Source organism: Podarcis erhardii (genome assembly GCF_964252035.2).
Source record: "Podarcis erhardii genome assembly, chromosome: 17".
In the NCBI taxonomy this organism is placed as follows: Eukaryota; Metazoa; Chordata; class Lepidosauria; order Squamata; family Lacertidae; genus Podarcis; species Podarcis erhardii.
The window spans coordinates 4,570,248-4,699,811 of NC_138515.1; the positions used below are offsets into that span (position 1 = coordinate 4,570,248).

The following is a 129,564-nucleotide window of genomic DNA, read 5'->3' on the forward strand; positions in this document are numbered from 1 at the left end:
AGGTTTGATCTTCTTGCAGTCCATGGGACTCTCAAGAGTCTTCTCCAGCACCATAGTTCAAAAGCATCAATTCTTCGGTGATCAGCCTTCTTTATGGTCCAGCTCTCACTTGCATACATCACTACTGGGGAAACCATAGCTTTAACTATACGGACCTTTGTTGGCAAGGTGATGTCTCTTCTTTTTAAGATGCTGTCTAGGCTTTGGGATATTGAAGGGAAAATACAGGCTGCAAGCACTTTGTTTGCCAAACATGCAAACTATGAAACAATGGCCATCAAAGAAGGATCCTTGGGTCTGTGCAGAACAGGGGTACCAAGGTTGGCAGGTGGGGAGAGAGGCATGTTGTCACACAGGAAAAATGTGCCCGTTTAAAATTAGACTTGGAATCGCAAACAGAAAGGGAAGAGTTGCTTTTTTCCCAGCGGGTTTCTGGGAAGAACAAAGGAAGTAGGCAGACCTCAATGGGGGGCCAAAGGGCAGAACTATCTTGGCAGGTTGTGACAGAGGCAGGGAGATGGCTGCAATGCTGGGGGAACAAGCCCCTCTTGAGATGCAAACATTTTAAACTGTGCACTCCCTCCGTTGAAAGCTTCTGGTGTAAATGTGTGTAGAATAAATAGTATTTCTTAATGGCACAGCAGTCTCCACCGCACCTTGAATCCCAGTGGAAATGCACCCCAAGGGTAAGCGCCTGGGACTCCCGGGAATCTTTTACCGCTTGGCAGAGATTAGTTGTGCGCAACCTTCGCAACGATATGTTATAAAGAACAACTGTACAATGTTCTAGTTCACAGAAGTTACACACCTGTGCCTGGGCTTCAGACTGCTAGGGCTCAAGTGCTGGGAGGCTCCTTCACACAAAGAATTTAAGCCATTAAAAGGTAAAGGGACCCCTGACTGTTAAGTCCAGTTGTGGGTGACTCTGGGGTTGCGGCACTCATCTCGCTTTCAGGCCAAGGGAGCCGGCATTTGTCCACAGCTTCCGGGTCATGTGGCCAGCATGACTAAGCCGCTTTTGGCAAAACCAGAGCAGTGCACAGAAGTGCCGTTTACCTTCCCGCCAGAGTGGTACCTATTTATCTACTTGCACTGTGACATGCTTTCGAACTGCTAGGCTGGCAGGAGCTGTGACCGAGTAACAGGAGCTAACCCTGTCACGGGGATTCGAACCGCGACCTTTCAATCGGCAAGCCCTAGGCTCTGTGGTTTAACCCACAGCGCCACCCACGTCCCATTTAAGCCATTACGGATGAGCATTTAGCCATGTCAGAGGCCAGTTGTGGTGATGCAGTTCAGACACAAGGTGGGCATCACAGCAAAAGCTAGACCTAAATGCCTGAGCTCTGAGTTCTCCGTGAAGACCTTGTCGCTGCCGTGGATTCAAGTACAGTGGTACCTCGGGTTACATACGCTTCAGGTTACAGACTCCGCTAACCCAGAAATAGTACCTCAGGTTAAGAACTTTGCTTCAGGATGAGAACAGAAATCGTGCTCTGGCGGTGCGGCGGCAGCGGGAGGCCTTCTGGGAGATGATATATAATGAACTAAAAAAGGTACTTAGGTACACTTTTCCTAAAAAACCAGAGGCTTTTCTTCTGGGCATAGTCGGCCAACTGGTGTTAAAGAAGGATAGAACTTTTTTATGTATGCAACAGCAGCAGCGAGAATCCTTATTGCAAAGCATTGGAAGACACAGGATGTACCCACTCTGGAAGATTGGCAGATGCAAGTGATGGAGTACATGGAGATGGTGGAAATGACTGGCAGAATCCGAGACCAGGGAGAAGAGACGGTGGAAGAAGATTGGAAGAAATTTAAAACGTATTTACAGAAATACTGCAAAATTGTTGAATGCGAATGATGTTGAAATGAAACGAAGTGGTTCTAGCAATATGATTAGAAGTTAAAATTTGAGAGGATAAATAATTAAGGGTAAAATAAGAGGATATGAATTTGCCGATTAAATTTCTAAATGGAATACAAAAAAGGGAGATGTGAGGAAGTCATGAAAATAAGTTAATGAATGGTATGATATTTGAAAAAATGATTTTTCATATTTCTTTTTATATTTTTGCTTGTTTTTTGTGTGTGTTTGTGTGTTTTTCTGTTTTTGTAAACTTTTTTTTGTAAAACTCAATAAATATTATTATAAAAAAACCCCAAAAAAACCCCAGAAAGTTCTTCCTGAGGTTTGGGTCCTAGCCTCTGGGATTTACAACACCACTTGCTCTGACTTATCAGCAGACACACCAACTTGTGGCATTATGCAAACACAAATATGTCTGAAGTTTTTTATAAAACACGCACACACATTGACTTGCTGAGCCCAAATGACTTAGGCTGCAGACCTAAGAGCCACAAAAGTTTTCTCTTTATAACATTGCTGCTAAAATCACTTAACTTCATTCCGACATCATTCTAACATTCATTAATTTTACAGTATTTATGTAAGTAGTCTTTAAATTGGAGGAGTATGTAAAAATGGATTGTTATTAGGTGAGAATGCAAAGTTATAATACATCAAGGTAAAGGACTAAGATAAAAATAAGGAGGGAAAGGATTTGCTGAATTAACTAATTGAACTGGAATACAAAAAAAAGGGAGGGGTGAGGAGGTCAAGGAAACAAGCAAATGAAAGACAAGACATGAAAAGATTGATTTGTTTTTAACTGTTTTTATTTTTCTGTATTCTGTATTTTTTCTTTTTTTTCTTTTTTCTTCTTCTGTAATCTTATTTTTTGAAACTTCAATAAATATCTTTTTTTAAAAAAAAGAGCCACAAAAGTTTTGATCACAAGCAGTTTGCTATTAAAGAGGCGAAAAATCCTATTGTTTTTGCCAAGGCCATCAGAGGGAGAAGATGCAGCCTTGGCTCAGACCAAGCTCCAAGATCTGCTGAATTCCTATGTGCGGCACAAATGTGCAAGACTGCAGAGTAAGGAGTTAAGGCCATCAAACTATACCTGAAAAGTGGGTACGGTCAGAATAAAAAATCTTTCCATCGCTGGAGCAAGGGTTTCACAGAGCGTGGCATCCGATCACCCAAGGCAGAAAGGTATATATAGGTGTGGAACAACTCTGGGGGATCAACACAACATTATGGATAACAGGAAGGTAGGTGAAAAGAAGATCCTTAAGGGACTGGCTGGAAAAACTGCAAGTGGATTTTGTGACAAACTATGTGCAAAACTATGGGACGTGGGTGGCGCTGTGGGTTAAACCAAGCCTAGGACTTGCCGATCAGAAGGTTGGCAGTTCAAATCTCTGCGACGGGGTGAGCTCCGGTTGCTTGGTCCCTGCTCCTGCAAACCTAGCAGTTCAAAAGCACATCAAAGTGCAAGTAGATAAATAGATACCGCTCCAGTGGGAAGGTAAATGGCGTTTCCATGCCCTGCTCTGGTTCGCCAAAGCGGCTTAGTCATGCTGGCCACATGACCTGGAAGCTGTATGCCAGCTCCCTCGGCCAATAAAGTGAGATGAGCGCCGCAACCCCAGAGTCGGTCACGACTGGACCTAATGGTCAGGGGTCCCTTTACCTTTTTATGTGTGAAACCAAGTATCTTTTGTAAACTGCCGTGGCTTACTCAAAGACTGCATCCAAAGAACTGGCATTTGCTGGACAGGGATAAAGAGGTGGAGGAAACTTGCCTGAATCTCTGGAACAGACTGGGATAATTACAAATTTAGAAGCAGAATGACAAACCCACACATCTGGCAAACACCCCCCCCCCAGCCTCAGCCCCAGCTGCATCCTGCACACAGTTCTGATGGATGGCCAAGGGGGGATGTGTCAGAAATGGAAGAGAATGAGTTTCTATTACACACAGAGGCTCTGGCAGGTCATCAGGTGTGCAAAGCCTCCCCAAGGGTATACGTGTCACGAGGAAGCAGAGAGGGCACTAGCAGCCAGTGGGCAGAGCAGAGGCATGGCCCCAGTGGCAGCCCACGAGGAGGGCATAGTCATGGGATCACAATTTAAATGGCTTAACATTGGACCAAGCGATCTGTCCCCGCTCCCCAGATCTAAACACAGCCACTCCATTCACAGAAACACTTTATTTGAATAATTAGAAAGATTATAAAATCGAGCAGAGAAACAATGGCAAAGGAAGTAATCATATGCAAGGATTTTTTTTAGGCTATAATGTAACTAACTTCCCACTTCTAAAGGTTCAGTGAAACGCCCCCACCCCTCCTTTATATCATGGTATGAGTTCAGCCCCTTTAGCAAGGAATAGGGAGGAACTGTAACCCTCCAGGTGTTGAACTCCCCAGTCCCAACCAGCATGGCCCATGTGGTCAGGGATGATGGGAGCTGAAGCCCAATAACATCTGGAGGATGACAGGTTCCCCATCCCTGCCCTATAGCCACCCACCTGCCCCCCAGCTTACCAGGGCCGGCCCTGATAAAACTGACACACCCCCACCACCCTCCCCATAAGCCCTTTTCAACCCATCTTTTCTCAAACCTCTTTTTTTATGGACAGAGTTATGTGTCGCCTTGACCCTGACCCCATTCAGGTTTTTTATTAGTTCAAGGTGATGGGCAATCTGTGGTTGCCCGGAATCCAGTAAGGAAGGTGCTCCTCTGAACCACTTTGAACCAGACAGGGTTGCCAAAGCCTTTTCCATTTGCCCACCCCTGCCACTCATTGCCCAGGATACAGCTCTCAGTTGCCCTTTGGAAGGACTGGCCATGCTCCTTGCTTAAGACAGCCCAGCAAACATTTCCCACAAACACAGTAACCAAGGCCCAATTCTCACATTCTCCTTTTGCAGCAGAACTGCAGGGTGCCCAAATACTGCAGGAAACAGTGTGCGAATAATGTAGCTCTGGCATGCTGAAAGCAGAGTTTTAAATGGCCCCATTTCACACCCACCTTCACAGATGAGCTGCAACACACACACACACGCACACAATTTTGAGTCCACATACAGTGATGGGGCAGGAATGGGAAGAATGTGAGAATCTGGCCTTAGAAGAATGATAAGATAGCCTTCATGGCATCAGACAAGAGCCTTTCAGATCCCATGCTCCTGTCTCTATAATCTAGAGAGAAAGGCCCCTTAGGCCATCCTCTCAAGCATCTTGCATGTTCTCTGCTACATGCAGCACCAAATACTGTAGAACCTTGGAACAAGCAAACCAAAGACTCTCATCAAATATATATATGTATATAATTGCGGGATGTCACCCAGTTTAGAGGAACTTGGACCTCCAGCCGTTTATATTTCAAGCCTTCTGGAGATGAACCTCTCCTAGCCACAGGATTCCGCTTGCCCAAAACATGGTTTTGTCTCAACTAGTTGCAGAAACGTTCTTGATTAATGGGGGCGGGCAGAGGGGAGAGGAGATAAGAGGAATACATCCCTCTAGAGTGGCTGAGGAAACCTAGCCAGATGGGAGGGATATAAATAATAAATTATTGTCATCATCATCATTATTATCATCATCCCTCCTTTCTCAGTTCAGCATGGTTTCCCTCCAACCTAGCATAAAGCAACTTTAGTATGGAGGAGAGAGGGTGATTTGGAAAAAAATATGTGGCAATTTGAGACAGGATGGAATGGGTGTGTTGTGCAATCAGACTCTGGAAATGTGAGCAGAGATAAATGCCTGCCCCCCGCCTTTCCTAGAAAAACATGCGCTTCTTCAGCAACAGGGAAAGCAGGTCACCCTCACCTCTGACCAGAAGTGAAGAAATTCCCAAGGTTGATTTGAAATGGACCCAATCATGGAATACACCAGAAAGGAACATTCTTTGTCCTTGTGGAAGCAGTGAGGTCGCTGGTCTTTGATTCGTGGCTGCTGGTGGTATTGCATTGATGATTGCTGACTATTATTTGGCACATCAAGAGCCCTTGAAGCATCAGGTTCAGTTCAGTGAGGTCAAACGATGGTAGATTGTGCTGCATTTTGTATTAGCTGCTCCTTACAAAGGGAGTTGCTTTAGGAAGGTACTGCCATGTCCACGCCAAACTTCAGCCGGTGAGCCTGGCTCTTGGCTTCAAAGAGAATCTGGGAGAGGGGAGAAGCCCAAAGGAACAATACTAATAATAATATTGATAATAAACGCACAAAATATGTCAAATCAGACTACAATTCAAGAAAACCTCAGGCACAAAGAGCATTGCTGGTGGTGAGGGTTCCTCTGCACTGGATTCTACCACTGCACCTGGGTGGGCAGTCACCTCCCACTAGTGGAAGGAAGCGCAAATCCCCAAAATAGGGGAATGTGGAGCCAGGGCCCTGGAAGATTTCTGTTGTGTGAGCACTAAGTTGTTCTGCTCGCATAATGTCTCGGTTGAAGTCAACCCAGAAAATAGTCCCATTAGGAGCAATAGGACTCACTCCCTATTCTAGGGGTAGCCATAGAGAGTGCCTTCCAAATGATGGGAGTTGCGATCCAAAATGTCAGGAAGGTAACACAGGGGCTGCACCTGCCGTAGTCAAGGAAAGAGGAGCCTGTGCTCTTCCAGATGTTGCTGGAATCCAGCTCTCATCATACCTGCCCTGGTATTCGAGAGGGACGCTGCTGCTGAACACGAGGGCTCCGTTTAACTATTCTGGCCAATCAGTGACATTCCTAGCAGCACAGCTGGAGAGAGGGCAGGTGCAGTGGGAGGGGCCTGGCACTTGGAGCACCTCCCACTTTTTGGACGCATCAACTGCCATTATTCCGAAGCAGAAGCCTAGGATTATTCCTAGGATTATTCAGGAGATGGGGCTGGAAAAGAGAAGTCGTGTGCTTTCAAAATACTACTTTCCACCACGCTGTTTTCCTGAAGAAGCATGGCTGCTGTTTTGTTTCATTTCTCATGAAGGGAAAATAATTCCTTTGAAGGAGTGCAGCTTCTTACTGGGTGGGACTTTGCACTCTCCCTCCTACAGGGATGTTGGAAATTTCCAGTGGGCACAAGAACAGAAACGGCCAGTGTTTGCTTATTCATCCCATGTCCGGAAAGAAAATCAATTGAGTGAATATGATTGGCATTCACTGTAGCTGTTTTCAGTCTGCAAATGATGACATTTTTACCCCATTTGCACTGGTTTCCTTTGCACTGAAATGAATGGCCTCTGTGTTGAAATCAGTGGTGTGGGTTAATGTCATGATAAAGTGATTAACTACATCATTAATTACGTACATAAAATTCCACCATAGCAGACAGCGAGGCAAAAAACCTTCAGTGCTGCCAGCAGAAACACATTCCATGCAGTTCACAGAATCCTCTCTGCAAAGAGCAAATTTGCTCTGCTCTCAGCATAATGGAACGGAATAGCCACAGGTGGGAGAGAAATCCCTCTGGATTCTCTGTTAATGGAAGAAGTTGGCCCCATCAGAGAACAATCTCTTGTCAATAATAATGGAACATTCCACCCACACTCTTCTTTAATGCCACTGTCAATCAAACTTTTTTCTTAAAAAGAGCTAGGGTGAAACAAAGCCTTTATTTGCTGTTCCCAGTTCTTTTTCTCTAGGGGTACGCAGGAGTACACATACCCCTAAACATTTTATGAATCTTTGTACAGTGGTGCCTTGCAAGACGAAAAGAATTCATTCCGTGAGTCTCTTCGTCTTGCGGTTTTTTCGTCTTGCGAAGCAAGCCCATTAGCGGCTTAGCGGATTAGCGCTATTAGCGGCTTAGCGGATCAGCTGATAAGCGGCTTAGCGGATCAGCTGATAAGCGGCTCAGCGGCTTAGCTGATAAGCGGCTTAGCGGATCAGCTGATAAGCGGCTTAGCGGATCAGCTGATAAGCCGCTTAGCGGATCAGCTGTTAAGTGGCTTAGCGGATCAGCTGATTAGCGGCTTAGAAAAAGGGGGGGAGGAAAAAAACCCCGCAGGAACTCGCAAGACATTTTCGTCTTGCAAAGCAAGCCCATAGGAAATTCGTTTTGCGAAGCACCTCTAAAACGCAAAACCCTTTCGTCTAGCGGGTTTTCCGTCTTGCGAGGCATTCGTCTTGCGGGGCACCACTGTACTTTTGTCCATTTACTGTATTTATTTTTTCCGATTTGAACTATAAAATGGTGATTTTCTTGAGTCAAAATGAGAGTACCCCTAAACATTTTTTTAGAAAAAAAAGCACTGGCTGTTCCTGTTCAAAAGCTGCCAAAAGCTTACTTTTGTATCTCAGTGGGGGAAAGCATAATGCACATAGTGAATTCAGTACCCAAGTAAACTAGTTCAGCGGCAAACCAGATTATGTCACTCCAAGTGCACTGGGGCTGGAACCCCTTAAAAGCAACAGCCATCAGATTATCTTGGGGCTCCCCGAGAGGGGTGGAAGCTCTTCACACCACCTCCCAAGCCTCAAGTAATGATTTGCAACCCCAACTGATGTTCCACCAAGCACTGCAGCTCAGATGGCTATGTATCATTTGTGTTGAATGACAGGACTGATGGGGGTGGGGGTGTCCGTTCCCCAAGCAAATGTGCATCTCATCACACTGGTTTGGTATTTCCAAGCTGAAGGGCAAACCCCTGGGAAAGGAAAGGGTGGGAAAAGGACCAAAGCATGACACAACTCACCGGGTGGTGGACATAGGCTTGGCATCCATAGCACCAGACAGAGAGGTCCGCAAAGCTAAGAACCAGCGGATGCCCAGACTCTGAGTTGTGAGCTACCATATGTTGCTTAATGTAGCGGCCACAGCAAACCTGAATGGGGTGGAAGAAGGCAGGCTTAGATGATGGTGGAAACGGCTCCAAAAGACAAGACTAACCTTGGGAATGGACCAAATAGACTCATTTGAAAATGAATAAACCAAGGACAGCTATCTGAAGCTCAACTCTTCTGCTCTTAGAGAGGACGGACCACACATCAGCACCCCATCTGGCAAGTATCAGAAGCAGAGGAAGAAGACAGAAAGCAGATACAGTGGTACCTCGGGTTACATACGCTTCAGGGTACAGACTCTGCTAACCCAGAAATAGTACAGTGGTGCCCCGCAAGATGAATGCCTCGCAAGACGGAAAACCTGCTAGACGAAAGGGTTTTCCGTTTTGGAGGCGCTTCGCAAAACGAATTTCCCTATGGGCTTGCTTCGCAAGACGAAAATGTCTTGCGAGTTCCTGCGGGGTTTTTTCTCTTTCCCCCCCTTTTTCTAAGCCCTAAGCTGCTTATCAGCTGATCCGCTAAAAGCCGCTAAACCGCTAATAGCGCTAATCCGCTAAGCTGTCAATGGGCTTGCTTCGCAAGACGAAAAAACCGCTATACGAAGAGCCTCACGGAACGGATTAATTTCGTCTTGCGAGGCACCACTGTACCTCAGGTTAAGAAATTTGCTTCAGGATGAGAACAGAAATCGTGCTCCAGCGGCGCGGCAGCAGCAGGAGGCCCCATTAGCTAAAGTGGTGCTTCAGGTTAAGAACAGTTTCAGGTTAAGAATGGACCTCCAGAACGAATTAAGTACGTAACCAGAGGTACCACTTTACTGTGGAGTGGATCACCTCAGAGAACTCAAGGGGGAAGTCAGCAGGCCGCAGAAGGCAGTCTGCACAGCGCCTCAACGTGTTTAAGGACAATACAACATGGAGGGAAATCTCCTTGCATACGACAAATACAGTGAACCCCACAGCAAGGAGGGAAAGGGGGGAAAAACAATCTTTCGCAACGAAAATGTAACTGGGGTACAAAAAAGACAACATAGTGTGGCAATTAAGAGCACTGGCCTAGGACTGGGGAGATATAGGTTCAAAACCCCACTGAGTCATTAATAAAACTCACCCTAATCCCCCCTCCAGACTGCCATCATTTGAGGTTCCCCCATTACCGAAGCTCCAGTAGTGATAGATTATCTGTTAGCTGTTAAACCAACTAAAACACAACCCTTAAAAAAACAAAAACTTAAAATCCAGGTACTGTTAATTCACTTTTTGGATGGTGGGGGTCACTCCCAGTTTACTTAAGCCCCCCCCCCCCGCTTGCCCACCTTACCTTGTAGCAAATCAGACAGACCCAATTCTCTGCCACGCTGCCACATTCTGCACAGGGCTCCAGTACATTCAAGCCAAGGGAAGGCACAGGGAGCACCGAGTCGAGGTGGGGGCACCATGGCAAGGGAGTCACAGCATAAAACAGCCCCTAGAAAGAGAGAGAGAGTATCATCTCTGCATCCTGGCACCCAACCTCAACCCTGGCCAAGCCCAGAATATCCAATCCCAGGTACCCTCCCATCTCTCCCCAAACTCACTTCATCTGCCAGGTCTTCTTCAAGTGGGTCACAGGAGGAAGAGCAGCCACCTGCAGCTTCGTCAAGCAGAATAACCTCCGCTAGCATTGGGGGGACAGCCGGTGGGCTTACCTGGTTGAAGGAGGGGAGATGGAGGAAAGAGAAGAGAGATTTAGGGTCAAGTCTTGCTTCAGATATCAGAGAGACCTGAAACCCTGCGATTTTCCATTCCAAGCACACCACGGGCAACGTCACAGTTCTAGAATAAAGGAGCCTCCAGTACGTAGAAACACAGTGAAGTGGGAGGGGAGCGCAACCAGCCCCCTGCCCTCCTTTTGGAGGAAAAGGCTTGTGTGGGAGCAGCTTAGCCCCCCTCTCTGTTGTGTTTTCTTTCTTTTTTTTTTAAATTCTTTTTATTAAGTTTCATTCTTCACATACTCACAAAAAAGTAAAACACAGAACATAAAATAAAAGGTAAAAGGGCACCATCACAAAAAGAAAAAAGGGGACCGGTCAAAAAAATAAAAAATAAACATTAGACCAATACATATCACACACTATCTGACTTCCTTCCCTACTGATTTCGGATTTCTAATTTTTAAAATATCACTTTTACCGCTGATATTGGTTATTAGTTTGTACATCGGAAGTTTTATATTAGACCTGCTATAGTTGGTAGGTTTTTAAAATTAGCTTCTATATATGCCATGAATTTGGTCTAGTCGTTATTCAACTTTGTGTTCTTTTGGTTTCTGATTCTCTGCGTCATTTTTGCCAATTCGACAAAGTCATATAGTTTTGTTTGCCACTCCCTCACGGTTGGTATATGCGTACTTTTCCAGTTTTGAGCGATTAACATTCTGGCCGCTGCTGTTGAATATTGGAATAAAGTTTTATCTTCTTTCCTAATTTCCTCCCCAATCATACCTAATAAGAAGGCCTCTGGCTTTTTAGGGAACGTATATCTAAATATTTTTTTTAACTCATTATATATCATGTCCCAAATTTTTTTTATTTCCCCACATGTCCACCACATGTGTATAAAGTTGCCTTCTTTTATTTTGCATTTCCAGAAATTTGCATTTCTGGAAATGTTGTGTTTTCTTATTTAGAAAAGAAATGCTGTTTCAGGGGGAGGAGAAAGAAGACAAGGATTTGGGAAAAAGTTGAGTGGGCATCATGCCACAGGCTGCGGTCCAGGGCCAAAAAAACCAGAAGGATTTAGAGCAGGGGTCAGCAAACTTTGTTTGCCTACCCATGATTTAGAGTAGTGATTCCACACCACCTCGCCCCAAAACAGGACTCTTTATAGCAGGCATCCCCAACCTGTGGCCCTCCAGATGTTTTGGCCTTCAACTCCCATGAGCCCTAGCTAACAGGACCAGTGATCAGGGATGATGGGAATTGTAGTCCAAAACATCTGGAGAGCCGAAGGTTGGGGATGCTTGCTTTATAGCCTTAATGGAATATGACATAGGGCAAGTTCCCAGAATAAGCTTTCCCAGCACTATCAATCTTCTCCCTCCAACTTGAAGCCACGGAGGGTGGTTGGGTGATTTCTGGGTGCATTCTGCGTACAAGCAGGGCTGGTACCCCAGAATCCTTTTCACTATGCAGGAGCCAAGTGACAAACAAGCCAATGGGGAAATTATTCCCTAAAGAAAAAAAGTGGGTAGTCCGGAAAAGCTACTGATCTAGAGAAGTGTGTGTGGCAGGTACAGCAAGATTCAACTGAGCACAGGCCACTGTCGCAGCATACATTTAGATCTCAGGGACAGCACTACAAAAAGTCATGGCTTCCCCCAAAGAATTCTGGGAGATATAGTTGTTAATGGGTGCTGAGAGTTGCTAGGAGATCCCTACTCCCCCTCACAGAGCTACAATTCCCAGAGTGGTTCAATAGTCTGTCCCCCTTTCCAGGAAACTCTGAGAAATGTAGCTCTGAGGGGAATAAGGGTGGCGCTGTGGGTTAAACCGCAGAGCCTTGGGCTTGCCAATCAGAAGGTCGGTGGTTCGAATCCCCAAGACGGGCTGAGCTCCCGTTGCTCGGTCCCTGCTCCTGCCTACCTAGCAGTTCGAAAACACATCAAAGTCCAAGTAGATAAATAGGTACCGCTCTGGCGGAAAGGTAAACGGCATTTCTGTGCGCTGCTCTGGTTCGCCAGAAGCGGCTTAATCATGCTGGCCACATGACCTGGAAGCTGTACGCCGGCTCCCTCGGCCAGTAAAGCAAGATGAGCACCGCAACCCCAGAGTCGTCCACAAGTGGACCTAACCGTCAGGGGTCCCTTTACCTTTACTAACAACTCTTAGCACTGTTCATGAATTACAGATCTCAGAATTCAAGGATGCCGAATTTTGTTAGGGGTTGCTAAGAGATTCCTGTTTCCCCTCGCAGAGCTACAATTCCCAGAGTTCCCTCCTGGCTGTTACAGGCATGCCCAGGATTCACTCCTCCTTTGTCCCTGACAAACCTTCAAATGTCTGTTCCAGTTTTAAAAGCTCCAGTCAGATTTACAACACAAATCAGGGCTCATTCACACTTCTGCTTCTCCCGTGCCCAGAAAGCACAGGCCCAAGCAGTTTTCCCTTTGTCTCTTGCTTTCTAGGCATGGGTTTGCCTTTCCCCCAGAAAACCTGCTCTCTTTGCACTAAAAGATTGGCGCTAACGCCAATCCAGAGAAAACCCAATTGCTTTGCTCTGATTCAGAGGTAAACAGCGTGTTTCCCCAGGGGAAAGCAGCAAGGCAAGCACAAGTCTGGGTGAGCCCTCACACTATGGCTTGCACTGGCACAGCTGCCTGGCACCTACCTCTGCCTCTTTGCCAGGAGACTCCGCTCCACCCGTGGAGCTCCCTGTCGACATGCCTTCCTTCTGGGTATCCACCGCTGGCTCAGCTTCTCCAGGGGAGGCCCCAACCTTGTGCCCAGCCTCTTCACCCAGCGGACTGGAATCGGGAGAGAGGGAACTGGAAGCTGTCTCTGCCTCCTCCGCAAGGCGGTCTTCCAGCTGGAGGGAGCTCAGAGCCAAAACGGCATCATTCAAGGTGTTCACAGGTTGAGCGCCGGGGCTCTGAAGCAGCTTCTGGGGGGCCTCTGGGGGGACTTCATCTGGAATGGGAGTTCCTTTCCCAGCTCGAGTCCTGGGCTTCTCCCACAGAGGAGCAGGCACTGGGGAGACAAGAGATAGGTTGCTCCTCCTTTTCCCACAACCACTGAGCTGCCGTCCAATTGTTCCAAACGGAGCCAGAGAGATAGGAGAGTGCCAACTCCAGCTTCCCTTCCTGGCCTGTTTTGCCTCGCCTTTCTTTCTCCTGGCACCTGCTTCTCACCCCTGTCCTCAGGCCCCTGCCTCCTCCCCCAACACTCTCCGGTCCTCTTCTGAAGCTCACCCACCTGGCAGTGTCATGTAGAGAAGGGGATGTTGTGACATCAGCAGTCATTCTACCAATCCTCAGTGCCATCTCAGGAGGAGACTTCTTTGCCCTCCTCCTGAGCTGTGCTGGTTGCTAGGTGCGCAGGATCATAGAACTGCAGAGTTCAACCCCCTGCAATGCAGGAATCTTTTGCCCAACGTGGGGCTCGAACCCACAACCTTGAGATTAAGAGCTGCTGACATCACAATCGCCCTGAAAGATCCACCCCCAACAAGCTGTCCTACTTCCTTCCCTATGTAGCTTTTGCAGAGGAGGCAGATATCACCGGAGATTACCCCCAGATGAAAGGTTGAAGCTTGCCTAACATGCACCTCGAAGTTTCAGGAGGAAATAAAGAGAGGCTGCGGCTGAGCAGGCCGTGAGCACCAGCTGCAGTGATCTTCCACAAGTGGCTTAGCAAAGGAAACGTGGGGCTTCCACCACATGATGCAAGAAGGCAAGACATGTGCTCTGTGGAGAAAGTGACTTTGACCCACACTTTCTGCATTCCAGGGCATTTTCTTTTGAATAGCCACAGCACTGTTCCACCACAAAGCCTTCTTCCCCTCCATATCTTTGGGGTCTCAGGTCTGATCACTGCCTTACCTGTGCACTTTTAACTTCAGGCCTCTCCTCTATGCTTCCCTGTAGACCTATTCAGCTGCAGCCTCTCTGCCTGGCCCTCTTCTGCAATGAGTATTGAAACATGGCCCCCACAGAGACTGGGCTGCACCGATGTGGGAGAGTCACAACCCAATCTCCACCCCCTGTATTGGGACTTTCCTGGCAGTTGCCCCCAGGCCCTTTAAAGCTGCTCAGCAGGTTGAGATGTGCCCTGTTGCTGCCTTTCATCTGCAGCAGAAACCCAACTTGGCAGGTTGGAACTGGTAACATTTGATATGCAAAGTTGACAGAATCCAGAGTCCACCACCCCTGCAGTAATGTTTACATCAACCCAGTAGTGTTACTCCCCGACCCACAGGAGAGGTGAGGGGGGCAGGGTGGTGAGGCTGACAAACAGAGCTTTGCGTAAAGGCCACTCTGTGATTTCATAGCACAGACCTATCAGCCCCCAGCTCACACCCTTACCCTCTACATTGCAATAGTTCTGATGCAGAGCATTCGCCACCAAGGAACAGAGGAGGACAGGAGAGAGACAATTCACCTTCCAGTCGCAGGCTTGCCCAGTACTTGCGGTGCACAGCGGCTACATTGGCCAAAGATTGCAGGGCACTGGGGTGGGGGGCCTTGAGGCGTCCCAGAAGGGGAAGAGGATCCCCCAGGAGGCTGCGTGTGCACATGGTCATGGATTCCGAGATCGATTCTAGGTTGTAGCCGCCCTGGAAAAGGGGGAAGGGAAATTTCAGAGAAATTGCGCCCCAGATGCAACCACGTACGAGTCTGCTGGGCAAGTCCTGCATGTTCATGATGGAGATGTGGAATTTGCTATCCCAAAGAACCTCTGTTGGCATTCAAAATACAAAAAAGAAGCTTCTAGTCCTCATGACCCACTGTCACTGGGTCCACTGGGGAGGTGGTGCTGTGAATGATGATGGCTGCTGTGTGCCATGATGGAGGGGGAAATGTGAGGAAGCAACAATGAAAAGAAGGCCAACGTTACTTTTCTGTCTATAAGATGCCCCCTATTTTGGGGGACTAAAATTAAAGAAAATGGGGTAGATAGCCCAGAGGATTGACCAGAGTTGTTAAGCTATTTTTTGAGGGAGGGGATGCAGAAAATCACTCACCCAACTGACAAACACTAACAATTGCAAGCAACGCACACCAAATTGCCAAGGCCCTTGATGCAGACACCATTCACCCACCCAATCCCTAAATCCTGCTCGCAGCTGCAACCAATCACCCGTCCCCCCTCTGCACTTTCCATGTGTCAGATGACCCCCCCCCCCATTTTAAACTTTATTTAAAGTAAAAAAAAACCTTGTCTAATACATGGAAAAGTACGATGCACAATGCTTGAGGGTACAACAGACTTTGCACCTATGTTGTCTTGTGGTGATTGTCACAACAAACCTTTTAAAGCAGGCCAGAAATCATTATAGTCAGGTTGCAGATGGGGTAAGGCTCAGAGGGTACAGCTTGCCCAAGAGCACCTAACAAGTTCATGGCAGGGGGAAGATTCCAAACCAGAGGCTTCCTGAGTTGCAGTTCACCTGCTTAGCCACTAGGCTACAGCAGCGGCCTTTAAGTAGAGACTACGGAGAGGGCAAGTGTAGAAATGTTGGTTTTGATTACTTAGGGCTCGTTCACATTTGACCCACTGCTTTCCCCAAGGAAACCCTACTCATTAGCAATTTGGGTTTTCACTGGATTGATGTTTGCTCCATTTAAAGCTAAGGAGAGGGTTTACCCTGGGAAAGGAGCGGGTCAAGGGAGAAATTGATTGGATCTGAGCTTTTTAGATGTGGGGACGAGCCCCTACTTGCTATAAAAGGCAGAGGGCAAATGAGGACTGTTTATACTACAAGTAAAATGCCCACTGCTAATGCCTTGGCAGGACCTCTGAAGGTGACATTCAGGTTTGCATCACAGCTGTCATCTCTTCTTCCCTGTCAAAGCAGCCAAGGCTGAACCCAGGGCAGAGTCCTGCCCCACAGCACAGGTGCCTCCAAGTGCAGAAGTCTGCTTTTCCCACAGCAATGAGTGGCAGCCATCCACTGAGAGTCAAACTCGAGTCACTGTGCTGCACTGCCAACCCTGGCAGCCCTTTCACCTTCACAAAATGTCCAGGCCTTGAAATGGAGAAGATGTACTTACCGTATTTTTCGCTCTATAACACGTAGCTGACCATAACACGCACATAGTTTTTAGAGGAGGAAAACAAGAAAAAAATATTCTAAACGAAACAGTGGATGTATGATTTTTGTTGTTCATGCTGTGGTCACAGACATGTGATCTGACTGTGAGTTCGGGGTAGCCCAATGCAAAAATCCTGAGGATCCATGTGGATCCATGCTTTGTAACCATGTTTTAAATGGGGAGGGAAGGAAAAGCACTCAAGGGACAAGGAGCACGTGTGGGGTGTGTGGAGAAGGATGCTGCTAATAATGCAGGAGAGGGGTATAAGGGGAGAAGGCTCCTTTCCTATCCCGCTTTGCTCCTTTAAAACAAGCAGGCTCTGCTTCTCTCCCTCCTCCCCGGCTTGGCTCGCTGAAAAGCTTTGCTGCTATTTAGTGAGCTGAGTGGGGAGGAGAGAGGGACAGTGAGCACAGGGTTGTTTTAAAGCAGCCAACCGGACAGGAGCCGCTTACACCCGCTTTGCTCTTTCAAAGCGAGCCACGGACTGCTCACGACTGCAGCAGATCCCCCCGCCATGCTACATAACACGCACAGACATTTCCCCTTACTTTCTAGGAGGAAAAAACTGCGTGTTATGGAGCGAAAATTACGGTAACTATTTCCCTGTTTCCACCTGAAACATTCTCCCCAGCTTTTACCACCCCGCAGGGGTCCAGCTCCGAAAATAAATATTATTTATTTTCACCACTCTGTCGGAATTGTTTGCTATGGATGCCAGCCCCGCATTTACTTTCCTGCAGTACTCCACCCCTTTCTGAATAACCAGGTGTTTTCTGACCCTGGAGATGGCTCACAAGCCGTGCACCCCAAGAAGTAAAAGGAGGCACTCTGTCCTACCTCCAAGACAACTGCCACCTTGCCTCCGGCCAGACCCAGGAGTAGATGGGTCATGTGTGCGTAGCATTCTGGAGTCACGAGGCATCCGCCCAGCGGGTCCCCTCGAGCAGCGTCAAAGCCAGCAGAAACCAGGACCAGCTCTGGATTGAACTGCAAATGGAAGAGGCCCTTAATTCCCCTTAATAATAAAAATAAAATATTTGTACCCTGCCCATTTGACTGGGTTGCCCCAGCCACTCTGGGCAGCTCCCAGCATATATAAAAACATTAAACCTTAAACAGCTTCACTATACAGGGCTGCCTTCAGATGTTTCCTAAATGTTTTAACATCTTAACAGCCGATGGGAGGGCATTCCATGTGGGGAGTGGCCACTACCGAGAAGGCCCTCTCTGCCTTGTTCCCTGTAGCTCCACTTCTCACTCTTCCTCCCTGGCCAGAGATGCAATACAGAAGAATGCTGCTCCCTCAGCCCTTTTCTAACTCCTCAGATCTATTAGGCATATCCATCTACCTGGTCAAAACAAAAAAAATTCCTTCCAGTAGCACCTTAAAGACCAACTAAGTCAGTTCTTGGTATGAGCTTTCGTGTGCATGCACACTTCTTCAGATACACAGATACACACGGCTACCTATCTGTAACCATCTACCTGGGACAGGGATTGCCCTCCAAAGACTCCAGCTCCCGTCAGCCCCAGCCAGCACTGTCAATGGTGAGGACTACGTCCAGCCCAGCACAAATACTGCTTGCACTTAACCAATAAGCCATTTTCCATTGCTGCAGTCTAGCACTTATTTACAAGTCTGAAAGCACATCCACGCTACTAACTAGTTCACCAATCATTTTCTCTTTCTGGCGCTTATAAAGGAGCAGTGCTGGTTAGGAGCCTCTTAACAGCATTGTCACACCCTCCCCAAATTACCCATTCATTGGGAGAAGCCATGGCTGCTCCTTGAGGAAGGACCATAGCTCAGTGGTTAGAGCAATTGGCTTTGCAATCCCTGGCATCTCCGGATAGGGCTGGGAGAGACTCCTGCTGGAAACCCTGGAGAGCTGATGTCAGTCAAGGCTCATCTGCACTTCCTTCTTCCCCTGGGGAATGCCATTCTTTAGCGATCAATTGGAACAAACGGCAATCAGGTTTTATAGCTAAAGAGTGGGTTTTCCCTGGGAAAGGAGCGGGACAAGGGGAAAACTGCTCAGATCTGTGCTTTCTAGGCAAGGGACAAGCGGAAGTGTGGATGAGCCCTTCCTATGTTCCTGTGTTGAACCCTATTCTGTGCCACAAGCCCAAGAGTGTGCTTGGGCTTCCAGGAAGTGGAGACTGGCACCAATCCACCCTCATTCCCTGCCCCAAACATTGCCTACCTCATAGCTGACAGGCATGACTATCTGATGGAAGGCAGCCAGGTACTCAGGGTCCCCCATGCGGGGACAGTTCCAAGGCACGTTAAGGGTGAAGCCCTCCCCAGGCCCCAGGCCCACCCGATCATAGTCTGCATCCTCGGAGGTGGGGAAGAAAGTTCCATTGTCATAGCGATGGAGGGAGACGTACAGGACACTAATTTGGAAGAAGGGGAAGCAATCAGAGAAAGGGGACGCTGCAGCTTCACTTGCCCACCCCCCCCAAATACAAATCAGGATGCCTAGGAATTGCACAACCACAACTGGGTGATCAAGGGCAGAATAGGAGTGCAAGTCGTTCCTGATCCCACCACTGAGCTTAGCCTCGAAGGGGCTTACACACCTCCCATCCCTTTTCTTGTGGGCTCTACCACCTTGCACAGATGACTTGTGCCCTTTCCCTTGCTATTCTGGTCCATTGACCATAACAAAATAAATCTACATACACTTCTAACCAGAAGTTTTAAAGTTTGTTTAAAAGACAAAACTCTGTTCAGCAGGAAGAAAAAGCACAAAGGCTATTCTTGCCTGTTGCTGCTTGTTTAGAACTTTTATTTATTAGCAATTAAAGGTAAAGGGACCCCTGACCATTAGGTCCAGTTGTGGCCAACTCTGGGGTTGCGGCGCTCATCTTGCTTTATTGGCCGAGGGAGCCGGCATACAGCTTCCGGGTCATGTGGCCAGCATGACTAAGCCACTTCTGGCAAACCAGAGCAGCGCATGGAAACACCGTTTACCTTCCCGCTGGAGTGGTACCTATTTATCTACTTGCAATTTGACGTGCTTTCGAACTGCTAGGTTGGCAGGAGTTATTAGCAATTAGTTTTTAGCTAATAAATAAATGTTAAAAACTGGAAAAAAGAAACTGCCAACAAAAAAGGAATGGCAAGACAAACCGTTAGAGTAAATTGAACTGGCTAGATTAACAGAGGCAGTTAGAGATCACACTAGACAAGAGTTTCAAAAAGCATGGGGGAAATGAAGAATACTTCACAAAACAGTGCCCTAAAATACTGGACTTGTTTCGATTGACGTCTGCAGGAGACCTTGTGGATATTTAAGTTATAATTGGAAAAATCTTAATAATTATTTATAAAGGAAACAGCTTATAAGAAGTAAATAAGGAGGCCAGATACAGGATAAAGGAAGTCTTTTATTTGGTTGTTTGTATTGTTGTATGTTATGCTCACGGTATGTTATGTTCACGTTTAATGACGGTGGATTTCTGTATTTGGGGGGGTATGTAATGTTGTAAATAAAATTTCCAATAAAAAATCATAAATTAAAAAAAACCCTTTTATTTATTATGTCACTTGATGCCTCTGTTTTTAACACTGCCTTGCATGTTTTTTTTTTAAAATGGAAGGCAGGATTTAAAACATATTAATTAATAAGTAAATGTGATCCACATGGCTTATTCCAGCTATGTATAAGGTGGATGAGTTTCTTGATGCAGAGTATTAAGGCTTTTTGCCCCAATTCACAGCCTCCATTGAAAAGACCTGCATCTGCAACCTTGGAAGAGATTTAGTGCCAGAGTTTCTTTGAACAGGGGAGATGGGAAGCAAAATACGTTACCTGGGATCATCTTCAAACATGTGCTGTGTCCCATTGCCATGGTGAACATCCCAGTCTAGTATCATCACCCTGAGGAAAAGAATCAGAATTGGACAAGCAGCTACATCTATGCTAGAAACTGAGTTGCAAATAGGCTGCCAGGCCACCAGCACTACAATTCCCAGGACTCCTGGTGGGGGACAAATAACAACAGCTAAACCTGCTGAAGTTTGTAGAACAAGATGCGCTCTGTGGGGCTATGCAGATAGACTGATGGAGCGAATCTGGAACTGGCCTCAGGTGCTCCTCTACATCCCTGACCTCATCACCAGCAAGCCCTGCCCCCTCTCAGCACACAACAGCAATGCTGCTGTCAAGTGGCTAGTCCTCTCTGGGTGCTCTGTGCCTCTTGACTATGCTACCACTCAGTGGATTTGTAACTGGCTGACTGACCGAACCCAAAGGGTGCTCATCAATGGTTCCTCTTCATCCTGGAGAAGAGTGACTAGTGGGGTGCCACAGGGTTCTGTCTTGGGCCCGGTCTTATTCAACATCTTTATCAACGACTTGGATGATGGACTCAAGGGCACCCTGATCAAATTTGCAGATGACACCAAACTGGGAGGGGTGGCTAACACCCCAGAGGACAGGATCACACTTCAAAACGACCTTGACAGATTAGAGAACTGGGCCAAAACAAACAAGATGAATTTTAACAGGGAGAAATGTAAAGTATTGCACTTGGCCAAAAAAAAATGAGAGGCGCAAATACAAGATGGGTGACACCTGGCTTGAGAGCAGTACATGTGAAAAGGATCTAGGAGTCTTGGTTGACCACAAACTTGACATGAGCCAACAGTGTGACGCAGCAGCTAAAAAAGCCAATGCAATTCTGGGCTGCATCAATAGGAGTATAGCATCTAGATCAAGGGAAGTAATAGTGCCACTGTATTCTGCTCTGGTCAGACCTCACCTGGAGTACTGTGTCCAGTTCTGGGCACCACAGTTCAAGAAGGACACTGACAAACTGGAACGTGTCCAGAGGAGGGCAACCAAAATGGTCAAAGGCCTGGAAACGATGCCTTATGAGGAACGGCTAAGGGAGCTGGGCATGTTTAGCCTGTTTAGCCTGGAGAAGAGGAGGTTAAGGGGTGCTATGATAGCTATGTTCAAATATATAAAAGGATGTCACATAGAGGAGGGAGAAAGGTTGTTTTCTGCTGCTCCAGAGAAGCGGACACGGAGCAATGGATCCAAACTACAAGAAAGAAGATTCCACCTAAACATTAGGAAGAACTTCCTGACAGTAAGAGCTGTTCGACAGTGGAATTTGCTGCCAAGGAGTGTGGTAGAGTCTCCTTCTTTGGAGGTCTTTAAGCAGAGGCTTGACAACCATATGTCAGGAGTGCTTTGATGGTGTTTCCTGCTTGGCAGGGGGTTGGACTCGATGGCCCTTGTGGTCTCTTCCAACTCTATGATTCTATGATTCTTAGGAGTTAGCCAGGTGCCACTGTACCTCATAGGACGTCCAGCAAGGCGCTGTGCATATCGTGCTGCCAAGGCCACAGAGTTGAAGAAGCAGAAGCCACAGGCGGTGTCTGATTCAGCATGGTGCCCAGGGGGCCGGACAATGGCCACAGCGTTTTGGACCTGATGCCCCAAAGGAGGAAAAAGTGAACTTGGTCAGTACCATAGTATCAGGGCTGGAGTCAGGCACAGATCAGCAACGAAACAATATTTCAATGTATTGTTGGTATTTAACTCCTAGCAAATTAGCTAAGATGTACAAATCAAAGTCTAAAATGTGCTGGAAATGTAAAGAAAAAGAGGGTACTTTTTATCATATGTGGTGGCCATGTACGATGATATAAGACTTCTGGTAAATGATATATAATGAACTAAAGAAAATGTTTAAAATAACTTTTCCTAAGAAACCAGAAGCCTTTCTTTTAGGTATTATAGGACCAGAGATCCCGAAGGACCAGACAAAACTATTTATGTATGCAACCACAGCTGTGCAGAAATGCAAAGATGGTATCACTCAGACCAAAGAAGAATGGCAGACAAAACTGATGAAGTATGCCAAGAAGGCAAAACTTACAGGAAGAATTAGAAACCACGAGGAGGTCTTTAATAAAGAATGGGGAAAGTTTATAATTTATTTGAACACCTATTGTAAACAATTACAAACACTGGTAGAATTGACAGAAAACTTGTAGTAAAAATTTGAAATATGGACTGACAAAGGATTTATAAAAATAGAGTTATGATAGAGATGCGGAGGGGAAAATCATTACATTAAGATCTACAATGTGTGGGGGGGGAGGGAAATCAGAAGGGATTACAGTATATGCTTATGTAAAATTGAAAATACAAAAAAAATTTTTTTAAAAAAATACATTAATTAAAAAGTTAATTCTTTATTGAAGGAAACAAACCACAGCTCCAGCCTAGTGGTCTCAGCAACTCTTTCTAGGAGGTCTTGCCCTGATGAAGCAGTTGCAAGGACTGAAGGTCCTTGCCTTCCCAGTGCCCACTAGGACTCCTCCTCTCCAGGGTCTTTCCCTGAGTCCCCCACCACTCAGTCCTGCCTTCAGGCCTCCAGGGTGGTCTGCACCTGGAGCAAGATGACTGCCCCCCCCCCGCCTCACTAGGCTGCCAGCACTCACCTGCCCAGAGAGCACGGCCTCTACTGCACTGAACGCGGAACCAGCCGCCAGCCGGGCGCACTCATAGGAGCTGGCGCAGATGAAGATGGAATTGTACTGGTCGCCCTGGCGATGCAGGTCACGGGGCTTCATGGCCGCCGTCGACTTCACCGTCTCCACGTAGGCCAGGCTGCAGAGAGGAGACGCAAGACAGAGTCGGCACCCCCCCCCCCCGACGGGAAGAGGGCGAAGCCTCAGAAGTTACTAACCCGCCCTTTCTGGGACACCCACCCTAACCCACTCCCAGAAGCTGCCAAGGCTCTTGCAATCTGGGGGTGCATCTCCACCTGTGGCACATTCGCAGCTCCTCTTCAGAGGCGAGCCGGGCCGGGAGCCGGCAGCACCTTTCCGTCAGGCGAAGCTCCCCGTGGCGCTGGAAGATCCGGGAGACTCTCTGAGGCAGCTCTGGATGCTGGCTATAGAAGAGAGGGAGCGCTAAGGGAAGGCCGGGCGCCAAGGCTTGGGAGGAAAGTGGAGGACAAGGGGGTGTGGGAACCTGCCCCCCAACCTTCATGGGAGAGATGGCGAGGACTTCACTTGCCCACTTTTTAGGGACCAGCTATGTAATTCCCCTCTTCCCCCCTCCACAAATAGTCACCTTGCAGGGGGGGGATATAGATAGATAGAAGAAGAAGAAGAAAAAGAAGAGGAGGAGGAGGAAGAGTTTGGATTTGATATCCCGCTTTATCACTACCCTAAGGAGTCTCAAAGCAGCTAACATTCTCCTTTCCCTTCCTCCCCCACAACAAACACTCTGTGAGGTGAGTGGGGCTAAGAAGTGTGACCCAGCAGCTGCATGTGGAAGAGCGGAGACGTGAACCCGGTTCACCAGATTACGAATCTACCGCTCTTAACCACTACACCACACTGGCTCTTGAGACCCCATTCATCCCTCACTGTGGTCCTGATCTGGAAGAGCCACCTCCCCACATCCTTATTTGCATACATAGGAAAAAAGCTCTTGGGGGAGTGAATGGGAGTTTCCCCCCACGATAGAAGCTTTCTTTTCTGGGCAACTGCTAGTGCAGCTGCAACCTTGGCAGCAACCCTGTAAGTATTATCGGGTTCTCCCATATTGCATGGGTGTATGTGTGGGATGCTCCTGCTGAGAGGACAGTAGTTAACCCTTTCCAGAGCCAACCCCCTGCAACTGTACTGGGGCTTGCAGGGGGGACTTTCCACTGGCTCCCACAGGAGGCTTTGTTCAAGCCTAACTACAGCACAGGATGGTGGCAGAGGAACCACAAGCTACATCTGGCCTAGAGTTAAAAGCTATGCATGGAATTGATCCCTACCTGTCCCACATGTTGTAATGCTCTGTCATCTTCTCATCATAGACCAGCCCAGTGCAGGAAGGGGGCCGGGGTAGCATCAGTTCAGCCGCTGACTTGGACAGGATCTCGGCTGCTGGCAAGGGGTGGCCTGGTGGAAAAACAGTGCCCGCCTCTCTTCCATTCTCCCGAGGCACATCAGTACCTGAATCATTATAGGGGGGGAAGGCAGGGAAAAGTAGGTGATTTGGGTTCCTCTGCTTCCTGGAAGGAGCTGCAGCCTGTGGGGCTAAGAAGACAGGCTGGCCCAGGATATTTTGTTGATTGAGGCAGAGCCACCAAGAGCCACAAGCAGCATGTACTGCCACAAGGGCTATTGCCCCCCACTTCCTGGTAATAATAAAACAAATTAAAGAGTTAACCATTTGCTGCCTTTTCATGACACCCCAAATCAAGATGTCTGAGGCAGGACCAGCCCTGGCAGGAAGCGAGCAGAACCAAAGAGGACCAGGTTTGCTGCTTGCTGCTTGAGAAAGAGGGCAAAACAGAGGCAGAGGCTGCAGAACTCACTGGTTCTCCGGAGGTTCTTCCAGTACTTGCTGTGAACTGCAAGGGTCTGGGAAATGGAGCACAGGGCACTGTTGGGAGGGAAAAGTGAAGGCGGCTATCAGGAAACGCTCAGGCACAATGCTTGGGAAGGGGCCCAATGCACCCGCTCTCTTACCTGGCACATGGGGTAAGAGGAGACTCCAGCAGAGGACAGGGGTCTCCTAAAAGAGCCTTGAGGACTGCGCAGGTTCCCTCTGCCAGGGACTGGAGATTGTAGCCACCCTGAAAAGGAGGAGGAAAGGGAGAAGATAAGAGGGCCACAGTCCCTTCCCTGGGAGAGCAGCTAGATCTGTATGGGAGCCGCTCTCCTTCGCCCAGGAACAAGATGGAAAGTGTGCATTGCTCACCTCCAGAGACAGAACCAGCTTGCCTCCAGACAGCGGCATCAGCAGATGTGTCAGGTGAGCAAAACATGCTGGCGTGGCTGACATCTCCCCCTACGGATGCAAAAAAAAGTGGGGTATTTTGCTCTCATATCTTACTTTTGGAGAGTGGTTTCTACTAGAGATTTTAAAAATCCAGAAAAAATATGAGGGTCAGGTGAGTTAGTTGCCTCCACTGCAGCCCCGAGAAGCCCTTTAGAGCGCCTCCAGGAGCTCCATGTGATGGATACACAGGACTAATTAATATATTGTGTTTTAGGCCCCATAAAGAAGAAGAGAAGAAGAGGAATTTGGATTTGATATCCCGCTTTATCACTACCCTAAGGAGTCTCAAAGCAGCTCACAATCTCCTTTCCCTTCCTCACCCACAACAAACACTCTGTGAGGTTGAGTGAGGCTGAGAGACTTCAGAGAAGTGTGACTAGCCCAAGGTCACCCAGCAGCTGCATGTGGAGGAGCAGGGAATCGAACCCGATTCACCAGATTACGAGTCCACCACTCTTAACACCACACTGGCTCTCTAAAAAGCAATCTAACCAATGTGCCCTCCAGATGTTCTTGGAGTCCAATTCCAATCAGGTTTAGCCAGCATGCCTGATAGTCAGGGATAACAGGAGCTGGAGTCCAGCATCACCTGGGGGAGAGCCAAGCTGGGGACAACTGCTAGAAAGGATGGAGGGCGCCTATGCTTCCTAGTGAGATGGAAGTGCCTAGAGCTTGTCTACCTAGAGCTCAAGCATGCCTCAGATCTAAATAAGCAGCACGGAAGAAGCAGGGACCAGAGGATTTACAGAATGAGAGGTGGGGAGAAGATTCATTCCCTCCCTCTTCCTGCCCCTGCAATCCTTCACCCCAAATCACTTTCACCAACACGGAAGAACATGAGCAGGCCCAGCACGCATGCACGCACACCCACACCCACCCACCAATCACAGCTTGAATGAAAAGCTGGAGCTGGGAGAGCAATCTGCTCCTCCCCACCTGGTGCCAGTAGCTCTTCACTCAAGCTGTTCACTACTGAAGTTGGAACCAAGAGGGGGAGAATAGGGCTTGCAGCCTGGCCTCATCTTGTCCCTAGTATTCACAAAGTGCAAAGTGGCCAGAGAATCACTTCATTTCCTGTTCTCTCTTTTACGTCTTCAAGACAGGAGACAAGAAGCCTTGGCTATCAGCTGGTCTGGGGGATTTAGGACAGCAGGGTGGGAAGAACAGCACAGCTATGTTGAGCAGATGCGGTGGAGAAGTCAGTCTGTCCAGCATTGCAGATTGTTCCCTGCAACATGCAGCAACAAGGCTGGGCACATTCTAAGGCAAAAAGTTCCCTCTTACAGGACAAACATGCGGCCGAACAGACTCTGCATGGAAAATGTGAGCCCAGGACACACTCCTAAATCCTCTTTGGGGTAATAGGTGCTCTGCAAGAAATCTATGTAGAATGGTTCCCTTCAGACAGAAGCCTGAAAACTGCTGAGGAGGGAGGGCTGTTCTGTAGAGTTTGCGAAAGACATTTTCATACCTTGGGGTCACCGATTACAGAGTCAAAACCAGCAGCAACCAGGACCAACTGGGGCTGAAACTGCAAGAAACAAACAACCCAAAAGGAAATGGGTAAGCCAAAGATCTCACTTGATCTCCCATTAACCAAACAATTCTACTTCCCAATCCTCACCTCCAAGGCCACAGGTAGCAGGATATGCAAAAAGGCAGAGAGGTAGTCAGCATCCCGCATCCCTATCTGGAGGGACAGACAGAGCACATTAAAACTCTTGAAGGAGAGCCCTAATCCATAAGCAACTCATTGAAACACAGACACACAAAAAACCTTGTCTTAGAGCAGCCACTATTGAGTTGGGGCCAGTGGCAATGAAACACACAGGTAAATCACTCTACGGGTAAAGGGCACCCCACCCACTAGCATTTCCTACCTGATTCCAGGGCAGGTTGATGTTGTAGCCCTCTCCCCGACCTCTGCCCACAGCATGACTGTCAGAGTCTAAAAGGTGGGGCCAGAAGCTGCCCCCTTCATAGCGATGGATGGAGAAATAGAGGATGCTATGAACAGAAACCATGGCAGATACAGCAGTGAGGAGAAATATTGCCCATCGGCCAAGCTCCAGCACTCTTAGCCCAGTTGGGCTACAAGCCTTCCAGGCCACAGCCCATATTTAAGTAGACCACCCCTTCTTTTGCAAATTCCTGTTCACCCCCAAACAGGCTTGCCCAATACCCTCTGGTCCCTTTTATTCTGCACCTGGGATTGTCCTCAAAGAGGTACTGGGTGCCTTGTCCATGATGCACATCCCAGTCAACAATAAGCACCCTAGAAGGGAAAGAAACATGAAGGGTCACCAATAATAAAAGAGAACTACGCAGAGCTCAGCTTTCTGAAAAAAAGAAAAGTTACCATCAATGCTCACTGTCAATGACATCCCTCCAATGAGTCCTAGATATTGTAGACCTACAACATTTGGGATAAGATGCCACCAGTATGCTGATGAAACCCAGCTCCATTTCTCTGTTATTATTAGCATTTTTATTTCTAGCATTCAGACATCCCCTAATTACTGCAATGCTGCTTTTAACAGCCCTGTAGGCCAATATTATTACCCCCAACAGGATAGATGGATTTTCTGAAGCCAAGAGAATACTGGCTAGCCTTAGGACAGCTAATGGGTTTGTGGCAAAGATGACATTGGAACCAGGGGCTTCTTAGCTGCTATGCTATGTACAATTTGACATAAATGTACCAGCTGCACTTTACTTTAAAAGAAATGGCCAATTGTTACTGAAACTTCAGCTCAGGATAATTCTACACTCCCTTTCTGCACAAGTACAAGGCGGGTGGCTGCCGTATTTTCTACAAAGCAGCTACAACTTGCTATCAAGACCAGCCATGTTTCTTTGTAAAAAGGGAGGCAAAGATCCACTGCTGAAAAAGTCTGGAAAAGGGACATTAGAAGGCTCCTCTTTGGTAGATTAATTGCCTTGATCCTCACTCAACAGAGGACCAAAGTTCTGGATTGCTCTCCTATGAGAAAGGTTTGAGGATGTGTGCTCTAAAAATGAAGGATTTCATTTAGGAGGCCTGCCTCTATGCACCTCCGACGTGGGTCCATGATACTCACCGCTCCACTCCCAATTTTTGCCGCGCATATTGGGCTGCGATGCCTACATTGTTGAACATGCAGTAGCCATCCATCTTGTCACGCTGAGCATGGTGTCCAGGTGGCCTGAAACCAAAAAGGTAACATTGGCTAACCCCAGAACGAGAATGTTGCATCAGGAAGGGAGACTTGGTGATTCATTCCAGAAAGTGTCCAGCCATATACTTTGGTGGGCCTCTAGGGGATGTTCCCAAAAGTGTTGGAGACATCATCACATGCCTTCTCACAACTGTCTTGTGAGAAAGCACCATGAAAAGGAAGCAGTTGAAAAGCACAACCACACATCTGCTCCTGGATCAGACAAGGGGGACTCCTTCCATTAGCCCCCCAGCCCTCGTTCAGAGGAACTAAATGTTTTCCAGTTGTGGATATTTTTACTATAATATTATTATTTTGGTTTGCTCTTTGTTTTGTTCTTGAATTCCGTGGGAGGGGGGAGGGGACTGGTTCAATGTTTACCTCCTCTCCCCGAGGGAACCCCTGATTCTTTGTGGGAGGGGACCAGAAACCTCTGGGAGTCCTGTGACATCCTAAATGTGTTAGCATTTATTCCGGCATAAGCTTTCATGAGCATTCTCAGAACCACCGTGCCAAGTCATGAGAATTATTAAAGTGGCATAAATCAGATATGTTTTGCAAGGTTAGTATGCTCTCTGTTTCAATATATAAAAATTCAGCTGTAGATATTATGCAGCAAACACAGAAGTCACGGCCTCACTTTTCTTGTGTTGTGTGTGCAGTGCTGGATTTACGTATAAGCTAAACAAGCTACAGCTTAGGGCCCCACTCTCTTGGGGGCACCCAAAAAATTTAAAGGAAAAAAACCCTGGATGTATATTTCCAAAATATAAGATAAAAAACAAATTAAATTAAATTTACATAGAGCAACAGTGTTTTGTGTTGTGTAGGCTCCTATGATGTAAGTAATGGGCACTGCCTGCTAACCTGCTCCCTAAAATATCGCTGGTAATTATTTCACTATTAATACACTTCTTCTTAATTGTATTTCACTATTAATATACTTCTTCTTAATTGTATTTCAGTTCAACAATTACTTTGATAAATTACGTATTTTGTTATGTGCAAATGGCTTTAGATACCTATTAGGTCCATAAATTACTATTTGGCATATATTCAATACAAAAAACAGTGACAATTTGTTGTTGATAAAGGACAGCTGGACATATAAAGGGCCCCATTACACTCAGTAGCTTAGGGCCTCATCAAACCTAAATCTGGCCCTGTGTGTGCGTACACGTGCATGCACCAGCGATATTCATCTTCCTTCCTTATCATTTCTCCCCTACTTTTACCAGCACCAGGCTCCAAGTTTTTTGTTTTTGTTTTCAGTGAAAATGGCCTGGGGATTGAGGTAAGGGTTAAGCACCCACATACTCAGCAACATTCCTCCACTGCATATTACAGCAGATAGCAAACAAAACACTGGTTCTGGCTTTGTTTTTTAATCAGGGGCAGCCATCATGGTGCCCGCCAGAAGTTATTGGACTCCAACTCCCATCTGCCCCCAGCCAGCACGGCCAATAATCTCCTCCGCTGGGGAACCAGACCCATCGCCTGGTCTCATGCTTTCCCTACCAGAGGAATCGGCAGAAAATAAGGGACTAAACTAAGTGCCCTCTGTGACATCATGTAAGTGATTAACTTCACCACACTTTCAAATACTGCAGGCCTCTCGCCCGACTTGCACTGGGAGCTAGGCAGGAAGGAGCTGGAGTGGGTACAGATGTTTCATTTGCACATGACCTGCCTGGTGGAGCAAGTGTGAGGGATGACCCATTCAAGGACCCCCTCCTCCTTGCAGCAAAACTGACACCCAGCAACGTATAGTGGGCATGATGCTGCATACTCTGGTCTAGTTTCTACCTGAGCATGGGACAGGCACGTCCAACATTGCGGGGACCTGGCATGCATGCGTGATGTCACATGGTGGGAAGAGGCCCAATGGGGGCTGCCATGCCCTCCAAAAGGCCTGACAGGGCATATAGTCACAGCTGTGGAAGGGCCCAATGGGGCCCGACCAGCTGTGAAATATTGAGGGGGCCCAGACCCCTCAGTGAAATGGGGGGGCCTTTGGCCCTCACGGCCCTGCATAGATGGCACACCTGACATGGGAGGTTCTCTTAAATATCATCTTAAATCTGTTTTCCTGGTTTCTGGGGAGTTTTTTTGCGTATAGAGAAACCTTCCTCCTGGCTTGTGGTCTGAAGAGAGAGAGAGAGAGAGAGAGAGAGAGAGAGAAAGGAAGAAAGGAAGAAAGGACAGACAGACAAACCAAAGAGAAGCACATGTGGCCTTTGCGCATAACACACTGGGAGAATTTATGTCCCTTTCTAGATTTGCGAGGGAACCTGTAAAATTGAGGAGCCAAGTGTGCTCTTGATGGAGCTCCAGGACCACATTTAAGCATCACACACACACACACACACTCCGCCCAAATCAAACAACAAAAAGGATCCTTGTTTCTGCCATACCTGACCAGAGCCAGGCCGTTACGCAGCTTCCCAGCCAGCACCTTCTCCACAAGTTGCAGGACAGAACCAACAGCAAGGCAGGCGCAGCGGTAGGAATTCTGGGGTAGGGGAAAGAGAGCCAGGTTAACAGATGCTATACCCTGCATCCCATAAACAGGCTAGCCACTCAAGAGCTTAAGGGCCCTCTTGCCACCTATATATTTCCACCATACATCCTCAAGGGATTCTCTCAGGCTCCACAGAAACACCGTACATTTAAAGCAATACATTTAAATGCACCCAAAGAATCCTGGGAAATGTAGTTCATCCCTCACAGAGATGCAACTCACATCAGTCTTAAGAAACTACAGTTCCCAGGATACTTTTTTTGGGGGGGTGCTCTAAATGCACTTTAAATATATGGTATATATGCAGTCTGAGACTGCAGGCAAATACAGTACGAAGGAGGGGAGAGGTATGCTCTTGCAAAGGAGTGATTTAATTCAACAGAAGCTTCCAGAGCCACAGCAGAGGTGTCAACTGCTCTGGGTCAGGAAACAGCAACTGTATCAAAAAAAGCTAGAAACTTGCTCTTCTTTTTATTTTTTAAAAAAGCTCAGATGACTCGATTGTTGTTCAGATACCATGCCATGGAGAATGTAGAGAGCTTTGTGGATACTCACTGGGTGCAGATAGACAGAATCATACGTGTCTGACAGAGATCTCAGCTCAGCCTCACTCATGGTTTCAGTAGATTTCATCAGGGCCAAGTACTCGGGGCTGTTAAAAATGTGGGATAATCAGCCTCATATAACCATCATGCTTAAGTCAAATTATAATGGATAAATGGGTCAATGCCATAGAGAAAGCTATCCTGCCAGGCTTAGAAATGTCACTTCCCCTTATCTTGGGAGAAAATGGGTAATGAAGCCTATTGTTCAATCTCCAACCTACCTGAGAAGCTCAGTGAATAAAAAGGTTAGAACTGGGTGCTCCAGCTCAGACTGTATGGCTCCAACAAGTCTCTCTTGAGTTGCAATACCAATCGTTTAGGAACTTTCACCACTTTGGAACTAAGCCAAGCTTTACTGCCTGTGCAACTTTTTCTGAATGCTGAAACACATGAACCTGACCTTTGGGAAGTTTGTAAGTAAACCTTTCTTAAAAAATAGTTTTTTATTAAAGATTTTCTTATGTTATAAAACAAACAAATAAACAAGGAAAGGTACATATAGGCTCTTCCAGTGTCTAGTTATGATGTTTCTAGCTGCTGAGAGTGTGACATGAGTTCTTCGTCATGTGCATGTCTGTTGTTTTCCTGGAAGGTATTTAATAGAGCTAGTTCTGGAGTTGCTTCTGGCGCTGATATACCAAGGAAGTTCATCTAAATGCTGGAGACGCTGAACCTCCATAGGCACATACCTCCACATGTGGTGGGGGGGACCATTTTTAACCTACTAAACATGTGGTCTTTTTCTATGCTAGGAGAAAGAACATGAAAGGACATATTTTAAAGGTCTAACCGTCTATATTTCCATGTTTTACTTTGCAGCATATTTTACGATTTTAAGTCTCTGCTGGGGTTCCCCCAACAAAAAGTACTTGCCCCAAATGTGGATCTTGGCAGCCAGGAATTCTCCTTTCTATATACTCATTTTATCTTGAACCAACAAAAAAATGCAATGCATATCAGCAGGACCAGGCTTTCCAATGAAGCTTTCCAATGATGCACAATCTCCATATCTCCTCTACAAGTCCATGAACCAGCTCCCTGCCCACCCCTACCCTACCCTACCCTACAGCTCGAACATCTGATTTTACCTGTGAACCAAGAGGAGTTCTTCCTCAGAAATTTCTTGAGCCTGTAAAGAAAGAGATGAACGTTTAGTACCTGGGGAAAATATTCTGGATTTCTCATTCCCCAGGTATTATTTATTAGATTTTGCCCCATCCTTCCTCCAACGAGCTCAGGGAGGTTTATGTAGCTCTTTCTCCTCCTGCTTTCATCCTCACAACAATCCTGCAAGGTGGGTTAGGCCAAGAGTGAGTGACTGGCCCAAGGACACCCAGCTGAGCTTCACAGTAGATTGAGTGAGAATTAGAACTCAGGTCTCCCCAAGTCTTAGTCTGATATTCTCAGTCACTACACTACACTGACTCTCAACCCTTCTGCCCACCCCTGAGTTCCTCTTTGCCCCCACCTGCTCCCCTTCTTCTCACCTCGACTGGGATGCAACGTTCCAGCAGTCCACATTGCAGCAATTTATCTCGTATGGCCACCAGCCGTTCTGGACACTCTGGGAAACTGGGGAAAGAGGTAACAAAGAGGGGTGTAGGATAAATCAAAAACACATTAAGTTGGAGGAAGGTAGAAGGATTGGGATGCTTTGGGTCAACAAACAAACTAAGGAGTCAGAAAGGATTTGGGTGGAGGGGGTGTTGCAGGGAGATTCTCACCCTGAGAAGAAAGGGAGAAATAACAACAACATCCAACCTGAACAAAATACACACAGGCACAACTGATACCTCTTGACCCAAGGCAGACTCTGATGATGTCTGATTAGAGGCAAGTTGGTAATCTTTATCAAGATCCCAGCCCTTTAATCTGACAGATTAAAAATTACAGCAAAACAAGCAGGGTTGGGTAAGGAAAGCCTTATTATCAAGACTTTTTAAACCACCATCATCATAAAGGAAGGAGCACAATGAAAGAAGGAGAAGACAGGAAGGGATATAGGGGAGACTGGAATTAAAGTGGAAGGGAAAGAGATATTAGGGTTGCAGATTATGGATGGCAGTGGGGAGGAGAGTGAACAACAGACTACAATCAGAAGCTACTGTTGAGTAGTCTGAAGTGTGAGACTTTTGAAATTGGAATAGATGTGCAGAAGATGGCAATTTTCAGAGAATCTGGTAGCTTACGAAGACACATGGCTCTCTGAGCTTTTATGGTAATGGATTAAAATATGGGAAACTCAATCCTCAGTGCTTCTCAAACAATTCTCTATTCATTCATTTATTATATTTCAAATATATAGTTTACTGCTCTGTCCCTAACTAGGCTTGATGGCAATAGACTTATAAATAAAAGGCAACCAGCAACCTTTCAGATGTGGCCAGACTACAGCTCCAGTCACCCCTGACCACTAGGTCATGCTAGCTGGGGCTGATGGGAATAAAGGACTGTCCACCAGGGGTATTATCTTGCGCTCAGGACTATGGGTGCCCACCGCCGTAACGCGGACATGCAACATCACACACACACCTGCACATAGTGCTTGTGACATCACATGCATGATGCACAACGGGGGGCTCCTCCAAAAACGCAACGTGACGTTGCATGCCATGCATGTGATGTCACAAGCACTATATGCAGGCGTGTGTGTGTGATGTTGCATGTCTGCATTGCGACAGCCACCACCAGCTCTTCTTCCTCCTCTCCACAGCCAGCAAGGACCCTTTTCCACAGGGAGGGGCTCGGATACAGGAAGAGGATGCCCTGTTTGCTGGCTGCAGAGGGTGGAGCTGAACTGCTTCTATCTTGGATGCAGCGCTGCAGAGGCTGCCTGCCTTTCTCTGGCTTTGCTCATTGACTTTGTGGGTGCCTGGCCCCATAATGATATTATTGCGGGTGCCCAAGCACCCAAGACCACCTGGAGCTGGCTCCTATGCTGTCCATAGAGATGCCCTGCTTGAATGCTCCCATGTGGAAAAGAAGCACATACCCCAAGTTTATTATTATAAATTGGGGGGGGGGGAGAATTACTCCAGGGAGAGTGGCTGAACTCTTCCCCCTGGTACACTGGTACTTGTAGAGAGGGTTGTATTGTGGAAGGTGGGGAGGGGGTTGCACTTGGAGGACCATTCAATTATGCAAAACACACACACACACAAATTCCGCTACCTTCAGCCTGAACTGGTACAATCCGAGTGGGGCTGGGTAGGAAAGGGCTGCTTTGTTTCACTGATTCTAGAAAACGGTCTCTCCATTGTGGGAGTGGTGTGACAGCCTCTTTGGCATGGCCAAATCTCATGCTACTCCAGTAGTATCTATTGGAAGGAACCAGTCTCTTGCTTTATCAGAGCTACCTGTCCCACCTCTCATGGCTGTGGCTCCCAGAATGCTGTGACGATTTACGAAACAACCAGAATGGTACAGGAGAAAGAATCTGTGTAGGAATCTGGAGACAGGTGCTTGCGGGTAGTCACACAAGTAGCGTGGAGTGGCCGGCATGGTGCCATGCCAATGCTCTCCTGACAGGACTTACTGGCATGATGCAGGGTTAAGGTCAGGGCTGTGCAAGTGTTGAGCGGAAGGCGCCACCTGCGCACCCACAAAGCCTCACCCTCAGAAGGGCAACAGGGCAGTACCGTCCCACTGCATCAGTTGCACCTGCCAAGTACAAAACCAGATTCTAGATCCAGGGATGCAAAAATTGTGGCTTTCAAGGTGTCGCTGGGCTCCAACTTGCATCAGCCCCAGTCAACGTGGCCAACGGAACGACTGCCAATTAGCATTTGAAGGGCCACAGGTTCTCTCCCAATCTCTGTTGTGCTGGATTGCAGCCTAAATGATGAAATTGCAGCTGCTTCTCTCCAGTGTGAGAAACACAGACCCTACAGAGGAAGACTATCATGAGATTTGCGCTGGAGCGGAGGCCAAGAATGCAGGGGCAACACAATGGCCGGATATTAAGGGCAAGAGGGGTAAACCAAGAGGGAGAGGGAGAGGGAGAATAGTGGAGAGTGTGTGGTGGAACTGTGTACAGACTACACTGGAAGTGTGAGTCAAGTGGGATGAAATAATAATGATAATAATAAAAACAGCATAGATGTACAGGCAGCACAAAGGAGGATAAGTTCAGGATTATATATTTACCCACATCCAAACCAAGGGTACTTTTCCCCCCCTGCCGGGAAAAAAATAATCAATGGTTTTGGAATTAGGAAACATACATTAGATTCCCAAACTGCTTGCAGCAGAGTGCATAATGGGGGAAACATAGTCTAGCAGGGCCTAAGGGTAACATTATCCACATATATCTTAGTATGTGTTTTCAAACCAACCAACTTTCCCCCACAGCTTCCCCCCTCCCATTCTCTTTCAAGGCACTCAAACATCAGTAGAAACAATCATAAGGAGGTTGACACCAAGTTAACAAGGGCATATGGAGTACCTAAAAGCTGCAATGGGCGGGGGGGGGGGCATACGTGCGTGCTTTGGAAGTGCAATAATGCACACTGTTTTTGGTCTGGTATACATTGTCCTCCCAGGATTGAATTTGGGGAAGGAGGCTGAGGGAAGAGAGAGAAACCTGCTACACCAGTTTGCAGCAGAAACAAACAGTACAAGGGGCTCATTCGCTGGTATTTGGGGCATCATCAATCCGCTTTCCCGATATTCCTGGAGCTGATATTCTCTACTGACCCACCTCCAAATATGATGCCAAATAAGCTTTCAAAAGCACAGCATACAAGTATCATTTTAAATTTTAAAAAAGGCAGACAGTCTTCAGTTTTGAAATCTAAGCCACTTTAAGTTTTCTGGGTACACTGAAGCTATCAAAACAAAGACTTGAAAACCACGCTTTCACTCCTAAATACCTTTCATCCCATGTGCAGTGAAACTGTGTCATCCGTTCATCCCAAACCAGGCCAGTCCCCACTGGTGTAGCACATTCTGTGGTGAGATCCTAGTTGGAAGGCACAATATTGAACAGTGCTGTAAGTAAAGTGTGTGGGGAGTCTCCTTTAACCCCCCAACTGCACACATATAGCTCCACTCCCATCCATCACAATCATGCTTTTCACTTAAAAAGAAATCAGGTAACATCTTAGATACCAATAGCTATATTTTTCTAAGGTGGCCAATCCTTCAGCAGCTAAAATTGCAGCCCCCTGGGAAAAGAGCCGAGCAGTCTGGTTAACATCCTGAAGAGGAATGCTTTACCCAGCAATGTTTTGATGCACAACTCACTCGTTACACAATATAGGAAGGTACAGGGCACCTTCTCAATAGCACTGAGCCAAAGCATTCTGCCCCCAAGGGCTTATGAGAAAAAATGAGGGCATATTTCCAGAAAAAAGACCAAACACAGTCCGTCAGATCATTTTCCCCAGCAAGAGTGCCGTCTTCCAAGGTCCCTCTGGCCACACGGGTGCATGCATGTGTACACACTCCACCCAAACACTCCCCAACAGCCAATGCTGCTTCCCCAGCACCAAAGCTCACATTTCCAAGTGCTCAACCTACCAATCGCTGCATGCTTGAGAGCAGATCCTCTGCATCTTTGTTCAACCGCTTGGCCCGCCCTTTCCGTTTGGCATCTGGCAACCCTCCCTTCTTCTTGCTCTTCCTCTGGAGAAGCCAAGAGGTAACACAGGGTGTCAACATAGGCAGCAAGCCTCTCTCACAGAGCAGAAAGGGTATTTTCTTTTCTTACCCAATCCCGACTTACAAAACTGGACTCTAGGCATTGCCTCCCATCTCCCACCACCCCAATAAGGCGCTCCTTTACCGTGGGTGCGCGAGTCTCCAAAGGCGACACAGAAGGGGGTTCTATTATTTGGGCATCTCCAACATCAGAAGCCATCGTGGGGGCAACAGATGCCCCCTATTCCAGCCCTGTGGAAGGGAAAGGAAGAAAAACTCATGTTACAAAGAGAACCTGGAGCTCACATGAGCAACCCATCCATTGCAGCCAACACCTCAAATCCAAACACCAGATTCCCCTCAAACAGCCAGACATGTCATGCATTTGATGAAGCGGACTATAGTTTATAAAACACTTATGCCACAATAAAGGTGTTAAGTCTTTAAGATTGCCACAAGATTCTTTTCTGTTCTTACTGACAAAAGATATCCCATTGAATGGCCTCCCACCCCTTGAAATAACCCCACCCACTAATGTTAGGATTGTCATGGAACCAGAGGCTCATGGAAAGGGAAAACTATCTGCCAAGGAATTGGCCTGCCAGGTCCTATTATCTAGGGCCTGTTTAATAGAGCCTATTAAGATAAGTGTCAGAGTAGGGAATGCCTGTAAAGTAATAAAGAAAATAATGTAATAGGGCTCATTTGGACAGAACCATAAAGAAAATAAGAGGCTAGCTAATGGGGGAGACTCAAGAGGGGGAAATGAAACAATACTGGCAGGCAATTAGCAAGAGAGGAAGCACACCAACACCTATTTTACTAAGATCTGAGGGCAGGGTTGCTTAAATGGAGAATTCATTATCATTTTAAAATGTATATTCTGCTTAAAGTACAGGCCCTGGGGCTCTTGATGCAGCTTAGAACAAGAAACACTAATAAAAATCATTAAAAAACTCTTCTAACATACACCCCCCAAAGCCAACTGATCAAAAAAGCAACAGGAAATTAAAACTAACTTTATCACACCTCCAGCATTCTAGAAGCTTTCCTTAAGGTCTTCATAAGCCTTCTGAAAGTTTATCAAATTCCAGAGATGGTGAGCCACAGCAAATAAGACCCTGCATAATCAGCACGGCAGATGAATGCTAGGCTAGAACTCCTCACCTTGACATGCTAACTTTCCAATCTGGAGGGATTGTTATTGTATTGCACAGCAGAGAATTCAAGTTACATCATATAAGCCAGAAACAGTTTTAAGCTCCAATCCTATACACCAGAGCTTTCCAAATTGTGTGTCACAACACATTAGTGTGTTGGCTGCAGTGTGTAGGTGTGTTGAGCAAACATTCTTATAAGGGGTTAGTTTAACCTCCAGTTTGCTAGTAAAACTGTCATGAAATGATGCATGTCTAAAAAGTGTGTCACCAACATGAAGAGTTTGGAAACCTCTTCTATACACACTTACCGGGGACTAAGCTTCACTGGAAACAATGAAGGTTATTTATAAGTACAGTGGTATCTCGCAAGACGAATGCCTCGCTAGACGAAAAACGCGCAAGACGTAAGGGTTTTTCGTTTCTTGAGTTGCTTCGCAAGACGATTTTCCCTATGGGCTTGCTTCGCAAGACGAAAACGTCTTGTGGGTTTGCTTCCTTTTTCTTAAAGCCGTTAATACCCAGGGAATCCGCGCTCCGCAAGACGAAAAAATCGCAAGACGAAGCAACTCGCGGAACGAATTAATTTCGTCTTGCGAGGCACCACTGTAGGCCTCTCTAGGCTTGTACTTTTAGCTCTTCATCTGCAATTGTCAAGACTAGGCCTGGATGGACTTCTTGGTGACAAAGGCACACAATGCAGAACCCCACCTAAAGACCTTTAGACACGAGGAGAAGGCTGGCATTCAAGTGACAAACTACAATGGAACCTCGGAAGCCAAACGCCTGTAAACTTGAACATTTTGGCTCCTGAACGATCAAAAACTGGAAGCGATTGTTCCGGTTTTCAAATGATTTTCAGAAGCTGAATGTCTGGCGCGGATTCCGATTGGCTGCAGGACGCTCCTGCAGCCAATCGGAAGCCACACCTTGGAAGTCAAATGTTTTGGAAGTCGAACAGACTTCCAGAACGGATTCCGTTCAGCGTCCAAGGTACGACTGTCATAATTTCTCAGCAGCCGTTCCTAAAGGCTCCCTTCCCACAAAGGTTCACCAAAGCCTTCCTAGTGCTGGCAGGATAAGGCATAGAATTTAGCCACTAAAGTCAATCAATTACAAAACCCTTGGTGGACCACAACTCTTGTCATCCCTGACCATTGGCCCTGTTGGTTGGGGCTGATGGGAGATGAAGTCCAGCACTGTCTAGAGAGTCAGATGTCTCCTGTTCAGCCACCTCAGCTTTTTGTAGTTGGAATGAGCCAGGGTCCCGCCCTCCCAGGCTGGCCAGGTGGAAAAGGCCTGCAAGGCAGGGAGCAGGTGTTTCAGGACTCACAGCGAATGGTCTCCAGCTTAAAATGTACCATACCAAGCACCCATAGCTCTGTGGTAGAGCATCTACCTTGCACGCAGAAGGTCCTGGGTTCAGTTCCTGACATCTCCAGGTAGGGCTGGCGGAGACTCCTGCCTGAAACCCTGGAGACCCACTGCCTTGTCACTATGGAAAATACTGACCTAGATAGACCAAAGGTCTGACTCAGAATAAAGCAGCTGCCTATGGTCTTATGTACTGAAAGAAGCAGCAAGAAGAGGCAAAAAAGAAATTATCCGGATAGAGCGCCACCTATTCACAATTGCCACAAGGATTGCTCTAAGGTTGAAACTAAGATTGCAAAAAACATTAAAGCATGGCCATTCAACGGTTTTACAGTCTTTGGGTGAACAGATTTAAAACCCCATTCCTGTCTTTCACACATGCACATCAAAAGGATAGAGATTCACACATGCTTTACATGTGCAAAGTCTGTTATATCCTTAAAAAAAGAAAGAAAGTAAGCAACTGATGCCCTGGTGATGCTACAAAGTCTTTCTCCAATTGCCACACAGCTCCTACCCTTTCCCCAAAGACAAAAACATTTCTCTTGGTCTCTATCCTGCCTTTGTCTCTATTGTGTGCTCTCCGCTTGTACTGTACGTCTGTTTATGCCACCCTTTCCCTTTCCTCAGTCCAGGCTCTGAACCTGGGCATGCTTGGCTTGAGAGTCGTCCCCAGAGACATCAACGGGATTTACTCTCTCTCTCTTTTTAAAAATATGATTTTTATTAAATTTTCTGTTTTACAATTTCAGATAAAACATTTTACCTACTCAGGATATCAGCGACTTCCCTTCTTCTCTTCCCACGGTTCATTTAACATATCTTACATCCCTGCATATGTCACTATATGTACTAATCGCTTTTCCATTGTTACATCCATCCAAACTTATTTACACCGTTGAATTTATCTTAATACTGCAGGCGTTTTCAGCTGTACGCAATTATTTTCCATATAGGCAATAAATGTTCCTTAAAGGGATGTTCTTCTTGCTCTCTAATTCTAGATGTCAACGGGATTTACTCTCAAGTAGACACGCGCAGGGTCGGGCTGTCAAAGCTTGACCTTGGCCCCTTGACGGATTCCTCCCTCCGTCCCTTAACCCAAAGCACCCTTTTAGATTTCTAGCCCTGGCAAGAAACAAATACGGATTCAGCTACGACAAAGGACGCAGGAGGGGACCCCACCCCCCTCACCCCGCCAGGAGGTCGGACTAGATGACCCTCAGGGTCCCCTTCTGTGATTCTGCGCCCCTGACGTACCGCAACCTCCCTTCTCCTCAGAGACAAGGGCGGGGGGGGGGAGACACACCCCGACGCCATTCCCCCCCCCCGAGCCCCCCCAAACACCCACATCCGAGGGGGGCGGGTCCCGTTCACAGGGCCGAGGAAGGAAAGCGGGGCGTAGCCCGTTGACAGCCATGGGGTGGGCGGTGGCGGGCCGGCAGCGAGGAAGACAGCGGCCCCCGACTACCCTCCCGGGGGGGGGGGCGTCGTCCCTTCTCCTCACCTGGAGCTCCCGCTATCCCAGAGCTCGCGCACACCACCCCTCCGGCTTCCAGGCACTTGGTTCCTCCCCAGGGCGCCGCCGGATGCTGTCACCTGGCGCCGCCCGGGCCCTGAGAGGGGAAACCGTTCGCGGCGCGAGGGAAAAGAGCTGGGCGGGACCATTCCTCTCGCGCGGGGAGGGGAGCGCGCCGGGAAAGGGGGCGGCGCCGCCGCGGAGGAGACGGGCAGAAGGCGGTCAGTAGGGGAAGGAAAGCGAGGGGGGCGGCGACGGAAAGCGAACTTGCCGCTTTGGCTTTGTGTCTATGTAGTTCAGGACTAGATTGGTTTTATGGGGGGAGGGGGAGGGCGATATTGGATTTATCCCACGTTTTGACTAAATTGCTCTGGTTTTTGTTGTTTTCGAATTAACGGGCATGTAGAGCCGCCCATCTGAAGGCAGCCCTTGATAGGGAAGTTTTCTTAATGTTTAATCTCTTATGATTTTATATATTATATATTATATTATATTATATTATATTATATTATATTATATTATATTATATTATATTATATTATATTATATTATATTATTAATTATTATTTGTATATGTATGTATGTATGTATGTTGGAAGCTACCCAGAGTGCCTGAGGTAACCCATTCAGATGGTTGGGGTATAAACAATAATATTTATTTATTTATTCACTCATTCATTGGAGTAAAGGGTAAAGGGACCCCTGACCATTAGGTCCAGTCATGGCTGACTCTGGGGTTGCAGCACTCATCTTGCTTTATTGGCCAAGGGAGCCGGCATACAGCTTCCAGGTCATGTGACCAGCATGACTAAGCCGCTTCTGGCAAAGCAGAGCAGCGCACAGAAACGCCGTTTACTTTCCCGCCAGAGCGGTACCTCTTTATGTACTTGCACTTTGACGTGCTTTTGAACTGTTAGGTTGGCAGAAGAAGGGACCGAGCAACGGGAGCTCACCCCGTCATGGGGATTCGAACCGCCGACCTTCTGATTGGCAAGTCTTAGGCTCTGTGCTTTAACCCACAGCGCCACCCGCGTCCCTTCATTGGAGTAGGATGTCCCTATTTTCACCAGAGAAACGTAGGGTATGATTTTGCATATTTGTGTTTTTCCAAATCTTCTCTGCTTTTGGTGGTTTTTGAATGTTTGGGCGCAGCTTGTTGTGGGGAAAACACATTTATAGGTTGCTTCCGAATAAACTTGGGCTGGGTGAACACAGGCAAGCTGACACAGCACAAGAGACACATCCACCTTGTCATGTGCTACAGGAGGTGACAAAAATGGCTCTAGAGCTGTGATAGTTGAATGACAGGCAAGTCTCACATATTTTAAAAATAATGCAGGACTTGTGAATTGGAAGGGAGACAGAGTAAGTGGCAAAACCTAAGCTTCAACTGCAAAGGGACAGAGGCAGTCTGGAGTTATAATCTTCCATCTGATCAGAACCACAGTGATTTATCTTTTTTTGAAATGCACATTTATTTGGTCCCTAACCCCCAGGCTTCATTTTCTAGGCTTCTTCATTTTCTAAATAACTCTGTGTGAGATAATGGTACTATTCCCATTTTGCAGATGAGGAGAACTAAGCTTGTCAGTTTGTCATAGCTGAATGCTTCACCAAGCCTAAAATACTTTCCCTCTGAATCACAGCAGCCTCAATCCAATTTAAGTTAGCAGTGACTAATGGAATAAAGTAACGGAACAAGTCAGTTCCAACTGACTTGGGCTAGCCAACATACAGTGGTGCCCCGCAAGACGAACGCCTCGCAAGACGGAAAACCCGCTAGACGAAAGGGTTTTCCGTTTTGGAGGCGCTTCGCAAAACGAATTTCCCTATGGGCTTGCTTCGCAAGACGAAATGTCTTGCGAGTTCCTGTGGGTTTCCCCCCCTTCCCCCCCCTTTTCCTAAGCCGCTAAGCCGCTTATCAGCTGATCCGCTAAAAGCAGCTAAACCACTAATAGCGCTAATCCGCTAAGCTGTCAATGGGCTTGCTTCACAAGACAAAAAAAACGCTATACGAAGAGCTTCACGGAACGGATTAATTTCATCTTGCGAGGCACCACTGTAGTGCCCTCCAGTTATTTGGGACTCCAGCCCAATCCAGCATGGTCAATAGTCAAGGATGATGGGAGCATACCCTGCCCCAGTGGTCAGCCAGGTCAAGCACTGGCCTGAGCTGCTGACTGCATCTGTATGCACCTTTTTTCAGCCCAAAGGGCCACTTTCTATCACAAGCAAACTTTCAGGGGCCACGTGGCAGTGGGGCGGGGGGCAGAGGTATTGGAAACATGGTGAGTTCATAGTATATGGACATGTGAACACATAGGCATTATTGCCATTCAAGGACGCATTCTAGCCAGGCAAAAGAGATAGGATGCAGAACAGGTCTGGTGAGCATGGTCTGAGAGGGGGTGTGAACTGGGGGAGACTAGTGGGTAGGCAGATTCAAGGCCTAGACAGGGCTGTTTTCAGTCCATGGGCCTCGAGAGCCAGTGTGGTGTGGTGGTTAAGAGTGGTGGACTCGTAATCTGGGGAACCGGGTTCGCTTCCCCGTTCCTCCACCTGCAGCTGCTGGGTGACCTTGGGCCAGTCAAACTTCTCTGAAGTCTCTCAGTCCCACTCACCCCACAGAGTGTTTGTTGTGGGGGAGGAATGGAAAGGAGAATGTTAGCCGCTTTGAGACTCCTTCGGGTAGTGATAAAGCGGGATATCAAAGCCAAACTCAAGCTATAGCACAAGCTAAGAGTGGGCGGCAGGGGTTGCCGCGGGCCGGATAAACGAGTCCCTCGGGCCTTATCCAGCCCACGGGCCTTAGTTTGGGGACCCCTGTCTTAACCTGATGTGCATGAACCTTGTGATTTCCATGTCCCTCCAGACACCTGCCATCTGCGCTCATCTGCACATGCACAGTTGATGTTAAGGTATTTTCCCATTAACACTCCATATCCAGTTTTTATGGTCAGATCAAAGGTGGTGAATGCATCAAACCAGTATTTGCCAAGAAGCTACAAGCTCAATATGGATTGTGGTGTGAGTGTGGCTTCAGAAGCTAGCAGGTGGTGTGCACTGCATGCAGAGAATACCCTAAGTCTCCTCGTTGTGGTCCCAGGATCTTGGCCTCTTTGGTTTTGGAAAATCCCAAACCTGGATTTTCTCTAGACTCTCACTTACGCACTGCTCAACCTGTATATAAGTTGCCCATGTCCTTACAAGGCACCTGTGGCAGATAGCAGTGAAGTGAGTCCTGCATTTTCAGAACATAGGACCCAGGGAGATCATCTGCCTTTGATCGAGAAACCTTCTGACCCAATGAAAAAGGTATTTGAATATACCTTCCAGAAGAAACCAGAGGCCTTTCTCCTGGGTATGGTCGGCCAATTGGTGTCAAAGATGGATAGAACTTTTTTTATGTATGCCACAACAGCAGCAAGAATACTCATCGCAAAGTATTGGAAGACACAAGATCTACCCACCCGGGAAGAATGGCAGATGAAGGTGATGGAGTACATGGAACTGGCGGAAATGACTGGCAGAATCCGAGACCTGGGAGAAGAGTCGGTAGAAGATGATTGGAAGAAATTTAAAGACTATTTACAGAAACATTGTAAAATTAAGGAATGTTAGAAGGATGTTGGAATGAAGTTATGTGGTTTTAGCAGTAATGTTATAAAGGAGTATTTAAAGATGGGTTGTTAATAGGTGAGAATGTAAAGTTATATTAAGATAAATGATTAAGATAAAAGCAAAAATGGAAAGGATTTGCTCAAATAACTAATTGAACTAGAATACAAAAAAAGGAGGTGTGAGGAGGTCAGGGAAACAAGTAAATGAAAGACAAGACATGGAAAGGTTGATTTGATTTTTTAATTGTTTTTATTTTTCTGTATTTTGTATTTTCTTGCTTCTTTTTCTTCTTATTCTTGTAACTTTTTTTGAAACTTTAATAAAAAAAAATTTTTTTAAAAGAGAAACCTTCTGACCCACCCAGCAGCAGCAACTTGCTTTTCTTCCTTATTAGCCCCAGAAGGGTTTGTCTCAGTAGGTCAGCCTGGTGCTACCCACTGCTGGGATGGAATGAAACCCATGTTTGGGCCAGAGCCCAGGAGAGAGGGAGGCAGTGCAGCCAATCTTCCTCTTCCTGCCTTCTGCAACCTTGTTCCCAGCACCCGTGCCAGCCCCTTATCTGCAGAGAAGGGGACTGCGTGGGGAGCGATGATCTCATTCTGCAGACCTCCAGAGACTGTGACTTGATGGGCCAGATAAAGTCCCCACTGACTCCTTTGATGGCTCTACTGAAGGATGTGGGAAAAGGGGTGGGAGAGATGTTGGAAGATAGGCAGCCTCCACCACCAGCACTTCAAGGGCGAGCGAGAGCCAAGGCTGTCCTTGGACAGATTCTCCGGGAGTCCCCTAACAGCTCTGGCAAAGGAATCATGTTGTGTGTGGGATGAGATGAGAGAGTGCTAAGAATCAGGGTCCCTGGAGAGAGTTGCTGTGTCCCAACTGGGGAGATGGTGCTCTTTTTCTTCTTCAAGGAGCAGAGCAGCAAGTAGATGTCAAGAAGCACTCCCGTAGAGCAGGGGTGGCTAACCTGCTTTTCTCCACCTGATGTTGTTGGATTCCAACACCCATCGCTCCCTCCCAGGCAGCATGGCCAGTGGTGAGTGGTAATGGGAGTTGCAGTCCAACCACAGGCCAGCCACACGAATGGAGAGTATTGCCAGCACAACCTGCTACCTACAAGTCTTGTCTCATAAACACTTCTGCCCATTTCCCCTCCTTGCTGGTCTTTATCCCTCTCAAAATCCACCTGCTTCACGAATCTTTACCTTGAACTGAAAAATAGCTTAAGTACACATAACTGCATTTGTGCAGACCTGTATATCTCAGTAACCTCCCCTTACCTCTGCCCACTGCTAAAATGTAGGCACTAGACAGTAAGCTCCTTGGGGCAGGGACCTGCTGTCTTCTGTTTTCCATGTGCAATGATAGCGCCATAAGAGATTATTATTATTTATAATAATCTCCAAAATGCTTTGGAACTCTGAAGAATGCGAAGTTGGACTGAGGTGTCTGGCATCTGAAAAAGTAGGCTATAGCTTACAAATTGTTTTGTTGTGCTTTTAGGAAAAAACAGGGTTGGTCCAGACTGGTGTTTCATTGTGACGGCATTCTGCAAAACGTTATCAATACAATAATATTGCATTAGTATGGATTTATTCTGCTTCATTAGATGTTCTAGAATGCTTCCCCAGGGCTGCCACAGGATCAATGGCCAGACAGACTGTAGCACAACAAAAGCGGGACAACACCGCCCGCCCCCATGTTTGTAGTATGAGAAATTTCAGCAGGAGGCTACAAGATATGAACTGATTGGAAATGAAGTAGTCTAACCACTCCAAAACCTTTATAGGCACCAATAGTATTGAAAGAGGGGTCATATATGACTGCCCCAACAGCACCATGAGTACAAATAATCATGGATGCATAATAAAGGCCCTTAGTTTAAAGGTTTTATTGGACTCAGACTTTGAATGCCTACAACTCACATTTAACTTGTGTGGTTTTTTTCCTGGAAGGATATCAAATTTTTAGCTTTGATATTAGAATCAACAGCTTTCCTTGTTGGTGAAATTGTGGGAAAAGTAGGATCTGGGACGCTGGCATTTGTGAGTACAACTAGGCACAATCCGGGAAGCCTCCCACCGCTTCACTGATGTTAATCTTCCTCACCCAAAAGTGGCTTTCAGAGGAGAATGAGGTCTTGGGTTTGTTTGTTTTCTTATAAGTAGCTGCAGCACAAGTAATGTATATTTTGCCCCTAAATGGTATTATTTCCATGGTGTGGTTCTAGAGTCAGTTATTATTACTGCTGCTTCATATTGTAACCAGTTTGTTGGTTTTAAGGCTCCTTTATTGCAATTTTGGTGTTTTGTCTGTTATTGTAAGCTGTCCACGTTGAATGAAGGGCAGGTGTCAGGGGTTCAGGGAGAGAGGCGCAGAGGAGGGAGGAGACCGAGAGTGAGGGAGAAGGATTCCAGGCTGACGAGGAAGAGGACGACAATGACCCGAGATGGTCCATGAGTCCGTCCAGTGAATCGGAGGATTCCCAAAAGGGAGCCCCCCTGGTCAAGCCAAGGGGAGCCCAAGGGGGAAACAGTCAGGAGCAGGGGAACGTAGGGGGAACCGCCAGTGGGAGTTGGAGATCGGGACCGGCTTCTCCACCGGAACGGAGTGAAGAGGGTGGAGTTACCAGTGTGTCGGGAGGAACAGAACAAGGAGCAGAGGGGGGAAGGAGATCGGGGCAAGACGTCCTGCCGGAAGGGGCGGAAAGCAGTACCGGGAGCAGTGTGGCTGTTGAAAGGAAGGTCAGGAGCAACGTACGCGCGCCAAGTTCAAATGTGGAGGCGCGCGGAAGTGGGGAGAGCTCTGGGGAGGAGCCTGGTGCCAAAGCACGAAGGAGGGGGGAGCAGGCAGGAGAAGACTCAGCCTCTGGGGAGTCCCGGAAGGAGGGAACACAGGGGGGCAGGAAGACCCTGCGGAAAAGGAAAGAGAGGAAAAGGTGGAGCAGCACAAGCCTCTTAAATTGGTGCAGGGGAGGGACGGACTCAGAGGGGACTTCTAACATCTAAGGGTAACAGATGCGGAGCCACGGAGTTTGGATGTAATGACGACAATGATCTTCAATAAAACCTTTTGTATATAGCTTGGACTGGACTTTGGTCTCTTGTGAGCTGGGACCCAGGGTGGCTCTGACAGAAAGTCCCCTCCAAAGAACGCAAATTTTTTTTTTTTGCAAAGCTCACGAACGGTGACAGCCATGAGTGCGGAGGAGCAGTTGACAGCGCTGCGAACTACAGTTTCCGAACTCACTGCTGCAGTCCTTGCGTCTCAGAAGAAGCATGACGAAATGGAGAAGCGCTGCCAGGACCTGCAAACAAGGTGGGAACGTGCAAGCAGGGAAGGGTTCCCAGGGTCCAGATCAGAGGGGATTGGACTTGGACGGAGGGGGGGCAGCCTAGTCACCCACTTCGATGGGAACCTGAAGCACTACCCCAGTTTCAGAGCAGACGTTTTGTATGCATTGCACTTGCTTCGTCATGACTTTAAAGATGAGGAGGAGAAAGTGGGGTTTATTGTTTCTCACTTGCATGGGCCGGCCAGAGACTGGTTGCGCAATTTGTGGCGTGAAGATGGCCCTGCCCGCCGCGATGCAGATGAATTCATTAAAGCGATGGATGCCTGCTTCCAGTCAACTGTAGATGTGGATCTTGCACGCAGGGAAATTTTTGGATTGCGGCAAGGCAAAGCCACTGTGCGTCAGTACCATTCTAGATTTTTTGCTTTACTGACTGCGCTAAGCTGGGAGAAGGATTGTGCACCTGTGAGGGATTTGTTCTGGGAGGGGCTCAGCGGTCCCATTAAGGATGAACTTGCCAGGGGAGACAGACCCCAGACCCTGGAGGAGCTTGTGCAGAGGGCTTTGGCGATTGGGATACGGCACGAGGGACGTCCTTGGCACACTGAGGAGGAACGTCAGGTGCGTCCACCAGCGAGGACGTCTTCTTTCATCCCCAGGGAGTTCAGTCAGTCACATCCTTCGCCACTGGGAAGGCAGGGGGAGGAGCCCATGGAACTTGGTGGTGCTAAGGCTCAAGCAACAGCCAGAGCCCCAGCTTCCGGTGCAGTGAAGGCAAAGCCTCCTAGAGGGACCAGGAAGTGTTACATTTGCGACAGTGCACAGCACATGGCGAAAGAGTGTCCCCAGAGGCTGCAGAAACACACTGCAGCTTTAGCAACTGTTGCAGCAGAAATGATGCAAGCAGAGCAACCTCAGGGAAACGACAGTGCCTGGCTGGAAGCAGAGCTGCTGGGGCTCAGCCACGCGAATCTGTAGAGCAGTCCCCAGCGCTTTTGCAACGCACAGACCCTTTACCACCCAAGCCAGCGGTGCAGCTCACTGCAACACTTCAGTTGCCGAATGGAACCACCCTGGAAGTCCCCATCACGATTGATTCTGGGAGCAACGCAGATTTTGTGGGGACGCACTTTGTCAAGCAGCATCGCATAGCGCTTCTGCCAGCGACAACACCTCTGAACGTAGTCACGGTGGATGGCAGGAAATTGCTAGGAGGACAAGTTGTGCAACAGACGCCTCCCATGGTGATGAGGATTGGAAATCATCGAGAAGTCATCAGCTTCAATGTCACCCGCCTTTCAGACACGCCTATAGTATTAGGCATGAGTTGGCTGGAGAGACACAGTCCTGCTGTAGCGTGGTACCAACGGCAGATCACCTTTTGCTCATCGTACTGTGCTCAACATTGCATCCAGTCCAGCCAGGAGGAGGGAGCTGAGCAGCAGTTGCAACTTGGCATGGTGCAGGCAGTACCCCGCAAGTACGAGGGGTTCCTGGAGGTTTTCTGCGAGAAGGAAGCTGACCAGTTGCCGCCCCACAGGCCTTATGATTGTGCCATCGACCTGGTGCCAGGGGCGCAGTTGCCGACTGCAAAGCTGTATTCCATGTCTGAGGACGAGATGCAAGAACTCAGGGAGTTCATAGAGCACAATTTGAAGCGCGGATTCATCCGAGAATCGGAAGCGGTGGGGGGCAGTCCTGTTTTCTTTGTAAAGAAAAAGGACACACCCCAAAAAAGACTCATTGTGGACTATCGATTCATAAACAGTAAGACCAAACCCAAGGCCTTCCCCATGCCCAAGATAGATGATCTCCTGGCAACCGTAAGGAAGGGGAAGATCTTCACCAAATTGGATCTGCGTGGAGCGTATAACCTCATACGCATCCGGGAGGGCGATGAGTGGAAGACGGCCATGTTCACGCCTCTGGGCACGTACGAATACAGAGTTATGCCATTTGGTCTCCAAAATGGATCTCACGTCTTCCAAGCATTTATGCATCACGTGCTAGCGGGACTTCTCTACAAGAAATGCGTGTGTTTCCTCGACGACATCCTGATCTTTTCGGAAACGGAGGAGGCCCATGAGAAGGACGTAAAGGAAGTCCTGCAGAGACTACGGGAGAACAAGCTCTACGCCAAGTTAGAGAAGTGCCAGTTTGATGTGACGGATGTGGATTTCCTAGGCTACAAGCTGTCCGACAAGGGGCTGGCCATGGACAGCGCCAAGGTCCGCGCGGTTTTGGACTGGAAGAGCCCTCGCAATCGGAAGGAAGTCCAAAGATTCATCGGCTTCGCCAACTTCTACCGCAAATTCATCAGAGGTTTTGCAAAGGAGACGGCAGCGATCACGGACACTCTCAGTTCCAAGAAAAAGAGGTTCGTGTGGACGGAACAAGCGGAGCGCTCTTTTCAGAAGCTTAAAAGCCTTTTCGCCTCCGAGGAGCAGCTGCTGCACGTGAATCCAGGCAAGCCCATACGACTAGAGACCGACGCGTCAGACAGAGCGGTTGGAGCCGTACTCCTGCAAGAAGATCCACATGGAAACTGGAGACCCGGTGCCTTTTACTCCAGAAAGCTCAGCAAAGCGGAGCAAAACTACACCATATGGGACAGGGAGCTGTTAGCCATTCACGCAGCGTTCAAAGCGTGGCGACATTTCCTCATTGGAGCCAAGCACACAGTGCAGGTCCGCACGGATCACAAGAACTTAGAGTATTGGCGCACGGCGAAACTCCAGAGCCAAAGACACATGCGCTGGGCAGAGTTCTTCGCGGATTTCGACTTCAGGATAGAGTACGTCCCAGGGGACTCCAACGTTATAGCCGATGCGCTCTCCAGGAAACCGCAATATCTTGAGGAAGCGGCGCCAATAGCAGCCAGGCACATTTTTGCACCGCAGGCGTGGGCGTGCGCTGCCATCGCTGTCGACCTGGACGCGGTACGACGCGCGTTGCAGGTAGATCAGTTTGCACAATCCAAAATAGAGGAGCTGCGTAGGGGTTCGCTGAGAGACGATGAGTTCCAGTTACGCGACGGACTGTTAACTCACAAGGGTGCCCTCTACGTGCCGAGCGACGAGCTCCGAGCAAAGGTTCTGCAGCAGTTGCACGACGCTCCCAGTGCGGACCATTTCGGCAGGGAGAAGACAATGGAACTGGTGGCCAGGGACTTTTGGTGGCCCCAGATGCGAGGAGAAGTAGCGGAGTACGTCGCCAGATGTGACACTTGTCAGAGGTCCAAGCCAGTACACCAGAAGCCGGCGGGCTTACTGGAACCACTGGAAACACCACAGCAACCGTGGGAGAGGGTGGCGCTGGACTTCGTCACTGACCTGCCCAGTTCCAGAGGCAAGACGGCGGTACTGGTGGTGGTGGACTTGTTCACCAAGATGGCGCACTTCATTCCCTGCGCGAAGGTGGCGACGGCGGAACAGACCGCCAAGCTCTTCATCGACCACGTGTTCCGGGCGCATGGGCTGCCGCGGGCCATCCTGTCCGACAGGGGGCGCCAGTTTATTTCCAATTTTTGGCAGAAGCTCCTAGGTATCCTGCACGTCAAGATCAACCTAGCGTCGGCAAGACATCCACAAACCAACGGCCAAGCCGAGAGGGTCAACGCGATCATGCAGCAGTACCTGAGATGTTACGCAAATCAGCGACCCGCAGCTTGGGTGGACTACCTACCGATGGCGGAGTTTGCCTACAACAACACGAAGCATGCGTCGACAGGGGTGACGCCGTTCTTCGCGAACAATGGACGTCATCCCAGGACCTTCCCGGGGTTCGTAGCACCAAGAGAGGGGGAGCCGCAAGAGGCCGACCAGTTCGCTGCAGAACTACAAGAGGTGCACGAGGAGCTGCGGAGACATTTGGAGCTAGCCAAACAAGCATATAAGGTGCAGGCAGACAAAGGCAGAAGAGTGGGAGAGGACATCCAGGTGGGGGACTGGGTGTGGTTAGCGGCCCAGGCGATGCCAGCCAAGTCGTTGGCCAAGAAGAAGCTAGGGCACAGGCAGCTAGGACCATACCAGGTGGAGGCTAAGATCAACCCCGTGGCTTTTCGACTGGCCCTCCCCGAAGGTTCCAGAGTCCACCCGGTTTTTCATAGGTCGGTGCTCACTCCCTACAAGGCCCCGCACAGGTTTCAGGAGTCTGAAACAGTACCGCAGCCACGCACAGAGTCACCTAGGAGGGAGGGATCGCCTAGGGTCGAACCACTCAACGAGGTCACAGAGATCCTGGACTCGAGATGGGGGGAAGAGGGAATAGAATACTTTCTAGTCAGAGAGGGTGCACCAGTCAGTGCCAGTGGGTGGGTGCCGGACTACGCTTTAGACGAACCTCTTTTAAAGGACGAGTTCCATGCCCTTTTCCCACATAGACCCATGCCAGCCGAGTACTTCGATGACTGGCTCTTTACCCCCACATGTTCAGGCAGCACTTTCCACGGCTTTTCTTCAGCCGAGGAAAGAACGCCGGACTCAAACTCGCCCAGGGGATCGTGTTCGGGGGTGGACACAGAGCCCTCTTATTGGTGGGATGAGCAACCAGAGGAAGCCTGGCGCAAGAAATGGCTGAAGGGGCCTTGGCCGGCAGCACCAGACGAAGTAGCAATGGAAGAGGGAACTGCGAACATTTTGGGTGAAGAACCCGAATTCGAACACACGTACACCGAGCTGCCAGCAGAGGACATGGACGTAGCCGAACTGTATCCTGCATCTACCTCCGAGGAGCTGCAGTTCCCACAACCCGCACCCGATGGGGGGGAGGGGGGAAGGGGGGGCTTCGAGGGGGGGATGGATGTCAGGGGTTCAGGGAGAGAGGCGCAGAGGAGGGAGGAGACCGAGAGTGAGGGAGAAGGATTCCAGGCTGACGAGGAAGAGGACGACAATGACCCGAGATGGTCCATGAGTCCGTCCAGTGAATCGGAGGATTCCCAAAAGGGAGCCCCCCTGGTCAAGCCAAGGGGAGCCCAAGGGGGAAACAGTCAGGAGCAGGGGAACGTAGGGGGAACCACCAGTGGGAGTTGGAGATCAGGACCGGCTTCTCCACCGGAACGGAGTGAAGAGGGTGGAGTTACCAGTGTGTCGGGAGGAACAGAACAAGGAGCAGAGGGGGGAAGGAGATCGGGGCAAGACGTCCTGCCGGAAGGGGCGGAAAGCAGTACCGGGAGCAGTGTGGCTGTTGAAAGGAAGGTCAGGAGCAACGTACGCGCGCCAAGTTCAAATGTGGAGGCGCGCGGAAGTGGGGAGAGCTCTGGGGAGGAGCCTGGTGCCAAAGCACGAAGGAGGGGGGAGCAGGCAGGAGAAGACTCAGCCTCTGGGGAGTCCCGGAAGGAGGGAACACAGGGGGGCAGGAAGACCCTGCGGAAAAGGAAAGAGAGGAAAAGGTGGAGCAGCACAAGCCTCTTAAATTGGTGCAGGGGAGGGACGGACTCAGAGGGGACTTCTAACATCTAAGGGTAACAGATGCGGAGCCACGGAGTTTGGATGTAATGACGACAATGATCTTCAATAAAACCTTTTGTATATAGCTTGGACTGGACTTTGGTCTCTTGTGAGCTGGGACCCAGGGTGGCTCTGACAGCAGGTATGCAGCATAAACTATGGACTGTGTTTAGTCAGGAGAGCAGGTCTATTGTAGCTGAACATGTCTCTACCCTCCCCACTCCTTTTTACAGGAATCATGTGTCTTCATGATCCATTTAATTTCGCATAAAAATTACTGAAGGCACTTGAAGAAGCCGGCATTCCACTGTGGAAGCTACTCCCAGCAGCCCAAGCCATGCCATAGCTGGAACTTGCCGAAGACAAAACTCACTCACACACCTCTTGTTTGTTAACACAAATTAGTATATATATTTTCCCCTCTGAAACAAATTTAAACCCCCAAAAGAGCAGGGCATCAGTGGAAGCTCAGTGGCAAATTTACAAAGCCAGTGAAGAGTCGACAGGGTGCGTTATCTCTGCTCAAGGTCAGCATGTATCCCCTCCTCTTTTTTTGTCTCCTATTGTGATGCTTTAGAGATGGGAATGAATATACCCATGGAAAGGGAGGATTAGGAGCTGTACAGGGAAGCGGATTTGGGCCAGTGCATTTCAGAATGGATTTTAAGGTGCGGATAAATTAATTCCTTGCATGCATTAGAAGATGGGTGAATGGTGAGATACCAGGATGGAACAGGAGTCGGTGGAAGGTAGTCCAATTGTAGATCACTAGATGGCTTTGGGTGGCCTGCCTAGTGCAGGGATAGGGAACATGTCCTCCCCCCCCCCACCCCTGACTCCAGCTCCCATAATCCCTGACGATTGGCTATGCTGGGCAGTGCCAGTGGGAGTTGGGAGTCCAACAAAATCTGGAGGGCCACAGAATCCCTAGTCCACACCTAGCTATCCAACTATAAGCGTCTGCTTGTAGTTGGAATCCTTTCAAAATAATGATAAGCCAAGTGGACTCTGGTCTGACGCTCACTGAGAGTGGTAGGGCACAAGGCAGAGAGGCCAACAGGAGGTGAGGTCAGAGCCAATGGCAGGCAGAGGTGAATTAATTCCAGGTCCAACCCTTTGGGTTACAAGCAGAGTATATAATAAAGCAGATTAGTTGTGCCTTAACTGTTAAAGAGATCCTGAGTGTGCATGTTTGCTTTGTAAATTGAAAGACGTTGATGGATGTTCCCCCGTTTTTCAGTAGATTGTGCAGGACAAAAATCGGTTCACTCCGGTACCAAACATGTACGAATTGCCCTGCTCAGCAACTAATTTTTAACGGGTCAGTTTAGACAGTCAGCAGAAACGAATGGAAAGGTGTTTTTTTCCTGGATTGAACAACACTGCAGGTGGGAGTGGCGTGCCTGAGTGCAGCGTTCCCCAAGGCGAAGGAGTCCCAAAACAAAACTCCATGTCCCACAACAGGCAAGCAGTAGTGAGCAGCTGAGATGTACATGGAACAACTTTTTCCCAAATCTCTACTGATAGCCACACTTTGGCTTGCCAGGGGTGGGGGGGACAGCTGAGATACATAATGGGGGGGGGTGACTATTAGGATTGCCACTTGCATTGCAGGCAGATATACAGGAACCACAGGGAGGATTCAGGATGGGGTGACTGACTTAAGCTTGGTGACTGACTTAAAAAGACAGGGCCCCTTTACCATATACAGTACATGACAAATAGGGTGAGCAGAAGCACTATTTCTCACAAGATTAAACTGGATTTCTTTTTGCATTTGTACACATTCTTCCCTAAGACAAGAAGGGAGGCACTGTGCAAAGGTATGTGCTTTGGTTATGATGGGCCAATGCACCAGTCTGGAGGTGCAGAGGACAGGTGCTCATTATGAACTTCTTGTTGTCACGCAATCCAGGCTGCAGGGGACACATCCGACCACACGCAGAGCACTCATCCGAATTATTCCACAGGGGAAACATAGCTGTGAGGACAGAAAAGCAGGTGCAGATACTCCTGGAGTACTGTATGTAAGGTACGCAAATGAGCTGGGCATGCTTAGCCAAATAGACAAGGAAAAGAATGCGGTTGGAGATAGTTGGACAGCAGCTCTTTACAGATAGGGTGGAGAAAGCTGGGTGGAGGGATCAGTAGCTCGATTCCGTCTATGGCTTAGTAGGTGGAGGGACTGCACAAAAATCTTCTTTCATGCATAGGAAACAGTGGATGTCAGAGAGAAGGGTTGTCCTTCCGTTGGTTCTTCATAGCCCGAATGTAACATAAATACCTTGCATGCGGAAGGTCCTGGGTTCAACCCCCCAGCACCTCCAGAATGACCAGAAAAGACCTCTGGTTGGAATCCTTGCAAGCTGCTGCCGGTCAGTGTAGCAAATGCTAGATGGACCAGTGGTCTGACTCGGTGTGAGACAGCATCCTGTGTTCCCTTGCATGGACAGTACATGTTCCCACCACCTGCTCCCTGATGGGGAAGCATTCGGCCCCAGCATTTCTCACCTGCGGTATGAAGTGGCACAGTCAGCCTGGAAAAGAGCTCGCCTGCTTTATCACCACCCCATCTGCTGCTTGGGGGAATTACCCCAAAATATATGTCTTCTCTGATGACGAAATGCGGGATCAGAGCACCCTCCCGTTGTTATTCTTTTCTCCTGTTCTTCCAAGGCGCCCATTCTGCAAGCAGTTAATACACGTGCTCCAAAAAATTATCAAGAGAGATGTGCCCTCCTTGCTTATTGGTCCCAGAGTCACTGTACATGAATGCCGTGGGTTGTTGTGTGGTTGTAGGGCTCTTTACCCCAGTGCAGAGACAACCCCAGGGGAGCCATGTGGGGCAGGAGAAGCCTGTGGAGGAAAGCCTGGTGGAGAGCCTAGAAGGTGTGGATTGGGTCCAAAAGGGAGCAAATGTCCTGGCAACATCATGGGGCTGAGAGTATAGAGGGCAGCTGCTTCTTCCCCCATCAGAGGCGCTGGCATCAACTCCAGGGGGGTTGGGGTGGACATGGCAGCTTCCCCAGAATTCCCCTTGCGCTTTTTGGACTTGGCTGAAGAGACCTTGCGGTTCCGGGTCTGGATCCCATCCTTGCGCATTGCCAAGGGACGATTCACCTGGAAGGCAGAAGATGGAGCTGTGAGCGAGCGTGAGAGCAGTGCCGCAGAGTGGTCAAGCAGCGAGCAGAAGGAATCACAGGAAGATCATAGAGTAAAGAAGAGGCTAGAGCAATGGCTGTTTGCAGGTGCATGGTTCAGAGAGGGCAGAGAGGCGCGGGGCTGGCTATGGAGCCATACTAACTCAAGTAAACTCCACCATGTTTGACAGGATCACTTCTCAAGGCAGAGGGCCTTCTCAGTTGTGGTGCTCTCCCTATGGAACACCCTCCCTTCAGATGTCAAGGAGATAAAGAATCACACAACTTTTAGAAGACATCTGAAGGCAGCTCTGTATTGGGAGGTTTTTAACACTTGATGTTTTTAGATATACTGTCAGCCGCCCAGAGTGGCTGGGGAAACCTAGCCAGATGGGTGAGGTATAAATAATAAAATTATTATTAATAAAAATTATTATTTTGTTTGCTTGCTTGCTGTAGTGCAACATAACGATACAGTTACTGTTCTGGAAAGCAAATGAAAGCAATTCCTTCCTGACTTTAGTGTGCTAAAAATGCCACTTCACATACGCACACTGCCTGAAGCAGCCCGAGGAGTAAACAGAGATGGGGGGGGTGCATATTGCAGGAGCATGTATGCGTGTGGCAGCTGGCAGATCCACAGCCTGAGGCAACTGCCTCATCCCGCTTCCTGGCTGTGACAGCTCTGCAGGAGAAGCTACAGGGTAGGCACCCCCAGGGTCTGAGGACGATGGGAGAGGCACATCCTTGGTCTGGGAAAAGGGTACTGAAGGTGCTCCCTTTGGAGCAGTATAAAGTCACCCAAATTTGAGTCCTCAAGGCAACATGGGAATGGCAGAAACCTACCAATTTGTTCTCAAACATCTGGGGGTGGGGGATCAGATTTATTTCCCCCGAAACAGGCAAACTAGGAGGGAACACGTTCTTTTAAAATCCATGGATTGTATCCAACTAAGTCTTACTTAGAGTAGACCCACTGAAATTAAGGGGCATTAAGTTAGCCAAGTCATTTACATGGATCTGCTCTGGGTATAACTGGACACAACACTATGTACCTTTTATCAAATAGAACACTCGGGGCTTATCCACACGTAACTTTTGTCCTGCTCTTTCCAGGGACACGTCTGCACTTAAAAGCTTCGTGTCCAAGCACGTGTCATTTTCTCCCCTGCCCCAAGCTTTCCCCACAGAAACCCGCTTTTTAGCTCTCAATTAGAGCAAACAACAATTTGGGCTTTCCACAGATTGCCATTTGCTCTGATTGAGCTTTAAAGAGCAGGTTTTTGCAGAGAAAGTTCGGGGGCAAAGAAGGGGGGATTTGCTCGGACACGGTGCATAAGCCCTTAACCTTCTGCTTATTCTGAAACAACACAGAACAAGGGTGAAAACACTTCAGAAAGCCAGAAAGAATAGGGAGGACAAGAATGGGAAGGAAAGCATGTTGATGGAATAGGTGGACGAGGCAGCTTCACGAAGTGTCTGGGCCATATAAATTGCTGTTAGGAGCTACAGGTGGTCCAGGCAGCCGAAAACAGGTGGGCAAAGGGGGAAGCCTCTGCAGGTTCCCTTCTGAAAACATCTTCAGAAGAAGAAGCCATCATGTTTAAGTAATAAAGTGTAGTTTGTCAGGATGGCTCGTTCGAGGCAATGGCACGCATTTATGGCAGTGCCAGGTTTTGAACAGCAGACTTCCTGTTTCAGTGCTCATGCAGCCTTGTCCACAAGTGCCTTTTCTTGTTATCCTGTCCACCAGCTTGCAGACAGAATTTGACAGTTTTCACAGCATACATCTGCATTCTGAAAACGTTAGCATTTGGGGAGGTGTTTAATGACACAAATGGGGTTTCTCAGTTCTAGGAAAATGCAGATTTTGAAGTTAGTTGCACACACTTATTTGGTGTGGCAGGTCTACGAGACCAAAACGGTCCTTAAGTCACTTGACATAAAATCAGTGTAATGCTTTTTATCCATTAAATGGGTGTGTGAGAGAGAGAGAAAGAGAGAAAGAGAGAGGGAAGGAGGGAGAAGCAAGCAAGCACTCATGAGATAATTGCTGAGATGCCCTTATTCCATCAACCAAACTCCCTACTGCCTTGGCTTACATTGTGCAGCTTGAAATAGAGACCACAGGCATTGCATACGGGTTCTCCGTTCACGTTTCGGCGCCAGAGGGTGGTGGTCGTCGTCTGGCAGTTACTGCACTGGGTGCCGGCTCGCTTGCTGACAATCTGCATGGTTGAATATGATGAGGATTGTTACATACAGCGACAAATGGAACCTTCAACAAACTGTTGCAGGGAGTCCAGCCACGCCACTCCATTCCCCTACCTACCCTGATGGTCCATTCCTGCCCACCCCTGTCAGTCAGATTTCCCCCCCCCCCCCACACACACACCAGAATGTCCTTCTGCAAACCTCAATGTTGCCCTGAATATAAAAAATATATTACCAGACGTTTCTTTGGCCGGATGAGAGGCCTGTTCTGCCCATTCATCTTGTGGTAGAGCCCACAGGCATTACAGAGGTAGTGACCAGTGCCATCCCTTCGCCACAGTGGCGTGGCTGTGGCTCCGCAATTCACGCACTCTCGCGCCTCTGAGGAAAGAGATGGGGACAAGCAGTCAGTGGGGAAGTGGCAGAATAGCTCAGAAGGGGGCGGGCATGAGGCCCTTCACTTTGAGGAGATGCTACTAGCAGCATGTCTGATGCAGTGCTGGGCTGTAGAAGGCCAGATAGAGAAAGCGCGAGAAAGACGTCAAGAACAATGATTCTTGGGTAGAGGAATATTAATTTATTAGACATTTACCCATTTACCCATTTCTTCCTTTTTACCCATTTACCCATTTCTTTGCATGTCTAATAAATGCTGCTAGAGCTTAATCTCCATTATAGATCTGTCTTGGCCTATAAGTTCATCCTAGAACCTAAGAGGTCAGCTCTAGAATGTGTTTTCAATGCCAGAGTCCAGATCTGGAACCTGTAAGGTCATAATTATTGTGCCACTAAGCATATGCAGAGTATAATGTGGGAAAGAAATATGTTCTACATTTAATTAGCAGAACTTTGCAGCTCAGAGGTGGCAGTTCATGACCAAGATTAAGCCACAGGCACTGTAGCATTTTATAGATTTGCCTGTGGATGTCGCTTCTCCTAAACACATTTTTTACGCTGACTATGTCTTGCCATTGCCTCTGGTAAATAGCTTCATGGTTGGTCAGCTCTGACGTCCAAGCAGCACAAAAAAAGTGCTGATCAGCTGGGCCGGCTAGAGCACATAAACTCTTTCAACATCATAGCCAAACTTCCCAATGGGAAATGTCATCTGAGTGATCCACACATTTGGCATGTTTAGGTTTTTTTAAAAAAAAACCAACCAACCTGCATTTAAATATTCACATTAGGACTGAAATGAAAATGTATTTTGGTGCAAATTTTTAACTTTGGTACAAAACCTTAAATTTGAAAACGCACAATCTGCCTCTCCAGTCTGCACCGTTTTACCAAGGTGTTTTTGTTTTACAGGCAGGTGAGCTTTTGAAAGAGGTTTGGAGTGGTGCAGTCCATTGTGTCATATCGTTCCTGCTTTGCTCCGCAGCCCATGTGATGGTCCCCAGCAAAAATCCTCACCAGTAGGAGAGAGCTGTGTTGTCCCCCGTAGTTTAGGGGAATACCCAGCTGTCAGGGGACTCCCAGATGGCTGGAAGTATCCAAAGTCCTGCCCCATTGCGTAAGCTGCTCCAGTCGGGGTTCCCAAAGGCAGCAGTTCAGCATGGGTGGGGCTCATCCGCTCCGTCTTCAACATCTCCAGGTATCTGGGGCTCCCCTTGTCATCGGGGCTGAGGTCCTTGGGCGAGGGAGGTGCTTGGAGGGTCTGATATGAGGACGTGGCAGAGGTGTAGATTGGGAGTCCAGCATGGGGCTTTCCAGAAGAACTGGAGACCCAAGCTGCTGTGCTGTAAGGGTGCCCATCCACCCACTGCAAACCATTGAGGATGGGATACAACTGCCGCACTGTTGGAGAGGAAACAAAAGGAAACATTAAGTAGGGTGTGCAGGTGTTCAGGGCAGTGGGCCTACGCTAAAGTTGGCCAAGCAGGCTCTGCTGGATCAGAATAAGGGGCTCCTTCATTCGGTATCCTGTTGCCAGCAGCGGTCAGTTAGATGCTTCCAAGAAGCTCACAGTCAGGCTATAGGGACAGCCTCGCTCCTCTCACACGCACGCACCAGTATTCAGAAGCATTCAGCCTCTTGTCCTGTTCTGGTCCCATGGAGGTCTCCGCAGGGCTGGAGGTGCAGCACCACGGAGAGCTCCCAGACTCTGTTCACAACAAACATTTAAAGGACCTGGGTTCCCCCACAAGAAGCCTGTGAGCTGTAGTTTGTTCAGGGTGCTGGGAATTGTGGGTGTAATTAGGCTAAACAAGCCTCTTCATTTGGTCCATGGCCATCTGTCACATGACATCCAGCACAGGTCAAGCCGTGGTGCCAAATTCAAAAGGATGAATCAGGCGTGGCTTGATTTTTTTTCCCAAATGCAAGCCATGGTTGTAAAGGAAGAATTGGGAGTCAGTTCTTCCTTACTTACTTTTATTTCATAAAAATTATTCCTTCCTTGACTGCAAGGAAAAACCTCAAAGCGGTTTCCTTTGCTGCTGCAAGTTTAAAATTGAACTACATGATGTAATATGACATCAAGTGATTGGTGGGTGGACCTTTCAAAGATGGGCCAGTTTAGGATACAGCCCTCTGGCTGGATCCACATTCCCACAGTGAGGACTGTGAATGGCCATACAATGCCGAGATTGCAATCTTAGCCATGTCTACTCTGAAATAAGTTCTACTGAATTAAGTGGGGCTGGGTACCTTTTGTGGGGCGTATGGAAAACTGGGGTCGGAGAAGGTAATGGAATAGAGTATCTTGAGAAAGAGCATGACAGTCTGTCAGGAACCCTGAATAGAAGCAGCCCACAACGTTGATGGTTTTTTTTAATTGTAGGTTTGACATATACTTTAATATTTGCAATGTGAAAACACAACGGTAAGCCAATCAGCCAGAAATTCTGAGAATGAGGTGGCTACAGAGATGCACTGGCACATTACTTTTGCCTCCAAAGTAATAGTAAAAGTCCCTTTGAGTGCACAGAGGGCCTTTGCCAAACACAGCATACCCATCTATGATTCAAAAGGGTAATTATAAGGGCTAATAGCTTGCAGAGGGATGCGGGTGGCGCTGTGGGTAAAAGCCTCAGCGCCTAGGACTTGCCGATTGAAAGGTTGGCGGTTTGAATCCCCGTGGCGGGGTGCGCTCCCGTCGCTCAGTCCCAGCACCTGCCAACCTAGCATTTCGAAAGCACCCCCAGGTGCAAGTAGATAAATAGGGACCGCTTACTGGCCGGAAGGTAAACGGCGTTTCTGTGTGCTGCTCTGGTGCCGGTTCGCCAGAGCAGCTTCGTCACGCTGGCCACGTGACCCGGAAGTGTCTCTGGACAGCGCTGGCTCCCGGCCTCTAGAGTGAGATGAGCGCACAACCCTAGAGTCTGTCAAGACTGGCCCATACGGGCAGGGGTACCTTTACCTTTAATAGCTTGCAGGCAGAGGGAGGTGGGGAGGGTATTGGGATCAGCTGCTTAGTCTGTTTAAAGGTATGTCCTCTTGCAATCACTGTATACCTACCTGGAGAGTGTCTGTAGGATTCAGACATACGAGAGAAGTAGGTGGGCATGGCCCCAGCATCCACACCCTCTGAAGCAGGAAAGAATAGGTCTGCATCATCATTTGCTTGCAAATGGGGATGTTCAAAATACTGGGGGGCAGAATCTTCATTCCCCACAGTAGAATAATCCATTGTCCGTTCTTAATTGGAATCTTCCTCTGGAGATGATAAAACCTGCAATGAATTTATTCTTTTTAAGCATGGCACATGAGACAAGGAGAGTCCAGATTCCTGACTGAGAAGTGAATGAGATCTAGTACATTGCTAGGGCCTAGTGATTAGAACCAGCATTCATGAGTTTTATCTTGGTTCGCCTTTACTTCCAGAACACTCTGCAGCAGAGGTCGCCAGTGTGTTGCCCTCTGGAGGACTGAAGTTGTAAATAGGTGAATAAACCATATTTCCGTATTTTTGTCGGTGTTTGTCCTTTGATGCTATGGCCTGTCGGCTACGCAAATAAAGTCTATTCATTCATTCATTCCTAAAGCACGACAGTTTCCACCGTGTATTCTACCTATTCTCCAAAGGGACACAGACCCTGTGTGCTAAACAGGCACTGGTGGGGGGGGCCGGGGGGGCCAGAAATTTCGCTCTGCAGGAACCCTTGGGTCCCCACACTCCTGTGGGGGTTTTTTGGGGGTGCGCTGAGCTCTGGCGCTGCCTTCAAAAGCCTTTGTGCCAGCTCCGTGTCGCAGCCGACACTTAGCACACCGACATTCCTTTCCACAGCAGCCGGAAGTCCCGTAATCCCATGTGCTCTTGCCACCGCTTTGCAGAGAGAGAGCCAGGCACTGGGCTTTTGCAACACTATTTATCCAGCGATAAATACATTTATGTTCCTCTTCTTTTGGCAGCTGTTCTTGGTAGTAGATGTGGCAGCAAATTCCTGAGCATGCCAGTTTTAGATACCTAGCAGCTCTATTACTGGCAACCAAGCTACTTCAGACCAAGATCAGTTTGAAGTTTGCCCCGTATTGCATTTCGGACTTGGTGAGGTGACCTGAAAATCCCACTTCAAAGCCCATAGTGCAGTATCCAAACTGCACACAAAGGATGAGAGAGTATGAGTAATAATAATAGCAAATAAAATATAATATTAATGCTGCTTTGCTCACCTGCCCCCTTTCAACTAAAGCTGAGCCAAAATTTCTCAGAAGACATTTTTCTGAGAAAATTCCATCCCAGAAAAAAGGCAATTCTGCAGAAATGTTATCTGAATATCTCCACACACAGAGGGAGAGAGAGAGAGAGAATCAACCACCATTTCTTCCTTCCCACAGTGTCCCAGAACGATGCCAGGCCTGGGGCATTATGGGGTGTGCAAAACGGTGGTCAGGCTACCTAAGGAGGTGCTCTTACTGCCGCTTGCAGAAGCAACGATAACAAGCTGTGCTGCTGGCACTTCTTTTTGGCCAGTTATGTATTGCCAAAAAGGAGGATCTGCATCACACAAAAAGAAGAATCAAAGAGGGCATCCAATTCGCACAACATTGTAATATGCTAGTTCATATGTTCACACAAATGTAGAAATAATTACTGTAGTAGAAATAGAATGCACATCAACATTGTGATGAAGACAACAGGTGGCTTTTGCTGCCTGCTCCGTCTGCTGACCAGGCGCTACTAACTGCTGATGGACAATGTCAAGGCCTCTGCTGTTCTCCCTTATCCTTAAATCAAACTTTGACTTCAAAGAGAGGATTGTCTTTTGTAAAGCACAACACATCCTGCACCAACTAAGTTACACTCAGTTAAACTCATTGAGATTAACGGACCAAAGTTAGTCATGTCCATTATTTCCAATGGGTCTATACCAAATAGGACTAACATTGGCTACAAGCCAAGCATTTCTAACCAGCTCTAGGTTTTAGAGTCTAGAATCACATCTGTAAATGTGTGCCTCTGCATGTTCAGTTCTCCACTCAGCAGCCTATCCTTAAGCCACATTGGAACTGAAAAATAAAAGGAAACCGGTGTGACTGCATAAGGAGCTTACAGATGAGCTGAGAGTTAAGAAGGGCATGTATAAGAAATGGAAGAAAGGGAAATCACAAAGGAGGAGTATACATAAGTAGCCAACAGTTGCAGGGGGAAATCAGGCTGGCTAAAGCTCAGAATGAGCTCAGGCTTGCAAGAGAGGTTAAAAATAATAATAAAGGTTTTTTCGGCTATGCCACATGGAGGAGGGAGCATGCTTGTTTTCTCCTGCTCTTGAGGGTAGGACTCGAACCAGTGGCTTCAAGTTTCAAGAAAGGAGATTCTGACTAAACAATAAGAACTTTCTGATGGAAAGAGCTGTTCAGCAGTGGAACAGCCTCCCTCGGGAGATGGTGGACTCTCCTTCCTTGGAGAGGTTGGATGGCCATCTGTCAGGGATGCTTTAGCTGAGATTCCTGCATTGCAGAGGGTTGGACTAGATGACCATAGGGGGTCCATTCCAACTCTAAGATTCTATGATTATGCAGTGCCTAAAACAGGGTGGAGATAGGAATTGGAATGATTTCAGAGTGTGGACGAGAGGAAAGTGTCAGTATGCCTTTCAACCAATGTCAGCGACTGGGCTCAATAACTGGTTCTGCCCCGACTGAGCTAGGCGACTGGAGCACTTTCAGAGACCTTCCAGTCCTGGAAAGCAGGTCTCAGTGCCCTGGACTCAATGCACAATGCAACTGTGCATTGTGAGCACCAGACTCAGCAGAGTATAAATAACGCGGAAGCTAGCTGTGAAGCATAACTCCTTTTATTTCCAATAGCTACTACAAACTAACGAACTACTCTGCTCTGGTTCACCAGAAGCCGCTTAGTCATGCTGGTCACATGACCCGGAAGCTGGACCTAATTTTCAGGGGTCCCTTTACCTTTACCTTTAAGGCTGTTGGCAGTGGAGGCCAATCAGGGGCCTTGTGCTTAGATGGGAGTTGGATTTAATGGGAACCCAGGTGAGAGCAGTGCTTGCAAAGCCTTTGTGGATTTGCCTCCTTTGCCCAAGGAGGGCAGAGAAGTCCAGGACCTGTTGGAGGAACCCCTTTCCTAGTGACTCTGCAATTCACCCTCCTTCCTCTTATCTCTTTCTCTAACCAGTCTCTCTTTCTCAGAAGTGACATCTTTACTTTCCTTATCAATATCAGCTTCCAGATCTGATGAGGCTCCAGGGGGGGAAAGTGTGTGGGTTCTTTGAGTTTGCTTGCAGTGTGTGTCCAGGGACGCGGACTTATAAAAAATATTGGGGGGGCCCGGGAAAGCTCATGAATAATAAATAAGCTCATGAATATGCAAATAAAGTGGCGCCGCCTCCTCGTGAGCGAATAGGGGAGAGCGTGCTGCGCCTATTAATCAGCTCCAAAGGAAATTGGGTGGAGCTTTTGCTCGGGAGGGAGGGCAGGAGGCATGCAGCCCGCCCCTCCCTGTGCATTTTGGGCTGGGGGAGGGGCGGCGATGGCGCTCTGCTGGAGGGGCGCCGGAGATTATTGGGGGGGCGGAGCCCCCCCAAACGAATTTTTGAGGGGGCTCGGGCCCCCTCAAGCCCCATGGAGTCGGCGCCTATGTGTGTGTCCCACATAATATATTGCGCGTGTGAAGCAAAGGCTGGACAAGGACGGGGAAGACCTAGGTTCAAAACCCCAGGCAGCCACAAAACTCATGTTTGTGGAGCGGCAGGGGCAGGACTCTCTTGGGCTTCCCAGTGCTAAAATTGTGAGGCTAAAATTGGGGAGGGCTGGGGAAAGAGAAGCAATGTTTGTCACCTGAGACTCCTTTGGGGGAAACACAGATGTCTGTATTGTGCTTGTATTTCTCTCTTAAAAGGGACCCCTGACCATTAGGTCCAGTTGTGGCCGACTCTGGGGTTGCGGCGCTCATCTCGCTTTACTGGCCGAGGGAGCCGGCGTACAGCTTCCGGGTCCTGTGGCCAGCATGACTAAGCCGCTTCTGGTGAACCAGAGCAGCGCATGGAAACGCCGTTTATCTTCCCTCCAGAGCAGTACCTATTTATCTACTTGCACTTTGACGTGCTTTCGAACTGCTAGGTTGGCAGGAGCAGGGACGGAGCAACGGGAGCTCACCCCGTCGCGGGGATTCAAACCGTTGACCTTCTGATCGGCAAGTCCTAGGCTGTGTGGTTTAACTCTGTGAGGTGAGTGAGGCTGAGAGACTTCAGAGAAGTGTGACTGGCCCAAGGTCACCCAGCAGCTGCATGTGGAGGAGCGGGGAAGCGAACCCGGTTCACCAGGTTACGAGTCCACCACTCTTAACCACTACACCACACTGGCAGGTGATTGGGGAAAGACTAAGGGGGATGGGGCAGTGCCCCATGTGCCCTAGTGGACCAGCCTCCACTGCCCCAAGGGAGCACCAGCTGCTTTCAGATCTGCTGGAAGTAGAACCGAGCAAGACCCCATCACGTTAACCTGCCATTCACAAGCACCCTTCCAGCACAGCTTGCAGTTCCTTGCCTGCCAGGCTCTTTTGGGTCTTCCTGCAGAAAACTGCATCCTCAGCTACATCTTTCTAGGACCCTGTTCCTCTGCCCTGTGAATGGCAGTTGGATCCGGTGCCAGGCCTTATCGCCCGATCTTTGCAGTGTGTTCAGTCATGGGGTACCAAAGGAAGCCTTTTGAAATCAACCTTGTACGCATGCCAGCTTCCTCTGAACGTGGGACTAGTGGCGCTCTTGTCCTCTGATTCATTTCCTCCCGCTTTGCACCTCTGGGGCCTTTAAAGGACCTCCTCGATTCTGTTCTGTGGGAGGGGAATGGGGGACCAGATTCTGAGTCACAGGCTGGGCTGCGGAATTCAGATGCACATTTTTATATGTGGGTATTTGCTGTGCTTTTTTGCAGCGCTGTACCTGCTCTGCAGCCCCCTCCTGGGCCAAGGGAACTCGAGGTGGCTTACGAATCATTTTAAACCGAGCAGCAAAATGACCTCAAGGCAGTACAGTGAAAACCAAACTTCAAAACCAGATAAAAACAGTATAAATAGTACAATGAGAATGATCGGATGGGGTTCCACGTATGGCTCTGGTGGCAGTGACCCAGTAGTGCTTTATTCAGCTAAGCAGAATCAACAAGAGAATGATCGGAAGACTCGTTTTGTCAGAAGTCTTTTTTTTAGGTGTTTATTTAAGTGTTAACAAGGAAGATTATGCTTTTCTATGTATGTAAATCTGCTTTTTCTTTTTTTCTTTTGTATGTTCTTTTTTCTTTCTTAATTGCTTTTTCCCTTTAATTTCCTTTTTGTAATATGAGATTGTAAATTCTTTGTATATGTGTGTAATTTAAAATAATAAAGATTATATTAAAAAAACAGCAACACAGAGATTGTTTCAATTCACAGCTTTGCAGTATCTTCGGCAGCATGTCTTAACATCCATGTCTGTCTAAAAATCTGCATCTTCAGACAGCAGCAGCAGAGAGGGAGCCAGGGGTATTTTTAAGAACCCCAAATCCCGGGTCTTTTGCACCAGGCTTTGGAGACCCAACTCTACAATTCTTTGATTCTATGAAACCAAGAAGTCTTCAGTTTGTTATAGTTTCCCATTTCATCTGAATCAGGAAACTCTAATTAACAGCTTCAAAACAGGCCAAGAGATTAAGCCAATTTAAAACCACGATTTAATACTTTGGCTTGTTCTGAAGCTGTTAACCATGGTTTCCTGGTTAAATCAGGTTTGCCAAATTGTTACTCTCCAGATACAGCTGGACTACAGTTCCATTGGCCATGCTGCCTGGGACTGCTGGGAGTCCAATAACATCCAGAGAACATCAGATTGGCAACTCCTGTGATGGTTAACGAAAAGATTTAACGTTGTTTTTTGCTTGCTTGTACAAAGAGAGGAATGGAAGGAGCTCTGTGTGTGGCTGAAAGGCTCGCTCATATCTCAGCTTTCAAAGGCAAGATATGATCATCCAAACATGGTCATTATCTCCGTATTGTATTTGGGAAGCCTGAAACTGCCTATTGCCAGTCAGTGAGTTCATGGCTGAGGCTACTTTTGAATGCAAGACTTTGCAGCTCACATTCCAATACCATATAAAGGTAAAGGGACCCCTGACCATTAGGTCCAGTTGTGACCGACTCTGGGGTTGCGGCGCTCATTTCACTTTATTGGCTGAGGGAGCCGGCGTACAGCTTCCAGGTCATGTGGCCAGCATGACTAAACCACTTCTGGAGAACCAGAGCAGCGCACGGAAACGCCGTTTACCTTCCCGCTGGAGCGGTACCTATTTACCTACTTGCGCTTTGACGTGCTTTTGAACTGCTTGGTTGGCAGGAGCAGGGACTGAGCAACGGGAGCTCACCCTGTCACAGGGATTCGAACCGCCGACCTTCTGATCGGCAAGCCCTAGGCTCTGTGGTTTAACCCACAGCACCACCCACGTCCCTCCTATACCATATATGTGCAGACAAATGTAACCCTCTCCTCAGTTGCCCCTTCTGAAAGCAGCTGTTCAAAGTGGTATGTTGGCATCTGTCCGTCTCGAGAGACAATGGAGGAGGAGTGTGCCTTCAAGGGCAAAGTCAAACCATTGGAGAGTTACATCGCCGGCTGTGGCTGTAGAGACCGATATGGGAGAGACATGTTTTGTTGCAGCTGGGGCACAGGACGGCATCTGGTTGTGCTGTTGCAGATACACCACAGCGTTTCTTCTCCCTGCGCTCCTCCTGGTGGTCATCTCTTCTCTGCTCACTGCTATGGATGCACAGCCAGACTGTCTCTAGGAGCCGCAGTCATCTATCAGGGATTCCCACACCGTGTGCTTGATGTTGCCAGCCTTCATGTCACATTTGCAGACATCTTTATAATGCAGAGCTGGTCTGCCAACGGGCCTGGTGCCTGAAGCCAGCTCCCTGTAGAGCGTGTCCTTGTGGATCCCGCTAAGGATGAGCCGTCATACTGGACATGTTCTCATGGAAGGACACAATCATCTCGCGGAGCTTAGGTGAGCTTTCTATCTTGTTGAGCAGAGTCATTTTCAGCTGATGAGGTCAAAGACCTGATGAAGGCGATGCACAAGGGGCATCTCTGCTCTCGGCAATTCTCCTGCAGCTGGCGCAGTGGGAAAAGCATGTCTACTGTAGACCTCTGAGCTCTAAAGCTGCATTGTGACTCAGGATAGACCCTGTCAGCGAGTGACTTCAGTCTGTTGAGAACTACAAGGACAAAGCCTTTCCCCACAGTACTGAGCAGGGAGATTCCACCGTAGCTGTAACAGCCATGGTGGTCCCCTTTGTTATTCTAGAGGGTCACAATGCTGGAGTCACACATGTCTTGTGATACTGCTTGAAATGTATGGTGCAGCTGGGGCCTAGAATCCATTGTTACTCCCCAAAATGTGTAACAGACCTTCACAACGTCACCCACTAGCAGAATGCAATCTGCACCAACCATGTGTGGTGATGGCCTTCCAAGGGCTTGGTAAATCTGGTTTTCCTGCCTCCCACCTTGGATGTCAAAAGCCCAGGTCAATGTCAAGCAGATGGCAGGCCACAGCTGCTGTGCTGTCTTCAGCTTAGCAAATCACAAGTCCAAAGGGTCCGAAATATACGCACCAGTCGTTTATGTGATTCTTACTGGGGAAGGGCCACAGATCAGTGGTAGAGCATCGCCTTTGGATACAGAAGGTCTCAGGTTCACAGAGCCAGTGTGGTGTAGTGGTTAAGAGCGGTGGACTCGTAATCTGGTGAACCGGGTTCGCGTCTCCGCTCCTCCACATGCAGCTGCTGGGTGACCTTGGGCCAGTCACACTTCTCTGAAGTCTCTCAGCCCCACTCACCCCACAGAGTGTTTGTTGTGGGGGAGGAAGGGAAAGGTGTTAGCTGCTTTGAGACTCCTTCGGGTAGTGATAAGGCGGGATATCAAATCCAAACTCTTCTTCTTCTTCTTCTTCAATCCTTAGCCTCTCCTGCTAGGGCTGGGATTGTTCCTTGTCTGAAACCCTGGCCAGTCAGGGTAGACAGTACTAGCTGGGGCAGTGATCTGAGTAAAAGGCAGCTTCCAATGTTGCTATTTACCAGGGATAATGACTAATTTCTGATATCTGTTGCAGGTAAATTGCTTTTCCTAATTTTGCATTTCAGGAAATTTGTCAGTGCAAGCAGCTAAAATCATTCATCAGGGTTCAGCTCCCTCCCTGGGATCTCCAGCAATTAAATCTCTGACTGGAGGTGGACAACACACCTTGCCTCTAGCACACCTTCATATGTGTATAAACATGAACATGAAAACACCATGCAGGGCACATCTCTCTATCATTTCATACCCTGCAGCTGCTGCTCTTGATAACACATTGTAGAAGAAGCAGGTCCCCCCCCCCCACCAGGACATCTCTAATCAAAGGGACAAAATTCTGAATTTAAATAGTACAGAAGGTCCTGAAGTCAATAAGGAACAGGCTGTGTTGGATTTTCAACCAGTGGAGGGCAGACTATGGCAGGGTAAATAAATGCAGGATCTATAGCAGGTCAATGCGAGACTTCAACAATGTGTACAGTGGTACCTCGGGTTAAGAACTTAATTCGTTCCAGAGGTCTGTTCTTAACCTGAAACTGTTCTTAACCTGAAGCACCACTTTAGCTTATGGGGCCTCCCACTGCCGCTGCACCGCCAGAGCACAATTTCTGTTCTCATCCTGAAGCAAAGTTCTTAACCCGAGGTACTATTTCTGGGTTAGTGGAGTCTGTAACCTGAAGTGTATGTAACCTGAAGCGTATGTAACCCGAGGTACCACTGTAATAATCTGTGGGGGGTGAAGAGCTCAAATAGTGAACCTTCTTTTGAAAATAGGGATGTTAAAATAGAGCCTGTGCTATATTCATCTGTGAAAATGTGAAATATGCCATACAGCACAGCCCCAAACAACTTTTGTCCTAGGCTTTATATGAGTGTGTGTGTGTGTCCCCACACGCGTGCACAAACACACAAATACATATATAGTGTTACCTCAGGTTACAGACGCTTCAGGTTACAGACTCCGCTAACCCAGAAATAGTACCTCAGGTTAAGAACTTTGCTTCAGGATGAGAACAGAAATCATGCTTTGGTGGCGCGGCGGCAGTGGGAGGCCCCATTAGCTAAAATGGTACCTCAGGTTAAGAACAGTTTCAGTTTAAGAACGGACCTCCAGAACGAATTAAGTTCTCAACCCGAGGTACCACTGTATACATCAAAGCAACACTGCCACAAACATCTATGCCACACACATCAAAGGCATCACCTTATCTCTAGGCTACACCAGTCCTTATCAGCAGCAATGAAATTTCCTTTTGAATATTTTCATTTCAACCAAAATTACAGTTGTGCCCATAGCCATTTAGTAACTCCACTCTGCACACTGCTACCGAGCTGGGCATGGGGACCCCAGAGATGCTTCCAGAACCTTATCACCGGCTTCACCGGCTTCAGATAATTATCTGTGGGGTATTTGTTATCGGGGCACTATTGAATCACAGGCAGCAGTTTTAATCCAGCCTGAAGCCGTTCAGATGCTGCTCCCACAGAGATACCAGCCTGCATTTCAGCCTAAAGCTTCCCCCATTAGAAACTTCACAAGAACATGGGACCTTCCAAAGAACCCAGGTGTCCGAGAGCCTAGGCAGAAGGTAAACCAGGAGGACTTCTTGGCTTTGCTCTTTCTAGTAGAGTCCATCCTCTCAGGCCCTCTGCTCCTTCCCCAACTCCATAGATCCCAAATGGAAAAGTGGGACTGAGAAGTCAAGAAGTATGGAGACAAGAATGGAAAACCCAACCCACTCCTGTTTCTTGAACTCCATTTTCCTGCCACCGTTCCATTTGGATCCTTACCAGGACAAAAAAATAGAGGCAAATGCATTAGTCTCTGGGATCAGATGTTAATGGGAAGGTGGTTATATGGAGAGCAAAAGAAATTAACATGTGTCCCCTCCTTTCACTATATTCCGTTCCTCTTTACCTGTCCTCTCTGCCTCTCTGTTTATCCATCCATCCATTTTCTTTCTACCTGTTGAGTTTCATCCTACTGTCCTTTCCTCATGCAGGGGTTTTTCACCCACTCTTTTTCTGTAGCCACCAGTTTCATGTGGGTTGATGCTTAGTTTTGAATCATTCTGTACAGAGTTATGTCCATCTTGGAAGCTTAAGTGTGTGTGTGTGTCAGTATTTCCATATTTGGTGCAGTGCAGGAACAAGAGTGTGAGCTGGGAAGTCCCCAGTTCAGAATGCACACCACACATACAAAGAATTCTCAGGACTGCAGTTTACCCCTCAGAGAACTACAGTTCCCAGGATTCTTTGGGGTTGCTTTAAATGCACGGTGTATATGCAGCCTTGGCATCCTTAAGCATGCTACACTCTCTCAGCCTCCGTTTCCCCACCACTGTCTGCAACGTGGAGATAATATTACTGGCCTACCTTACAGGGTTAGTCTAAGGATGACTGAGATAATGCACGTGAAGAAGTTTGGGTGCTCTGATGTGCAACATTAATGCTAAAAGCACAGGAGTCTTGTGGCACTTTAAAGACTTAACAGATATATTGTAGAGATGATCCTAGTTCCAATGAAATAAATAAATTAATATTAAATGTTATTAATTGTCTTTTCCCATCCATGACTCTCAGGGTGGAATCCTCAGAACGTTGTCTTGCATGAGGAGGAGTTCATTTGGAACCAACAAGACTTCTTTAAAAGTTAGTTGGTTTCGAATAGAGATGTGACTCCCATTTTACAGATGAGAAAGTGAGTCACTGCTTGCATTTGAGATAGGGTTTTTCGAACCCAGTCCCCCCGCATCGAAGGACCGACTTCCTTCCACCACACTGACCGGCTTCCTTCTCACGTATAATTCTTGGGGCATTTTTGCCATGGGAGGCTTAAGAACAGCCCAATTCTGGGTATATTTCTGTGGAAGTAAAACCTACTGCATCAAATGGGACTTCCTGCCAAGTCGCTGCACATAGGACTGGAGCTGCTGGACTGTTTGCTTAAAATGCTCTCTAAAGTGAATGCAAAAACTCCATTGTTATTTGCTTGCATGCCGCGCATTATCATAACAGGGCAAAAGAGGATCAAATGTTCCCTTGTGGAAAAGCATGTCTATCTGTGAAGAAACTGGTTGATGTGTTTGTCTGAAACTCCAATGGTGTTGGTTTGGAACTGTGGGTGGCATGTTTTGCCTCTAGTGCACAATGATTTTCTACTGCCCTGTCCCTGTCCTCTCCCCATGCTACTTATTACAGTGGTACCTCGGGTTACAGACGCTTCAGGTTACAGACTCCGCTAACCCAGAAATAATACCTCGGGTTAAGAACTTTGCTTCAGGATGAGAACAGAAATCGTGCTCCGGTGGCGCGGCAGCAGCGGGAGGCCTCACTAGCTAAAGTGGTGCTTCACGTTAAGAACAGTTTCAGGTTAAGAACGGACCTCCGAAACAAATTAAGTACTTAACCTGAGGTACCACTGTATTATTATTATTATTATTATTATTATTATTATTATTATTATTATTAAAATTACTAAATTGTCCTTCACCCAAATATTACAGCGCAGTTTACAGTATTAAAATACAAAAAAAATACATACCATAATAATAAGCAGAAACAATAATGCCCCTCGGTTATTGTTATTTAATGATTTTATGTACACTTAAGAATAGTCCTGCGCTCTTCCCTTCCTTGCACAACACTGATCCTTTCAGCATCTTTACACAAACAGCAACCTTCCCATTTGCCTTCTCTGCCATGTCCAGGCAATTCACTCTCCCCCTTCCCCATTGTGTTCTTGCAGGCACCTTTCTGACCTCAGCAGGTTCTGCCAGCCTTTGTGTTTCTCACTTGCAACAAGTCTGCCCTGCCATTTCTCAGCCATCCCAATGTGTTTTTCTCATGGCTTTCATGCTCATTTTTCTGCTCCTGTGCTCCTGATTCACATTATTCTCTGCCTTTTTTTTTTTTGTAATGAAATTTGGGAGTTTGTATTTGCACTACTAGAAGGAAGGAACTGTAGGTCTGCTCTGGGTTTTGGGTGCAGTTATTTTAACTTTCCAGCACAACTGTAAATAACAGAACTCAAAACCTAGCACATTTTGCCCGAGCCTATGCCTGTTTGCATCAGAAAAATGTCCCCTGCGATCTAGTGAGACCTAGGCACCAATAAGTACGTGTTTATAGGATTGCGGCCTTAACTCTTTCCCAAAGGATCTACAAAGATTCTTTTCTTGAATTCACTCTCCATGTTCAAAGCCCTGACTCACCATCGAATCAGACTTAGAAATTGACAAAGATTGGAGGTTGGCTCATCTATTAATCTGTTTACTCCCTCCTCTCAGTTATCACAATCTGTTAGGATACCGCTACTCCTTTTTAATCTGTGGAGTGATAATCGCATCTAGATGTAACTTTAAAAAATCAAGTCAACCATACACATTCCTAACAATTTATACCTCGGTCTGTTGTGTGATTACTTTGCGTCTAGCGTTCTTGAACTCACTGCACTTTGGCCATGCGCTGCCAGTTCCAACACCCTTTTCATTTGAAGAGGGGAAAGTTTGCCTTGTCTCTAGCCGACCCATGCTTCGAAATGCTCATTGTGCCAAGGCAGCCAACATCGGGGCTTAGCCTTTGAAGCTCTTTTCAGTCCCAAAGCTCAAACATAGACCATGCAAAATTATAACGATGATGAGGATGCCTCTACCCATGTGCAGAGTGCACTTCCCTCAGCCCCAACAATACAGTAGCAGTGAAGGGCATCCAAAGCAGAGGATAAATTTTTGAGGCCAAACACATCTCATCTTCAGCACTTTGCCCTATCCACCCGTGTTGCAATCCTGCTTTTCTGTCTACCCCATTCCTCTATCCCTATCCATTACTATTCTTAACAATTCCTTGCCTTTGTCCATTACTCAAAGAGAAATCAACAACTGTACTTCAAACAACTGGATTCTGGGCATGCATTGAATCAAACTGACCTGGTGCAGAGCACAAACCTTGGCAAATTTTTGAACGCGTCTTGGTCCACGGAGCCTGGAAAACGTGGGGAAGGGCTGGGTTGACACTGGAGAAAGTGTCGCCACTTCAGCCGGTTGATCTGCCTCAACCAAGTCCTCCTACGATGTCCCAGGCTGTACTGGTGGGACAGAGAGAGAGAGAGAGAGACTGAAAGCAACAGGGAGGGGACCGATGACCAAAAAAAAGTCAGCAGCAACCACCCAAGTGATGTCTCCGCCTCCTCCAAAGGCGACCGGCAAGGAGGATGAAGAAGAGGGAGAGGGAATTGGAGGAAATACACAAAAACCCATATGCAGACCAAATAAAACCATCACCCTTCATTTGGAAACAATTCAAGGGATAAGTTCAAGTGTGTGGAGCGGGAGAATTAGAGGACCAAAAGTTCTGGAGATTGTATCAAGGGTTGGAGGGGGAGCTGTATGTAGTGGGTTGGTGACAAGCCTGGAAGCCCAAACTCCTAGATCTCATCCCAATCTATGGGGTGAATTTGGGGCCTGGGCTTGTGCAGGGAAAAAAGAGAATGTGAGACGGTAGGAAGTCAGCAATGCAAGTTCCTGTATCTTTTATGCTCTTATCTCTTGCTATTTGGATCCACCAATGCAAGATATCTTTTGCTCAGCCTTCCGTGGAAGGAGATATGTAGCTGAGCATTTTCCCCCACCCCACCCTGAGAGAAGCAGACATCTTGTTACAGCTATTCACATGGATGGAGAAATCATTGAAGGTTGTGCAGAGAGGGGGGCGGAAAATCCTGACCACTGCTTGCCCACCTACTTGCCCGCCTCCCCGCTGTGATTCTATATGGATCCTCAAAAGAGTAGCCAAGCATTTTGGACTATTGTAATGCGCTCTATGTGGGGCTACCTTTGAAGGTGATTCGGAAACTGCAATTAATCCAGAATGTGGCAGCTAGACTGGTGACTGGGAGTGGCTGCCAAGACCACATAACACTGGTCCTGAAAGATCTTCATTGGCTCCTAGTACGTTTCCGAGCACAATTCAAAGTGTTGGTGCTGACCTTTAAATCCCTAAATGGCCTCGGTCCTGTATACCTGAAGGAGTGTCTCCACCCCCATCATCCAGCCCAGACACTGAGGTCCAGTCTGAGGGCCTTCTGGCAGTTCGCTTGCTGCGAGAAGTGAGGTTACAGGGAACCAGGCAGAGGGCCTTCTCGGTAGTGGCGCCCGCCCTGTGGAACACCCTCCCAGCAGATGTCAAGGCAATAAACAACTATTTTACTTTTAAAAGGCAACTGAAGGCGGCCCTGTTTAAGGAAGTTTTTAATGTCTGATGCTGTGTTGTTTTTAGTACTCAGTTGGAAGCTGGAGAGTGGCTGGGGAAACCCAGCCAGATGGGTGGAGTATAAATAATTAATTGTTGTTGTTATTTTGATCAGGATGAAAGTAAAGGCATGTGCCTGACACACATTTATAGCAGGTTTGCTTCGTGGCAGAGCACACGTTTTGCAAGCCAAAGGTTCAATCCTTCCAGCCAGGTAGGGCTGGAAATGTCTCCTGCCTGGAAACCTGGAGAACTCTGAAACACTAGTCAGTGTACCATATTGACAGAAATAAGCTCGGATGGACCTGTGGCCTGACTCTGTATGGCAGCTTCATATGTGAGATTATACAGCAGAATGCCTGACCTGAGAACAAGTAGGCAGAACCATTGTTGACTGTTTTCACTTCCCAAATAATGCCACACCTTCCAGCTTTCTCTCTTTTTCTGACAACTGCCCCTGGTAAGCCGTTGGTCCTATTGTATTTGTCTTTGGGGAACCCAGTCAGATGGGCAGGGTACAAATATAGTATTTATTAATCATCATCATCATCAGTGTATTTTACAAGTTACCGTATTTTTTGCTCTATAAGACTCACTTTTTCCCTCCTAAAAAGTAAGGGGAAATGTGTGTGTGTCTTATGGAGCAAATGCAGGCTGTGCAGCAGAAAATCATCTTGGAGGAAGGGCCATAGATCAGTGAGCTTTGCGTGCAGAAGGTCCCGGGTTCAACCCTTGGCAGCTGTGAGAAAGACTCATAACTGAACCTCTGGATTGCTGCTGATACTGCAAGTCAGTGTAGGGACAACACTGACTCAGTATAATGTAGTTTCATAGGTTCTGTGTTCTCAGAGCCAGTGTGGTGAAGTGGTTTAGAGCGGTGGTCTCGTAATCTGGTGAACTGGGTTCGCGTCTCTGCTCCTCCACATGCAGCTGCTGGGTGACCTTGGGCTAGTCACGCTTCTCTGAAGTCTCTCAGCCCCACTCACCTCACAGAGTGTTTGTTGTGGGGGAGGAAGGGAAAGGAGAATGTTAGCCGCTTTGAGACTCCTGAAGGGGAGTGAAAGGCGGGATATCAAATCCAAACTCCTCCTCCTCCTCCTCTTCTTCTTCTTCTTCTTCTTCTTCTTCAAGGGGGTGATTTTGCATCTTTAGCACCAGCAACAATCCACTTGCAGCCCATGTAGAGACAAGACATAATCCTGCAGGTGAAATAGATGACTGAATGGAAGGAAGGAAGGAAGGCCAAAGCAGTGACTCGTGCAGGAACACAACAGGCACCCTCCTCTGAGTGAGAGGGATTGTGCTGTGTCTTTACACTGGGAATGATCCACCTGCAACTAAGGAAGAGCAAGGGCAGAATCCTTCCCCCCCCCCCCAGTAACAGATGGAAAGAGTCAGGGCTAGAGCAATATATACGGGACATCTTCCTTTCCAAATGGATACTCAACTTATGGGTCCCAAGATGTTGTTGAACTACAACTCCCATCACCCCTAGCTAGCAAGGCCAGAGCTTGGGGATGATGGGAGTTGTAGTCCAACAACATCTGGGGGCCCACAGGTTGAGAACCGCTGCTTTAGACTCACAGGAGCGCTCTTGTCTGCCTGCCTGTCTGTCTTACTTTTATTAAACTATTTGAAATGTTACAAAAACAAATGTATACCCAGTAAAATAAAGTCACATAACAGACTACATTGCATTATGAAGGGAGACCATTTATCTACAGTAACGATGAAACTGAGGTGGTGAATCCCTTTCTCTTTTGCATGCTGTCTGTTAGTTTATTCATCTGGAGGATGAATAGTAATAGGATTTAAGTACATAGCAAAATATGGTCTGAAGCTCAACATCAAATAAACGAAGATCATGGCCACTGGTCCCATCAGCTCCTGGCAAATAGAAGGGGAAGAAATGGAGGCAGTGAGAGATTTTACTTTCTTGGGCTCTATGATTACTGCAGATGGTGACAGCAGTCACAAAATTAAAAGACGCCTGCTCCTTGGGAGAAAGGCGATGGCAAACCTAGATAGCATCTTAAAAAGCAGAGACATCACCTTGCCAACAAAGGTCCGTATAGTTAAAGCTATGGTTTTCCCAGTAGTGATGTATGGAAGTGAGAGCTGGACCATCAAGAAGGCTGATCGCCGAAGAATGGATGCTTTTGAATTATGGTGCTGGAGGAGACTCTTGAGAGTCCCATGGACTGCAAGAAGATCAAACGTATCCATTCTTAAGGAAATCAGCCCTGAGTGCTCACTGGAAGGACAGATCCTGAAGCTGAGGCTCCAAGACTTTGGCCACCTCATGAGAAGAGAAGACTCCCTGGAAAAGACCCTGATGTTGGGAAAGATGGAGAGCACAAGGAGAAAGGAACGACAGAGGACGAGATGGTTGGACAGTGTTCTCAAAGCTCCCAAAATGAGTCTGACCAAACTGCTGGAGGCAGTGGAAGACAGGAGTGCCTGACGACTAAACAACAACAACAAGTACATAGCCCAAGTAGTCCAGCTCTCTCTTCTCACAGTGGCCAGTCAGATTCCTGTGGGACGCCTAAAAGCAGGAGTGCAACATCACTCGCCTCACCTGGAATTCTGGTTTTCGGCTGCACAGTGCCTCTGACAATGGGAGTGGAACACAGCCATGACGGCTAGTTGCCATTGATAGCCTTATCCCCTACGAGTTTGTTTTGTCCTGGATCTTGTTGATCTTGTTTGTCTTCCTTATAGTGCTTTTATGTTTAGTCATGTGAATGGTAATTCTCAAGATCAGGAATGGGGGAGTTCATTACAAGGGAGAGCTCTTTTGAATCCTGAAAGGGAAGGAGTGAAAGTATTAGTTACGGCATATTCTCAAGGCACACATTCAGTCTGGATTTGTTTATATTTGTGAGAATATAAAGTAGTACTGGTTGTTGTTTTTTAATGGAACCTATGAGCCAGTCCCCCTTCAATTGCTCAAGCTGCGCATCATGCAACTTTTGGCGGCGCTAGGCTCTGGGTGGTGGAGACAGCAGTTCTGAGCTAGCAGAGCTGGACAGCTCTGATAAGGCCTTATCAGATGTCAGAGCTGACGGTTTGGGCTCGTGGGTGACGGGGCAGAGCTGGGAGGCAGAATGTCAAGTGGAAAATCCTTCCGGGTGTGTGTGTGTGAATGCGTGTGTGGCAGGCAGGCATGCATTTAAGCATGAGCTTGTTGTTTAGTCGTTTAGTCGTGTCCGCCTCTTCGTGACCCCATGGACCAGAGCACGCCAGGCACTCCTGTCTTCCACTGCCTCCCGCAGTTTGGACAAACTCATGCTGGTAGCTTCGAGAACACTGTCCCACCATCTCATCCTCTGCATCCCCTTCTCCTTGTGCCCTCCATCTTTCCCAACATCAGGGTCTTTTCCAGGGAGTCTTCTCTTCTCATGAGGTGGCCAAAGTCTTGGAGCCTCAGCTTCAGGATCTGTCCTTCCAGTGAGCACTCAGGGCTGATTTCCTTCAGAATGGATAAGTTTGATCTTCTTGCAGTCCATGGGACTCTCAAGAGTCTCCTCCAGCACCATAATTCAAAAGCACCAATTCTTCGGCGATCAGCCTTCTTTATGGTCCAGCTCTCACTTCCATATATCACTACAGTACTGGGAAAACCATAGCTTTCACTATACGGACCTTTGTTGGCAAGGTGATGTCTGTGTGCAAAGAGCACTTGGGAAAAGCTTTGACCGCTAGTCAGGTATCTTGAAGAGGGATGGGGCTAGATCTCAGCCGAAAGACAGGCCAAGGATAAAATCCATCTGGGGGCAGCTGGCAACAAATCGGTCGAAGGGTAGATAGAGTCAGCTTCAAGCTTCCAGTCCTCACAGTTTAAGCTCCCTGCCCCATACTTCACACACAAGTATGGATGCAGCAAACACATGCAGCATCCTAAGCATGACCTGGCAGGGAAGCGGCTCAATCTCTGTCGGGAGCCTGAGGCAGGCTAATAATAATAATAATAATAATAATAATAATAATAATAATAATAATAATTTAATTATTATTATTTATACCCCGCCCTTCCCGGTTCAAAAACTGGGCTCAGAGCAGGTAACAACAAATTTAAAACACTTAATTGTAAAAGCAGCATAAAATACAGTATAAAAACATAAATAACAATAAAATTCAAAATTCAGAAATCAATTTAGGGGAAATAAGCATTAGATAATCCCCAGGGCTAGCGGCTGAATTGGTCCTACTTGGGCCAGTGAGGAGGCCAGGGGAGAATTAGCTGTGGGGTCTCAGAGTGGGTAATCTTCATAAAAGGGGAGGGGGGGAAGAGAAGGGAAATAAAAATCGAGCTGAATTCAAATTAAAGGCCAGGCGGAATAGCTCTGTCTTACAGGCCCAACGGAAGGGGGTTAAATCCTGAAGGGCCCTGGTCTCATGGGACAGAGCATTCCACCAGGTCGGAGCCATCACTGAAAAGGCCCTGGCCCTGGTGGAGGATAGTCTGACTTCCTTAGGGCCCGGGACCTCTAAACTATGGTTATTCATGGACCTTAAGATCCTCTGCAGGGCATACCAGGAGAGGCGGTCCCCTAAATATATGGCTTCTTCTTCTTCTTCTTCTATTATTATTTGTATTGTATTATTTGTATTATATTATTTGTATACCGAATATGTCAGGTCAGTTCACAGCATAGAAATACAAAATAAAAACATAATAGAAACAAAAACAAAACAAACCCATGTCTTTTGCCCACCCACCCCAAAAATTGCATATCCTCCTGCTTGGTGAAGAGTTCTTGAGAACTCAAGAACCTGCTCAGTATTTTGTGACGTTCTGTTTGGTCCAACTGATGGTATTGCAGCTTTTTAGAAACCCCATTAAAGACCAAATGTAGGTTTAAGGTAAAGGTAAAGGGACCCCTGACCATTAGGTCCAGTTGTGGCCGACTCTGGGGTTGCAGTTTACAAACGCTTTTAAGGCACCCAACACGTCCAGGTGCCAGAGCAGATACAGGACATCAGATACAGCTGGCATGGTGCCCTGCAGATGTTGCTGAACTCCAGATGCCACCATCCCTCTCCATTGGCCATGCTGACTGGGGCTAATGGGAGTTGGGAGTTCAACAGCCCCTGGACAACACCATGTTGACTACCCCAATATATAGTATCCAACTTTTCCCTCCATCTCCTCTATTGCCATCCTTTTCCCTCCATTCCCATCCCTTTTTTATCTCCCCTGCTCCTTTTGTTCTGCACAAGCCCATGAACTGTCTGTTCCCTTGGCCTTCTTCTTCCACACTAGTTACCCTTCTCTGTCAACCCACTTCTGCCACCAAATTACTTCAAGATCTCCTTCAACAAAGCCTTGCCTGAAACACTCAAAAAGCCTTGCCAGGTAAGGAGCTACACATCTGTAGCTACAAATCTCTGCCCTCTGAGGAGGACTCCCATTTTAAATCCTTCACAACCATGATGGCTAGAAATTTAAGATTGTCTATTTTTTAAAGAAATGATGCCAGATGTTCCGTTGAGGTTGTTGAAATACAGAGCGGTGTGTGTGTGTGTGTGTGTGTGTGTAAGTCTATGTTCTGACAAACTTCTGTTCTTGCCCTTGAGTATAAAGCCAAACATTTCTGGCTTTGTGCTTGCTAGCAATGGGTAAAAACAAGTATGGTGTGTGTGTGTGTGCTGAAGAGTCAGTTTGATGTAAAATTCAAGTGAAAGCGTCAGCCAGTTCTCTGAAGTGTTGTTATCTCCGGGGCCAGATAATGCGAAGAGTCTCCGCAAAGAGGAGGACGAGCACATCTCAACACAACAAGTCTGATCACTGGCTTTGCTCCTCTGCTTGCTATGCTGACAGTCCTGGGTCCCTGGAAGTGCATGGCTTGGATAGAGCAGAATTAATTCACACTGCAGTATATTCTGAGGGGAAAAGAGACTGTCAGGATCCCAGCTTGACTGGCTCCCATCAGCCATAGTGCAAGTAGACATAAAGAAAGACCAACGAGATGGTATCTTTTATCGGATCAGCCATTTGCTCAAAGATGTGACAAGTGCTTGGGCTTCTGTAATCATTTTATTTATTTGCCTGGCAACATCAGTGTGCATAGCACTTTGCAGTGAGGACAAAATCATAGGTCCCTGCTCTGAGGGGCTCACAGTTTAAAATCTGACACAGGGCAAACAACAAGGAGAAGGACATGGAGGTAGGAGATAATTTCAGTGGCAAATGCTCAGACTTCATTTGCCTCCAGACTGCCAGGATTTGCAGGAGGGATCCCAGCATGTACCAAACCTTTAGATTTTTGCAATTAAGGTGGATTAAAGTGCTCTGTAGCTCTTGTGCAACAAATCAACTTTTTAAAAAGCAACAGGCGTTTTGCAGTTTGGAAAGTAATAAGGAAAGGAACTGGAAAGCGTGGGATGAACGAATGATTAAGGGGAATGTGTGTAGACAGGCCACAAGCAACTCCGGATGAACGCCCATTGTTGTGGCTGTTAGCCATGATGCCTATGCTTTGTCTTCATGGTTGGAGTCAGTAACTATTCAGAGTGAACATAGGGTTCCAGAAGCAATCCAAATTTTGGACTTGCAGAAGAGAAAAGAGGTCTTGGCATATACAGCAATTAAATTTCTCCCAGAGATCAAGGCGGATTGCTTCCCTTCTATGAAATTGTTTTTCAAAGTCAACATATGATCCTAGAATCTCATGTGTTGGGAGCTACTGTAACGAGAAGCTATTTAACAATGCAATAAAAGCACACGCGAAATAAGTGCTCACACAAATATAAAGAGTTTCTATTATTCTAAGCATAAAAACTATTTCAAATCCAACATAGATACCAGCTAATAATAAATATTAATGCAGTTTCAACATTTAATGCATCAATGTCTCTTTTAAGATTCGTGAACCAACCTTGATTCACTTTGGTAAAGTGCAGTTTGGGCCTCTAGAAGATGATTTGACCCAAGAAAGGTATCTTCCCTGGTCTGCCAAAGGAGATCTACAGTGTGAGGCTCAGCTGGCCCCAAATGATTGTGATGTATATTTGTATTTTAATGCCTCTCGTCCTCCAGTGAGCTTATGGCAGCATACACGTCCTCCCCTCCTACCATCCATTTTACCCTCAACAATCCTTTGAGGTAGGCCAGGCTGAGAGACAGGAGCTGGCCCCAGATCATAAATATCCATGAATGAACAAGGAGCCGAGCCTTGGTTTCCCTGGTTCAAAGCTGACACTCCCAGACCTTCCAAGTGTCCCTATTTTCCAGAGACAGTCCTTGATTTAGAGAAGCCATCCCAGTTTCTGATTTAATCCTGGAATGTCCCACTTTTCCTTAGAATGTCCCTATTTTCATTGGATAAATGTTGGAGGGTATGGAATTATCTGACCCCCAAACCATCTGAAGGCAATCCTGTACAGAGAAGTTTTCTTAATGTTTTGTTGTGTTTTTATATATGTTGGAAGCCGCCCAGTATGGCTGGGCCAAGCCAGTTGGATTGGCAGGGAAAAATAGTAACATTATTATTCTGGAATGGGATGTCCCTATTTTTATCGGAGAGAACTTGGAGAGCATGCACTCTAACCACTGCACCACATTGCCTCTCTTGAATAAGGACATGCCATACGTTGACACAGTAAGGCACGTTCCCATGAGGACCAACAACAAAGTATAAGAAGCCCAAGTGAAGTGAGATCAGAACTGCTGCCTCACTGGCTCTTACTTGGCCTTTACTGGAACTGATGTGGCCACAAACATTGCTTTCCTACAAATTTCACCAGTGTCTTCCTCAGTCCTTTGTTATGACAAATATTTAATAAAACAGCTTTGTGGGCAGTTGTCTGCACATTGTCCATGACATCTGCATGCCATTGGCTTCACTTTCAGATGAAGAAGCCCCCCCACCTCCCATGTAACTTTGCAGCCTTCAGTCTCATTGATCTCAACTAGACTTAACAGTGCAATCCTAGCCATGTCTACTCAGAAGTAAAGGTAAAGGGACCCCTGACCATTAGGTCCAGTTTGTGAACAACTCTGGGGTTGCGGCACTCATCTCACTTTATTGGCTGAGGGAGCCGGCGTACAGCTTCCGGGTCATGTGGCCAGCATGACTAAGCTGCTTCTGGCGAACCAGAGCAGCACACAGAAACGCCGTTTACCTTCCCGCCGGAGTGGTACCTATTTATCTACTTTCACTTTGACGTGCTTTCGAACTGCTAGGTTGGCAGGATCAGGGACCGAGCAACGGGAGCTCACCCCGGCACGGGGATTCGAACTGCCGACCTTCTGATTGGCAAGTCCTAGGCTCAGTGGTTTAACCCACTGCGCCACCCGCATCCCTCTACTCAGAAGTTTGTTTGTTTGTTTATAGATATGGAAAATCAAAAATTTTTTGGGGGGAGGATAAGCTTAGAACTCCAAGTCTCATGGCTTTGCAGCTACCCGAGAATTGTAAACAAGGACGGAGGTGGTGTGGGGACTCTGGGATAATCGTGACTAGTGGGTGGGTGTTCACAACCAGGCTGTGAAGCGAGGCAGGATGAATGGCTGCAGCGAGAAAGAGAAACTACCCAGGAATGGCTGGCCCTGCACCCTCTCGGCGCCCCCAGGCCCCACCCGTTGCGCTGGAAGCAAGCAGCTTCTCCGTGATGCAGCAGCAGAGGCAGGCAGAGATAAAGTTATCTGCAGGGGCCAGGCAGGGCTGGTGGTAGCAGGGGCCGCGGGGCCTTGTCATCTGCCTGAGTCTGCAAGGAAACCCCAGCCGGGAGGACTGTCAGCAAGGCGTCCCAGGCCATCGGAGCCACAGTACAGTGGTACCTCAGGTTAAGTACTTAATTCGTTCTGGAGGTCCGTTCTTAACCTGAAACTGTTCTTAACCTGAAGCACCACTTTAGCTCCAGCTGCCGCCACACCGCCGCTGCACGATTTCTGTTCTCATCCTGAAGCAAAGTTCTTAACCCGAGGTACTATTTCTGAGTTAGCAGAGTCTGTAACCTGAAGCGTCTGTAACCTGAAGTGTCTGTAACCCGAGGTAATGAAATAGCAGCAACAACCATAAGTGGAGCTTATCATTTTTAAAACGTTTCTTACTAGAATTAAAACAAAATAAAAAAATTCCTTCCAGTAGCACCTTACTAGAATTGAATTTTTTTACAATCTGGACTCCCTCCCTCCTATTTTCTAACATAAGAGAAGCTAGTTTGCTGCGTGGCTGTGACTTTACTGCCTCAGTTAGGATTCCTGGTGGTTTCAAAGGAGGAGGACAAGTTTCTCGTGGCTGAGGAAAAAACTAGACAGTCAGTTCAGTTGCCACATTCTAGCAGCGCACCAGTGCCCACATCACAGAAACGCCAATGTGTTGGTGGAACTTTGGGTACACACACACACACACACACACAAACACAGGCTGCTCTGCAGTTTTCTTATTAGCTAGAAAACACATGCTTAGAATAAAATGCACAGTGCTTCTGTGCATATGGAGCCTCACAAGTACCTCAGAGGTCCTGACTGTAATCAGCACCCACTAAAGGCTTCAAGTCTAGACATGGCCTTGGAAAGAGGTTCTAGTGAGCTCAGGGCATACTGAATTCTCAGGAAGCTGCTGTTCACTGATTCAGACCACTGGATAGTGTCTACAGATCCGTATTGTCTATAATACACTGACCAGAGACAGCTTTCAATAATAATAATGGTTTCCCCAGCCACTCTGGGCGGCTTCCAACAGAACACAAAAATACAATAACCTGTTAAACATTAAAAGCTTCCCCAAACAGGGCTGCCTTCAGATGTCTTCTAAAAGTTTGGTAGTTATTTTTCTCTTTGACATCTGGTGGGAGGGCGCTCCACAGGGCGGGTGCCACTACCGAGAAGGCCCTCTGCCTGGTTCCCTGTAACTTGGCTTCTTGTAGCGAGGGAACCACCATAAGGCGCTCGGCACTGGACCTCAGCGTCCAGGCTGAACGATGGGGGTGGAGACGCTCCTTCAGGTATAATGGACCGAGGTCGTTCAGGGCTTTCAAGGTCAGCACCAACACTTTGAATTGTGCTTGGAAACATACTGGGAGCCAGTGTAGGTCTTTCAAGACCGGTGTTATATGGTCTCAGCGGCCGCTCCCAGACACCAGTCTAGTTGCCACATTCTGGATTAGTTGTAGTTTCCGGGTCACCTTGAAAGGTAGCCCCACATAGAGTTCATTGCAGTAGTCCAAGTGAGAGATAACTAGAGCATGCTAGGTTTCAGACCAGAGTCTTTTGCTGGAGATGCCAGGATTTGAACCTGGGACCTTTGGGATGCAAATCATACGTTCTGTCACTGAGCTACATTCTCCAACCCTGCAATTCTTTGCAGTTTCTTTCCTACATCCTTGCCTGTCTTTGAGTTGTTTCTCTATGTCTTATTTTGCAGTTAGGCACAACATTCAATTTGAGGCTATGTGGTCCTGGCATCTCAGATAAATTATTGCTACTTCCGTTGAATGAAGTTTGTTTCTGAAACATCAAATATGATTGACTTCTTAGATCACATCACTAAACCACATTCTTCTGTGCAACTTGCATAATTTGCCACCCAGTCAACGTGAAGACAGAAATTTTGAATTGCTGGGCTGTAAAAGGTTGGGTTTTCATCTCAGTGAAATTGGCAATGGACATCTCACCCCAAGGGAGAAAGGAGGGATCGGAGCCTCTGCAAGTGGAACTGAGAGAACAACAGGAAATTGTTTGAAAAAGCAGAAGGGAAGAACCATCGGCTCAAGGGCTGAGGTGGTGGACTATTAACCAATTTCTGCAGGACTGCCTAGTGCCTGCAGGAATCTGGGATTCTTGCAGTGGTCAACAGGATGGGAGTTGGGATGGGGAATAAACTTGGTTTGGTTCACTTTTAAAGGTGGACCTAACAAATTTGCACTTTCTGAAACTAGAAACAAATCAAAATGCAGCCATTTTTCAAAATTCGCACCTCTCTGGATTTTGCAATGTAGTTCTATAGCCAAGTAATATGTATAAAATTGCATAAACCAGAGGCAGTGAAAATAGCATGCAAGAATTCATTATATTATTAGGGGAAATGGTTTTGCAAAAACATGCAATTTCTCAAAACTGCAAACAAAAATGTGCAGCTGAAGAAATTCACACTGAAATGGTAGCGCATTTTCATGAGGACGTTTTAAATATAAATATAAATTGACAGATTTGCCCACGCCTAGGTTCTTAAGCAAGAGGGCAGTCTCTGGATTTCCCCACAAAGATTGATTATGTTTTTGAACTATTAAGAGATCCTATATTTGATCTTTTGCTTTAACACATTTAAAAAACAACAGGAAAAGGGGGGGGGAGTGGGCCACTGAAGCCAGGCCACCCACACCTCTCCTTTAATGGGCCCAAGATGGTCCACTCAAAGGAAAGAAGAAAGAAGGAACACAGGCCGGGGGGGGGGGGGAGAGAGATGGAATGAAAAACTATATTGCCAAGAGGGTGGAGTGGCAAATCTAATCAAAATGAACACAGAATCCAGGATTTATGTTGGGAAATCAAAGAGTTTTCTCTAGCAACTCTTTTGTGTCACTTTGGGAGATGACACTTCACACCTGAGTACCTACTTAAGATCATTTAATGAAATAAATAAATAAATAAATAAATAAATAAATAAATAAATAAATAAATAAATAAAAAAAATAATTCCTTCCAGTAGCACCTTAGAGACCAACTAAGTTAGTTGGTCTCGAAGGTACTACTGGAAGGAATTACCGTATTTTATTTTATTTTATTTATTTTGTTTTGTTTCAACTACGGCAGACCAACACGGCTACCTACCTGTAACTAGAATCATTTAATGACTCAGATTTCTTTCTCACGCCATAAAGCTAATGGTTGTGGCATCTGAATGGCTATACTTGCTTTTTCTACAGTGGGGACCACCTACCCATCAATTCCTCTCGGCTTGTTCCCTTCCCCTCTTATGGCTGCCCCCACAAAACAATCGCTTCTGCATCAGCTCCAGAGTTTACACACAAGATCACATTCTAAACCATGCCAGGACTGAAAAGCCTTTTGAACAGAGCAAAGCAAACACCCAAAAAAGCCACTGGGATATTTTAATGGCAAACCTACAGCCCAGCAAGCCACACCCACCAGGTACCATATTCCTTAACAAAGCAAGTTCACCATCTTTGATCCAAGAAAGAGACCAGGAATTTGGCTCACTGTTTTACCAAATCATTTAATTACAAAACATTGCTACGGAGCCGCTACAGAAGAGCTTCACCACAGAAACAGGGAGCTAAAAGCACCCCAAAGTCCTGGAAGGAAAGGTCCAAAGTGGTGGTTTTTAAGGAGAAGAGGCTGGCAAGGCCAACTTGTCTGGCAGCCCTTTGTGCCCAAGGTTTCCAACTCTGCTCCAGAGGAAAAAGGAAATGGTCCACTCCTGTCTCTTTCACGGCAGCATCAAGGGGGATTTCAGGCAAGAGAAGTTTCCCTTGTCCACATAGCCAGCTGCCCCTGCTCCAGTTCTGTCTTCTGCCACCCCATTCCTGCCAGTTCAACGAAGCGGCTCAATCCTGCTTGAGATGAACTAGCCCCTGCTCCAGTTCTGTCTTCTGCCACCCCATTCCTGCCAGTTCAACGAAGCGGCTCAATCCTGCTTGAGATGAACTAGCTCTCCTGACCCAGCAGAAATCCCGCTGCCCCATGGAGAGCAAAGAGACCGTCTTTTCATACGTCAACCACGTAAGGCGCCACAAGTTCCAGGTCCACCACCGACTCCTCCAGAGGCTGCTCCACATGGAAGTCACGCTGGTGCTGGGGGCCCTGGTGGGCTTTTTTGCCCCCGCGCTGAGGGATGGGCAGCTCCAGGTGGTGGGCCGGCAGCGGGGGAGTGAAGAAATAGGGGTGCAACAGCGCCTGCAGAAGGAAAGGAAGTACAGAATGGTTGGGCTGGATGAAGCCAAGGGCTGTGCGATTGCCATAAAACTTAGGGAACAAGCTGTGCTATCATAATGATTAAGGTTTTAAATGATAATTATAGGTTATATGTTAATGACTAAGTTTTAATTTGTATATTTTTTAACTGTAGCTATATCTGTACAGCGGTACCTCGGGTTACATATGCTTCAGGTTACATACGCTTCAGGTTACAGACTCCGCTAACCTAGAAATAGTGCTTCAGGTTAAGAAGTTTGCTTCAGGATGAGAACAGAAATTGTGCTCTGGCAGCGCAGCAGCAGCAGGAGGCCCTATTAGCTAAAGTGCTGCTTCAGGTTAAGAACGGTTTCAGGTTAAGAACGGACCTCCAGAACGAATTAAGTACTTAACCCAAGGTACCACTGTATTGTCCCTGTTATAACCTAATTGCAAATTCAAATGTATCCCTATCATGATTTATGACTTCCTTGATATTGTATGTGGGCTGGAACTGGTCTGTGACTGAAATAATAAATTCCTTCATTCAGGGGTGCAACAGCGCCTGGAGAAGGAAGTACTAAATGGCTGGGCTGGATGAAGCCAAGGGCCAACTAGCCCACCAAGCAAATCCTGCACCAAGAATCTAAGGAGTGGTAGTTTATCCTTCAAAGAGCTATGGTTCCCAGCACCCTTAATAAACTACAATTCCCAGGATCCCTTGGGGGGGAGCCATGTGCTTCAAGCATCTGGTGTGCCTGCAGCCCAGAAGCAGCCAGCCAAAAGAGGTCTCTGCCAGCTCACAGGCTTGAAGGTCATAGAATCATAGAATCATAGAGTTGGAAGAGACCACAAGGGCCATCGAGTCCAACCCCCTGCCAAGCAGGAAAAACCATCAGAGCACTCCTGACATATGGTTGTCAAGCCTCTGCTTAAAGACCTCCAAAGAAGGAGACTCCACCACACTCCTGGGCAGCAAATTCCACTGTCAAACAGCTCTTACTGTCAGGAAGTTCTTCCTAATGTTTAGGTGGAATCTTCTTTCTTGTAGTTTGGAACCATTGCTCCGTGTCCGCTTCTCTGGAGCAGCAGAAAACAACCTTTCTCCCTCCTCTATGTGACATCCTTTTATATATTTGAACATGGCTATCATATCACCCCTTAACCTCCTCTTCTCCAGGCTAAACATGCCCAGCTCCCTTAGCCGTTCCTCATAAGGCATCGTTTCCAGGCCTTTGACCATTTTGGTTGCCCTCCTCTGGACACGTTCCAGTTTGTCAGTGTCCTTCTTGAACTGTGGTGCCCAGAACTGGACACAGTACTCCAGGTGAGGTCTGACCAGAGCAGAATACAGTGGCACTATTACTTCCCTTGATCTAGATGCTATACTGGGTGATGGTTGGTTTCTCCACATTTGCTTTAACACAAGGTATTCAGAGGTAAACCAAGTTGTGCATGGAGGCTGAAGAAGGTCCTATGCATGCAAACTGGGATCTCATCCATACCATACATTTAAAGCACATTTAACACACATTTAAGGACTTTCCTCAATGAATCCTGGGAACTGTCCTTTGTTAAGGGTATTAGGAATTGCAGCTCAGTGAGAGGTAAGCTACCATTTCCAGGATTCTCTAGGACAGAGGTTTTCAACCAGTGTGCTGTGGCCCCTTGGGTTGCCTGGAATGATGGTCTGGGGTGCCGTGGGCAACCCTGGCAGACTCTGTCCCTCTTTCCTTCCCTCTCTCCTCTGATGTCCTCTTGCTTCTCTGCCTCCCCAAAGGCTTGCACAGCTGTTTGTTGCAGCAGCCCTGGCTGCAAGCTCCCCAGGCGAATTTGTGCCTCTGGAGCTGGCATGGGGGGGCTGGTTGCCAGGAGCTGAGGTGGCCTTGGAGTAAAGAAGCAAGCAGACTAGGGAGCCCAGCCAGCCAGTCCACCAGCCCTTGCTGTTGGGAATGGCCAGACAGGTCCCAGGCCCTTAAGGGGCAGTGTGAGAAGGCACCTCTCTTTGGGGCAGGGGCAGATCAGAGACCAAGGACGGTAGCAGTGGCTGCCCAGAGGACTCCCAAGGAGCGGGGAGAGGAGGCTGAGGGAACGCGCCACAAAGGAGGGTGTTTGAAAAAGGGTGAGAGGCAGCAGGACTGCAAGAAGTTTTGCAAGGAGGATTGTGCAAAATATTGCAGAGAAGTTTATGAAGTGAATTATTAGTTCAGGACAATTAAAAGTAATAGGGAAATTAAGAAATGTAGATTAAGTGATAAAGATTGAAAAATCTTCAGATGTGGTTGATGGAAGTCCAAAACTTTGTATAAGATAAGGAAATATGTTATAAGATGGTTGGGAATGATATGTAAAAATTAATAAAAATATATTTTAAAAAATGAAAAAGGGTGAGAGGCTGCCAGCTCTGCAGGGTGGGCTCCTGAGCCCCACATGGGTGCCACATAAAGAATGTAGTTGGTCAAAGGAGCCACGGACTCAAAAAGGTTGAAAACCTCTGCACACCCCGTTTTCTTCCTAATAGCTCAACAAATGAAACTGATTTGTAAAAATGTTACATGAGAAAAAAAAGAACATGAGAGACATTGCACATACTTTTGTAAATCAAGAAAAGCTTTAATAAAAATACATTAAAAAAAAAAACTCTGAGCAATACACTTTTAAGTGTATTGTATAGAAATGACCCTGGAACCTAGACTGTCTCTTCCCTTCCCCTCCATTACCCCGAACCCCCCCCCACACACACATTTCTTCGTTATCTGAACTTCAATTACTAATTGCCATTCATGCATCTAAATAAACAGCCACATTCAAACAGTGAGTTGGGTGTCCTCTCACCCCCTCCCTCGGGGAACATGGGAAAGCCAGGCCCCATGAAAGGCCAATGGAAATAGACTGGGGTGCCCTCTGGTGGCAATTTGGAGCACAACAACTGCCCTTTCCATTGAGTGTTCCAAGCATGTGTTGATGTGAGATGCATCTCCCCAGGCCTAGAAAAGAATGCACATACATTGGTACCTCTGGTTGCAAACGGGATCCGTTCCGGAGGCCCGTTCGCAACATGAGCAGAACACAACCCACGTCTGCATGTGCGCGGGTCGCAATTCGCCGCTTCTGCGCATGCACATGTCGTTTTGTACATATGCGCATGCGCAAGCGGCAAAACCCAGAAGTAACTTCCAGGTCGCCGCGAGACGCAACCTGAAAACGCTCAACCTGAAGCAAATGTAACATGAGGTATGACTGTATTTAAAAGAGGCATGTATTCATGGTGAAGGCCTCTTCTAGGACACCTGGAGAGCACATTCTAAAGGGGAATGGGGCACAGAATTCCCCCAGTTGCCAGTTCCCGATGCTCCCCAAAGGGACAAAAGGAAGGAACCACGTGGCAGGGACAACCCAATGCCAGGACTACGCCAAGCACCAATTCTACAATCATCCACCTGTGAGATTCCTGCTATTCCCATAGCTGGTGACCTGCACAGACCTCGGAGGCTCACAGAGGTGTGCAGGTCTGACTTCGCTATTTATTAAACAGCATTCAACTGAAGTATGGCGACCAGCCATTACAGTGGTACCTCGGCTTAAGAACTTAATTCATTCTGGAGGCCTGTTCTTAACCTGAAACTGTTCTTAACCTGAAGCACCACTTTAGCTAAAGGGGCCTCCTGCTGCTGCCACGCCACCGGAGCCCGATTTCTGTTCTCATCCTGAAGCAAAGTTCTTAACCTGAGGTACTATTTCTGGGTTAGCGGAGTCTGTAACCTGAAGTGTATGTAACCTGAGGTGCAGTGGTACCTCGCAAGACGAATGCCTCGTAAAACGAAAAACTCGCAAGACGAAAGAGTTTTTCGTTTTTTGAGTTGCTTCGCAAGACAAATTTCCCTATGGGCTTGCTTCGCAAGACAAAAACGTCTTGCAAGTTTGTTTCCTTTTTCTTAAAACCGTGCATTCACTTCGAGGAGCAACTCATAGCACGCGGTGTGGTAGCCTTTTTTGAGGTTTTTGAAGACTTTGGTGATTTTTGAAGCTTTTCCAAAGTCCGTGCTTCCCAAGACGAAAAAATCGCAAGACGAAAAAACTCACAGAACGAATTAATTTCGTCTTGCGAGGTACCACTGTACAGTGTGCACCCAGTACAGTGGACGCTTGGGTTGCGAATGCGATCCATGCGGGATGCATGTTCACAACCTGCATGTTGCGATTTGGCACTTCTGCGCATGTGCAAAGCACAATTTAGCGCTTCTCCACATGTGCGACCACTGAAACCCTGTAAATAAGTAAGTAACCTGAAATATACTCAGTCATGAGTGGATTTCATGCTCTTTATTCAGCTCATAGTGGTGAGGAGGAATGGAAGTTCCCCCAGAGTGTCTGCTTTATATACATTATTTACACAATGGGCCCCACTTGATTGGCTAATTCCGGGATTCTCCTGTAGGCCAATCAGGTTGCGGATTCACTTCCACCTGGAGCTGGATTGAGTGGCTCCTGTGGACTAATCAGACTGCTGCATTCTGGATCCTATTGTTCTAGGACCAATCAGACTGCTGCATTTTGGATCCTATTCAACTCAGTACATAACATAACCCATTTTGGTATTTCTGGGTTTCGGCGGTCCACAACCTGAAAAAACACAACCTGAAGCGGCTGTAACCCAAGGTATGACTGTACTCACTTCCTACAACCCAACAGAATTCCTCGCCCTGTTCCCTGCTCTGGTATCTGCAAAGGCCAGCTAGGAACCTCCTTGTATCTCTTACCTGTGCTGCCTGAACACGCTGCTTGGAAGGATAGACCAGGAACTGTTTCAGGAGCTGCACGGCTTGTGGGGAGGCGTCGGGCACCACCTGCTCCAGAGGAATTGGCAGCTTCTCTTTGAAGGAAATCTTGTTGTAGTCGGGCAACTCTGTGATCTCCTGCTCCCAAACAGAAGTTGGGAAACGTGAGACCTCAAGCTTCTTTGTTTTTAAACTCACCCCATTCATCCCAGAGACAAAAGGACGGGACACTGACCCGCAACCCCTGGGGGCAATCCTATAACTACCAAACCCACCGGCCAGATCTTCTGGTTTGGGGTCCCAAGGACTCGGAGGACACAGCACAGCTGCTCAATATCGTTTTCTCCAGGGAAAAGTGGGGAGTTGTTGAGAAGTTCAGCAAAGATGCATCCCACAGCCCTGGTCAAAGGGGAGAGAGAGAGAGAGAGAGAGAGAGAGAGAGAGAGAGAGAGAGTTTCGATTTGATATCCCGCCTTTCACTCCCCTTAAGGAGTCTCAAAGCGTCTAACATTCTCCTTTCCCTTCCTCTCCCACAACAAACACTCTGTGAGGTGAGTGAGGCTGAGAGACTTCAGAGAAGTGTGACTGGCCCAAGGTCACCCAGCAGCTGCAGGTGGAGGAGCAGGGATGCAAACCCAGTTCCCCAGATTACGAGTCTACCGCTCTTAACCACTACACCACACTGGCTCTCACCACACTGGAGAGAGAGGGTGGATGGCTGAAACAGGTCAAAAGAGAGGTGAAATGCACAAGGCTCAGAAACCAACCACATCCTTGTTTTGGGTTCTGCACTGCATATTCAAACTGGTGTGGAACTGGACAGTTTTGTACTGCTGAAAGGGTGTGAAGAAATTTTGGATTTCTAGCTGAGAGGCTTGATAGTTAAATAGGCACCAAACTGGCTTCGTTTTATAGTGTGTATGTCTTCCACACACACAGACACCCCAAGCAAATCCTATGAAAGGTTTATGTAACCTGCCTTTTTTATTTTGTAAACTCCTTAGAAGCCTTTTGGGGCACTAAGCAGTACATAAACAAGTATTAAATGTGTTCCTCATGCTCACAAAGCCACAGCTGACAAGATTCCTTCTGCATGATGGCTAAACCAGTTGATCTCTGTTGTATATCATTGCCCTGAGGTTCATCTTGGGCTCCAATATAACTTTTAATTTTAATAATAATATTTTATTTATACTCCACCCATCTGGCTGGGTTTCCCCAGCCACTCTGGGAGGCTCCCAACAAAGTATTAATACAATAAAACATCAAACATTAAAAATGTCCCTAAACAGGGCTGCCTTCAGATGTCTTAAAGTCAGATAGTTGTTTATTTCCTTAACATCTGATGGGAGGGCGTTCCACAGAGCAGGTGCCACTACCGAGAAGGCCCTCTGCCTGGTTCCCTGTAACCTCACAGTGTGGGAACTTCCCGAAGGCCCTTGGAGCTGGACCTCGGGGTCCACAATGGGGGTGGAGACGTTCCTTCAGGTATACTGGGCCGAGGCCGTTTATATGTGCAGAAGCAACTCCAGGCTGATGCACTCACTAGCCAAAAGTCATATGTGCCTAGGAAATCGGGGGGGGGGAGTGTTTCAGCAGCAACAGACACCCCCATTATCTCACCCCCCCCACATGCTGCACTGTTAATGGCTGCACACAGTAAATCTGTAACAGTTGCTTAGGAACTGCAAGACTTGTTCATTCACTACCGTTCAGGTCCACCAAGAGAAAGGTGGCCGGTCTGTCCTGCTGCACTGAGGAAACCATCTGAGCCCTCCTCCTGTTTTGCTTCTCAATATTTTCTGGTTTGTCTCTGTTATTTTCTCCTACCAATAGAGAACCTAAAAAAGGACTCTATATGGGCTCTTGGGTACCCCATAGGGGAAAAGGAGCAGTTTTTTCTTATAACACGGGAAAACTGTGGTGAGCCTTCAGGCGTCCATTATCCTCAGCAGACAGCATGGCCAATGGTCAGAGATGATGGGAGATGTAGTCCAACGACATCTGGAGGGCCACAGGTTCCCTATCCCTGCTTTGTAGCAAAGGACAGGGCAAATATACTCACCAGAGATCCACACCTTCGTCATATTTCCGAGCACCGTACAGGAGTTCGGGAGCCCGGTACCACCTAATGCAGAAAGGTTAGGCGAGTCACATCTTTGAGGATACCAAAACTCATTCGCCTCTAGTGCTTCCCAGCTCCAGCTACCAGGCTCAACACTTCTCACTAATCTCGAGAGACAGTTCCTGGCAGCCATCAAACTCCACAGCATTCTCAATGCTAAGCCAGACTGCAAGTACCATAGAAGGAGAGCTGTTTCTTGTTGTTGTCGTTAAAGCAGGAGCAAGGGATTGGGCTCTCCCTTCCCTGGCTTTATGCTCAGCCAACACCCCCTGCCCATCCCGACTCACCTGGTGGCCACTTGGTGGCTATACAGTCTCTCCCCATCGCTGGTGAACACTCTGGCCAGCCCAAAATCAGCAATTTTCAGCTGACCTGTGGAGCTGATCAGCAAATTGGCCGGTTTCAGATCCTGAAAAGGACAGGGAGGAGTTCAGAAATACCTGCAGTTTTTAAAGAGCTGAGGGGTGAAGAGGAGTACAGCGCAAACAGGTGAGAAAAGGTGAGAAGAAAGCAATCTGGTAGCCAGAGCAGGCCTCACCCGATGCATGATGGAGTTGGCATGGCAGAAGTCCACGCCCTTGAGCAGCATCAGCATGTAGCCTTTGACTTGGGCCTCGGTAAGTGGTTGCTCGGAGTTGCGGATGACCTCCGACAAGTCGGACAGCATGTATTCGAAGACGAGCACAAAGCCTGTGCCGTGGGGGAAGAAATCCTTCAGCTTCACCACCTGGGGAGAGAGAGAGAAGGAACTGCCTTCTGACTCTTCAATGTGTAGTAGACAAAAGGCCGAGAGACTAGAATGGGAAATCAAGTTGATGGACTATGCCGAAATGGCAAAATTAACTGGAAAGCTCAGGAATCAAGAAGAAATTTAAAAAAGAATGGGAAATGTTTATAATGCATATACAAGATCATTGTAAACAGGTCAAAACATTAGCAGGATTTTAAATACACTTGTAATGTAGCAGAATGTATAGATAAACTAGGAAGATGAAAAACTGGAGAGGTTTTTCAATATGCAATTGAAAACAGAATCAAAAGGTTCCATGGAAGGCATAGAGGGAAGTCAGAAGATTCAGAATAATCTCAATATTTGGATTTTGTACTGTTTTTTGATGTATGTTTATTTTCTTTTTCTTTCTTCTTTTAAAAAATCAAATAAAAGGATCATTAAAAACAGAAAGAAAGAAAGGCCGAGAGAGAAATCAGGAATCTTGTAAGGAATCCTATTCAGAATAAGAGAATTTCCCTTAAAAAAAGAAAAATGTTGACAGCTATGTTTCTGGAGATGCCGATGGGGGTCGAATCTGGGATCTTCTGCATGCACAACAGATCCTCTACAACTGTGTCGCGGCCCTTGCCCCTCAAACCCCACCTCAGCCATAAACCAATGAAATGGCTTTAGGCACATCTTTGCCTCAGCATCAGCCCCACCTCCCATCGCCAATATTTATTTATTGATTGCGTTTCTTTTTCCGGGCCTAGACAAAATCTCATACAGTGGTACCTCGGGTTAAGTACTTAATTCATTCTGGAGGTCCGTTCTTAACCTGAAACTGTTCTTAACCTGAAGCACCACTTTAACTAATGGGCCTCCCGCTGCCGCCACACCACCAGAGCACAATTTCTGTTCTCATCCTGAAGCAAAGTTCTTAACCTGAAGCACTATTTCCGGGTTAGCGGAGTCTGTAACCTGAAGCGTATGTAACCTGAAGCGTATGTAACCCGAGGTACCACTGTACAGTGTGACAAATATTTTAAAATGCAAACGTGCAATTTTTTAAAAAAAACAGCAACTGGCAAACAAAAGCAGATTTGTCCAGTTGACACAATGTCATTTGCATCCTACTGCAGTAGCATGGAATTCCAGATCCAAGGTTTAAGAAACTAGCAGCTTTGGCCAACTAACACAACTTATTTCTAAGGTTATCGTAACCCAAACCACCTCCCTTCTTCTCAGCCTAAGGTAAACTGAGGTAGGTAAAGGTAAAGGGACCCCTGACCATTAGGTCCAGTCGTGGCCGACTCTGGGGTTGCAGCGCTCATCTCGCTTTATTGGCCAAGGCAGCCAGAGTACAGCTTCCGGGTCATGTGGCCAGAATGACTAAGCCGCTTCAGGCGAATCAGAGCAGTGCACGGAAACGGCATTTACTGGTACCTTCCCGCTGGAGCGGTACTTATTTATCTACTTGCACTTTGACATGCTTTCGAACTGCTAGATTGGCAGGAAAACTGAGGTAAACACACACAAAAGAAATTCAAACCGGCTACTCACATGTTGATTTTCCTCAATCTCCTGCAGGGCTTTGATCTCCCGAAGTGCTTGATTGGGGATCCCATCCTCTAACTTGCGGAGAGCCACCTTCTTCAGGGCAACAGTCTCACCTGTCTGCAGTGAAAGAAACCCAAAAGCTCTCTGCTCCCCTGCTTGACTCATTCTTCTCCCAGAGCTTGAGAAAAATACCAAGAGTCAATCCCTGGTCAAAGGTGAGACCCCACTTACTTCTATGTTCTTGGCTTTGAAAACGATCCCATGGGCTCCTTCTCCAATGCGGCCTAGGATGCTATATTGGTCCATGGTGGCCTCTATTTGTAGAAAAGGGAATTCAATCACAATGCAGGATTTAACTTCCTTCCGCAGGGCCTGTAAGACAGAGCAATTCTGCCTGGCTTTCAATTTGAACTTAGCCTCATCTTTGATTCCTCTTCCTTCCCTCCCCCTCCCCTTTTTATGAAAATTACCCGCTCTGGGATCCCACAGCTAATTCTCCCCTGGTCTCCTTGTTGGCCCAAATAGGACTAATTCAGCCAGCTGACCCTGGTGATCATCTAATGTTTATTGGATGGATTTCCCCCCTAAACTGATTTTTTTATTCTGATTTTTTTATTATTCACGTTTTATACTTTATTTTATGCTGTTTTTTGTTGCAACAATTGTTTTAAATTTGTTGTTAGCTGCCCTGAGCCCGGTTTTCTGAACTGGGAAGGGCGGGGTATAAATAAAAAATTATTATTTTTGTTGTTGTTGTTAATGCATACTCAGTGGTATGTCTCAGCCTCAGATCGCTATAGCTGTGTCTATACATACATTTAATCCTATACTATGCATTTAATCCAATAGCAGATCGTTGCAGGGCTACAGATTTCTATAGGTATGCCTACACAATAAATGTAATCTGGTTCCAGATTGTCACACTAGTGCAGATATCTATAAATATGTCAAATTTAATTTACTTCCACAGGTCTCCAGCAAAAGTACCAAAGTTGTAGGAAGGTATGCAAAAAAGAAACTGGAGACACTTCACAAAATTACAAGTCTATTTGCGGGAAGCCAAAACTGTTAAGGGCAGACTTTCCAGGGAACTGTAGTTTCTCTTTGCAGAGCTACACCCAACACCCTTAAGAGGTCCATAAATTACCATATAGCATATATTCAACACAAAAAACAGTGACAAAATTTGTTGTTGACAAAGGACAGCTGGACCTCTAAAGGCCCCCATTACCTTCAGTAGCTTAGGGCCTCATCAAACCTAAATCTGACCCTGGCCATGGTTTTACAGACTTTTACCACACCCCTCCTGCTGCAGTCACCCCCCCCTTCTCTCAATGGAAAAGCCCCCCTCCGCTTCAGCCCCACAACATCTCCAGAACTAACCCCACAAGGCAAGCCCTTATCAGTGGCGTAGCGTGGGGGGTGCAGGGGGGGCCCGGCCGCACTGGGCGCAACATCTGGGGGTTAGGGTTAGGGGGTGCAAATCCACGGGTTAGGGGGCGCAAATCCACAGGTTAGGGGGCGCAAATCCATGGGTTAGGGGGCGCAAATTACTTGCCTTGCCCCGGGTGCTGACAACCCACGCTACGCCACTGGCCCTTATCCCTGCATGGGATGGGATCCAACATTGGCAGAGATATTTCCTGTCCTGGGTGGGGGCCAGCCCTGCTTGCAGGAACACACCGGGAGGGAGAGGGTCGCTTCAAGCCCTGGAGGATTCGCACTCAGCACTGGGCTGAATCTGGGGGACCCCCAGGCACAGCCCCCAACCAGCCACCCCCACCCCCCATCCCCTCCCATCTTGGGCCCCTGCTAAACTCAGGAACCTGCGCCTGGGGGAGCTCAGCTGGGATACCCACAGGTACAGGCACAGATCCAGCTGCAGCATCCCCGACAAGGACCCACTGCCAGCATCATCACCTCCTCCTTTCCCATCATGCACCTCTCCCTTCCCCTTCACCCTCTGGGGCTCAGTCCCGGTGGTTCTCAGACGACAGCTCAGGTTCTCCGTTGCAGCCGGCAACCTCCTCCCTCTGCGGGGCGAAGGTAGTGGAAATATATAGCCTCACATCCCCCCACCACCTTTTATAGAGGTGGGGGGCGGAATAGAAAGCTGGACGGGCATCGTTCCCCCCCACCACCACCTATTTTTTCCGGGCGTTCCCCACCCCCAGGCTCCTTTGCTTTTTATATATACGATTTTTTATTAAATTTTCTACATTACAATTTCAAATCAACGTTTTACCTACTCAAGATATCAGCGACTTCCCTCCTTCTCTTCCTATGGTTCATTTTGCATATATCTTATATCCCTGCATATTTTACAAAAACCGTACCAGTCAGTTTTTCATTATTACATCCATCAAAACTCATTTACGCTGTTGAATTTATCTTATTTTAATAATAATAATAATAGTAATAATAATTTTTTATTTACACCCCGCCCTCCCTGGCTAACACCAGTAAAATTACAATAAAAACATAATGGGGGGGGGGGAGGAAAAAAACCCCAATTTAAAATACAGGTTAAAATACAATTTAAAATGCAGCCTCATTTTAATAGTAGCCCATAGATCAAAACCATAAGGGGAGGGAAACTTAAGGGTCAGACTGAGTCCAAACTAAAGGCCAGGCGGAACAGTTCTGTCTTGCAGGCCCTGCGGAAAGATGTCAAGTCCCGCAGGGCCTTAGTCTCTTGTGACAGAGCGGTCCAACAGGTTGGGGCCAGTACTGAAAAGGCCCTGGCCCTACTTGAGATCAATCTAACCACCTTGTGACCTGGGACCTCCAAAATGTTGTCATTTGCGGACCTTAAGGTCCTCTGCGGGGCATACCAGGAGGGGCAGTCCCATAGGTACGTTTTCAGCTGTACACAATTATTTTCCATATATGCACCTGTCGGGTTTCCGCCTGCCACCCGCATGTTAAAGGAGCGAAGGTGGCGTTTCCAGGCAGCGCCCCCCAACAATATTTCAAAAGTCTATATAGGGGTTTGTGCACCATTGTTTGGGGTTCTCCTTCCTCCTGCGTGTGGTGAGTGGGGACCCTGTTGAAACAGTTTATTTCCTTTAAATAAAGATCAGGCTTACTAGCCGCTTTGCTTTCAATCTACTCTGCTTGGCCTCTGCTTTCTCTGTGACCCATTTGTTGTTGTTGTCGTTTAGTCATTTAGTCGTGTCTGCCTCTTCGTGACCCCCTGGACCAGAGCACAACAGGCACTCCTGTCTTCCACTGCCTCCCGCAGTTTGGTCAAACTCATGCTGGTAGCTTTGAGAACACTGTCCCACCATCTCGTTCTCTGTCGTCCCCTTCTCCTTGTGCCCTCCATCTTTCCCAACATCAGGGTCTTTTCCAGGGAGTCTTCTCTTCTCATGAGGTGGCCAAAGTATTGGAGCCTCAGCTCCAGGATCTGTCCTTCCAGTGAGCACTCAGGACTGATTTCCTTCCAAATGGATAGGTTTGATCTTCTTGCAGTCCATGGGACTCTCAAGAGTCTCCTCCAGCACCATAATTCAAAAGCATAAATTCTTCGGCCATCAGCCTTCTTGATGGTCCAGCTCTCACTTCCATACATCACTGCTGGGAAAACCATGGCTTGAACTATACGGACCTTTGTCTCTGCTTTTTAACTGCGACCCATAGAGATCTCCTATACAGGCTCTAGATACCCCATAAGGGAATTGGACCTATTTTTCTTACAACATTGGAACATGAAAGCCTCCCACGCCTTTCAGAGACAGCTCGGCAGGTAGACATTCGCCAGGTGCAGCATTATGGAGACCCTTCCAACCAAGCGGTCTCTATTTAAAGATCTACATTGCCTTCTCGCCGCCGGCTTCCGCCACTCTCGCCTCTCGCACAGGGGTGGCTAATCGGGAACCGGAAGTGATGGCTGCGCCAGGAACCATTCTACCTCTTTGGCCTGGATTCGGGAGGCGGCCGCGTTGCCTAGCAACCCATCCCCGACGCTTTGCTTTTAACCCTGTCATCACCCGGACAGAGCCTGCCCCTTAAGGCAGGGGTAGTCAACCCAGGATCATGCTGGCTGGGTGCTGAGGTAGCGCGTGTCATTTTAGAGGGTAGCACTTAATTTTTTTGCAAATTTCCTCGAGGGGGGGGCGGGTCTTGAAAATATTTTTTTGGGGGTGTGAGGAATTAAAATCTGCTATTATTTTTGTGATTGGACAACATTTTGCTTGGCAAGCCTACAGTTTTGGCACATAAACTGCATTTGGAAAATCAAATATTTTTACCTTCTGAAAATGTCCAGTAATGCTAAACAACAACAACAGCAAATATTAATAAATAATATAACTGAAATTACTTGGCAATCACTTTTAATGATTTCTATGCAGTTTTACACATCTTTTACTTACCAAGAGTTACCAGAAAAATGCCCATTACATACCCCCCTCCCCTTTTCCCTTCTCTATACATCTGTTGTGTGCCACATGTCCCCAAGATATACTTGAAAATAAGTATATACTTATGCCAGTGTATACTTTCACTTTAGCCTGTTAAAACAAGGAAGACCTGAGTTTCCCCATAGAACAATGTATTCTTGCCTCTTTGCATTGTGGGAAATCCTCCGTTATTCCCCTACCCCAGGCATAGACAAACTCCGGCCCTCCAGATGTTTGGGACTACAATTCCCACCATCCATAGCTAGCAGGACTAGTGGTCAGGGATGATGGGAATTGTAGTCCAAAACATCTGGAGGGCCGGAGTTTGCCTATGCCTCCCCTAGCCTGAGATCACTTGGGCAGCTAACCTATGTGGAAGTACCTGAATCTGCCTTTGTTTGCTCAGATGCTCTGCATAGAGCATGGGTAGGCATACTAAGGCCCAGGGGCCAGATCCAGCCCAATTGCATTCTAAATCTGGCCCACAGACGGTCTGGGAATCAGCGTGTTTTTACATGAGTAGAATGTGTGCTTTTATTTAAAATGCATCTCTGGGTTGTTTGTGGGGCATGGGAATTCATTCATTCCCCCCCACAAAATAGTCCGTCCCTGCAGAAGGTCTGAGGGACAGTGGACCGGCCTCCTGCTGAAAAGGTTTGCTGATCCCTGGCAAAGGAGATGCCTGATTGGCTTCCTGGTTGTCTTTCTCAAACGCAAATGCTTTGTGTAAAACTGTGTCCGGAACCATGTGAAACTTGCTACATCCTTAGCAATGTCACACCTTGATTTGCCTGAGCCACTGTAACCCTGCCTTACGTGTGCTGTATTTCTGACGTTTGCAAAAGGGGAAGTCCTTCTTCATGCCAAAAGGCAAACATTTAAAAACTGTGAGGACTCTGTTGCAACAGACAATAAAAGATCAGCTTTGCTTTCACTGGATTTCTGCCTCAGGCAGGTGGAAGAAGACCTTGCCTGATTGTTACGGAAATTACGGGGGGGGGCACATCTTTAAAGTTACATATTACAAATATTATGCCTGAATGTATCCTTCCAACTTGACAGCTCAGGGAAGTTACCTAGCTTTAAAATAATATAAAATGATCTCCTTTCCCAGTTTCCTCCATTCCAAAGCTATTTTCCCCTTGAAAAAGGACTCCAGGAAGTTCCCAGAGGTGAAAATTGCTGGGCTCATTGTTAGCCAAAGGAAGCCAAATCTCATCCCCTGACTCGCCTCAGGCTCCAGACATGCAAAGGAACTTCTATTGTACTTTTGGGTGGTGGGTACTTAAGACATATTTGTCTATGCTAATCTTATACCTGAGTCTTGCCCCGCCATGTCTGCTTATGCTAATCTTGTACCAAGGACTTGTCTGGACATGTTTGCCAAGGTTAACCCCTCCCCTTTGAACTGTATTCTGGGATGTGGTGGGAAAGTTTTAAAAGTCTTTGTCACCCCATCCTCGGGGTTCAAAATTTGCTCTTTGGACCTATTGCGCAATAAACTTTGGTCTACAGCTATTTGCTCCGGTTGGCTGGACTCCTTCCTTTATTCCGCAGGGACCCGCGGGCTCTGCCCGATGAGCTGGGTGACTGAGCGGCCTCACACCTAGATTTTTCCTTAACACTGATGAAGTCTCTCTCCTCACAAGTTAGGGTTGATACGGAAGGGGGGGCATGCCTTCTTCACCTTCTTCTTCGCTACAATATATCCATTTATTTCCAATTGTCAATGTCAAAAGGGACTAAAATCTATAAAAACGTGCCAATTTGCTCAATTTCTCTAGGACTCCATGACACCTCCCCTGTCCTCCATAATCCCTCAAGCAAGGTGTCAAGACCCTAATCCTGTCAAATCACTCTGCCAAGCCTTTCCTCCGGGCAATGCCAGTACATGGACCATTGTCTTCTCATCACCGGTACTCAGGATGTGCTTATCTGCACATATCTCCAGCTCTGCATATTCCCCCTCCTTCCTCCATATGTTAATCCTGTGTAACCCAACCTCTTCTTAATGTATTCATGATGTAATTTGTGTAACCCAACCTCTTCTTAATGTGTTCATGATGTAACTGGGATGTATTTTGCACTGTATTCTGGGACATGGAGGGAAGTTTCAAAAGTTCATGTCACCCCTTTCTCGCTGTTCAATCTCGCCTTGAACCTGTTGTGCAATAAACTTGGATCTTCTGCAGCTTGCTCCTGTCTCCGGCTGAGCTCATTTTCCTCCGCAGGGACCTGTGGACTTAGTCCGACGAGCTGGGTGGCAGAGCAGCCTCGCACCCAGATTTTACCGTAACAGGGTCTGTGCAAGCAACAGTGCCCAAATGCTGGGCCAATGAACACAGGTCAGCAGAGAACATCCGTACCCTACCTCTCTGCAAAACCATGTCACACAAAATGACACCACAAAGCCTCCCACTTCACCAACCCTAATGGAACAGCCAGCAACAATTCTGGTTCTCTCCAGATGGGCATTCTGCTGCCACGACTGGCCAAACACCCAAGAGCTCTCTTTGCCTAGCAGAATCACAGCCGGGATGCGTGGAACAGAACAAGCTGTCTCTGTGCTCACAGCGTTTAATTGCAAGCCAAAGGGGGGGAAATATACCCACAGGTCCTGCAGCCTGGCCCTCTCAGCCTCGCATGGGTGTGGGGCTAAAGATTGAGTACTCGATGAGCACCCAGGTGACACCACTCCTTTCTCACCTGCTTACATACACCTGCTGTGCACCCCGGTCAGAGGACTATGTTCTCCTGCTGCTATCGCTCATCATTCTCCCTGCGTGTCTCCTTTTGCTACTCACAGGCTGTTATCCCACAGGTACAGACCCATCCTGCAGACTGTCTTAGGCTGATCACGAGTGAGGTCCACCCCATGATGAGCAGCAGTGACCAGGTTGTTCCTGGCCATTCTTCCAGGGCTATCCGAATGCTGGTAAGCTCAAGTGGTCACATGGATCAGAAGTTGTTTGTTGATATTTTATTAGAAGAACTTCAGGTACAAAAATAAAGTAATAAAAGAGGGGGAAAGGGAGAAAGGAAGTGTGAAAAATTCTATACCTATTGTATGGAAGTTGACAACTGGACAACAAAAAAGGGATTTTCTATGTGCCCTAACTGTGGCCAAAAGATTGATATTGATTCATTGGAACAATAAAGATAGAATCCCCTTTAATCAATGGATTGATGACATGACAACACTTGCAACATATGAAGGGATTAGTTATATAGACATAGACTTTTCTTTGGATATATTGATATTTGGAATGAGCTTAAATAAAATACAGTAGGATAATAATCATGTATTAGGACAATAATAATATCTATATATTTATGTAATAATGTCTAGCAATGTAACTGTGCATACTTACTGTATTTTTCACATGGATCAGAAGTTAAGGCAGGGAGAAAAATGTAGGGCATTCCTGAAAATATTTCTGAAAGCTATAAACACCTCTTGTGTGGACACACACTAGAACAGACAAGTGTTGTGCCCCTGGGAGACTGAGGAAGGGGCCATAGGTTTTTGAAAAGAGGAAGTGATCCTGCTTTACCTGTGAGCATGTTCAACCAGAGATTCCTGTAACAACAGCTAGTAGGCAGAACAACTCCAGCAGTTGGAGGTGGAAGTTTTGCCTCCTAAAAACCCAGGTGTGTGACTGTTGTTATCCAGTGGAATGCAGTCTGTACATGCTCAGAGGTACAATGGCCATTATTCTTTCCTCACATGCTCAAAAACAGGGTCTGGAACAGGCATAGGCAAACTCCAGCCCTCCAGATGTTTGGGACTACAATTCCCATCATCGCTGGCCACTGGTCCTGTTAACTAGGGGTGATGGGAATTGTAGTCCCAAACATCTGGAGGGCCGGAGTTTGCCTATGCCTGGTCTGGAAGAACCTAGCTCAAATGAAATCCTGCCTCAGACAAGTCTGTTCCAGTGGGCCTTTTTAAAAGCCACAACACTTCTCTATTTCCGGCTCCTGCAACGGCAAGAGTGTGTGGTTCACAGCTGGTTTTCTTTGTGAGCCACACTTCACAAGGTCTCATTAAGCAAACAAACTGTGATTCCTTTTCATACCTGGCCTAATTAATAAACTGTGTGTTCCACTCCCACCTTGCTTTCTGCCACTGTTCTCACTTCAGAAATGATGGGTCAGGAGCAAACTTGGATTTGAGTCCTTAGGAGGACTTGGTCCCACTCAGTCCCTCACGCCCTATTTTTGAATTGACGTCAGAGCCACAGCTGACAGTTATTATTTATATTGTGTCCTTAGTGTACATGGCATTTTTCAGCATAAGAAAAGGAAAAAGGGGGAAAGAAAGGCCAAGGTCCCTGCCCTCAGAAGGTAATAACCTATGCAGGAAGAAGTAAGAGAAGAGGAGACTGGGAGAAATAACAGGATGAATATGAACAGGTGCAGTTATGGGGGACGGACAGAGGTAGACTGGGCCTGGGGAGGTGTCTGAATCTGTGGCCCTCTGGATATTGTTGCCCCATCAGGCTAGACTTTTGGCCATACTGACTGGGGCTGATGGGGGTTGGCATTCAACAACCTATGAAGGGCCACAGGTTTTGAACCCCTGGATTAAAGCAGGATGATAATAATAATAATAATAATAATAATAATAATAATAATAATAATATAAAAAATATTTATACCCCGCCCTTCCCAGTTCAAAAACCAGGCTCAGGGTAGCTAACAACAAATTTAAAACACTTTAAAACACTTAATTATAAAAGCAGCACAAAATACAATATAAAAACATGAATAACAATAAAATTCAAAAAACAAAAAACAATTAGATAATCCCCAGGGCTAGCTGGCTGAATTGGTCCTACTTGGGCCAGTGAGGAGGCCAGGGGAGAATTAGCTGTGGGGTCTCAGAGCGGGTGATCTTCATAAAAGGGGAGGGGGAGGGAAGAGAAGGGAAATAAAAGACCAGGCTGAATTCAAATTAAAGGCCAGGTGGAATAGCTCTGTCTTACAGGCCCGACGGAAGGAGGTTAAATCCTGAAGGGCCCTAGTCTCATGGGACAGAGCATTCCACCAGGTCGGAGCCATCACTGAGAAGGCCCTGGCCCTGGTGGAGAACCTGTGGCTCTTCAGCTTTGTTGGACTCCCATCAGCCTCAGCCAGCATGACCAATGATTAACAACAGCTACTACTTTATAGCCTGTTATTTACCAGCAAGTCTCAGGGTTGGCTACAAAAATTCAGAATTAAAAAACAGTGGAAACACTTAGTCACAGGAATAGGGCGTGTCCTGAAAACACACATCTCGGGAGTCAAAGGCCAACGTGTGTGTCTTCAGAGAGCCAGTGTGGTGTGGTGGTTAAGAGTGGTGGACTCGTAATCTGGTGAACCGGGTTCGCTTCCCTGCTCCTCCAAATGCAGCTGCTGGGTGACCTTGGGCTAGTCACACTTCTCTGAAGTCTCTCAGCCCCACTCACCTCACAGAGTGTTTGTTGTCGGGGAGGAGGGGAAAGGAGATGGTTAGCTGCTTTGAGACTCCTTCGGGTAGTGATAAAGCGGGATCTCAAATCCACACTTCTTCTTCTTCTTCTTCTTCTTCTTCTTCTTCTTCTTCTTCGTCTTCGTCTTCGTCTTCGTCTTCTTCTTCTTCTTCTTCTTCGTCGTCTTCTTCTTCTTCTTCCTCCTCCTCCTCCTCCTCCTCCTCCTCCCCCTCTTCTTCAGTATCTGCTGAAAGCTGTGAAGGTACCAGATGCACCTCTGTGGGGAGGGAATTCCTCGACTTAGGAGCTGCTACAAAGAAAGCTCTCTCCCAGGCCACCACCCCAAACTTCTGAGGGTGGTGGGGACCCCTCTGCTGATCTTAACATCTGGGAGGGTCTGTAGAGAAGGAGGCGTTCTTTCATATATTTGGGGCCTAAGTCATTTAGAGCTTTAAGCACAAGCGTGAGCACCTGGAATTAGGCCCAGAAACACATTGACAACCAACACGGCTGTTTTAGAACAGGGGTTATATGTGCTCAGAAGGCAACTCCAGCCAGTAATTCAGCTGCTGCATTTTGGACCAGTTGATGTTCCCAAGTCATCTTCAAGGGCAGCCCCACAGAGTGCAATAATCCAGGCTGGAAGTTTCCGGAGCATGGAGTACCATGGCCAGGTCAACTCTGCCCAAAAGGCGCTGTCGCTCATGTACCAGCTACAGTTGGAAATAGGCACCCCTGGGTCTCAAGGCCACCTGGGTCTCAAGTGACAATCCAGGGGTACCCCCCCCCGTCTTTGAACTTTCTCCTTCCAGGGGAGTACAACCCTGTCCAGAACGAGACTGTATTCCCACCTCCTGGACTCGAGAACTTGGAAAACCATTGTCTCTTCAAGATTTAGCTTGAACCCATCACTACCTCCAAGCACCTGTCTAGCGCCTAAGCCACTTCTCCTGATTTAGATGGAAAAGATAGAGCTGGGTGTCATCTCTATATCAGTGGTACTTCACTCCAAAACGCCTAATGACAGCCTCCAGTGGCTTCACCTACATCAGCCTTTCTCAACCTGTGGGTCCCCAGATGCTGTTGAACTATAACTCCCATCACCCCTAGCTAGCAAGGCCAGAGCTCAGGGATGATGGGAGTTGTAGTCCAACAACACCTGGGGACCCACAGGTTGAGAACCGCTGATCTAAATGATAAACAGCGTGGTGGAATCCTGTAGGACACCACTGGCAAGCTTTCAGGGTAACACACAGTGGTCTTCTTTGGTGTTGCATCTTTGGGGTCAACCCACCGCTTGACAACAGCAGACCTATCAATAATTTCTGCAACCTCCACCTCACATAGTTGTCATTGGCCAGAAATTGCTTTTTGGGGAAAGGGACACTGATGAAAGTATGTGTGTGGAGGGGAAAGTATCAGGGATGAGATGAAACACCACTGCGGTGGCAGGGACTGGTTATGAAGTCCCAGGATGAGAGAGCAAAAGGATGTATCATACATTTCACCATCATCCTGTACCTTAATGTCAAACCACATACAGCAGTCCCTGCAATCATATAGAACACATTCTTTTAACATATCAAGGGCATGCTGGATTATGTTTTAAAATAAAGGTTGGGTTTCAAGTCCTCATTGTTGCAGACTACAAAAAAAAAATCTAAACTTGAAAATGTGCACCACTGACCGACCCTGTAGCAGTGACATTGCTACAATCACAGATCAGGTGCCATTCTGGTCAGTATTCAGACATGTTCCTTTATTTGCAGGGCCCTGAAAGAGCCTATGCTCTCGGATATTGAAGACCTGCAGAGCAATAGAAATCTGTAGTTGCATCCCTACAAAATATCCTCTTTTGTGACTCCAACGTTTAACAGTTCACTCCTAAAGTGAGAAGCAGTGAAGGCAAGAAAAAAAAAGCTGGCAAAGTTCTATGCTGGGCTCATCGCCCAGTGAGAGTGGGGCTGGGTTGCCAAATCTGTAGGAGGCGGCCTTGTGTGGGTGTCTTAGGAAGGCTGTTTGGACAGAGAGTATAAGGGAGTGACAGTCTGGATCTCTCTTTCTATCACACATGCAAATCCGCGTACACAGATATCAGTCAAGCTCGGAAGCTGAAGAATAGTCAGATTCAAAAACTGACACAGATACTGAGACATCTGCTGGGTTACAGAAGGAGTGCTGGGAGCCAGGACGTTTGGTTCTGTCCCCAGATCTGGATGGGAGAGCAGCTCAGTTGCTAGATCATAAGGGGGTTGTGATCAGGACAGATCAAAGCTGCAAGAACAGTTACTTTGGTTCCAGGACTTTGTGCTCAATGCCCACCTCCCACCACTCCCCAGCAAACTGAGTACGGGAATAGATAGCCAGAACAAAGAGGAAGATGTGTCAGGGTTCAAGGTATCCCTCCATGGCTGGGACAGAGAGGTGAGAAAACTTCAGCACCTAGGACAGAGTCACAGGTAAGGTTTGATTTCTGCTATATGAAAAATAGGGGTGTGATAAGTTGCCTGACTGGCTTGAAAGAAATGGGATCAAGGAGCAACCAATTAAGTTTCTCAAGTCTTTTGTAGCTGAAGGTATCTTGGCACCATAAAAATTGAAGGCAAATAAGAAGCAATATGCAAGAGCCAACTTGACATTTTAAAAAATGATCCAGAATTTCAAATGGAATTAAAATGCAGCATTCTTTTACTATAATGCTGTTACAGTGGGTCTGAACCCAAATAAGCTCTTGAAAGTTTGTGTTTTAATAAGATATTGTTTCATCTATTCCATGTGTCTGAGATCTTTTGCACTTGCTTCCTTCTTCACTAGATGGTGTCCATATTATGGGTATTGAGGTGGGTGAAAGGGTTAAACCCTAAGCAGGACACACAGCTTGCTGCTTATGGTTAAGGTTACTATTTCTCAGCCTAAACCTACTTCTCAGGGTTGTTGTGCATGAACTGAGAGGACAAAACTATATTTAAGCACACTCTGAACCACTGGGATGAAGCAAGAAATAAATTGTTTATTTCACAATTCACATTGATATCCCTGGTGCCTTACTGACCCAATGTTGTGCAGTGATTAGAATGCTGGACTGGGATTGGGGACCTTACTCAGCCATAAAGCTCCCTGGGTTGTGATCTTGGGCCAGTCACTCTCTCTCTCAGCCAGCCCAGCTCTCAGGGGTGGCTGTCCTGAAGTGAAAATGGAAAGGGAGAACGTTGCATGCCCCCTTGAGCTTTTCAGAGAAAAGGTGGGATATAGATGTTATTAAGTAAGAAAGCACCTGGAATTAACTTACGGAGAAATGTATTTCCTTTTAAAGATTCCTGTTCCGCGGAGCTTACGATGAGCACTTCTACACGGGGTGAACTAAGAGTGGGAGAAGCAGAGGAGAAAAATGGGAGGAGCAAGGGCAACAGGGCATACATTTTCTCTCTTCAGAGCAGTTGCATATTACTTTACTTTAATGGCAACTAATTAGTCCCTGGTTAATTCTCATGCTGCAATTGCACCATGTCTACTTCCTGCAAGGAACTGCCATCCCACGATTCCTTGCCAACAGTAATGGAACTCTGTACAATAATTACTCTAATTGCCAGGACTGTTGCAGTCTATGGTAGGCACAATCTGACCGTCAGTCTTGCATGACTTTCTTTTACTCACATACCAATTGTTCATCAGTATGTTTTGGATTTACAAAGCCAGTGTGAAAGTTCCATCTCTCTCGTGATTAAGTTCTGTAAATCTCGGTCAAATTATCCTTAATATGCACAGTTGCTCAGATACTGTATTCATAAACAGAAAGGGGGGAAATAGTTTCAGTTAAAGTCACAATCAGTGGTCATAGTTGCATAGCTACAGGGCAGTCTTGTGCATGTCTACTCAGAGTAAGCAATCCATGGGAGCTTACTATCTAGGTAACTGTTTCTAAGATTGCATCCACAGTTAGAAGCCTGCCCTCTTGCTTAGGAAGTCTTAAGAACCTGAGAAGTGTTGAGATTACTGTATCAGGGACTGTATCAATCATTAATAGTGACAAAGTGCTAGTGCAAATATACTGGCGCTCACTTATTTGAGCAGAAAAAGCAGGTGTAGTGTTGTCTAGCCTCAACTATACAGTGGATAGATCAAGAGTCAGAGCAAAGGAAGTTTGGCAACGATCCCTTTTGGTAAAATTGGTTTGCATTTGGCAGCATTCCAATAGCTGAAAGGGTGAAGTGTCCCTATCCATGATCTGCTGAAAAAACCTGGCCAGTGAGACTTAACCGTGCCCAACAGCTGAATTCAGAGGAAGTGGAGCTCAACTGCCAAAGCACCAGGGGCTGTATGGGTGCAAGGATTTGCTGGAAGACTTATGGAACAGCCACCACTAGGTTCTGAAGTGAAAAAAATTATGGCAGAGAATGGAATAAATGCATTCTGTCTCTCCCTAAAATTTAGTATTTTTGTGATTCTTCTTGAGTATGCAGATAAGCCTCTCCTTATCTGTCTCCATTATGCTGAAGGAATTCAAACATCACCATCCCTTTGGAAGACTCTAAGCATGGGAGATTTGCAGGGTGTAGTCTAGAGTGTGTCAGGCTGCATTTGCTTTCACCTCTCATGTATTTCTGCAACAAGACTGGAGCCTGTTGGAAGGAGAGCAATGATCTGGGGTTGTTGTTGTTTAATTATTGTTGGTCAGAAAATCATGAACCCACAATCTTGTATGATAAATGAACATTATTTCCTACTGCATGGATGCACTTTGTACATGTGATCTATGTGCAATGTTTTCCTTACACAGGCGTGATATCTGTACAGGAATTAATGCGCGAGGAAAAAGTCCACAAAGATATCAGCCTGGACAGTCTTCCTGAAGAGGCATTTGTGATCTTCCTTAGCCTACACGAAACAACATATATATACATGTATATTGCACAAGTTGCAAACCACCGTGGGAATAATTCGTTTTGAACAGCAGGTAATAAATGTCTTAAATGCAACATACAAAAAATGTGTGCATGGACAGGATAAGGCCCTCAATAGCTACAAGTTGCGATGGCTCTATACTCCCTCCAAGTCCCAGTCACTGGGGAATAATTGCAAAGAGGACTATTGTACCCATCTCCTGCTTGTGCTACCCTCCGCCAAAAAAGGCCTCTGATTGGCCACAGAGTGCTGGACTAGACAGGTGTTTGATCTCACCCAGCACAGCTCATCTTTTGTCCTACAATATAAGAAAAGCACAGAGCTATAGAAATATATTTGTTTTCCTTGGGGGCAGGGGTCTCTCATGCCTATGCAACCATGGACTTCCCAAGAGCCCAAGACATTAATGAGTTGTCTGCCAAACTTTCTGGAGAGCCAAATCAAACTTTTGAGAAAAAGCACATACTATATAGTCCACAAGGGGCAGCGCCACTTCGGAATGCAAGTGGGTGGAATTGTATGTTTGAATGCTCCCTGCACATTAAAAAAAATCTCTCCAACCCACAGAAAACTGGCTTAAGAAAGAACCTGATGGGCCAAGGAAGAAACACTACTAACTGTTAAGAGGATCTCCTTTCTCTTCCCACCCTTCCCCCAGCCCCACTGCCCTCCTCTCCAGAGCTACCACAATGTGCCCTTCTGCTCCAGTTATCGTCATGGCTTTTACCATCCTCCTGTGTCAAGGAATCTGTGCTCAGGAGTTCCCTATTCACACTCAACAGCATCATCATGACCAGTACTGGTACCAAACCACAGGAGATCAAGTCCCAGTGATCAGTGAGTCAATTTTCTTTTGGAGAAGGGGTTTTGGATATGCAAGAAGAAAAATGTACCCACTCTCTGTCTTGTGATTAGGACGCTAGATTTGGGTCTTTGGCTTGCTTTCAGTTCCATCACATCTACTCGGAAAAGAGAGCCAAGCTATACATTGCCCATTTTACACCGCTGTATTTTACTTGCTGAAGTCCCAATTATTTCATGCACGCACCATTACACCACCTGCATTTTTCCTGTACATTCTCAACTTTCAAAGCGTGATTGAGCAAGACCTTCAGTTAGGAAGGCAAACCGTTGATGGAGTCTTTGTGAGTCCCCCAGGCCAGAACAGTGCGTGTTGAAACTCCGCACAAGGGCAGCACCACACAAAATATGGTATTGGAAGATTTCAGGCAGCCAACACTCATGATGTGATAGGGGCAGGCATTACAATATATATGTGACAGTCTAATGCCAATAAGGGAAACAAAGCTTGGGGAAAGGTTAGGAGCTGGGACTCTCACAGACCAAAGCTATAGCCGATGAGAAAGGAGTGTGCAGGACTTTGCTGTGGTTTCTCAAAGGGAGCTCTTGATGGCTCCCACCTCCGGTCTTTGTTTCCTCCCTGCTCCAGGTGGCGGCACCTGCAAGGTGATTGCTATCCGCCGCTGCTGTAACCGCAACCACATCGAGGAGAGGTCCCAAACCATCCAGTGCTCCTGTCTCCCGGGGAAAGTGGCTGGGACAACCCGTGGCAAACCTTCTTGCGTGGATAGTAAGTGCCTGGAGCCAAGGCCTGTCCCCATTTCCAGAGGGAGGGAAGTCCAGGGGGACCAAGGAACATGCAAGGAACCCAAACACCTGGGGCCTTGGAGAGGGGAGAGAATAGGAAAGTGATTGGAGGCAGGGTGGGGAAGGGCTATTGTCTTCTAACTGGAAAGAGGCCAGAATGTTGGAGGGAATGATGGTGAAGCGAGAGAATTCAGGGACGGAAGATGAAAGGGGTTGATCACTGCAGTCCCCTTTCTGAGAGGTGAAGGTAAGGGGAAATGACAAACGTTAGCTGTGTAGAGGATGCCTTGGGCAAAGTGCAAGGGAATGGATTGGTGAAAGTGGTAACCCAGCCCTTCAAGCCTATGGGATTTACTGCACTTTTTAAATTTTTATGATGCAATCTGCCTTGAATCTTTGGGGCAGAGCAAGATGCAAACCTTAGAACAGCCAGGCAAGTCAATCTTTTTGGTCTGTGGCTCAGGAGGATGTTGGGAGGCTCACAGCTGCTCCTGACCTATAGCTTGCCTGTCCTAAAGCGTTTGCATGGATAGGAGAGGCTGTCCACTTTGGAACAAGTGGTGGCAGAGACAGATCCTTATTTCTACTCTGCAGCTTCCATTGTAACCGGAAAGTGGTGGTGTGACATGGAGCCCTGCCAGATTGAAGAGGAGTGCAAAGCGCTGCCTGACAATTCCGGCTGGATGTGCTCACTAGGAAACCGTGTCAAAACCACCAAGGTACTAGTCCCTTAACATTCCCCACAGGAGGTGAAGCCTACAAAGGGCAAATGTGTACCAAGCCTCCTTTTCCACTTCCCAGCTGCTACCCTGTCTTGCTTTCCATTTTGTTTTTTAAGCAGGTCCTGTCGATAAGGCTCGCCTCCTTCCTCCATTTGACAAGTTGTCTTGTTTTCCCTTTCAGATCCACCCCAGGTATTGAGATCTGCAACGCCAAAGGATTCACCTCCCAAATGAATACGACAGATACCTGGTGATGGCCAAAGGACTTTGCTACAAATGCTAGAACCTTGCACAGCCACAGGACCAAATATCACAAAGGAAGCTACACTGCTCAATTAGCTGCGATGGGGAAGATCAAGTGGCCGGGGGGAGCAGGTGCTGGTACCCAGATTGGGCTTTGGTGCCTTTTCCAACGGTTGCTGCCGTCCTTGGCTAGGAATGGGATCAAAGACCTTTTTGCCTTTATCGGAGCAAGGGCTAAAATCTGTTTCCCTGGATTAATAGCAATGCAGCGTGTCAGCTCAGACTCCTTCTGTACCTCCTCGATGCAACTTGCACAGTTAACTCCTCCCCTCCTTCGCTCCCTTTTGGCAGATGTCTAATTAAACTCTCCGGGACAGAAGCCATAGAGCCAGTTTGTATTTACACCTGTAACAGATAATACATACCATCTTTCTTTGAAAAGATCTTAAAACACAAGGAAGCCAAAGAGAAGGGGATTTGCAGTCCGAAAAGTGTGCTATAAAGAGGTCTGGTTTTATATGTAAAGATGCACTCAGTTTTAATGAGCATCATAGCAAATTATTGATATATATATATATAAAATAGGGTTTTTTCCGACATGTTAGTAGGCTTTTGTATAAAAATGGAAGTGCATGGACCCAGCATTAAAAACATATAAAACAGCAATCACCATTCATTTTCAAGGATCAGAAATGTTTGGCTCAGATGTGGAGGGTTATGTCGACCTGGATCCCAGCAGAGCCTCAGATCCTTCTGCATCCCACAATTAAAAGGGTTGCTTCTTTATGCTGGGTGGAAACTTCAGGCAGATCAGAAGCTCTAAGTCCATCTCTGGCTCTCCAACCTGTCTTCGTTTGAAACGTTAAAGATGGTGGAGGTCGGTGCATCACATTATTGGGGCTAAAACTTGGCTCCAGGGCAGGCCTGCGCAACTGAATGCGGTCAACCAACCATGTTATTCCTGCAGCCTGCTACGCCTTTTGACAACCCTCTGTTTCTGCAGCCTCAAGCAGGCATCAAAAACAGAGGGATTAACTGAGCCCCTGATGTAGAATAGGGAGTCTTATTTTGGGAGCCGTGGCTCTTGATACATGGGCTCAGCTTTTCCTTGCTACCATCGCACCCCATTAACTGCACACAATACCTGGTAAATAAGGCCCACACTGCTCTGCTGACAGATTTTTGCAAGCTAGCCTGGGACGGGCTCTCCGACTATGGAGAAAGCAGGAGAAGCCCCACCGCTCAAAAGCCAGGGAGAGACAGCCTTTCTAAAGTTCTTCGTCATGACCATTTAATTGTTTATAGACACATCCAGAAGCTACAAAGCTAAGAAACGTTGTCTCAGGATTCGTGTTAGCCAATCACCCAGCACAGGCTCTGGCTCCCCCAGCACACATGGAAGGATTCCTGGGGCTCATCGTGCCACCAACGCAAAAGCCCACCAGAGAGGTAGATATTACATGGTTCAAAGATCGCTTAAGCCCCTGACCCCTTTCCCTCCCTGCCTCCTTTCCAAAGACAACTCTTGGAATGGCATTCCTTGAATGCTGGGGTTTGTGGGGGGTTTGAGTGCTGCCGTGTGAACGTCTTGAGTAGCTTCAATGGGGAAATTCCTGCTCCAGTCCTACAAAAATAGACATCTCCTTGGACCCAAACAGTTTCATTGATAATGTCCATAGCCTGGATACCCTGGAGGTGGCGAGCCATCCTTAGGAGGCAGCTGACTGGGATCTTCACCAAAGGGGTTGGCTGAGAAGTGAAGACAAGAAGGGACAGTTAGCAGCAGGGAAGAGATGTGATTCATGTTTTGCGCAGCCAAGGGCCACTATCTTTGGGGATAGAAATCAATGGAGGTGCAATCAGGAGGAGAGATGTGGGCGAGGGTGACTCATTAACAAAAAAGTGAAAAGTAAAACCCAACTCCTGCAGCAAGAAAATGTAGAACAGGTTAGAATTTACACCTGTAAAAGGGACAAGGGAGGGTGTCAGACACCGTGGGAAAGGAGTGCAACTTCTGCAAGCATTTATAGAAGGAGCAGCAAAATGCCAATCGCAGCAAGTGGAGTGGCAGAAGGCTCTGTATTTTGCCAAGGGGGCGGTGGAACGACAAGCACTTGCGTGTATTGTAACACCACCCTGGTGTCAGGGGAGACCAAGCCAGGCACTGTCAGGGCTGGAGGCAAACTTTGCCCCCACAGCAACGCTGCCTGTCACTTCCCTCCCCACACACCCACGTCTGCATGAGAGAGTGGCAGCCGCTCATCCAGGGGAGAGAATGTGCTCTGTATGCTCTCTCTCTCCCACGCAGATGACACCAGGCTTTTGCCTTCTCCCGAATGGGTTCCAGAATTCACCTGGTTTACTGTGTCCCGCAGAACAGAGCTGCAAGTGACTGAGAACTCAGCCTGCCCCAAACTATATAATCCCACTCCTTTAACCACAAGGAAGCCTGGTTGGCGAGCTATTTTCTCTTAAGAGTGCTGGTGTGGTTGTTCAGTGGAACCCTGGGTAGGCTATGGGGCCGAAACCAAAGCAGAGAGAGGTCTTTTGATTCCTAGTCCAAATCCATCCTTCTGGGGAAGTCCCGAGTTCTGTTTCTTGCCGCCATGTTGGAACTTACGGTTCTGGAACTGCTGGGCCGTGTACCTCGTCAGCAAAATCCCGACACCTTCTATCAGGGCAAGCAAGATGCCTCCCATCATAGCCGAGCCGACCATGGCCAAGGGTCCACCTAAGGGGAAAGAACTCTCAGTCCCAACGCCCTGGCTCAGCGTTCAGCCACAGGAGGTTAAGGGGAGAGGTGGAGGCGCTGCGGTTATAGGATCACTGGCCACCACTTACTGCGTGATGCTAACACAGCTCCTGTGAGTGCCCCACTTGTGATGGAGTTCCAGGGATCCTCCTTGCCCCGCATCTTCACTAGGCCGCAGTCGATGGTGGAGAAGAGCCCGCCCCACACGGCAAAGCTGCCTGCGAGGAGGAACACAAGGAGAGCATGTGGAGACACCAGCTGGACTCAGGGATGTTCATTTGTAACTGGCACCAAAAGGTATTAGAATTCCGTGCCAAGCAAAGCCAAATGCTTGGCTTAGAAAATGTGCCCTGCACACGTGCTGAATTGGGCTGAGACAGGGTAGAACTCTGACAACATGCTGGCAAAGAACCAGGCAGCCTTATGGGGTCGGTGGGAGCACCAGGGATCGATGGGGAGATTGACAGGCTTGGAGCTCCAGAAGAAGGGCCAAGAGCCACTCCAGGACACACAAGTTATATTCTCCCCACGAACAGATTGTTAAACTTATCTCCAAGGACTATGAAAGGCAGAAACAATTTTTTGTTTTGATTTTGTAAAACACTGACTCATGGCTCGTTTGCCAGGCACTTGGAGTTCTGCGCAAGCAGAATCACACAGGTGGTAAGACACTTTCCATCTCCAAGATCACTAATGGTACCATCCCTGTGTCACGTTCAGAGAGGAAGGGTGTGAAGAGAGGCATTCTTAGTGGACGCCTCCCTTCTCTCAAGAAAAGTACGGCTCCACCTCCTGCTGTAGGACTTGCCCAAGTTGAACCATGAGGCCACTCCAGAACCACCTCAATAACTACGGGGGGGGGGGGGAGCTGCATTTTCCAGCTGTAAGCTGAGCCAAAAAGTAGTGATTTTAGTTAAGGTTTATAATGGTGAAATGTCATTCTGTTTTTTTTTTTTTTTTAATAGTATTTATTAAAAATTTTCAAATATAACAGAAAAGAAAAACATCCAAATTTAAGGCCTTATTTTCAATGTCATCTTTCCAGGACTTCCCCTCCCCTCCCCCTCTTGTATTCCAATTCTTTCAAATAGATTCAGCAAATTCTTACCCCAAGTTTTAAAATTATTATCATTAACCCAATTTAAAAAATATTTTCCCATCCCCTAAAATCGACCTGTTCCCTTCCACGAGTTCCCCTCTTTAGTATACAATACAGATTAACATAAAAAAAATAGAAAAAAGAATAAAATGTAATTTAACACCCTTTGGATTCCAAATTTCCCTCCCCCGTTTCCCGGTTGCGTTCCCAATGTCCGTCAATGTCTACTGTCGTCCTGGAGCTCCCACATCTAAGCCATAGTCCTTCACCAGTCCGCTTTGCCGTCTTTTTAATAGTCTTTGCCGTCTTTTGGTCATCTTTGATTTCGAATGTCCAATCTTGGAAGGGGTCTATCTTCCAACTTTGTCCAGTTCTTGTTATTCTTGTTGTTCTCTCTTCTCCTCTTTTTTTTTTTTTCCTGTTCTCCTGCACAAATGTTCTAATTCCAAAAAGCTTGTAATTCCTCTACAGAGGCTTTGTTATTCAGGAACAAAACATTACGTCAAGTCCCTTCCATTCTTCAATAGATAAATCTATTGTCTCCTTTAGTGTGTAGACCTCTGTAGACAAAATAGTGTTCCATTTCTGCAGTTTCCCAGGAGATAAAAAGTCCGATTCAAATTCCATGCCAGCAATACTTGTAATGACCCACAACTCCTCTTGAGGGATTATAATAACTCAGTTTCCTTCCCGATCACACCCACCAGTCAAAGTAACTTATTATTCCTTGTTTTAAACAGTTTATATCCAATTTGTAACAAATGTAACCAGCAAAGTCCTCGTAACAAAGTTCTCTTTTTGTTCTTCAGTTTTGGCAGCTCCTTTGACAGCTGTCAAAACCTCTATTTCTCCTCTCCCGGCGCTCTCACGGATCGCTCCCGGGGTTTTTCGGGGGGGGGGGTTGTACTTTAATTCACATTCCACTTTTCTCCTCCAGCCCAGCTTATACTTTTCCATCGCGAAATTAATAACTTTATCAAAAAAAAAGGTTGCACTCGATCTTAGTTGTCAGGTCCTTTGCTTTAGCTCCTCTACAACAGGGGGGAGGCTGACTTCCTTTTTGCACCTCCCCCGCTCGCTCCGAATTTAAGAAAAAATTTGTTCCCCTTTTTAATCCAAGTTCCAATTACTCATGGGTTATTCTTTTAAGTCCAGATTTTCAATGGAAGAAGTCAGTGCTCTCCGCCAAATGGCATGCGGCTTCACTCGGCAGGGGAAGCGGAGGACTCACAGCACCACCCCCCCCGTCACCCGCTCTGCAGCCTTTAAAAAGGCTCCTTCGCGTGGTGGGGGGGGCGCAAACGGTGCCCGCCGAGTCACCATGCCCATGGGTTTCAGCGCCCATGGTTTTTGAGGGTCCCCGCGTCGCCGGCGCAGTAGAACCCAGCCCCTGCCGAGCAGGCTCCCTCCGGAGCTCGGAGGGAGTCCGCCATTCGGCGATGGCGCCAACCCGGAAGTCCAATGGTGAAATGTCATTCTGTTTCACTAGGATTCATTTATTGAGTCACTTACTAAGGCTACAATCCCAAGCACACTTACCGTATTTTTTTCTCTATAAGACACACTTTTCCTCTCCTAAAAAGTAAGGGGAAATGTGTGTGCGTCTTATGGAGCGAATGCAGGCGGGAGGCTCTGCTCAACGCTCCCTTTAAAGAGCCCTGTGGAGCGTGAGTGCGGCTCTTGGGGGCTTCTGGGATAGCCTCTTGCTGTTCTGGCTTCTGGGATTCAGAATATTTTTTTTTTCTTTTTTTCCTCCTCCAAAAACTAGGTTGTCTTATGGTCTGGTGCGTCTTATAGAGCGAAAAATACGGTATCTAAAAGTAAGCCTCATTGAATACATATGGTCTTGCTTTTGACCAAACCAATATGAGATTTAACTGTCAGCTTTGGGACTGGGCTATACAACTAACTCAATATGACAAAACAGCCTCCAAGCCAGCACTTCATACTCTACACATTCTTCTCTTTAATTCCTGCCTCCCTTGGCCAGCAGTTATAATATTTGATTTATATCACACTTTTCCTGAAACTTCCCCCTGGGATGCCCCACTCCACACATTTTACGGTCATAACGACCTTGTGAGGTGGTCCAAGGTCACATCCAATGAGCTTCAAGGCTGACAGGGGATTTGAACCGTGGTCTGACACTTTTACCACAATACAGCACTGCTGGTTCTCCTTTAAAATAAACCAAATCCTGATTCACCTCACCCCACAGTCTGTCTGATCCATCTTTTTATTTACAACACTGCCCACATCCCCACCAGCCAACCCAAGGGCCAGGACACTTCCCTTACCTCCAATCTGTGGTGCTCTGACTCTGATAGCGTTAATGCTGCCTTTGAACCGATGCCTGACACCCTAGGAAAGAGAGGAGGAGAAACTACCTTAGTCAAAACTCACAATGGACTGCGGGAGAAAACCACACCCTGAAAAAAATGTTCAAGCGCAGGGTAGAAGAGGCTGTAAGGGGAGCCAAGGCAAGACAATCTCCACATCTCAAGGAACACAGGCACATACAATTCTCAAACTCCAATAATTCTGTGGAGCCAGCCAGAAGCCACAGGTCTCGATCCACGGAAGGCAGGTGGGCTCAGGGTGTCTCTGCAACTGCCACTTTCCCACCAGAAAAACAGGTTGCCTACCTGACCTCAGTGGGATAATCTCAAGCATTAAACTCTCTACAATTTAATCTATGAGAGCCAGACCATGGTGTGACACAATGGGGGGTGAGAATGGGAAACGTCATACAAAACTATACCAAGGTCTGACACACAGAACTGCAAGGCAAACATTGCAAGACAAAAATAGGAAGAGGAGGTACTCTTGTTTTGGAGATATCGAAGAGCAACAACATTTAAAATGCATGTAGTTTCTTTCAAGTGTTCAAATGGCATGTGCATTATGGCAGTAATCATTTCAACAATGCTGTCGGGCCGGTCACTCCATTAACTCCATACTACAAATGTGACAGCTGAGTCTTACCTAGGATAGAAATGGGCAAACTTAAGGTTTCCATGATCTACTGTTCTGCTTAAAACAACAGCAACTGAGAATCCAAGGGGAAGGGGCTGGGGGCAAGAACACATTTTGCCTGGCCAGTCGAAATGAAAATAACCCTGTTCAATCCCTCCAAGCAATTACCAAACTTATTCATTGAAATTCTTTCCAAGCACTTAGAGCAGGGTCAGCAAACTTTTTCAGCAGGGGGCTGGTCCACTGTCCCTCAGACCTTGTGGGGGGCCAGACTATATATATATTTTTTGGGGGGGGGAATGAACGAATTCCTATGCCCCACAAATAACCCAGAGATGCATTTTAAATAAAAGCACACATTCTACTCATGTAAAAACACGCTGATTCCCCGACCATCTGCGGGCCGGATTGAGAAGGCGATTGGGCCGGATCTGACCTTCTTAGTTTGCCTACCCATGACTTAAGAGTTAGGGCATAAATGCTCAAACCTGCATGTGAACAGGACAAAAAGGAGAATAACAGGCTCACAGATGCAAACCACTTGATTGTAGCTCACATCAGAAAGAGCCAAGCACAAAACAGTAGCTCAGAAGGGCAGCATCAGTCACAATTATCTATAGATGACCAGAAGCCTTTAACCCCCATAAAATGCATGGGGAAAGCTGCATAAATACCGTATTTTTTGCACCATAACACTCACTCCCCCCCCCGCCGAAAGGGGAAATGTCTGTGCGTGTTATGGAGGGAATGCCTACGGGTGGCATGCCTACGGATTTTCCTCCTCTAAAAACTGCGTGCGTGTTATGGTCGGGTGCGTGTTATAGAGCGAAAAATATGGTAGCTGGTCAAAGGTAACTAATTAACAGCCCATTTGACACGTAAGGAACATGGAGCCTGACAGCAAAGTAAATAGCCTCAGTTTTAATCCTAGGTTGCCATTCTAAACACTTTTACCTGTAAGTCCTGTTAAAATCAATGGGCAACTTGAGTAAGCAATCATAAGGTCAGACTGTAAACACCCGGGCACACAACTCAATGTAGACTGTTTCCGTAATTAGCTCTTCATCCAGTATGTCCCCAAAGTATCAATCTGGGAGATAAAACATGGTCCAAAGATGGGGGCAAACTAGATGAGATTGTAGAAGACAGGGGACTGGACCTCCTGGTGTTCCCACACAAAAAAGCTAGAAACAAACACAGGGCATCTCAATGAAATCAGGGCTGCACCAGGGAGTGTTTTTGAAAGAGACCTTCCCCAATCTAGACCATCCACAACCAATGAAAGATGTTATTTGCCATGCAGAAGGAAACATCCAGGTATCCTCTCTGAAGTACAGTACAAAAGGACCAGCATTCCCATCCCAGCTTGGAGCCGGGAAGGAACACAGGGGGCTTGTGACACTGTTGTGCTGAACTTTGGAAATGCTCAAGAGTGCCTCTGAAGGTCTTTCAGATGCCACAAGCAAGACCCGGCCTCAAGGCCTCCATCTCCCACAACAGACAAAAACACTCTCAAAACTGGAACGCTGAGTTTTCCTCCAAGCACTTACAGCCCGAAGACGGAGAGTAAATGCTCAAAACTGAGGAGACAGGCTTGACATACAAGCAGCAGGAGCACAAACTCTACACGCTTGACTCCCAGGCGACAGGGAGGAGGAAGTGGAGCGACACTTATTGAGATGGTGCCAAAAGTGGCAACACCACCTGCTCAGAATAGAAATATGTTCTCCCTTGCTGCTGCCTACACAGCCATGAGCAATTTTCTGCCCAGAGATCAGTTCTGCAGCACAAGCCAGTTATAGACCTATAAGCCCAGCGGCCACTTTTGTGGAATCCTACACCTTAAGTTCCGCCGGTGTATTTTCCACAGGTGAGGGGAAAGGTGTATGGGGATTCAGGGATGCAGCAATCCTTGTTGCTGTGCCTCAGACCTGCCAATTGTGATGTGATAAGGCAACAACTGTTTTGCATGGGGGTTATGTTCCTGACCCCCACCCACCCAGCCCCCTTTTCTGACTACAGTGGTACCTTGGTTCTCAAACGCCTTGGTTCTCAAATGCTGAAAACCTGAAGTAAGTGTTCCGGTTTTCGAACGTTTTTCAGAAGCCAAACGTCCAATGCGGCTGTCGGCTATTGTTTCTGGAGCACCTGCACCAATCAGAAGCTGCGCCTTGGTTTCTGAACATTTCAGAAGTCAAACAGACTTCCGGAACGGATTAAGTTTGGCGCTTTTGTTTTTGCTATTTATTTTGCGTTTTTGTTTTGAGGCTTTTTCGGTTAATTTGTTTTTGCGACTGTGTGGAACCCTGTTCAGCTACTGATTGACTGATTGTGTGGAAATGGATAAAAGCCCCCTATCCAAACAATGATCATCAGTGCAGGTAAGAAAAAAAAATAATTTTAATTTTTATCATCTACAAGACCATCTTATTTATTTTATAGTGCAGTACATTGATTATTGCTTTCATTTTATAGATCAATGGTCTCATTAGATAGCATAATTCATGTTAAATTGCTGCTTTAGGGGTTGTTTTTAAAAGTCTGGAACAGATTCATCTGTTTTGCATTGCTTTCTTTGGGAAAGCGCACCTTGGTTCTGGAACGCTTTGGTTTTGCAACCGACTTCCGGGACGGATTAAATTTGAGAACCAAGGTACCACTGTACTTCTGGGCGTTGTGTGCGTTCACAGTCACACACATATTGAACGCACATAAAATGGTTGTATACTTGTTGTATGAGCAGTTTTAATATGCTGGATGCAATCACACAAAGACTCTTGGTACGGAAAATAAGAATACAGTGGTGCCTCGCAAGACGAAAAGAATCCGTTCCGCGATTCTCTTCGTCTAGCGGTTTTTTCGTCTTGCGAAGCATCCCTATTAGCGGCTTAGCGGATTAGCGCTATTAGCGGCTTAGTGGCTTTTAGCGGCTTAGCGGCTTAGAAAAAGGGAGAAAAAATCGCAAGACTCGCAAGACGTTTTCGTCTTGCAAAGCAAGCCCATAGGGAAATTCGTCTTGCAAAGCGCCTCGAAAAACGGAAAACCCTTTCGTCTAGCGGGTTTTTCGTCTTGCGAGGCATTCGTCTTGCGGGGCACCACTGTACTAAGTTTATTATAGGAAATACATATTGCACAGTAAATAGTTCTTAGTTCTAGCTACCTAAGTTAGAAATGCAAAGAACCATTCCTAGTCTTTGATATCTGCAGGAGAGAGAGAGAGATAGGAAAGGAAGATGTCTCCTCTCTCTCTGCTTCAGAGAGGAGAGAAAATTAGATCAGCAACCCCAAGTACCAGTCTAGCAATTTAGTGGAGGTCAGCACAGGTTAGGTTAGAAAGACAATATAGGAAGGTTGAAGCTTCCTCTCTCAATCTAAATTCTCCAATGCAAAACCCCATCAGCCTTAATATATGCTGCGTTGCATCCCTAAACTTCCAGTAAGGATTGAACCATGAACCACTATTCTGTATAGGCTCTTTAGGGACACCCATTCTTGGCAGACAATACAGTGGATGCTAGGGTTGCGAATGTGATACGTGCGGGAAGCACGTTTGCAACCCGCAGCATTCGCAACCTGCAGAGCCGTGTCTGTGCACGCGCAGGTTGCGATTCGGCGCTTCTGGGCATGTGCAAAGTGCAATTTAGCGCTTCTATGCATGCACGACCGCTGAAACCCGGAAGTAACCCATTCCAGTACAGTGGTGCCTCGCAAGACGAAATTAATTCGTTCCGCGAGTTGTTTCGTTTTGCGATCTTTTTTGTCTTGCGAAGCACGGATCCTGTGCTGAATTTCTTCCTCAGTCACTCAGGCTCCCCCCTTCGCTTTCAACCGGCCACCATGACCGTCAAGTTGCGCTCGGGCTTCTACATGGGCAAAAAGTCTGCCGCGCGGCTGGCGCTGCTCTTGGCCGCGCTGCTCTTGGCGCTGCTGGTGCTGGCTATCCTGTACGGGCACTGTGCGCAGGATTTGGAAGGGAGAGGCGACGAGGCGGTGGCGCCCACAAACGAGGCTCCCGCCAGCGCCGACCCATCCGCGCGCCGCCCGGTGCCTGGGACGTAAGAAAAAGGAAACAAACTCACAAGACGTTTTCGTCTTGCGTAGCAAGCCCATAGGGAAAATCGTCTTGCGAAGCAACTCAAAAATCGAAAAACCCTTTTGTCTTGCGCGTTTTTCGTCTTACGAGGCATTCGTCTTGCGAGGTACCACTGTATTTCTGGGTTTCGAGGCATCCATAACCTGAAAAACGCAACCTGAAGTGTCTGTAAGCCGAGGTATGACTGTACACAGCAATCACCAATTCCCACTAAAGGCACACTTGTGAGGACAGCCGATCCACATTAACTTGTGCTCAGCAGAACCGGTCTGCAATTATTGGCATGCTGGAAGAGCCAACCAACATCACAACAAAATGATCACTAGCCATAAAATTTCTGGTTCTCATTGGCAACCAAAAATGTCATACAAACAAACAAACAAACAAATAAAATCATATATTAGATCATATATTAGATCACTTCTTATCTCAGGCAAGTGCATTCAAAGTGCATCACCGGCCTTCAAAGCCCTATATGTGTGCTAGGACCTTAACAATTACCTTAAAAACGAAACTACCGTATTTTTCGCCTATAGGACGCACTTTTTCCCCTCCAAAAATGAAGGGGAAATGTGTGTGCGTCCTATGGGGCGAATGCAGGATTTCGCTGAAGTCTGGAGAGCGAGAGGGGTCAGTGCGCACTGACCCCTCTCACTCTCCAGGCTTCAGGAGAGCCCCGCCGCCAGCCCCACAAGCTCGGGGGACAGTGGGGAGGTGTAGCGCGCCTTTCCCGCTGTCCCCCGACTTGGTTAGAAGGCTGGCGGTGGCGGGGGGGGGAGAAGCCTGCTCCTCCCCGTCGCCAGCCCCGCAAACTCGGGGGACAGCGGGAGAGGTGCAGCGCGCCTTTCCCGCTGTCCCCCAACTTGGTTAGAAGGCTGGCGGAGGGCTTCCCCCTCCTCCAGCCCCGCAAGCTCCCAGAGCGATGCCAAAGCTGCACGCAGCTTCGGCATCGCTCTGGGTCCCGTTCTGGGGGCTGGGGGAGGGGGAAGCTCGGGCTTCCCCCGCCCCAGGCCCGCGCCTAGGGGGGGGGGGAATATTTTTTTTCCCTTTATTCCCCCCCCCCCCATCTAGGTGCGTCCTATGGGCCGGTGCGTCCTATAGGGCGAAAAATACGGTAGTTTGAAAACAAAAGCCAGGCTACTCACAAGCATACAATCTAACAGACAAAGAAAGAGAGTGGAGGGGAAGGGGAAGAATAGGTAGGGAATGTTTTAGGATTTGCAAGAGCCAATCTGGGCCAGGGTTCTTCATGAATCTATGTCTTCTGACCCCATCCATGTCCCTAACTTGCAGCTTGAAGGAAAGGGAAGGAGAAAAGAAGGTTGGGACTCACCACTGGAGCATTGCGGAAGCCTTTGACAGCCTGGAAGACCCCTCCCCCAATCATCCCCATGGTGAAGGCGCCACCACAGTCATCTACAATTCGCCAGGGGCTGCCAAATGGAAAGAGAAGTGAAGTTAGTGGAGGCCCTGAAAGCCCCCCAAAAGTGAGAAAGAGATGACTTAGAAATGGTGCTAAGCAGCTGGGGGGTGGGCAATCTTAAGAGACCTTAAAGGTAAAAGTAAAGGGACCCCTGACCATTAGATCCAGTCATGGCCGACTCTGGGGTCGTGGCGCTCATCTCGCTTTATTGCCTGAGGGAGCCGGCATACAGCTTCCGGCTCATGTGGCCAGCATGACTAAGCCGCTTCTGGCAAACCAGAGCAGCTCATGCAAATGCTGTTTACCTTCCCGCCGGAGCGGTACCTATTTATCTACTTGCACTTTGACGTGTTTTCGAACTGCTAGGTTGGCAGGAGCTGGGACCAAACAACGGGAGCTCACCCCGTCACAGGGATTCGAACCGCCGACCTTCTGATCAGCAAGTCCTAGGCTCTGTGGTTTAACCCACAGCGCCACCTGCGTCCCCTAAGAGACCTTATAGCAACCCAATTAAGTTGAACATAAACTAATTTAATATTTGATTGGAAGCCGCCCAGAGTGGCTGGGAAGCCCAGTCAGATGGGCGGGGTATAAATAATAAATTATTATTATTATTATTATTATTCCCTCCACTAGGGCTGGGTGATATATCGATATATCGTGCAAAACAAGTATGAAGTCCATATCATATCGGCTTCATAATTTTTGACCTGGCAATATATTGTGAATCATGGTGTGTGTGTGTGTGTGTGTGTGTGCGCGCGCGCTATGCAAAAATTACAATGCAGGAAAAACCATGAAGCCAGTCAGTGCCTCTACTACATAGCTCCATCCTTATTTCAGAGATCATGATATATTGGTATATCAGAATGTTTAGCTGGTGAAAACCAGATAGCACCCAGCCCACCCCACTGATTTCTTAGTGTTTAGATTTTCCAGGAATACACTCAAGCTCCCAACTTGGTCTCTTATGCCATGTAAATATCCTTTTTTGTCTACTGATTGAAAAGTTATTTGTGACCAGTTTGCTGCAACTCTGACCTATATTTTTGTATTATTTAAATTCATCTTTGTTACTTCATCTCAAGTGGGATGAAGAAGTCTAAAAGATTTTATTTTTGCTTCTTTCT

The 129,564-nt window shown here is 47.3% G+C and overlaps 5 protein-coding genes and 1 long non-coding RNA gene across 17 annotated transcripts in view; 2 read left to right on the top strand and 4 right to left on the bottom strand.

The window, feature by feature from the left end:
• Positions 1 to 4,040: 4,040 nt before the first annotated feature.
• On the bottom strand, positions 4,041 to 41,386 carry HDAC6 (histone deacetylase 6). Of its 2 annotated transcripts, none has more exons than XM_081844851.1 (29): positions 41,230 to 41,386; positions 37,337 to 37,443; positions 37,072 to 37,176; positions 36,423 to 36,511; positions 33,039 to 33,123; positions 32,640 to 32,680; positions 31,502 to 31,598; positions 30,840 to 30,937; positions 28,309 to 28,413; positions 27,435 to 27,503; positions 27,109 to 27,235; positions 26,853 to 26,918; positions 26,700 to 26,759; positions 25,148 to 25,237; positions 24,916 to 25,022; positions 24,762 to 24,829; positions 24,216 to 24,396; positions 23,208 to 23,336; positions 22,882 to 23,050; positions 21,729 to 21,862; positions 20,234 to 20,302; positions 18,620 to 18,812; positions 17,253 to 17,402; positions 14,761 to 14,935; positions 12,992 to 13,350; positions 10,201 to 10,311; positions 9,945 to 10,091; positions 8,537 to 8,665; positions 4,041 to 6,022 (listed from the first exon to the last, which is right to left on the bottom strand). In XM_081844851.1, the coding sequence occupies exons 2-29, from the start codon at positions 37,409 to 37,411 to the stop codon at positions 5,954 to 5,956; spliced, it is 3,297 nt and encodes a 1,098-aa protein (XP_081700977.1). In that variant the 5' UTR covers positions 37,412 to 37,443; positions 41,230 to 41,386; the 3' UTR covers positions 4,041 to 5,953. The 2 variants fall into 2 exon arrangements, with proteins under 2 accessions (XP_081700977.1, XP_081700978.1); XM_081844852.1 differs by lacking the exon at positions 41,230 to 41,386 and adding an exon at positions 40,983 to 41,171.
• Positions 41,387 to 46,272: 4,886 nt separating this feature from the next.
• On the top strand, positions 46,273 to 67,450 carry LOC309332526. The gene is made up of 4 exons (XR_014152107.1): positions 46,273 to 47,211; positions 53,747 to 55,636; positions 60,267 to 60,552; positions 67,296 to 67,450. It is a non-coding gene; the product is annotated as an uncharacterized lncRNA (long non-coding RNA).
• GATA1 (GATA binding protein 1) lies at positions 53,989 to 76,468 on the bottom strand. 5 transcript variants are annotated; one of them, XM_081845427.1, is made up of 6 exons: positions 75,415 to 76,468; positions 62,418 to 62,615; positions 60,372 to 60,755; positions 59,194 to 59,339; positions 58,847 to 58,972; positions 53,989 to 56,724 (listed from the first exon to the last, which is right to left on the bottom strand). In XM_081845427.1, exons 2-6 carry the CDS (start codon positions 62,587 to 62,589, stop codon positions 56,410 to 56,412), a joined length of 1,143 nt encoding a protein of 380 aa, XP_081701553.1. In that variant the 5' UTR covers positions 62,590 to 62,615; positions 75,415 to 76,468; the 3' UTR covers positions 53,989 to 56,409. The 5 variants fall into 5 exon arrangements, with proteins under 5 accessions (XP_081701553.1, XP_081701551.1, XP_081701550.1 ...); XM_081845425.1 differs by having other exon boundaries at positions 75,397 to 76,468; XM_081845424.1 differs by having other exon boundaries at positions 62,418 to 62,631; positions 75,415 to 76,466.
• A 12,417-nt stretch (positions 76,469 to 88,885) lies between these two features.
• CDK20 (cyclin dependent kinase 20) lies at positions 88,886 to 100,828 on the bottom strand. Of its 7 annotated transcripts, none has more exons than XM_081845485.1 (10): positions 100,678 to 100,828; positions 98,989 to 99,071; positions 98,761 to 98,874; positions 97,024 to 97,212; positions 96,773 to 96,894; positions 96,426 to 96,488; positions 94,636 to 94,759; positions 94,343 to 94,498; positions 89,258 to 89,585; positions 88,886 to 89,177 (listed from the first exon to the last, which is right to left on the bottom strand). In XM_081845485.1, the coding sequence occupies exons 2-9, from the start codon at positions 99,061 to 99,063 to the stop codon at positions 89,397 to 89,399; spliced, it is 1,032 nt and encodes a 343-aa protein (XP_081701611.1). In that variant the 5' UTR covers positions 99,064 to 99,071; positions 100,678 to 100,828; the 3' UTR covers positions 88,886 to 89,177; positions 89,258 to 89,396. The 7 variants fall into 7 exon arrangements, with proteins under 7 accessions (XP_081701611.1, XP_081701610.1, XP_081701609.1 ...); XM_081845484.1 differs by having other exon boundaries at positions 100,617 to 100,719; XM_081845483.1 differs by having other exon boundaries at positions 100,590 to 100,688.
• A 9,555-nt stretch (positions 100,829 to 110,383) lies between these two features.
• LOC309332480 (chemokine-like protein TAFA-1) lies at positions 110,384 to 116,757 on the top strand. The gene is made up of 5 exons (XM_081845703.1): positions 110,384 to 111,075; positions 114,177 to 114,355; positions 114,969 to 115,109; positions 115,721 to 115,845; positions 116,030 to 116,757. Exons 2-5 carry the CDS (start codon positions 114,208 to 114,210, stop codon positions 116,045 to 116,047), a joined length of 432 nt encoding a protein of 143 aa, XP_081701829.1. The 5' UTR covers positions 110,384 to 111,075; positions 114,177 to 114,207; the 3' UTR covers positions 116,048 to 116,757.
• Positions 116,758 to 117,356: 599 nt separating this feature from the next.
• TIMM17B (translocase of inner mitochondrial membrane 17B) overlaps positions 117,357 to 129,564 on the bottom strand; it is a 13,044-nt gene continuing 836 nt past the window's right edge. The window contains exons 2-6 of the mRNA XM_081845681.1: positions 128,345 to 128,444; positions 122,240 to 122,303; positions 118,933 to 119,061; positions 118,712 to 118,822; positions 117,357 to 117,840 (exon numbers count right to left, since the gene is read on the bottom strand). Coding sequence (XP_081701807.1) covers positions 117,752 to 117,840; positions 118,712 to 118,822; positions 118,933 to 119,061; positions 122,240 to 122,303; positions 128,345 to 128,444 — 493 coding nt within the window. The 3' untranslated portion in view covers positions 117,357 to 117,751. The remainder of the gene's footprint in view (positions 117,841 to 118,711; positions 118,823 to 118,932; positions 119,062 to 122,239; positions 122,304 to 128,344; positions 128,445 to 129,564) is intronic.

Coding starts and splice junctions, on each gene's coding strand:
- LOC309332480 (XM_081845703.1), top strand. CDS start 114,208: ATGTGCCCTTCTGCTCCAGTTATCGTCATGGCTTTTACCATCCTCCTG. Junction 114,356..114,968: donor AGATCAAGTCCCAGTGATCA/GTGAGTCAATTT, acceptor TCCCTGCTCCAG/GTGGCGGCACCTGCAAGGTG. Junction 115,110..115,720: donor CAAACCTTCTTGCGTGGATA/GTAAGTGCCTGG, acceptor TCTACTCTGCAG/CTTCCATTGTAACCGGAAAG.
- CDK20 (XM_081845485.1), bottom strand. CDS start 99,063: ATGGACCAATATAGCATCCTAGGCCGCATTGGAGAAGGAGCCCATGGG. Junction 96,489..96,772: donor AGCCACCAAGTGGCCACCAG/GTGAGTCGGGAT, acceptor TTTCTGCATTAG/GTGGTACCGGGCTCCCGAAC. Junction 94,499..94,635: donor CAAACCAGAAGATCTGGCCG/GTGGGTTTGGTA, acceptor GTTTGGGAGCAG/GAGATCACAGAGTTGCCCGA.
- GATA1 (XM_081845427.1), bottom strand. CDS start 62,589: ATGGATTATTCTACTGTGGGGAATGAAGATTCTGCCCCCCAGTATTTT. Junction 58,973..59,193: donor TCCGGCCAAAGAAACGTCTG/GTAATATATTTT, acceptor TCAACCATGCAG/ATTGTCAGCAAGCGAGCCGG. Junction 56,725..58,846: donor TCTATTTCAAGCTGCACAAT/GTAAGCCAAGGC, acceptor TCTGCCTTCCAG/GTGAATCGTCCCTTGGCAAT.
- HDAC6 (XM_081844851.1), bottom strand. CDS start 37,411: ATGGCTTCTGATGTTGGAGATGCCCAAATAATAGAACCCCCTTCTGTG. Junction 21,863..22,881: donor AGGCCGTGCTCTCTGGGCAG/GTGAGTGCTGGC, acceptor TTGGGGCATCAG/GTCCAAAACGCTGTGGCCAT. Junction 10,092..10,200: donor AAGAAGACCTGGCAGATGAA/GTGAGTTTGGGG, acceptor CTCTCTTTCTAG/GGGCTGTTTTATGCTGTGAC.